Source organism: Argiope bruennichi, chromosome X1, assembly GCF_947563725.1.
Source record: "Argiope bruennichi chromosome X1, qqArgBrue1.1, whole genome shotgun sequence".
Lineage (NCBI taxonomy): Eukaryota > Metazoa > Arthropoda > Arachnida > Araneae > Araneidae > Argiope > Argiope bruennichi.
This window is the reverse complement of record NC_079162.1, coordinates 55,158,481-55,302,659: the sequence shown is the minus strand read 5'-3', so window position 1 is coordinate 55,302,659 and position 144,179 is coordinate 55,158,481. Positions and strand designations below refer to the sequence as shown.

The 144,179-nt window shown below is 28.6% G+C and overlaps 2 protein-coding genes across 5 annotated transcripts; one reads left to right on the top strand and one right to left on the bottom strand.

Annotated features, from left to right (window-relative positions):
- The first annotated feature begins 28,836 nt into the window (after positions 1-28,836).
- Positions 28,837-49,739, top strand: LOC129958977 (testis-expressed protein 9-like). The gene is made up of 11 exons (XM_056071743.1): positions 28,837-29,234; positions 31,898-32,009; positions 33,495-33,546; positions 34,416-34,501; positions 36,999-37,038; positions 38,260-38,461; positions 39,292-39,374; positions 41,565-41,738; positions 47,112-47,246; positions 48,097-48,231; positions 49,567-49,739. Exons 2-11 carry the CDS (start codon positions 31,903-31,905, stop codon positions 49,639-49,641), a joined length of 1,089 nt encoding a protein of 362 aa, XP_055927718.1. The 5' UTR covers positions 28,837-29,234; positions 31,898-31,902; the 3' UTR covers positions 49,642-49,739.
- A 9,737-nt stretch (positions 49,740-59,476) lies between these two features.
- On the bottom strand, positions 59,477-143,168 carry LOC129958563 (multiple epidermal growth factor-like domains protein 10). Of its 4 annotated transcripts, none has more exons than XM_056071111.1 (24): positions 143,084-143,168; positions 108,946-109,068; positions 105,516-105,611; positions 102,858-102,958; positions 101,659-101,721; positions 99,999-100,269; positions 98,390-98,502; positions 97,315-97,588; positions 93,380-93,492; positions 89,076-89,349; positions 87,812-87,924; positions 86,531-86,804; positions 86,156-86,268; positions 85,881-86,044; positions 84,173-84,279; positions 80,892-81,040; positions 80,003-80,137; positions 73,422-73,550; positions 70,352-70,480; positions 66,518-66,619; positions 65,389-65,542; positions 63,934-63,962; positions 63,394-63,573; positions 59,477-59,715 (listed from the first exon to the last, which is right to left on the bottom strand). In XM_056071111.1, exons 2-24 carry the CDS (start codon positions 109,059-109,061, stop codon positions 59,561-59,563), a joined length of 3,354 nt encoding a protein of 1,117 aa, XP_055927086.1. In that variant the 5' UTR covers positions 109,062-109,068; positions 143,084-143,168; the 3' UTR covers positions 59,477-59,560. The 4 variants fall into 4 exon arrangements, with proteins under 4 accessions (XP_055927086.1, XP_055927087.1, XP_055927085.1 ...); XM_056071112.1 differs by lacking the exon at positions 143,084-143,168 and adding an exon at positions 141,589-141,607; XM_056071110.1 differs by lacking the exon at positions 143,084-143,168 and adding an exon at positions 129,555-129,693.
- Between the last annotated feature and the right edge of the window lie 1,011 nt (positions 143,169-144,179).

Genomic DNA, 144,179 nt, shown 5'->3' with positions numbered 1-144,179 from the left:
TTAAAGGGCGGAAAGAAGACGCATTTAAAGCGAACACGTAGTTGAAGTCATTTATATGAATAACAAGTCAGATTATTAAAAAATAATGGTATTTTGGCTTTTTGTGTGAGACAGAAGTTATTCGGATACAGTAGCTTTTGATAGTCCACTTCAATAATAATTTGAAATCAATAAATGATTTATGCATATTTCACATACAAATTTTAACAGTATTTTATTCTTTTAAAAAAGAGCTGCACGAATTCGTAGTTTTTGTTTAGATTAATTATATTAACGCCCCGTTTTTAAATCAACGCTAGGATTATTTTAGGAAGGCTTACGCAATTTTGAATCGCTGTCAGATAACGAGGATTACACCTGCGCTTCCACCCTCTCTCCAAAGTTCCACGCTACAGCACACCGGACGGAGAATGTTAGGCCCCGGCGGATTTAACACGCACCAGGTCTACTCACACGGCGGTTCTTTGGTGACCTCGGGTATCGAACCTGAAACCCTCTGGTTCCGGTATTGATATCTTACCACCAGGCCACTGAGGCCCTACCGAGGATTATGGAGAACAAAAAACAGACAAAGAAAATGTTTAAAATGAGAAAAAAAATAATTACAGTGGTTCATATGAAGAACAAATTTTAAATAAACTGCAATAAAGACAGTTTGGTTATTTGAACAACAGTATTTCGTAATTAATTAATTTCGATTTGAAAACGTTAAAACCTAAGCAAATTTTATGATTTAATCACAAAGCAAATCATGTTGGTAACTCTATAAATTCATATGAAATTAATGAATTTTGTTACAAGAAATACGGCACAATGTTTTTGAGATTTTTTATTAGATATTCGGTTGATTCTCAAGTAGCTAAATAGAAAATATAGATCTGGCATTAAAGCGGGGGTTAATTATTAAAAACATATGGTCATTTTATATTTAAAATATAGTTGATCTGCCTGAAGAAATAATTTTAAAATCATTTTGCTACATTTTGAATCGAATACTTCTTATCTCTTTTTGAAACTACTATTCGTGAATATGTTGCCCTATTCTGATAGCAAATTAGAATAGTTTTAGCTAGTTTCGATTTATCTTAATGGTCAACCTATTACATAGTAGCCGCCTTTGATGACCAGTTGGTTCCCCAGGTGTTTTAGGTGTGTTTAATTTCCATTAAATTTTTTGCGAAACTAAATGTTCATGATTTCCCCAATAAATTCTTTAAAGCGTCAAAATACATTAAAACTACATTATTTTAATAACTTTACGACTGGTCTGTTTATTTTGCACGTCAATCTTCTTAATGCAATCAAGTGTCATGAAGTAACAATACCATTAGAAACTTAACTATCGGTTAACCTTTTTAATAGCATGTTGTTTTTCGCATGCTATTAGATCGCTTTAATACTCCTCAAACCAGCTAATTAGCTGGTATTAATGATTGCTGAAAATTTTAGTTTAATATTCTATGTAACTGTGTCTTAACGACTTCCACAGTAAAATATTTTTATACATTCAATAATATTACAAGAAGCAGCAGCAATGTTTAAAAATGATGTACATTAAAAATTTGTTTCATCAAAATTTTCACAAAATTTCAAAATATTATATTTTTATTTTAAAGATTTAATATTAAATATAAAATTATTATACTTACAAAATTTTGGAGATATTTTAAAGAGAAACATATTCAACATATGGAAAAATAAGCCCATCATCATATCTCTCACATCAACGATGAAAGAAAAATTCAGAATGAAAAATTAGTATCAACAAAGGAAGCGATTTGAATTTCAATACAACATAGAATTGTATTGTTGTAAAACAAGATTTAAAATATTTTTAAAAATAAATTAAAAATAAACAAAAAATTGGTAAAAGTGAGAAAACAATTTTTTCGAATTTTAATATATGTAAAATCCATTTTTATCATATAATATTTTAAGCTGGTAATGGTGAGAAAATGCAAGAATTTCGTTTTTTTTAGTTAGTTAAAATTCTACTTATAATTTCAAAAAATCACTCTGAGTTGCACATCCTCACCCTACAAATTATATGTGCTATATTTGGTTGCACTGCATCTAACCTTTTGTCCTGTAAAGGATCAATTCGCATATGAACGCACATATTTTCCTTTATTATTAGTAAAGATTAGATTTAAGTACAGTTAAGACTACATTCTGCATAAACGAATCGCAGAATTAGGACTTGAATGCTATTGATTTATAAAACAGATATTACCATAGTAATTTTATTCATTTACTTTAAGTGGCTGTTTTGGATCGGTGTCAAAGAACAATTAATTAAAAGATACGGATTTGAAGCAAATGTCATTCATACTTTTAAAATAAATATTTGATTAGGTATTGATAATTATCTATTATCTTTATAAATTTATCAGTAATTTTACAAACATTTAAGCAAAACGGATTCAAATGTGTGTAATTTTAACTAATAATACTCAGTGATAATAAAATAGATGAGTTCTTTACAGTTCGGCCTTTATTATTTTTCACCTTAAATTCTCTCTTTTTTTACGCTTTTTATTTTTTGTAACCTTATTCTTGAATCAAATTATACTCGTACAAATTGTGTGTTTATGTAATTCAGAATTAAATTTTGTCTTCTTATAAAGTATTTTGATCTAGGAAAACTAAAGCTTATCCAACTGTCTATTCTGTATTTTCTTCTAAATACAAATTGTGCGTTTTATTTGAAACGATGATAAGAAACAAGTGTAATTTCATTATTTTTCTTCATAGCTAGATGCAACAGTGTTGTTATTATTTATCTCTCTAACAGTGATAATTTTTCATTATCACGTTAGAGAGATAAATAATAACATACCAGTACCTAATATGGTAATTGATAAATTCATGAAATGGAGTAAAATTTAAATTATTGAAAACAAAAATTGGTACAAATGTTTTAATAATGTTTTCGAATCACTGGATATCAAAAATGGAAAGAATGCATTTTTTTATTGTTTAGTTTTACAAAGCTTTTTCGTCCCCTTTTGCTATTAGGCAAACACTCGTTTTTATCAGATAATATATCGCAGAAATGGCAGAATTCTTTATGTTGTAAATACAGTTTGTTTAAATAATTCATTCACATGTATTGGTAAGTTAAAGCCAAGCTTTTTTTGTGTATCTTTCAATCGACTTTGCATTGTTTATAAACTTCGAAAGTTGTAATTACATAATCTGCTGTTATCACACAAAAATCTGCCATTTCACAAAATACTTATTACTCCTGTAAAAGTTCTGCATTTACATTTTGTTTCACCATAATAATGGCGCAGTATAACAAGACTGTCTTTTATGCCATTGAAATTTAACCTAATATACTAACTTCTCTTTAAAAGTTCATGGTTTTTATTTGGTTGTGAAATCAGTTAAAATAATTTTTCATCATCACATCGGTTTAAGTACTTTTCTCTGCTACAAAACTTCAGTGAAAGTTACTGCTTCATCATCATCACATTGAAAATAATGAAAGGAAAATTTCGTTCATCGATCTCGGAAAGGTTTCCCACAATCCGATAATGATTTTCTGCTTTTTCAAACGATGTAAGTTCTCAAAAATTTATGACATTGGCATCAAAAAATTATGTTCTATGACAGTTCATATGAACGAATTAATAAACTGAGGAGAAAAATTCAGAAATCGTGGTTTCCTTGTGCTTTATTTTGGTACTGCGATTCTAATATGCCACTTTTGCAATTTCGCTTTTATTTCACCCAAATTTGTCTTTGGTTCAAGATTCAGCCATTAATATAAAGTCTCCTGATGGTTGAATATCTAATTAGATTTCTTATTAAATAATCTATTTAAGACAGTTCATATGAACGAATTGATAAATTGACGAGAAAAATTCAGAAATTGTGGTTACCTTCTACATAATTTCAGTACTGTGATTCTAATAAGCCGCTTTTGCAATTTCACTTCTAGTTCATTGAAATTTTTCTTTGATTCGGGATTCAGCCGATAATATAAAGTCTTACGACGGTTGAATATCTAATTAGATTTCTTATTAGATAATCTTAGATTTTCAAGCATTACTAGAATCTGAGTTTACCGAGGTAAATCGAAGTTGAATGGAAAAGTACAGATTACATGCATGCGCTACAAGCATGTGAAAATACAGGCTGACAAACGGTCAACCCTCTGACGGATTTAGTTCAAATTTTGATAAGAATCTACATTTTAGTTACTAATCCTGAGTACCAAATTTTGTTTATCTAGCTCTTTACGTTTTGTAGCTATTGAGCTCACTTACATTCGAATAGCCATACAGACAGACTTCCACTGAATGGATTGAGTTCAAAATTTGACACAAATTTAAAAATGTGATCTAAAATTCCCATACCAAATTTCTAGCTCGAAGTATTTTTGAGTTATCTCGTACACAGATAGACAGACATAATGCGAAAAGAAGATTTGAAACGAAGAGATTCAAATTTTTTAATGATTACAAAACTCTCTCTCCTTTCTCTCTCTCTCTCTCTCTCTCTATATATATATATATATATATAGAGAGAGAGAGAGAGAGATGATATATATATATATATATATATATCATCTATTTAAAAAAATTGCATAATAATTTTAATGATATTAACTTGATATTGAGTAGTGATTGATATTTTCATAGCAACATTTTTTTCTTTCTTTCGTTTGATTTTGAATAATTTAATAACTAAGTAAATAAGAAATAATAAGAAAGTTTTAGCAAGCTTTTAGCAAAGAAATTCTAATAATGCAATTAATGTTTTAATTAATTAATTTCATAAAAAATTAAACTGACAGTGGATTTTCAAATTATTTTTCCAGCATTTTTTTTCACAATTACTTAAATTTATCTTTAAAAATAAAAAAAAAAATCTTGAAGCGTTGGGCTAAAATTGGAGATTTAACAATTTATTTGTAAGTGAAGTAAAATGTTACGAACTAAGTTTTACTCTGGTTTCAGCACAAGTTAGAAAATGGTGATAAATTTATAAAAATTAAAAATATCCCCCTTCCAAAACAAAGCAAAAATTATAAAACTTGGTCGTTGTTATATCCATAAAATAATGTTTAAAATATGCAATTTTTAGCATTAGTGATTCGATGAAAATTGTGAAATTCATAAAAAGTCATCAAAAAAACTTTCTTTTGCAAAAATACCCTAGTTTAACATGCATCAGCTGTAATAAGCAAAAAACTCTCGAGGACAATCAATCTGTCACTACATCTTATCAAATATACAAAAGTCTGAAATTACTTTCTGCTGAATATATGACTTAAATAGCACCTCCACAGGAGGAAATGACCTCTTTATATTTCTGGTTCTTTTTAATAATTATAAGCAGTCTTTAAATAGTCATTCTTAGAGCCGAAGTACCAATTACGGGAGTCTATTTTAGTTTTATTTTTGATAAATTTGTGATGGTGCTTTTTTTAATGAGAGCAGGAGAAAATTCATACACGAGAAAAAGAAGAGGTAGGTAGTTAAAAACCTACCTCTTCCTTTTCTCGTGTATGAATTTTAACTACCTGTTTTTTTTTTAACTTTCTTTTTTCTTTGCAATACTTTTTCAGGCTATTATTTTGATTTATCACTTAAGAATATGTGGTTTTAATAATCATTTTTAATGTTCTAATTTAGACTCTTGTTCAATATAAGCCCTTATTAAACTTCTGTAACATGTTCTTTATCAAGTGTCAGTTTAAAAACAATATTAAAACTGAATAACCACACATTTTAGATGCTAATTTTAGTAGCAAAAGTTTCTTGCTCATGTTATTATATACAAAGTAGAACTTGTTTATTTAGAAACTGGAAAGATCACAGTAAAAATATGTTTTATTTAAAAATTCGAATCAAGAAAAGTTTTGGTTGAAAATGAGTACAACAGGAGAAAATACAGAAGCTTTTACTTAAATTTGGTAGTAAATATTTACTAAATTTAATAAACAATACATCATAATTATATAAGGGAAAATATTTTTATCCAACCGATTGATGATAATTAAAATTTATCAAACATATATTTTAAAACTAATTATTCAAATAAATATGAATAATTTTATTTGCAGCAAACTGATATCCCTGACTTTTTTTAGAATTAAAATAATTTGTTGTGCAACGCTTTTAATATAGAAACAAATTTATTTTTTACGTTCAATAAAGTTATAAATTCCAAACGTTTTTAATAAAGATACAAGATATTCCTTTTTTAAACGTATGTATTGAAATAAAAGAGAAAATTTTAAAAATACGGATTGTGGTTTAGTTCAAAGTCTTAACGCGGTCCAGTAAGGAGAGTGCATCTACATTAAATTTTCTAAAGATTTGATAAAAATTGAAGAAAAGTTACACAAAAATGAAATTGGTTTCGTTGAAAAAGTAAAATCTTTTAATTTTATGATGGTATAAATTTTTTTCGGATTAATTTCCCATGAAATTTCTGTAGTAGAAAGACAAATCAATAGATAATTTCTCAAAGAGTGACGCAGCTGCTATCAAAGCACTCTTTTTCATTTGCACGGACGGTTTTTATAATTCTTGCCTCCGTTCCAGCGATTGACTTAAGCTTACTTGAAAGCATTGCTAAATCAATATGTGGAAACAGCTGAAGACCTGGGGAAAAATCATGTATTAAAATAAGATAGAAATTAAGAAAATAGAGATATAATAATTGAGAATTAATATTAATTTTAATGCGTTTAATTTTTTTCAAAAATAAATTAAAATTGAAAGAAATATTGTTTGAAAATGAAATTGATACAATTAAAGTGGTAAAATTTTGACTTTTAAGACGGTATTAAAATGTTTCTTGTAAGATCATTTATTCCGAAGTTACGTAAAGTAAACGTAAAATTAAAAATTAAAAACGTTGAATTGCTTTTAATTTCTAATTAATTGGATTGAATATATATGCTTATATTGAATGTATATATGTGTGCGTGAGTGTTGGTGCTCTTTGAAGGTCGGAAAGGTATACCTAAACGTGATTTTTTTGAAATTTTAATAATAAGTTTAATTAATTAGAAATTAAGCTGAATTTTGACGTTTCCCCCCAATAACTTCCGGAAATACTATCTCAAAAAAGTAAATTTTACACCGTTTCAAAATTTAAAAAATTATCCCTTTCGTGATACAAATTTAATAGTCCTTCAAATTTTTGCCGAATTTTGGCGATTTTCTAAAAAATATATATTTTTCCCCTGATATCGAACCGAAAGTTCAAATCGTTTTCACTGTTTCATCAATTATGTGACCACGTGCGTTTTTCCATTTTTGAAAGATAAAGAAAAAGGTTCCTATTTATAAAATATCTGCGTGTTTTATAATATCTGCGCAGTTTAAAAGACGTACAAAAAAGTTACATTATCGTGAAATGTAGAAGCTAGATAAACCGGATATTTATGTTGTTTAGAGCGTCATAACAGCATGGGATAACAGCATGAGTCATAACAGCATGAGTTCAATTAGAAAGGCTCGTGTGCACAATGCACACGAGCCTTTATTGCTCGTGTGCAAACAGAGCATACGTAAGAGACAATTAAAATAACATGGCTTTAATGTCTGACAATTTAGCGAAATCATGGACATGAAGCTATATCTACAAGAAAATTAAATATAACCAATATTCCTAGCTAACCAGTTAGTCGCTAAAGGCTAATTGTTTTAAATAAAAAAGAAAGGTCTACTCTATTGAGACTAAAACTGAGTGAGTTATGAAAATTTGAATATTACCATCTTATGAAAACGTGCGATTTTAGATCACTCTATCTCACGTTTCAAAGAAGATATGTCTATCAGCGCCCCGGTCTATATAAAATTCCAACTTCATAATTACTTGAAGTATATTTATTGACCAAAACAAAATAAAATATTATTATTTACGTCATTTAAATCTTTTTGAAAGTAAAACTGAATTTTATGATGAAGCAGAGAAATTTTTATTGAACAATTCTTTGAGATATTGCATAAATTATGAAAATTATTCTGTAGTGCAAATAAGCCGAACGATTCTGTTTTCTGTATGCGTATTTCAAAAAAATGTGCTTGGTTTTACCAAAAAATGTTTTTTGTATTAAATGAAATTTAATCACTTCCACTTTAATTTAAAGTTCATATTTACAAGCAGAAAATTAGAGGTACTTAGTAAAATGAACATGATGGCTTAAGATTTCTATAATACGAGTTATATGACTACAAAAATTTGAAGCTTAAAATACTTTACTATTAACAGATTGAGTTATGTGAAATATTTAATTGAAACTTTTAATGAGCATCAATCCCGGTGAATCAACTAATCGCCAAAGGTGGCTAGTTCATATTAGGTTTGTTGCATTCAAAATACAAACCTCTTAATATAACAGTTAAAGAAAAGAGCTTCAAAATAAATAGCACAATTCATATATCATGTGTTCAAAACTCTTTAAATAAAGTAAGACATTTATTTATTACTTTTGCAGTTGAATACACTGCCTAGTAAATGCAAGAGATAGATACAAGGAAGAATTTAACTAATAAAATCAATTCAGTAATAAAATATATTTTCTTTTACAATTTTTACTTTTGACTTCGAATTAACCAAACAAAACTCCAATCATCACCAATATATTAACATTATGTAAATAAGAAATTCAAGAGATCATAGAAAAATTAAAATTATCGACGGATTAGAATTAGATGCATTTGAATTAGCCAACACACCGTATAAATATTCTAACATGGATTAAACTTTTTATGGTCTACTTTTGATCCTGTTTATGCCATTGTATAAAAAGAAAATACTGACAGTTCATTTTCAGATACTTTTAAGTAAAACCTATAAAAATGAAACAAAATCTTAAATTATGTTTCGAAAAATTCGAGTGTTTTTATACTTTAGTCAAATATTTTTATTTCACAAACCCTTTTGTTTACATATTTATAATAAATTCACTCACTGGACCTTTGAAAGAAAATAATAAAATCAATACTACATTGTTTAAATGTTACGTAAAATTTAACTGCTAGGGTTAATACATTAACATATCAGTAAACTGTATAACATTATCGTAGATAGCTTTAATAACGTAATTTTTTTTGCAAGTGAAAAAAATTAAATTACAAAATTAAAAATTATTCAACCATTAGTAATTTTATTAAAAAAAATTCCGAATTACAATATTTCAGTTACAACATTGATTTCATTTTTAAATGGAGGCTAGTTTTTATAAAGAGTTAAACATGATAGACTTTAAAAAAAACATATCAAAATAAGACAAATATAACTTATTATTCCTGAATATAATCATAATCTTATGATTCCTACATGTGGTATAGGATGCCTTAATTTTCTTCATGTTTTCTTGTACATTATTCACTGATAAATTAGACATAATGTTAATTTATTTGTGATATTAAAATAAATATTCAAAAAATTAACAAAATTATAATAAATAATTTGAATTGAATTAATTTTTTTACATATTATTTCCTAAAAAAATTTCATATTTCTAATTAATTTAATTATTTTAACTGGTTAAATTACATAAATTAATCTCCTAAGTTTAAAATTAATATGATTAAAATTGATAAAAAATGGAAATATGTTCAATCAACTGATCATCGTATTTTAGTCTTATTTATCATAAAAAGTTTTGGTAGCACTTCATTATTTCCTGTTCTTTCAGAATCCAGTGAAATACTTGCAATCTTCCGGTTTCAAACAAGTATCCCCTCATTATTCATTTTCAGCTATGTTCAGATTACTTCGGCATCGCTATTCTTCTTCTGTCTACCTACTTTATTTCAATCTAGTCTTTCGGCTATTCTTTTGATTGTACTTGAATCCGGTGAAATGAGTAACAGGTTCCGAAATAGGTGAACTCGCAACCAACATTTGTTTTCTCCTGTTTATTCAGCCAGTTTCATTTGGATGTCGTGTTTTTTCAGTCTTTTCTATTCTTGACCGATGAATAATGATTATAATTTATCTTCGCTTTATAATGTGCAGTGGAATATTCTCGGCTAATTATTATTAAAAAAAACTTGCAGTTAAATATTTATTCATCTTTAAAATTATTGATCTCCTTTTAACTTATGAAGTTTTCATTGACCGTTTCATGAACAATCAATCTCATCTTTTGTTTATTTATATATAATTTTCTTAAAACTGTCGAATTTTGTTTCTATGATAAATTGAATTACAATAAATGTAATTGATTTCATTCCTTATTATTGCTAATAACTATTTTTTTACTTTATGAGAAATTTTAATGCAAATTGTTAGCATTAAAAAACGATCTGAATATTAGCAAGTTGACTTTATAGTCAAAATAGCTGTAAGTTATAATAAATAATAATATAATAATAATGGCCTTAATAAAACACAGTAATTCAAAGTATCATTGAAACAAAAACAATATAGTTATAATAATTACAGCTAAGCACTTCCGTTCAGCTTAAATGTCCGGAGAGATCTGATCTACAGTTCTCGCGACAGCAGGAGGCTGGAAACTCAGTATAAATAGTCGGAGCTACTAATTAAACAGCCTTTTTCATTGCCATAGTCTAATTCTTCCCTTCAGTAGTATGCCCATCATTGTAATGGCAGTAACTTGCCCCCACAATATTAATTTACCAACAAGGGAAGCGAAACATGCTGAGTTATTCAGTAGATTCTCATTCTTGTACTCTTGGTGTCCTCCCGGTGGGGTCTGTTCTAATAATAAAACTTTATTTTCAAAATGAAAGCTGAATTTACTACAAAATAGTATAAATAAAAACAAAGTTAGGCATTTTGATTTGAATTACTGTAATGAAAAATTCTATTTATTTAATTATTTTGTTCGTTTATCAATTATATGATATTATTAAAAGCATGTATATCTTAAACTGTCTGCCTGTCAGTCAAATATACTTCTTATTCCCTATTACTCCTCTTAACAAATCAATCTATTTTATTAGTTAATATACTCCCGCTGTATTACATAATCCATAATAATCCATTTATTATATAATCCATAATAATCCATCTATCATATAATCCATAATGATTTATCTATTACATAACCCATATAATAGCATGATATATTTCCAGTAATTGTATCAAAAACTTTTTGATTTTTGCTTATTTTTGGGGACGCAGCCAATATATGAGCGATTGTTCTTACCGAATTTAAAATTTTTATATAGAGAAAGGAAGCACTTCAGTGGATGCAAGTTAACTTAGACAACTGATAACTTGAGCTCAGTACGGTCTATTCAAAAAGTAAATGGTAAAAATAAGAGTTTTATTTCTCCGAGTATTACAGTTAAAAGAAACTGATTAATCAGAACTGTTTTTATTTTTTAATTTAAATTTTATTATCTATATTTAGAATTAGTATAGTTGATTATCAAAGTTTGAATAATTTATTCTTAATTTTAAAATCAGCGAATTGTGTGCTTGAGGTTATTATGTGAGGTATGCTAATCATAATATTATACCTAAAAAGCAAAAAGAAGGCCAAAATTTTGAATAATCTTTTTCATTTCGCTAAAGTTTACATTAATACTTAAAGTTTCTTTTAGTTGTATGAGAATTGCAATTATTTTTGTAAAGAAATATCTCATATGTAAATTGTAAATTATGTAAAATTTCAAAAGAAGCTAAAAAATGAGCAATAATACAATTCCAAAATATTCATTTTAAAATATATACGAAAATGATAAAAATACTAGTGTAAAAGAAGACAAATTGACTTTCTATTCAACAAAATTTTTCAAAATCGTATCAGATTTCTTAAAAGATACTTAGCTGAAAGTAAGCAGTTGATGTCTTCGGAAATTGATGTCTTGATTGAACAAATTTAATGTATACCAGACTAGTATTAAAAGTAAATCATTAAAAATCTGCTAACTTTAGTAGGAAAAATTCATTTAAAAAGAGTTGTCATTTTTCGAAAAAACGATTTGTTCGAACGTATTAGAAAAATTGAAGAGAATCAAGAACATCAATTGGCACAATATCTAAGAAAATGTCTAATGCTTAGAGGAGGAGGAGAGCAGAGGACATTATATCGGTGGTTAGGTAATTCTAGCATTACATATTTTTATTTAATTGTTTCATATTAGTAATGAGGAAATTTGTTAGAAATTTTTCACTTTCTGTTTTTGTGCTTTGAACTTTTGTACATTCATATATTCTTGATTACAGTACAAGGTCTAAATATTTCCTGCAATTATTTATCAGTCTATAGATTCATATAGTTAAATTATTTTTAAATACCAGGGGAGCCGTCTGATTGAAAAAAATGATTTCAAGAATACCTAATCTTTATAATGAATTCTAAATCAGAAACTAATTTAGAGGAAGAAGACAATTAAACTAACTAAACAGGAGAAAATAATTAAAATAAAAATAATTTCTACCTTTTAAATATTACTAAAAGTGTGTGTTTTTAAAACCATTTTTTTAATTTATAACTTATATTTTTTAATGAATCAAATTTATGCAAAATAGCTCAGAGCGACACTTCTTAAACATTTGGTAGCTATCTCACATAGTGTCACTGTGAAACATTTTTTACTTGCAAAAATCTGTCATCAGTATTAATAAGAAAAAATAATTACGAATTAAAAATGTCTGTTAAAGCATTTAAAGTAAGTTTATCACATTACTAAAATTTGAATTAAATAATCGAATAATACTTTAACGACCAGCCAATTTAACACACAATTTCATGCAACAAGGATTCTGGATCAGAGGATTGTAACCTCACATGAAGTTGCCTTGCAGAATTTTTGGCTTTTGAATGTCGGGCATAAAGTGCTAAGTCGAATTCTTTATAATAGTAAAAAAAGGGAAAATTATAAATTAAATGAAAATATTTCCACTGAATAATTTCTTAGCTAAAACTAACTAAACTAACTTAGTTAAAGCTAATTAAAAACTAATCTCTTTCATTTTTGTTTTATTAGCCTTGGATTAATCCGCTTTTTGTGATTTTGCATTACTCTTATTTGGGTTAGCGAAAAATGCTTTCGATGGAAATGAAATTGAAAATTAAAATAAATTAATAAACTTCAAACCATTGAAAGTAATGAACTAATTGCATCAGATTTTACAGTTAGAAAAAAATCAATAACACATATAAATAATATCAAATTTGTTAGATTAATTAACTGAGTGCTAAGCTTGTTTGACTCGTTCAGTGAGCGTGTTTAAGTGACCAAATTATAGATAAAATAAAATATTAAAAAAACACACTTTCATTAGCGCATTATAAAGGAAACCATATTTTCATTTTATCAAACATATTTAGGTCAAAATTGTAATTACCGTAACCGTATTTAGGTCATAAAAACATGGAGTACTGATAAAAATTCTCAATTTATATGGGAAAGAAAAACAAATTTATAAACTATGTCAATATTTTATGTATGCTTACCAATTTTTTTTCTTATGATATTCATTATGATTTCATTTTCTTATAATAAATTAATAAAATCTCATGCTTTTATGATTAAGTTTTGACCTTCAAATATTTGATAAAATAATTGCATTTCTACTTTATAATACGCTGACAAAAACGTGTCTTTCAAAATATTTTGATCTTTATTATTTTTTACTCTTGCATATAGTTCATAATTCATTATTATATTAGGGAACTTTACGATAAGTTTTTCTTAATTCTACAACCAGATGGACCTCTCATATTAAATCAGAATTTAAATTAAATTTATTAATTAGCCGATGATTAAGTTTTGAAAATATTAAAATACTGTATTGTCAAAAGGTATATGTATTATTATATGATAATAATGTATTAAATGTTAAATTTTTTTAGCTATTTTTTTACACTGATTTCTATCAACACTTTTGCAGTTGCAATATGTTTCTTAAAATTTTAGGACAGATGCTTAAAAATATCTTTTTCGTTTAACTGATCACTACCTAACTATATTCACCTTAATTTCATCTTTTAACTCGAATTTTCTGAATCATGCATAAAATGCGTGCAAATACTTTTTTCATCTCGCATTCACACAGCTTCGATCAAACATTATGTCTTTCGAGCAGTGAAATCGCAAATTTCCTTTCAGCGGAATGAAATAAAGAAAGGCGGGGAAACGAAATCTGCGTATTGCACGCATTTCTTTCATTGAGCTGAACCAGTCTGGCCTTGTTTCGTCCCCGAGCTAACATCCTTGAGAGTGTGAGGAAATCAATTCCATACCACCAAGTGGATATCACTATAGGGCGTCCCTTTCTCTATATCTAGGTAATGCAGATAAGGCTCATTGCAAGCTCCGGATATTCGCATATGACGGTTTGTACACGCTATACTCTCATTAAGATGGACAATTGTGGGGCTACGCATTTTCTCCTAACCTGTGACCTAGTTGAGAGAAGGTTGGTATAGAAAAAAAAAAAAAAAAAAAAAAAAAAAAAAAGACTGACCACGAGTTTTCCACGAATATTCGAGTAATTACCATTCTGTCCGAGTGGTAAGGAAGTCGCTATCGATCGCGAAGACAAAATGAGCTTTTTAAGTAGTTTCTATTGGCTAGAGTGTGGTGGAACTTGAACGTTGACGCATTTTACGACAGTTCCATTTACTGCTGTAGTAATCATGTTGGAGGTAGTCGATTTTTTTTTCTTTTATAAGATATAATTAAATGCCGATCTTTTTTAGTCTTTTTCAAGTGGTCGACATGGTTAAAAAGTTCTATCTGACCGAGATTCGACCCACAGCACGCTAAAGCAAAATTCTCTTCGGATGGGAAAGGGGGAGATTTGGGTAAGAAAAAAAATTGAACAAATCGTTAAGAGAAGTAAAATAAAATGGCTATTACAAAACCTTTATGTTAGGGTGGTAAAAGCGTTTTCAACCGAACCTTCTAACATGTATTGACTGACATTTTTTTATATATTAGATATGTTTCTCCTTTTTGATTCTTGTTTCAGAAGAACATTTTCCGATTTAGGTTAACTCATTGTGATGAGGATACAAAGTATATAAATAAAATCATTAACTGTGGCGTTACCAAATTTGAATGTCATCTTTGAAGATTAGAATCGTAAATAATTTAATCATTAGTTATATTATGTAGTAAGAATATTATTTTTTTAGTATGGTCTTTGTAACAGAAACACTTTTTTAATGAGATTTAAATCGTGTGCCAATCAAAAGTTCCCCAATCCCTAATTAAAAAAGGCAACAAAAAAAAACTCTCCGTGAAATAACGGATTTAAAATTATCTTTAAAATTGAATTGACACAAATCAGTTAGCGTTACTTCTAATAATATTAATAGATGAAAAGGAAACAGGATTTCACACATAGTTTTTGCCACACACACAGTCCATAATTTGTTTTTTTATTGGGGGGAATAGCCAATCGACATAATTCACATTATTCAATCTCAGGTTTTTAATTTTCTTGTATGCAAAGTATAGAAAGATAAAGTATTATAATTGTCAAAAAATTCGATTCCGAAATTTTCTTGAGCAAAAAAAAAAAAAAAAAAAAAAAAATTGCAAACCAAATTCAAAACACAACAGTTAAGCAAACTCGTCGATTATTCAACACGATTTTACAAAGGATAGATTAAAAATGCAACAGCAAGAAGTGAAAAGTTGCAGGATCTATACACCAAAATATAGATTTCTATCAAGTTTTGGACGAAATCCAACAGCAAGAAGTCTATCTATATGGATGTCAACACAGTAATTAGCAATGAATAGATAGAAGAAATTAGACACATAACTGTAGATGTTCACCAAAATTGGTCCCAATTCGTCATAGAATTGACTGATTGTCTGTTTGTGAATTCTTATGAACACGATAGCTCAAAAGCATAGCATGCACTCGAAATGAAACTTGCAGTATGTAGTAAACTCGAATGTAATCTTGACAACATAATTATAAATATACTTTAAATTGTGGACTCGGGCGACCAAAGCGATGGAGTCAAAAAGCAAAAATGATTGCAAAACTTAACAGAAACCACGTCATTTTATGTACGCATATGAAGAGGTTGAAGGGAGAATTCTACAACTTCATCTTTTATAGGACAAGGAAATTTCTGACAAGCGGGTTATATTTCATTGTAATATAATTTTTATACTTAAATATATTCCCTTTTCTAAGTGGTCACACGTTAATCCATCAGATAATTTACAATAATTTTTCATTTCTTGATGAATTTCGAATGGAATTTCTTTGGTGATTTGCCAGTTAATGAGAGAGATAAATACAATGAATGATTAATTAAATTCCTTAAATGTTAAAATTATTGATTTAATAGGAAGCTTATGTACTTTAAATTCAGTTTCTAGGTCATATAGTTTATTAAAGACTAAAAATTTAGCAAAGTAAGTGCCACTAACATTCATTATGTTAATTGTGAATTTTCACTGAGAATTCAGGCTAAGAAATCAAATCAGAGATTGGGTAAAATTCTATTTTTCCCGATGGAAACTTTTTAATAATTGAGGAGAATAAAACAGGTATCAACCATTATACATATTTCCATTATCCTCAAAGTTCACAGGTGTCTAAATTCTTCCCCTTCAGTTAATACATTATTTTAATTTTATAAGTGTGTGTGTGAACTTTGATCAAGAAAATATATTCCAGGCATAAAACTGCATGCATGCATATCTAATATACTTTGGACATCATTTTAAAAGAGATGAATAAATAAAAATTTATCTTTCTTGGTACCCGTAATTTCGTTTTAATTATTTTTTTGCCTGAAAGCATGGTCATTAATAGATGAGTTTCGAAATGAGAAGCGAATAAATTGGTTCTGATAATATTTTTTAAATTTCAAAATCAATGGAAATGTTTCCCCAAAAATCTATGTTTATCATCTTTATTTTAGCTTGTGAGGGGGGGATGTTACCTTACTCATTAAAAATGAGTCTGCAAAAGAAATATATTACTTTATGTTAAAAGACGTTTTTAATTAAGAGAATGAAAGATACATTTGTCCCTTTGTACTCAAAAAGTATCTTCTTTTCAACCAATTTTTAACATGTGTATCAGCGTGTGAGAAAAGTTATGTGTTTAGTGATAGCGTTAGTTCTATTTATAGCATGAATTTATTTTCAATCAGTGATCTTATCAACATTTTTCATAATACGATTATCAATGGGGGCTGAGCGAAAATACTCATGCCTAACTGATAAAAAGCTTCTTATCGTTTCATTTAAATAAACGAAAAGTGGCATTATAAATGAAATCAAATTTTAATAACATGCTACTTTTTTTCAATACACCAAGTATAAATCTCTTCAAATAAAACTCATTTCTGTCTGGTGAACACCATTTTATTTTCGGGCACATTTTTCGTGCCCCTTCAGGTAGACTGTTACAGATTAGGACACCTCTCACAATTGGGTGAAACGTCTACGTCACAGAATCGTTCTTACACTAAACTTTTTGATACAATAAAAATTAACAAAATTTCTTACTCAATTGATACGCCATCTATCGGCGTGAAGCTGTAACACCAAGTTTTTAAAAAAATTTTAGCAATAGATAAAATGTCACCCTGAAAAATTTGTCGATTATGTTGAAACAGCTAAAAACATTTTATGTTAAAGAAATATTTCTACTCAGAAATCAATAAAATATATTCAATAATTATTTTTTAAAATTATTGTTTATATTCATTATAACATAAATGAAAAAACAAAACATACAGAGAGAATTTATCCTTGTTTAAAATGTTCATGATTGTTTTCAGAAGTTATTCTTTACATACAATATACCTCGCATATATGATAGGCTTAAAAAGATATATCAACAATAAAAACGTAAGTTCGCATGTTGTTCTTTATTTACAAATAGAGTGACGTGATATCAATTTGTTTCAATTTTATCTTCCACAGTTCGATGTTAGTGTCTCGGTTGTATAAAAGTTAAGGCCTGTTGCAAATCACTTTAATGAAACTTCAAATCATTGATTTTCGAATTAAGACCATGAAATGACATCTAAATTAATCAGCTTTCACTTGAAAAAGAGACGGAAGGATATCTCAACTCTTTGTCTCAAGAAGGAGGTATACGCTTTTATGTTATAAGACAAAAATAACCTTTGAAACGATATTTTCTCGATGAATTTTGGATCAAAACTAACATAATTCTCAACCTGTATGTAAGAAAAAATTAAGCACGTGATAATTCTTTCTTACTCAAACTTTATCGCTACTGATGAGGTATGAAAGTCAGAAGATTGGAGGGTCAGTTAAAGTTTCTTTCTTATTACATTTGACTATAACTCAGAATTATTTTTTTTTTCAAAATGGATAGGGCATAGAATTTTATTAAGATATTGATCTAACTTTAATCTGCATGAGAACAAGGCTTTCCGTTTTTAATGAAGCAAGATGTGAATCTAAATCATGGTAATGATAGTAAATGGTCAGTGTCGGGAAAAAGTGCCCCGTCTCAGGAATGGCTTAGTTCCAAGAAATGTAATGACTGTAAATAGAACACTCCTTTAAATTGTTTATATATATATATATATATATATATATATATATATATATATATATATATATATATATATATATATATATATATATATATATATATATATATATATATATATATATATATATATATATATATATATATTGTTGTTCACGAGCTAGATTTTGACATGTTAAGACTTAAATATTTTTAAGTTAAGAATTTCATTAAACAGGAAGCAACAAGATGATATATTTGCGCACTACACAATAAACGCTGCAACCAACTTATCCTTATGGGGTAACCTTTAAAAGAAGGCCTTATGGAGTACAGACAGTTTAAAGAGTCAATAATTACAGACCGGATCTCTTTTCGCTGTTTTTATTCTGGCTGAAATTTTTATGCTTATTTAATATACAAGAATTTTTAAAATTTTCTTAGCCAAAATTGGAAATCATGCTTAAGATTTTGACCACATATGTGCCCTGGAATAACCATTTATTACACATTATAACATCAAGCTCTCAGCTGCCTTCAAAGTAATCCCCAGGCAGTTAGATCATCCATCACTGAGTTTTTCAATGCCATCGGGAAAGCCTCAAAGGATGTCGAAAGCATTTTTACTTATAAGTTAGCATTTCATTCTCATATTCAAAGTGCCTGTTCTGGAGGGTAATTATTTTTTTATAAAAGGCAAATATTATTATAAAAATATTCAAAGCTAAAAGTATTTTTAGAGGGACTGAATATCATTGTGCTATGCGAAAGGATTATTTATGGTAAAATTCATTTTAAATATTATTATTTACTTGTTCAGGAAAAATTTAACTATTACATTGAGAAAAACGGTTTACGAACTCTTTTATTTTGAAGTAAACTTAAGCAATGAGTACTCTAACGCTAAAAATTCATATCGCAATTCTTTATTACTAAAATGCAGTTTCCGAAGAAAAATTCAATAAAAAACTAGAAAAAGCTTAAAATTTAAGGAAAAATCAGATGATGTAAAATATAATACATATTTTGCGATTAAACTCAAATAAGATGTAAAAAAAAAAAAAAAATTCAGAGTCTCACATGTATTACAATTAGTTAGGAGCTATGTCCCGTTTTATTATAATTGTTTTGGCTGTTTTAACCTTCACACATACAAATTAAGATGAACAGTGAAAATTCAATTTTTTGGTAATTTCATAACTCCAAGATGATACATTTTTCAATTAAAAGTTACTAACGTTACTAGGTCATGTTAATTTCCTATTCCTATAGCTTAGATTGCCCTTGAACAGTTTGGGTTGGTTGCAAATGGAGAATTCTGAAGCTGGTTTTTTTAAAAAATATCTAAGATTAAAATATCGAGAGAAGAAATTCTTGATATTATTTGGAAAAAATTAAGAAGAGCGAGGAGGGGCGTGTCTTCATTAAAATTTTCTACTTTATTTTCAGAAGGAAAAATAATGATGGATAAATCACAAAAAATAAAGAATGATTGCTTTATTCCTGTTGGTTGACTGGTTTACGCTGTTTATTGGCGCAAGAGTCAAGCTTGGTTATACTACGCAAGCAAAATGCCTTATTCTGACCTTCTAGAATAAAGCTTCATAAATATTGTTTATCATTTTTTTTTCGATCCCCCCGAGGGGCACCTCGAAATGAGGATGAGAGTCTTCCGGCATGGTGGTTGGTTCTCGCCACCCTGGGGGGGTAAACGAAAAGGTGGCGGTCTAGCTCCTCCCATCGATGACGGGACGTACTTCCTTAGGGAAGGGTTGTACCAAGGCCGTTGATGGCCATTAGGACTCAACTAGTGTGTCCAGTGTGTGTCTAGTCCGCCAGTGTTGCTGTACCGGCGGTCTGGGCATTGAGTTTTTTTTTTTTTTTTTTTTTTTTTTTATCCATGTGCCTTTGACCAGGTCGGAGAGGCACACGGATAAAGAAAAATATAACTTGATGATATAACTCACCAATTTTTTTTTTTTTTTTTTACTTCATAGGGAGCACCTCAAAATTGAGGATGAGAAGCTTATGACATGGTGGTTGATTCCCTCCGCCCTTGTGGATACAGAAATATTATGGGATTGTCTACCCTCTAACGATGACGGGACGTGCCTCCTACTAGAGGGACTGTACCGTGGCCGGTGATAGCTCTTAGGACTCAAACATAGTCCCCGTCAATGCTGAAACAGTGTTTTAGTCATTTAGATTTACCTGAATACCTTAAAGTGGAGCAGAGTAGCCTTTCGTGGTTACCATTTTTACTCTGGGCATATAAGTGCAATTTATAGATATTTGCAATGATGATTGGTGGTGGATTTAGGCAGTATGCTGTCCTAAGCGGTACACTTTTTAAGACCTCTATTTTAATAAAATAATCATCTTTAACTTAATCAGAGCATTTTAATAATTCACCTTTCCTTATAAAAACCTTTCGAGAATGCGTTTGTTTTTATTGATAATGACTCATGACTGTGTGGCATCTTCTTTTGTACATCATATTATTTAAAAGACTCTCATTACTAAGTGAATAATGATCATTTATATTGACATTATTATCTGACAAAGTTTTAATGTTATCGTACTATTTGTAATTTATAGAATTTTTATTTTTAACAACTTTATTTATTTGACAAATACACTAGTACATTTATACATACAAATACAAATACAAATAATACATTTATAATTGATCTGCTGTCGGACCCCTTCGCCAGCGTTCCCAGACAGCTATCCTGATAGGAAATCCACCACTGGTAGCGATTTTTCCACCGGACCTATAGCAATGCTATGTTCTTTGTAATTATTTCAATAACTTGGAGTCTTCCTTTTTTACGAATTTAGCTGCTTTTCCGTAGTAATATTTTCGATGATCCCATGCAGATAACTATAATCTTCTTAGTGAATCGCATCTAACTATCAAAATTTGAGGACGAAAATCGATTATTAATTTACGACAAAATATAACAAATGGAGGGTGAGAATAAACAATGCCGTTTGTTCAGCACACACATTAGTTCTAAACGATGAAAAAATATCGCATAGTTTGTATGGCAAAACGGCGCATTATAGGAGAATGTTTTTTGGGGGGATGGGGGTGGGCAATTCCCTGGAGTTGGTAGTAATGCAGATTAGAAATTACTATTCGGCCCTCAATTTTCTCATTCTTACTTTTTAAAAAAGATTAAATTACTTTTCTTTTCTCTCTTTTGTCTCATTTATTCATTTTTACTTTCTGGTATATGAGGTATACTGTAATCGTTAAAAATTCGAGCGTGAGATTTTGACGAATCTTTACGTGTCAGGCCTCCCTAAGTTGGAAAAACACAATTTTGGCATTATGTATATCTATCAGCCTGTCTGGAACACGAAAACTAAAAAAAAGCTTTGAGTTAAACGGTTCAAATTTGGTATATGGAATTACGATACTGAATTGCCAAATAAAAGCAAACCAGGCATTTCAACTTAAGAAATATATACTCTCTCAAACTTTGAAAAAGAATTTGATTCAAAGTACTTTGATTGAAAAAGTACGATTTGACTGTTGAATTTCGTTTATTTACAATTATATGTCCATATTTAAATCCTACATCAATGTAAATAAGTATGTAATTGGTCACAATCATTGAATTGACAATTGGAATCTTTAAGCCACTGGTTTATTAAAATTAGAACTGAGTAAGTTTAAAAGAAATTACTAAAAAAGTATACAAAGAGCAATGCTCAATTTTTGAAGAAATTTAATTATTTTTCATCTAGGAACAAAAAAAAAAAAAAAAAAAAAAAAAAAAAAAAAAAGCAAACAAACAAAAAAAAAAAAAAAAACTGCATTCTCTTAGGGAATGTAAAAACATTAAAAGAAAAAAAAGATGTCTTTGAAAACTATATTTTAGATGAAAAGTTATTGCTAGTTAGGAAAAATTTTGAAGCTATATTAAACTTCTTTTAAACAAAGCTCTTAATATTTAGAAATTTCTAAACTGTGTGCGTGGCGAAGTATGCCCATGTAAACTTTTGCAAAATGGAATTCATGAAAAGTAATAGTTTAATCCAGAGGTTCCGAACTATAGACCCAATGACTCTTTTCATGTTTATTTTAGGACTGCTTTCTGAAAATCAAAGATGAAAACTAATGGAGCAGATATATTTTTAAAGATTACATTTAAAAAAAAGGAGGAAAGTACCACCGATTGAAGAAGATCCATTAATTGTACTATCATGACACTAGGCTCTAAAATAGTTTCTTAGAACCTCGTTATTCCCATTTTAGAATAAATGTTCAACTACAATATCATGTTGAACTATCATGAGATTACGTTCTAAAATCATTTTTTTTTAAATCATTGATCCCATTTTAGAATAAATGTTCAGCAACAATATCAGCTTTGGCAATAATAGTTAAAATTAAACTTTAATGGAGTTCTTGACCACTTACGCGTGTGAATGTGCGCTTTTCCAAATTTAGTATTTTTGATATATAAGTACAAAAACAAACAGAATGTGGAAAGTAACGTGAGTTTTATTCCAAATATTGACCTTTTCATAGGGGCTAAACAATGTCAAAAATCCCACTGAGTTTATTTTATGTTTTAATCGTGTGTTTTTGAGTTTTCTTAAAATGTGATATCTAAATAATAACAATAAGGTTCTTTGCTTTATAAACAATACATTTTTCATTCTTTTATACTAAATAGCACTTATTATTGACATATATGTGTGTGCGCGCGTATGTATGATTAAACCTAACAAAAGTTGAGTGAAATTCTTTGGGCCTGCTACTCCGAGATAATGAAGAGATTGGGTATATTTGGTGTGTCAAGGGAGCCATAAAACCCTGTATATGATAACAAGTAGCTTCCGGGTTTATCAATGTTTTCTAGCTTTATTATCAAGCCATCTTACGAAAAGCGTATCGTCCAGACTAGAGGTTTCGATGTGATGTTCGGGCTGCGGTAGTCTGGTGGTAAAGTCTTGGTGTCGGAACTGGAGGGTTTCACATTCGAGACCCGATTCCACCGAAGAACCGTTGTGTAAGCGGGTCTGGTGCTTGTTAAATCCATAGGGGCCAAACGTTTTTCCGCTGGTGTGGTGTAAATGTTTAGAAAGGGTGTACTAGCGCAGGTGTCCTCCTCGTCATCTGACTGCTGTTCAGAATTACGAGATCTGTCCCAAAATAGCCCAGCCTTGCTTTGAAATGGAACGTTAATAGAACTAAACTGAACTAACTCGTGTTCTTCAGTGTATGTTAAGTCTACTTCAATAGCATTTAGAGAATCTGTACCGTTTATTTTAATTTTACTGACCTCAAGCTGACTAATAGTTCCTCACTGTCCTTCAGTTTCATTCCAGTTTTATTTATTAAGCTAGAATGTTTTATCATCCATCAAGTCATTCTGTTCACCCTCGCTCATCAGAACTAACCACGATTCTTTGTGTTTCAAAATTACATAACCAATTCCCAGTAGATCTCAAATTGCATCAAAGCAAGATGTAACTCTAACTAGTCAAACAATTAAAATTTACTAAATAGGTCTGGTATGACGGTTATATTTTTCTAATAAACAGTAAATTCTCAAATATGATGTTTCTCTACACCACAACTCATCAGAATTGAACTTTTATCAAGTAATTTATTCAAAAGAAATACTTCCTGGGATTGCTAAATTTGGTCTTATGAATGCTAATGTTGGTCAGAAAAACAAACAAGCAGAAAAACAAAACCTGAATTGTAATATTAGTTTTAGAAATGCGTTTTAATCTACTTCAAGAAAAAGTGATTGACTAGAGTATAATTTCTAATAAGCTGTGTCGAATAAACTTCTTCAAATATCCGTTAATCCTGGTTTCTACGGCAACAGACGAAAACAGATTGTATGTTTGAATTAGATATTATGATTCATAGCTTATTTAGCTAAGATAATAATCTGAAGAATATAAGTTACTGTTAAAGATATGCATTTTTTCCTAGGCTAAGACTAATTGTATTTATATTGGTTGATGTGAAAGTACTTTACCGGGCAGTAAGAATTAGAGGATAATTCTAGATCTATACTCATTTATAATCCTTTATCTATTCTTATTTTCTTATTACTATACATCACTAAACCACAGATTTTTTAATGCAGTTTTTGTGCATTTTTTTGCATAATTTGTTTATGAAAATGTGTAACTGGCTTCGGGAATTGATTGTAATCTTTTCTGTACCGATCCGGCTAGACATACAGTTCCGGAAACTCTTTAAACATTGCAATGTTTAAATTTCAGGTAAACAAAAAAATCTCGTGCATAACATGGAGGAATAATTTTTTTGCAGTTTCAAAATTAAAGTGATATCTTTTTTCATTGTTTTATGCAGACTTTGGAATAGCATTTATTTAAAAAAGTATAAAGCGGAAAGAAAAACATATTTTCGGTTTAAAATTTTAATTAAAAATATTTAGAAACAAAATAAATGCATTTTTAAAGAAAGGCCTGCTTTCTTCTTCTGAAATCTAAGACATATTTTAACCCCTTGATTTATGTCCTAATCGGATGAACATCTTATTTGTATGAGATTTATTATTATTTTAATTTCTATAATAATATAAGAGCATTTGAGATATTTAAGCGATTTTAAGTGATTTTTTTTCATTTTAAATTTCTTAATTCTTTCACTTAATTGCAGATTAAAAATTCAGTAATTTAATGCGCGAGAACTTGTCATTATATGCCAAGGATTAATAAGCAGTATTTCACTTTGTTGATTGATTGTGCAAAGTATTCCTAAAAATGAAATATAATTAGGAACTATTTCTTTCAGTTACCAAATTTACGTTGCATAGAATTTTTTAAATATTTTTTTGTAGAAGCTCCTGTTGTTGCTCTAAAATGTAGAAGCTCTTGTTTCTTGAATTATCTTCGCATTTTGGAGGTATTTTATCACCTTTTGGTGCAATCGATTTCCCTTATTACAGAAAATTAAACTGCTTTAAGATATTCATGAACGTAGAAAACTCTGATTTCCGACGTCAACGACGATTTTTTTTTAAACCTCTGTTTGTAGTTTAACTTTTCCGTCTTCCAAAATCGTTTATATATATATATATATGTGTGTGTGTGTGTGTGTGTGTGTGTGTGTGTGTGTGTGTGTGTGTGTGTGTGTGTGTGTGTGTGTGTGTGTGTGTGTGTAATAATATTTTAATTCTAATTTCAATTTAATTAATTTCCAAGATTTTATCTTAATTTAGCCCATAGTAACTTCATTCTAAAATATTCTCTTATTTCGTGATCCAATTCCACTTTCGGTTTAATTAATCCCTTTGTAAAAATAATGCGCCTTCAGTACTACGTATTAAATGAAAGTGATACTTTTACCCTTCAAAAGGTGTCAAAGGTCACACGTGTATTGAATTGACGCCTGGCCAGAAATCCAATGTTATATAAGGCTAGTGATCATCTGTTTGGCCTTTTTCCCCCTTTTCTTATTTCTGAGTGTGCCGCGCTGCGTTTTCTTGTATATAATCATGCCTGCCACTCTGAATAGAATAAAACGTAATTAAAAATACCAAGTCTCTTCACTGTTTCGAACCTGCATTCTACTTCAATCAAAATATGTTACACATTATTTAGCCGACAGGATTAAAAATCTATTATATATAATTTATCCTGAAATAATATGTAACATATTTTGATTGAAGTAGAATGCAGGTTCGAAACAGTGAAGAGACTTGGTATTTTTAATTACGTTTTATTCTATTTCGAGTGGCAGGCATGATTATATACAAGAAAACGCAGCGCGGCACACACAGAAGTAAGAAAAGGGAAAAAAAGGCCCCTTTACTCTTTTTCTGCAATTTTGTCTATGATGCTGTTTATGATATGAATTCAGTGAAAAAGAATGCATTGGGCATTCTAACTTTTCAATAAACTACTTCATCTATAAACTGTAAAATTACTGTGGAATTATAATTCGTAGTAACAAAGGCAATTTATAGGATATACAAAGTACTGTTAGTGCTGTGTTTTATCTCTCTAGCTCTCATTATGCATGGCCGGTGTCTTAAAGATTTTGGTGCAAGTATCAACGAGCAAGGCTTTAGTCAAGCCATTTAAGGATAAATCGGCAACATAATAAAATATGCTAAAAAGAAATCGCGCAGTCAGCAATTACCGTGGAAGAGAAGAAATTCAAAATATAATCTTAATGGTACGTCAAGGAATTTTGTTCAGAAGCAGTATTTTGAAGTTTGGTTATATTAACGTCCAGATTTAAAGAAACACTATGGCTATTTTGGGAAGGACTTCGTAATTTTGAATCTCTGTCAGATGACGATGACGACACTTGAGCTGTCACCCTTCTCTCCAAACTTCTAAACCACACTTCACCAGTGGGAGGACGATTGCCCCCGACAATCGCTCCCAGACCCACATACACAACGGTGCTTGGATGGAATCGGGACTCGAACTATAACCTCCCGTTTTGAAGTCGAGACCTTATCGCCAGGTCACCGCGGCCTAGCAGCATTTTGAAAAGTTACAAGCAATGCGTCTGTGGTTGTCTGTTATTTCTGCTTTAGATGAATGATGGTATTAGAGGTGTATTGTCAATTTTAAATTATTTAAATTTAAATTATTGGAATTTACATATTTACTGGGTTGACATTAAATGAACATGAATGACATTAATGACTTCAAAACAAATTGCCTTCCAAAAACAAAAACTAAGGGGAAAAAATTCTGATTAACGACGGAAATAACGACAGATTAACGAAGAAATAATTACAAAAAGCTGAAAAGCTGGTCTGACTCATTATCCTAGAAAATTTTAGATTTCTTTGACCACAGGAGCTATGCTTTTCAATGAAAATTAATCTTTTAACTGTAGTTATCTCAACATTTAGTTTTTGACTAAAATTTCCCACAATAAATATATTTCAAAAATTAATAGAGGTGTTTGCATGAAAGTTTCAGCGAATATTTCAAATAATATGTGGTTGGGATAGGTTAAAGGTTTTGGCGTCGGCGAAATGCTTTTTCATTTATACGTATTTTTAGAAAAAATAAGTTAATTATATTTATTACTATAATTAATATTAATAAAGGTATAAATTAAGCATATTTATACCTCTATATTTTTACCTCTAATTTACAAGCATTTCAAAATTTTTCTTTGATTTCGAATCACTGCATAGATTCCTATCCTTTAGAACTTGCGTGCAAAGAAAATTAATTTTGTGTAAAGTATATACAGTGGGAAAACAAAAGCCATCACAACTTGGAAGTTAGAAAAGTCGGAACTGAGTGATTAAAAAATAATTTTTAGACCGTATGTAATTAGAAATTATTATATATAGCTTAATTATTTGGCTTTTTTTATTTATAATTTACAATGCATGTAAAAATAATAAAAAAGTTATTTAAAAATTTAATTTTCAGAAAATTTTGCTCCCAGCGGAAGCGGCTACTGTAAATAGATTTAAACTTTTAGGAATATTTTGTAATCAATTATATTGCATTTTAGATATAGAAATAATAGGGATTCAAACTTGTCTTTCAATTTATATTCTTTTAGCATGAGTATTTTCAATATCAAGAGTTTTTATATTGATTAAAAAAAAAATTAAATTTCACTTATGCAATTGAAAAAATTCATTATCGGGGTAAAAATTTTATTTACCTTATTGTTGTTATATTTTATTTAGGTTTACTTCTTTATATTACGTGGTAATCCAGAGTTCAAGACAAATTTATTCAAGTGTGAATAACAATATTTCTTTTCGTGAAGATAACAAACTTAAAATTTAGTTCAATTTATTAACCTCCTGTTTTTCTATCTTTATAATTGGGAATTACTCTAAAAATGACCAAAAGTAAAACTATTGCAATATGCATAAAGATTTACTTTTTTCTCTTACATGTTATTACACATTTTAATCAAAAGAATAGATTTATTTTGCAGTTTATTTCATTCTGTTATTCAAGTCAAAAAAGTTTAAATAAAAATAAAATACAGCAATAAATTGAAATAAAAATAAAGTTATTGTTTACAGCCCTTAAATGTATCCCAGGCTAAACAAAAAGTACGGATAACAAATTTTCTAATGGTTTATGGTCTTGTTTTATAAGAGTAAATTTTATTTCTCTTTATGTGTGTAGCAAGTTGTGGGGTCTCCGACTCCCCAGATGAATTTCTTGGTGCGCCTGTGCGGCAATCCACCACTGCTTGTGGAGGTGGGACGTACTTCGAAACAAATGCGCGAAATCTCAATGGTCGAGGCGCTGAGAGAATGCGTATTGTTCAGGTGTGTGGGTGCTGCCGCGCACAGCTCAGTGAACATTTTTATTGAATAGCAGTTCGTGAAATCCTTCAGTTGCTTGTGATTGCCCATGCAGGTAAAGCAGAAATTTTGTTCTACCTGAAGATGCATCCATGTGCAAATTTTCTGTGATCATTTTTTTAATTTTGAAATTAATACTATATTCACTTATAAATTTACAAGTATCTGGTGTGAAGCTAAGAGTTCATAATCCATTCTACATAAATTTTGTGCCAGGATATTGGCAACTAGAAGTTCGTCTGCGTTTCTATGGGAACTGAAGCTCGGAGAATTTTACAAACATCGGTACGACAGGTTAAAGCAATTCTTTCCTGATTGATTAAATTATTAAAGACAATTTACCCAAAATTAGCATTTTTGAATAAAAAAATAGATAGTTGATGCTTACTCCATTTTTTAAAGAGTGTGTAAATTTGTGATAGATTAATAGCAAGTTATAAATCACCAGAAAAATACTGAAGGCTGAATTTACCTGACGTAAGTAAAAATATTTTCCCAAAACCTTTTCTCTTTAATCATTGCACGACAAAGTTTTTCATAATTCTTTCTGTTTTTTTAATATTGAATCATGTTATAACATTCTTAAATTTAGTAAAATTTTGCAACTTTAAATGTCATTTAAAGTAATGACAATTAAAAGGATCTATTTTTGCGCGCTTCTTTAGATAAAATTTCGAAATTTATTGTATCTTGCATTTGAAAAAAAAAAAAAAAAAAAAAAGTTAATTTCTAGCTTTACCTTTTTTTTTTTTTCAATTCATTATCATTTTAACTTTGTACATACAAATAGTATTTTTTTTTTTGGTTAGCTGTTGATTTTTCTTAATTGATCCATGATAAAATTTTGTTCTGTTTATATTAATTCTGCTTACTGTGAGAGCACTGAATATTATCATTATTTTATTCATGTATAGATATTCTTTCTGTTTGATGAAAAGTAAAGCTTTCAAGTTAGCTGTTGTTTTTACCATGTGAGAGCTAATGATTTTTTTTAAATATATTATTCAGTGTGTAAAGAACTGAATAATTTACTCTTAAATCTACTTTACTTTTTAAGTTTGACATATTATTGATGCATAAAAACTATTTATCTTTAAAAAATAAACATGTTTTACATATTACTGAAACATGTATAAAAAGACATTACTAAATTACTTGATATTTAAATGTGCATTAATGTTATACAATGTCATATACCATTTTAAACCTCGCCTATATTTGTATCTGTTATTTTTGTATGATTTCACAATGAAATATTGCTGTAAAAGCATTTTTAAAAGACTTAGTAAGCAAATAGATTATATTGTGTCTATAATTATTTCTGAGAGTTGGAACTTCATGTAATGTACCCCTTAAATGATCACACCTACTTTTCTCCTCTTGTTCTCTTGTAGTTTTCACACACTATATCAATTTTTCTCCATTTTATTTTCTGAAGAAATATTATTTTAGACGATGAAATAATTTAAAAAAAAATCTAAGTTGCTCTTAATGTTATCAAAAAAAACAAAAAAAAAACATTTTGTCTTGTTTAGAATCAGTGTGTTGTCATATAATTCCCTCTGTAATTTTAGAGGTATCGATACTTATGTTTTGCAATATATCAATAAAACTTTAAACGTTTTTTAATATATTATAGAAAATTATTCTTTCATATATTTACTTTATCATACTAATTATACTGAATAGTTACTTTTAATTAAATAAATAAAAACACCAGCAGTTTTAACAAGTTTGAACTAAAAATGAAAGCTTTGCTTATTTTTTTCTGGTTAAAATAAGTCTATTGATATAATTTTAAAAGGTAATCATGAAACTAAAGAAACTGGAACTAATGACAATTAAAAAAAATTCAAAAGGTTGACATTATATGAATTTCTAGTATTGAATATGAATAAAAATATTCCTTATTTTCATAGCAAACACAAATCTGTTAACCTACACTTTTGTGTCCCTTTAACTTATCACTCTAGAGTTATCTATTTTTATTTACTAATTGTTTAAAAGAATCAGGGAATGTTGAAATTTGCAAATTCCATTGTCCATCAAGCAAGCAAAGAAGTAGATTGCTTTTCAGCTTTAACACTCCAAGTAACTAATTATTTTAATTAATTTGCTTTAAGCTCTTATAAATGTGCTTTTATTATAAATAAAGTGTAATATTTTTATGAAATTAAAATTGAAATTATGTAATCTCTGAAATCATAAGGAAGTTTGATAAATTTGAGAAAATATTTTTAATTAGTTTGAATAACATATTTTTGAGTTAAATAGGGAAAAGGCTAGTTGGCCAGGTTTCAGCTAATTTAGTCTTAATTCTATTTGTTTATATTTGTCCTCTTTGGTAAATAATATTTTATTATAATAAATATCAATTTTTACTTTAATCTTTGAATCTTATGTCTGTTAATAACTTTCAATTGCTGTAGCATATTATTATAATGTTTGTCTTTCAGTTTTCTTTGTGATTGTATCAAAATTAAATTTCTGGAGCTAATATTAATAATAACTAAAAAAAAAACCCTTTTAAAAGTAATTTTGAGAGAGAGTTTTGTGTTCTGTAATCAAACCTGAAAATGCATAAAAATAAAAATAAGAAAATAAAATTCCATTTTTCAGTTTATTCTGAATTTTTAATATTTTTCTTTTACTCTTGTAATTTTCAATTTATTTATTATTTATACAAGAATGATGTAGTTATTTTTGTACTCTGAATATTAACAAGCGTATCAAATTCTTTTAGTATTAATGCATATAATTTTAAATTGTAATGAGAAATGAATTCAAATTTCTTATTAATGTTAAATTCAATTTAAATCTGATTTTCATTTCAATTCTTTAGTTTTTTTTCTTTAAAAATGCTTTAAAGAAAAATTTGATCACATGCATGTAAATTTTAGATAAGAGGTAGAAAGGAATAGAAATAAATATGTAGAATGTGACATTTTATTTAAAAATTACTAACTGTCCTATTTAACAGTTTCACTTCTTTCAATTAAAATTTCATATTTCTTGTATTATGGCATTTTTTTTTATTTTTAAAAATGTAGTTATGGTATTTAAAATCTAAAGAAATTAAAGTTAAATATTTTTTTTTTTACAAAATTGAATGAAAATGTTTTATATAATACAAATTATAGCCATCATGAATTCTACTGGAGCACGACCAAAAAACAGGCATGCCAGAAATGATGAAAATCAACAGAGTGATGGTAATGAAGGCTCCGATGGAAAAGATGAAGATCGAAATAGGTTCAGTTGTCTTCTGTGCTATTTTTTAATTAAATAATTTGAAGTATGTAACTGTCTTAAAAATATTAATTCAAAGTAATTTTTAAAAACGGAATTTCTTTAAAAAGCCAAACTTTATATATAATTTGCATAGTAGACAAAATAACTGAATAACTTATAAAATTCAATACTGTTTATAAATTCATGTTTTATGATGTAAACAAAAGAATGTCATGATTATTTCTGTATGTTCTCCTCAACTTAATCATTTCACGTATGTTTATAATATGTTTATAACTATTATTTATTTGAATTGCTAATACTTGCAGGTAAGTTTTCAGTTAAATGTTTCATTCTTGTGACAGATTATCATTTATTTCTTTAATCTTTTTGTTTGTAGATTTTTCGAATGTTACATTCTAACTAGTGGGGCTTGTTGGATTTTTGAGATATTTTTAGTAATATTTTAATGCGTATAAAATAGCATTACTATCTGTGAAGTGCCTGTTATTTAAATCTAGATTACCATTTAAGCTTGACGAGCAAGAAATTGAAATATAAATTTCCATTGAAAATAATCTCAGATTTTCCTTACTGTCCATAATTTTATGTGTGATTGGCACAGAATAGAATTCTAAAAAAATCCAGTTTCAGTGTAATAAAATTTGTCTTTAATTTTTTTATTAAAGTCATTGTACTTCCATTCTTCACTTTATGATAATCCTAATGATATCCTAATATATCGTCATACTAATATATATAAAGATATCCTAATATTTATCTATCTATCTTTAGATTATCCTTTACCCTAAATGATCATCTAAAGGTATTTTATAGAATCTAATTTATATAGATTTTAAAATTATTTTTTCATCATTTTCAATTAGTTCAGATTATCTGCTCTTTATTAAACTGAGATTCTAAGTTGTCAGAATCCTCTTGTTCTTCACAGTGTAAAATATTGTTAAAATAGTTTTGTTTTTAATTCTAGTTTTATACAAGTTAAGAGTAATCAACATTTGTGTGCACTGAATAACAATATTAAAAACTATGTTATTTAACCTCTAAATATAACATTTAATGTCTATTGTAAATTGTTTCAGCATTTTAACTTTCTTTTAAATATTGAATAATTAGAATTTTTTAAATTTGTATTCTTTCAGTGAATAAAATTTAGGTTATCATTTTTAAAAGTACAATATGTTGAAGGGTGGAGTATTAGGAAAGTTGTTTGCCATTTGAATGGTATAAAAATGTTTACATTGTGCTGCATTGTAAATACATACATAGCAGTATTTGTGAAATAGGATTTACGAAATATTCTGTGATCTAAGCATAAAATTGTTCCTGAAAATATCACTGAAAAATATCAATCTATGTACACTTCAGAAATATTTTAAACATGTGTAGTTTTGGTATTATTTATATTAATTTTTTGTTACTAGAAAGTACATGTTGAACATAATTTTAGTATAATTTATATTTTACTTCTGCATGTTTTTCTAGAAGTAATGAACAAGAAAATGAAAATTCTGAACAAAGGGATGAAAATGATTTGGTAAAGTGTATAAGCTCTTCTTCTTCTTCTTTTTTTTTTTTTTTCGATTAATTGATCAAGTTAAAATTTTTAGGATTCCTTTATAAGCTTTATTTTTTGCATTATTTTTTTAATCTTTTAAAATGCCAGGAGGTTTTCCAACTTTAATGAGAAGATGTATTGCATTATTTTTTTGCTTACTGACCATTCAATAATTCTATAAATAGAAATTTCCCATTAATTTATTGGATTTTTGAAATCTCAACCTTTATTAATTTTTTTTTTTACATTAATAAGATTTTAAATCATTTGTTTTCTGTCCTATAATTTTCTGTTTTTATGCATACATCTTGTTTAATAAACAGCAAAGTATTTAATTTATAATATCTTTTTTTTTTCATGTATAAGTTGCTTTTTTCCTATTGTTTTTATATTTACAATTAAATATTTGTAAAGCTTTGATGATAATTATTTTATATACATTAATTGTGATATTTTAAACTAACTCTCTGAATTGTATAGCTTTTATATTTTCTAAACTTATTTGCATGAGTAATTATCAAAGCATGTCTAATGAATAAAATTTTTTAATGAATACCCATTTGGCCACTTTGAGTGAAATTGAATGTTTATACCTAAATTGTGTTATGAAATTCTGTAAAACTCTTTAAACTATTTTGTTATAATAATTATTTTGATGCAAAAATATCAATTTAGTAAATTATTAAACTTCATTTTATTTAAAAAATGATGAAATTAACCTTTTCTTTATGTGTCTTTTTATATAACTTAAAAAGATTGAATCATTTACACAAAATTTTGTATCCAAATGAAATTATTTTGAAGCTAATGATTTTTTTCATAACAGAAGTTAATTATTTTTTTAAAAGTTTCCTGATCCCCCTGATGGGTCTTCTCATAATGAGCAAAATGATACTCAGAATAAGGAGAGTGCCAGCAGTGATGGATCTAAACGGTAATGAATTAGCTTAAATTTATTTCATTTTCTAAGAAATAAGTATGTTGTAGCATTTATATCAAACTTCAATTTGTAATTTTGAGGTTTATTTTTCAGTAATAAAATACTAATGCTTTTTGTAAAGTGTATATTTTTTTGCTTTGGGGGTAATTTTTTTTTGTTATGATTTTTTTTTTATGCAGATAGGCTTAATTATTCATTCTTTATGCATAAAAGTAATCTTATTTAATTTTATTGTTTTCTGTATAATTATAGAAAGAGTTGATGTGTAATATTTTTATTTATTAGAATTTCTTTCTATTTACTGCTTCATACATTAAAATAGAACAAGGAAATATTAAATTTCCCTTGTGAAGGCCTTCTTTAACTTATTTTGAACTTAGTATTTATTTTTTCCTATTCCATGATCAGTTTTTTAAAATTTTAACTCTGGTGTTTTAATAATGATTTTATATACTGATTAATCGTGGTTAGTCCTTTATTAATTTTGTCTATTATAGATATAATGCTTCCAATTATTATCTAATATTTTTATATGACTATGTATAAACATATGTTGAGATTCTAGTAGTGATTTTTTTAAAAATCTCTTAAAATACATTTTTTTTTTGTAAACTTTAGTATTTTAGAATTTTTCTACTTGAAGGTACTTTATTATTAATTGTACTACTAAGATATTTCAGTTGTTAAGTAGTTTTGTTTGTTCTGGAAAAATATGCATTGTTTCTTTTTTTTAATTTATAAATTTTGAAAACTTAGGAATGTAAATTTATTTTTAAACATTGTGAAATTAATTTTCATTATTAAGCTATTTATAGAAATTTGTAAAAACCTTATAAAAGGGAATATAAATTGAAAGTTTTAATTAATTTTTAGAATTTTAGCTTAAATGTTCATAATTAGAAGTTTTAATTTGAAAAGACAGAACAAACTGTATTATATAAGGGGAAATATGTGGAGTTATCTACTGCATTCTAGCATGTATTTCTAAAGCAATGCAGTGTATTTATAAATGTGAATGATTCTAGTTAATCTTAATTATTGTTATTTCAAGTTTCATAGTGGCATATACTGTTAAATATATTTGATTGTTTTTTGTTGACCTCATTGAAGCTATGTTTATCCAAATACTGGCTTTAGGATATCTCCTTACAAAATTTAAATAAAATTATAAATACACCCCTTTCTTATTTATCAAAAGTACTTTTAAATTATTTGTTCACAATCAACACCTGTGCAGCATGAATATTAGTGAAGTCAAAATGACAGTAAGACAAATTTTAATGATATATAAGCATGCAAAAATTTTGACTGAAAAAGTCAAAGCATGTAATTCAAAACGCAGACACGATAAAAAAAAAAAAAAACACCTAATGGACTCTGCTATAAATTATTAAATTTAGATTGTGTAAAAAATGTTTTCATGATTCTTGGAACATTAATTCTCATTTTATGCATTGCCAATATCTCTCTCCCTGTCATTACAATAGATCTATGAGGAAAATCTTTGAACTCATCAAGAAAACAATTAAATAAAGTCAGTAAAAATAAGTATTTTGATCATATTTTAAATTTGGGGGGGGGATGTTCTAATTTTTACCTCAGGAAATTTGAAAAATGTAACGAAATTTGAAAGTTGGGCTGAAAAAAGGGTTTTTATTCTTAACATTCTTGTAGATAAACTGACTACGTTTTTAAAAAAATCTCAAAATTCAATAAATTGTGTTAGCCATTCAAAACAATTTGCATTTAAATGAAAATCGTTAGTTCTAACCAACAGAGCATTGATTTTTTCTCTTACGATAATCAGATACGATTGTGGTCGCAAATATGCACAAAAATATTAAATAAATAATTTTCTACATTAAATTTTAAAGTTTGTATTTCAAGGTGCATTGAGTCACTGTTGCGATTATTTGTTTGCCAAATGATTTGCCTGAAGTGCAATAAATTCGTTTGAACACAGCAAACACGCAGATATGTAAACACTTATTTTTTAAAAGTGAGATTAAGATGAGGAGAAGGTTTATGTTCAATTTATAGAAAATATTGGATTAATGTAGAAAGAATTGTCTTTAGTATTACTGAAATTTAGGTTATGATGATTTATAACGACATTAATCATCAGTTTAAAATGATTTAGAAATGTCTTTGTTAATCATCAATCATGTGATATTATTTAATTATCATTATTAAATGCATAAACAACAAAATTAAAAGCAACTGATCATTTTGTAATGAGATATAAAGAGGTTTCTTTTTGGTAACATAGATATATGAATTACCCTTTTCCCTTATATAAGATGGAGTATTCTGAAAAGTTTATTGTTGCATATTAATATTTTTTACATCATTACATTTGTCAAAATTAAATGAAGTAATATTTTAACAATCTTACCAAAAACTCCTTGTATGCTTAATTGTATTGAAGCAATTGTTTTATCATAGAAAAAATTCTCACACCTCACAATGAACAATGTTTTTTTCTTTTTAGAATGAGTCCAGTTCATTTTGAAGAAAGAGAGCCCAAAAAGGTATGAGTAGACATTTTGTAATTGCATACAAAAAGCATAAAGTGTTACAAAAAGAATAACTGATAAGCAGCTTGTCATTTTGTCAACAAAATAAACATATTATTCTATAGTCTGTTTAATGCATCATGTTTATCCATTAAAAAATGAATCAGCTGTGGAAAAAGACTCAATCTTTATTTAAAAAAAATTGTGAAAAATGAAATTTACTGCATTACATTAATGGTATGATAGTTGTTAATTACATTAAGACAAATTTTATTACAACCATAGGTCCTTTTAAATTATTGTGCATTTAGCACATCCCATTATGAACTATAAATCTGGAACCTATTTTGTTATCGTAAAGTGATTTATAAACATGCCTCTAGGAAAAAGCATTGTTTTTAAATCTCTTTTGAAAACTAAATTAAAACTTCATATATAATGATGCTTTAAACATTTTTTAAACACTGCTATTTTAAAATGAAATATCCATTGTTTTAATATGTTGATAAGCACAAGTGATTACATTTTTATTTCATTTCTGTATGTGTGTTTTGCATAAAATATTTGTTTTAGGGAGGATATACCCTGTACATATTACCTATGATTCAGCTTAATATATTTTATTAATTTGTTGGTGTTTTATTAGGAGCTACGAATTTTTTTATTTTTAAAATAAATTTTCCATAATCTGGATATTTTTTTGTTTTTGAAATTATTTTTCTGGTAACTGAAAAATATTTTGAATGATGAAAAGTAATGGCTTAATTTCAAAGTTATGCATATTATGGTTTATTTAATTTCAGTATTTTTTTCTCATTTTCATTTTGATGTAAATTTTTTGAAAGAATTTTTGCTTTATTTCTGGGAGTTAATTTAATTTTTATTAATTAAATGAATATTTATTGTAATGTTTGCTTTTTCAGCTTTTATGTAAGATAATTTGTGTTTATTTTTCTAATTGAAGTATCTTTATTCTTTAAAATTTATTATAAATATTCACTATTGAATTAGGCATTTCCATAAAATATTTATTTATTATAATTGCTGGTTAACATTTTCTCCTGTATGTCAAGTTATTATTGATATCAAATTACTTTTTTTGCTCATCATAAATTGTGAATATTTTATTCTTATCAAGGTTTTGAACTATCGAATTTATTTTATTAAAATTTTATCCTTTTTGAAAGCTGAATTAATACACATTTATCTTTTGCTAATTTAATCATTTAATTTTAGACTACAAGTACTTCTAGCTATAAGCCACCTAGGAGATATCCTAATCGTGATTCGTTATTAAACAGACACAGAGACTTAAGTCAAGAAAACAAAAGGCTATTGGCTTCAACGGTTACCCGCAACTCATCTTTGGCTCCTTTATTGCGAGAAGGAGGTGGCTTGGGAGGAATACTGGGAGACATTCCGGATTATTATACTGACGGTGGGGAAACAATTTTTACAGGCAAGAGTATAGATAGTGTTTGCTAGAAACCGCTGTGCAGTATTGGTATTTTGGCAAATTTTCTTCTCTGCACAACTTTTGCACTGCATTTTGCAAGGTAGTTCACTTTTTTTTTTTTTGTTGTTATTCTGATAGTTTGAGTAGTTTGCTTTGTATTGTGATGCAAAATTATGATTTTTCTTTTATAAATGAATGATATAAATAATCTGTTTAAGATGGAACTTTTTATTAAATTGAGATTTCCTCCAACCCCCGAAAAAAGTCTTATTATCACAAAACATTTCATCATTTATCATTACATATTATCTGAGAACTTTTAATTTTTCTTATTTAAAATTTCATGAATACTATTTATAAAACTGAATAATATTGATGTTTAGTATGTAATTCTAAAAAATCATATATTGTTATAATATTTATTAAGATATTATTATAACATAATTAATAGATATTTATCATGGCAATCAAAATTACAGATCTATAATGCATCAATTGGAATCTAATGATAAACAAGTTTTTGAAGTATATATTTGGAAATAATACATGTTGCTCTTGTAGCATTAATAATTGTAACAAAATAAAGCTCCTTTAATTTTTTTCCTGTATTTTTTTCTTCTTCTATGAACTTTGCTCATAAAGCTCTTCTCTTGCTAAAAATGCATTTTAATTTCTTCTCTTCCTATTTTGTATAGCTAATATCTTATTGAGATCATTTCATTTATTTAAATTGCTACCCACTTTCTGAAAGCATTGACATTAAGGTTTTATCTGTTTTGAGATTTCGCCTTATGATTTTTTCTTTTTTGTAGAGGTGACTGTGCAATTTTTAAATGCTCAAGTTAGAAGTTTGAAAGAAGAATTAGAGACTTTAATACGGGAATGTGTTGATAAGGTAGGTTCAAATGTTTAAATATATTATGCTGTGGCAAGCATTATGTGATGCAAATCAGCAGAGCTACTAAAGAAAGTAATTTTTTATTAAAATTTCTTGTTAGAAGTGTTATTAATTATCATTTCCTAACTTGTATGGGATGAATTATTATATGAATTCTTTGGCCAGCAGAATGTCAGAGTTAAATAATTCAGTGAAATTTTTTAAGATTAAAGAGTGAAAATATACAATAGTTGTGAAAGGCTGAAAAGCTCAAAAGATAAGAACATAAGCATTAAAAAGTTTTAAATGTTTCGTATAAGATTTATTAATATTTTTTCATATCAACAAATCGTTAATACAGTTTTTTTAGTTTTGAGATCTTTTATTTGAGCTTATTAATTGCAAATCAAGTGATTTAAATATGTTAACTGTTATTTCTATTTTTGTTTAAATATGATACATAACTGCCATCTCTAGTTATTTGCTTTTGGTTCCCAAATTTGAAATAATTAAATTTGTAAGTGATAATTATATTCTTAAGAATAAATACTTATATTTGTAAAAACTATGGCTGTAACATTGGTAGATATGTTTAAAAAATCACTTGCTTAATTTATGATTCAAATATCGATTAATTTTTAAGAAATGAGTAGTAAATAAATACTAATTGTACGGATTTTTTTTTTTCATGCAGTTGGCATTCTGTGCGTTTTAAATCCACAATGTGCTACATTGTATATTTAAATTACACTGTAGCAGTGGACTACATTGTAGCATAAATTAGTCCTTGAAACAAAAGTTTTGTTGAATTATGATAGAGTTTTTTACTGCAGTATGGTATGCTGCTAATCAAATTGTCAAAAAATTTGCTGAGAATATTTTGTTCCAAAATGAAGATGAAAGCTTTGAATTTGATGCTTTAATTTAGTTTTTGAAGATCTTATAATCTTCCTTATTTCAGAAATGTAATAATGTGCTTTCTTTGAGTTTTCTTTAACTGATCAATTTTAATTTGCAATAGAATTATAGTTTTGTTATATGTATATAGTGAAAGCAATGTTTCCCCTATATTTAGAGTAGAACATAAAAAGCTATTTAATTTGTATATCATTCTTTATCTAGTTACAGAAGGAATACAATTTTTACCTAATTTATCAGTTGCATGTATCTTAAAAATATGTTTTCATATTCACGCTGCCTTCAGTTATCAGTTTGTGTAACTTATTGAAGTTATCTTTGGATTACTTATTCGTATTTCAAGTTATTGATATCTTAGGAGTCAAACTGAGCATTAAAACCCTGTTATATTTGATATGATCGAGATTTCTATCAATAAATTATTCTAATTACCTGTATTTATGTTACTCAAGTCATCTATTAAATTCTTATGAATCTGTTTATGTAATATTAAATAATAGCGGTTGATTAATAAAAATGAAAACTTTTAAAGTGCTTAGAGGAATTAGATTTATTTGTTTAAAGATTGACAAGAAGTTTATTTTTTTAGGAAATGCTTTCAAATTTTTGGTCTTTTCTGTCAGATAGTTCCAAAAGTATTAATCACTTAGGTATAACTGTGCATAATTGTGGCAGGACTTAAAAATTTTTTTTAGGTAGGCTCTGCTTGGATTGCTAATAAATGAATGATATTTGAATTAGTAAATTTTAACCAGTCTGGAACTTCATTTAGTTTCAATGTATACTTAAATTATATTTAATAAAACTGAATTTTTTTGAATGATGAAAGCATAATTTATGGAAAGAAACATATTTATCTGTAATTTTATTATATTTGTTTTTTTTAACATATAGAAAATTAAATTAAATTATTTTCTTGAAATCTAATGAATCTTAATATACAAGATTGGATATTAAAATAAATGATGGTCAAAAATCTTCAGAATTCTTCCTGCTAAATATTTTATCAGAAAATAAGTTATCTGTATTTAAACAAACAAAAAAAAAAAAAATGTGGAAAATAAATAACTGAAAACAAAATCGTTATTTTTCATTTTTTATTTACTTTAGAAGACCTTTGTTTTTTCAACAGTAATTTAATGCGTTATAAAGCTCTCCAGCCAAATTAGACTTCAAAAGATTTCAATATTAACATTTTGTTTGCCTTTTGTATTTTTTCTATTTATTGCAATAAATAGTTCTTTGATTTCCCTTTTTAAATCAAACAATGATTATGATGAAATTTTTTAGGACGAAATGATTATTTTGCTAGAACAGCGATTAAAAGACACTGAAATAGACCGAAGCAAGTTACAACGTGAGAATTCTAACAAAGAACAGCAAATAGAAAAATTGCAAAAAGCGTTAGATGAAACGAAGGATAAATGTGACAGGATAAAAAAAGAATTAAGTTTTGTGAATAAAGTAAGTGCATTTGCATTTTATTATTTTCAGTCTGTGTGCATTTTACTTTTTAAACCTACATTTTTTAAATGTAGTTATTTAGCAGCGTAATATTTTTAAAATGCATAATTTTTAGTTCATAGCCCTTTACTTCACTAATTCTACGTTCAAGTTTTTATAATTTTTCTGTTTAAAAAGTTTTTTTGTTTGTTTTGTTAAAATCTACATTAAGAAACTAGTTTAATTTAAAGTATTTGATTTTATGAATGTTTTAAATTTTTGATACTCTTTTCTATTATATGCGTTTTAGATTTTCCGTTTATACAGCATCCGATGCCATAGTGATTTTTTTTTGTTTTGTTGAAACAAAATTTTTTACTAAGAACTGTATTAAATTTATGTCGGAACATATCCACATTATTCATTTCTATATGTATCTTATTTACCATGATTTTAATTTCGATTAAACGATTATTAGGGTTGGGAATCTAGAAGTTATATTCTTGTATTCAAATAAAAAGTGAAATTATTCACAACAAAAGGAAAAATTAAACTAGCCCAAAAAGCCCATTTTCTTAAAAGAATAATATTGTTACTTTAGAGAGCTTGATAGTGCATGTTTGCTTCGGATATAACATTATTCGGTCAAGTGTAGTTTATGGTCCAGCTAGGCTTTCTTACTTGAATTTTTTGCAAATTAGTTAACTCTTGAATTGGGCCCTTGAACTATGCTCTGGAGCATTTCGAACATCTCACGCTTTCATTTTACATGCCGAAACTCTTGAAAAATTATTGGCATGTACAAAAGGTTAAACGTACACATTTCTGTTGCTTTATGTTCTATTCAGACGGCATCATCTCTTACTGCTGGATGTTTTAAATGTAAGGAGTAAGCGTTTGTTGATGATCGTCATTCAGGTTTTCTCTATTTTGATTTGCATATATACAGAATTCTTCCGAATGCAATATACACTGAGGTGACAAAAGTCATGGGATAGCAATATGCAAATAGCCGTAACATCGCTTACAAAATATATAAATGGGCAGTGCATTGACAAGGCATTCATTTGCATTCAAATGATTCTTGTGAAAAGGTTTCTGGCGTGATTATGGGAATTAGGACTTTTAACAGACGCGATGGGAATTAACAGACTTTAAACGCTGATTGGTAGTTGAAGCTTGAAGCATGAGACATTCCATTTCGAAAATCGTTAGGAAATACAACATTCTGTGATCCACAGTGTTAAGAGTATGCCGAGAATACCTAATTTCAGGTATATCGTCCTACCATGGACAAAGCTGTGGCCGACTGCCTGCACTCAGTGATCGAAAAGAGCGACGTGTGCGTTGAATTGTGAGTGCCAACAGATATGTAACACTGCGTGAAATAACCTTAGGGAACAATGTGGGACGTTCGATTGACTTATCCGTTTGGACAGTGAGACGAAATTTCTCTAATTGGCTATGGCAGCAGAAGACTGACTCGAATGTCTCTACTTACAGCACTATATCGCCTGCAGCGCCTCTCCTGGGTTCGTGACCATATCGGCTGGATCCTAAACGACAGGAAAACCGTTGCCTGGTCAGATGAGTCGCGATTTCAGTATTTCAGTTGATAAGAACTGATGGTAGGGTTCGAGTGTGGCGCAAACACCATGAAGCCATGTACCCCATTTGTCAAAAGGTTCTGTGTAAGTTAATGGGACTCCGTGCTGACGTGGGCTGTTTTAACATGTAGTGAACTGGATCCTCTGGTCCAAATGAATCGATCATTGACTGGGAATGATTATGTTCAAATAACTGGAGACCCCTTGCTGCCATTCATGTACCCAAACAATGATGGAATTTTTATGGGTGAAAATGCGCCATGTTTTTGGACCACAACAGTTCGTGGTTGGTCTGAAGAACATTCTGGATAATTCCAGCAAATGATTTGGCCAAACTGATCGCCCCAAAAGAATCCATCCAACATTACGGAACATGATCGAGATCTCAGTTCGTTCACAATATCCTGTACTCGCAACATTTTCGCAAATATGGACTTTTGTAGAGGAGTATGGCTCAATATTTCTGCAATAGACTTCCAACGAGTCCATGTAACATCGAGATGCTGCACTTTTCAGGGAAAAGGAGGTCCGACACGTTACTAGAAGGTATTACATAACTGTTGTCACCTCAGTGTAAATATCTATGCTAATGGCATGATTTTGCAATATAATCATCTGTACTAATGACAGGTATTTTGCAATATAGGCATCTATGTTAATGGCATATATCTTGTTCATTCTCTATAGCTAAAAAAATAAGATAATTCTTTCAAAAAATTTCAAAGTTTGATGCAGGCATATAAATTTTTTATCTACTTTCTAACCACGATCGAAATATATATCATACATATCAATTTTAAAAAGCGGATCAAGATCTTTCAATAATATAGAATGCGCATTTACTTGTAATGGTATCATCATCAATTATAACTTTAAACATTGGGCTTTGAAACAACAGTTTTTCGTTTGCACTTGATCACCTAAGGTAACATCAGATTTGAAATATATTATACATATAGTCTGTAGGAATTTGTTTCAGACTTTAAACAACAGGATGGACTGGGAAATAATCAAAATTACGTTAAGTAGGTATACCACGAAAAAATTGCTGCTTGGTGAGAAATGAAACGGAAAAAAAGTAATAAAATTGATTGATAGATCATCCACTCTGACATGAGTTTACATGTAGTAAGTAACAAATGGCGAAAATGAATTGCGTTTTCATTAATGTTTGGAATTTTAGAATTTCTCTTTGCTTAACAACAAAAGTTATAATAAACAATCGGCATTTAAAAGTTTATAATTTTTTTTTTATTAAAAATCTATTTATACTCTCGGGTTGTGCACTTCCTTCAAAGTTGACAAATGATTTATGAAATTAATATGTATTTTTAGATTCTAATTAGTAATATAATCTTCACAAGCAACTTATTTATGAATAGTAGTATGGTAATATATTTGCTCAGCAAAAGTTTTTTAAGATCTAAGAAACCTTTATTTATTTTCTTATTTATTTCTGTACCTATTGAAAAATTAGAACAGAAAATTAACAAGAAAGTGCTCATTATTAAACCGTATATAATCATTACTTCTTCATTACTTGGTGTTGTAATATCATCTGAAATAGGTTTCAACTTAGTCACATACACCTCAGGCATAAATATTTATTATTTAGAAATTCTACTTATTATTTAGTTATTAATATAAGATTATTTATTTATTTATTAAAATAAGATAATAATCGGAATATTTATTATTTAGAGGTTTTATCATTTTCCCCTCCCCCCTCATTGGTGATTTGGGGATCTGTTGGCGTTTCATCATGTTATATTAAATTACATGGCTTTCATCCTTCCATAATTTAAACATTTTCAATTGAACAATTTTGTCTACAAATTTTTGTTGTAGAAAAGTCTCATTTGAATCGTTTAATACATCTTAAAGATTCTCAAATTTTCATAAGATTTTAGTTTGCTTCATAAACACATTTCATCACTTGATGTATCTGTTGTTCTGTATTTCGCTGCACTTTTTTAGATACACTCTTGTTTAAAAAATAAGCAACAAATACGAAAAGACGAGGTATGGTGAATTAAAGCATACAGTTTACATATGAGACAGAGGTATCATCGCCGAATGCAAATGGTTAAATTAGCATAAAATGCAATCCCGCTGTCACACAATAACACCTTAAAAAGGCGCTTACTGGACGTACGCTTCAGTTCGTAAGCAATGATAATTCTGCGAAGTCTGTGGTAACTAAAGCGCAAAGCATGCGTCGAAGAAACCATTTACACGATAACATACGTTGGAAGGCTGTCGCTATGTTGAAAGTTGGTATAAGACAATCTACTGTTGTCAGAGAGCAGAATGTGTCTCGTAATACCATCCATAGACTGTGAAACCATTATCAAAGGTATCAAAACGCCAGAAGACATGATTTTGGACGCAGGAGAATCACCACATTGTCAGATGATCGCTGTCTGTTGCAATGTGTAGTGGAGCTACTACGTACTCTTTACGGATGAGTCTCGATTTAACATCCAGAACGTATCAAGAAGGCCAATGATATGGCATAAGCCAGAGACACGTCATCGAGCTCCAAACATAGTTGAAAGAGACCATTACAAAGGTGGCGGTTTACTTATCTGGAAATACATAGCAATGAATGCCTGAACCAACCTCCACGTATTGGCTGGGGGATCCGTCACAGGTGTACAATAACTCGACGAAATCCTACAACTTCTTGTGCGGATTCTATACGGCCGGACAACGGTGCGGTTTCTATAAGGCCTTGTTCTATACGGCCGGACAACGTCCGGCCGTATAGAACGCGATCGGTGCGGAGTTATTTGGTGAGTGAAACCATTCCACAGATGGCGTGGCCTGTTAGATCACCGGACCTGAAAGCCATAAAACATATGTGGGACACGTTCGAAAGACGAATTGCAATTCGCAGCGTGCCGCCAGGCACTCTCTACCTCACCGCAACGATCGTAATATATGTATTTTTGTTTATCTTTGCTTTATTCCTTGATATGTGGTCTAGTAATGTTGCACTTTTCACGCATATCCATTAAATAATTTTTGTTTTATTCCGAGTTTTGCATTTGTTGCTTATTTTTCCAGCAGAAGTGTATTTTTATTGCTGTTTTTCAAAATAATATTAATCGAAATTTACCTTTAATTATGCTTCTGCTTGTCCCACTTGAAATTCTTATGACAAGTAAACCTATAAGTAATTAAATAAAACAGATGTTAAACAACGCTTACTTTAGCATTTTCTGTAATAATTATGATGAGGAACAATTTTCATTTATATCATTTACTTTAGTTTCCTATGGAAGTAGACATAAAATATGAAATTTCATAAATTTTTCACCTTTTCTGTTTCTACACTACTTTGTATTATTAACATATTAAATAAGTGCGAGTTGTAAATTTAATATAAATATGTATTAGTTATAAACAAATGAATAAATTCCTTATGAAACTTAAATATTGTGAACTTTAACAAAATAAAAATCTTTTACAATTGCAATTTTTTTTTTCTTTTGACAGCTTTAAACACTTTTAGTTTTATATATATATATAATAAGTATTATCGTTGAAAAACGTCCATTTTTCTGAATTGCTTTATAGTATATTTTATGAAGAAAGATAAGAAATATATAAAAGGCTGTCTTGAATATTTTAAAGTTTTGCTGCAGTTTTTATATACATTTAAATACTGTTAATGTTTAATATGAGAAATTAATAAAATATAACATAGCATTATTTGCTATTATTTTTCCTATTAAATATACACTGTTATGGCATATTCTAAAACATTTATTTATTTTTAAAGGAAACTGACATTTTAAAGCAGGGCCAAAGGCAAGCAGCTTCTATCAAATCCAGCCTCGAGACCAAACTTTCTCGAGCTTTAGAAGAAAATGAAAGAATTAAAACTGAATTACGTCAAGCCAAACAGGCTGCGAAAGTCAGTATAACTTTTTTTTTTGTTAATTTTATGAGGCAGATAATTTTATGTTAAAGTTTATTATTCTTGATGATCATAGATTTTTTTTCCTAGTAAAATAATGATTTTTGAACAATGATGAAAGATAAATGAAAGTGACGTTTCTCTCAGAAGCTTAGCATTTTTATTTTGAAATGAATAATTCTGAATTTTTTGAATAAATATTTCTAAACCATTGCATCAAAAATGTTAACTGACTTACATTTTAAAACGCCATATTTCAAAGGGTACAACTGTTGCAGAATTTTTAGATTCATGTTGTTATTGTTACAGACGTATTAAACAATTATAGAAATTATCTTTTTTTTATTTAGTACCTAATTTAAAACAAAACATTTAATAACTAACTCGTTAATTTTTAGATTTTAAACGTTGTTTTTCATAGTGATATTATAAAAAAATAAGTGCCACTGTTAATTAATTAAAAAAATCAAAGAAAATATTTTTATCTAAGTAATTATTGATAAATTTTCTCTGTATCTAAATTTTGAAAATGTGGTTTTTGTTAACCTCGTAATTGTTTATTCGTTTTCGTTTTAAATAATGTACTTAAAGATTTTTTAATGTTAACCTCTAAAGCTGAAATATTTTATTAATGATTATGTAAACAGCATTAATTTTATGACATAATTTCGTCTTTTCACATCACACACCATCACTCACATGATAATTTATAATAATATGCTCCGCTTTTATGTTGTGAGAAGACAGCACATTGCATTAAATAGTATAACAAATAATTCCGTATTTTATTATATGAACTTTATTTTTACTTGTATTTTCTCACCTTACACTTCACTGTTTTTACTAGGAAGCTCAAGAAAACTACCAAAGAAAAATGGAAGAACTGTCAACTGAAAATAGAAGAATTGACAAACAAAACGCTGAATTACATAATGCTATTAAAAAGCAGATGCAACTTATTAACAATTTAAAAAGACAAAAGGTAACTTTACTATTGTATGTTTAGTACAAAAGGCGATATTTAAAACCCAAATTAATGTTCATGTTCAAAATAATAGCTATAATATTCAATCATTTTTAGCGACTGCCTATTGCTGTAAAATGGAAAAAGAATGAAAATAGTGAATTTAAAAACGCGATAGGCAGATCCTTTTCTGAATAATTGCATTTATTACATGACTTTGAGTCTCTTCTCCTCTTCGTATTTTGTACAGTGCTTCCTTTTCTATATTTATTTCTGTCTTTCTTTATTCCGCTGTTTATCAAAATCATATATCAATAAACTATTTTTATGTCTTCAAAGTTTAGTTACATCAATTTGCTTATTGAATGATGTTGTAAATATCATAATCTGAATTTCAATCTTTTCCTAAAAAGTAACGTTTCAAATTCTTTATTCTTTAAAATGTATTTATTTTTGGTTTTGAAAATCCAGTTTCAAGATAGTGGTTTGTTGGCAGTATAGTTAAATTTCTCTTATGTCTGAGTGATAAATAAATTAAAATTTACTTTCGATTGGGAAGTTGAATATTTTATTAATTTCTCAAAATCATCAAGCTTCCACTTTAAGCATTTTTATATATAAATTATGCTCAATTATTTCATCCTTGTAATTTTTCTAGTATTATGTATTATTTTTATTTCATGCTAAAAAAAACAACAACAAAAACAAAAACAAAAAACAACAAAAAAAAAACAATTTTATTTTTTATTTTTAATAAATGATAGTGAGCCAACTAACTCAATGTTATAAATGAATTTGGATTAAATTCTATCATTTATTGTAGAGAATTTTATTTCCTAGTTTGGTTAGTGCTAATAATTGTCATTGGATCCTCTTGGGACGTATTCTGCCAAAATCTCCCTCAGTGTTTCTATACAATATAGCAAATTTGTGTAGTGATTCTCAAGATTGCTTATTTTAAGCATACTAAGTTTGGAAAAGTATTTTATTGTGTATGGGAAGTGATTTTTTAAAACTTCCTTTGTAAAGCTTTTATATTTAAATTACATTGTAAAATTTTTAAAAATTCTAGATTATTGCTAATAAAATTAAAGTAGATTTTTTCTAATTTAAAATTTGATTGAAAAGTGCAATAAATTTATGTAACTTTCAAATATTAGCTATTATGTACAGACACTTTTTTTGCTTTACAAATACTCCTATAATGCACATCTTATTGTTAAATAATAATAATTTTTATATTAGAATTATCTTCTGTGTTTAAATTTAAACTATTTTTATTGCGTATTATTATTGGGATTTTTAAAGCTGGTCCTTTTTATGAATAACAAAATGCATTTTATTATTTTGCAGATGCATATTGAAGCCGCTACAGCTGTTCAATTTTCAGAAGAAGAGTTTATGAAAGCCTTAGATAGAGGTACTTGAAATGTGACATAAATTTCAAGCCCTACATATTATAAATTTGTTGATGTCTGGATATTTCATGAGTGCCTTCTTGTCTGTATCCGTTCATACTTATTTAAAGCTGCATTCTGAATTATTATTTTAATGATATTTTATTGTTTCTTTTGTTTACTTCGGATATGTTTATTCATATTCATCCAAACATATGATTTACAACAGATAAACATGTGCATACTGTCTATTATTATGAAATTTTAAAACTCATATACATTGACAAGTATCATACACATGATCTTTGAATAAATTTATTCAAACATTCTGTTAAAAAATGTCCCAGTGAACAATTATGTAAAATTCAAAATATTGGCGTTTAAAAACCTTTTTTGTTTGTTAAAATCTTTTAATTTTTTGTACCAAACTGTTTGTATTGCAAATTTTGATCAATTATGTAGTGTACAAAGTTTAAAATATATAAAAAAATTGCCAATGAATCGGAAAATTAAGTTGGTATGTGTAGCTTTTTTTTAATAATCATCAATAGACCAGAAAGAAAAATATATTGTACTTATTTTTGTGGATGTTTTGTTAAAATATCATTTAAAGAAGTAAAACTCATGATGTTAGAACATTATTATTTGAGTTTAGATTTACTGGTTTCAAGCAAAACAACTATTTGAGGATTTTAAAATTTAAACTACACGCTTTGAAATTGATATCCTATTTCCTAATTAGAAGATTCTATTTTGAAAAGTCATTTATACAGCTACGATCATCAATTCAACTTGAAAAAAATAAGACAACTGTTATATATTCTACTCATATAATAACAAAGTGTAGTTTTATTTGCTTAAAAAAAAAAATTGTCTTTCAAAAGGAAATAGTTATTATGATAACTGGTGTCATTAATCTAGAAATACATTTCATGTCAAATTATGGACACATTTCCATCGTTGTAAATAATTTACTTAGGAGGATGTTTATGAAATTTCTATTTTCAAATAAGAATTTAATTTTATTTGTTGCTGCCATGTGCATGCAACGTAATTTTATGACTTATTTCTTGTCAGTGTAATTACATGTGAAAATTTTTAAATTATTTTTTATGTAATATGTGTATTAATGTTTAAAACGATAGCTGTAACATGTAATAGCGATAACACTAATTTCTGAAAAATTACTACTGTTATTTAAAATAATAAAATTTTGCGTTTTAAAAAATGTTACTATCAAAATTTAACCATTCACGACATGTCTCATATTAAAATAATCTTTTTGTGAAGTATTCTTTATCATTTAATTGCATATTTGCTATTTCATTTGTTTAACCTAAAATATTAAATTCAAAAATTTTGTCATTTTTAAAATTATTTGTGAACGACAGTTGATTATATTATCTATTGTTCATATTACACAGTGAAGATAATAAATCTGATACAGACTTGGTACAACGTAACTTGAATAAAGTAATTTTTTTCGTATGCATTTTCATTCGATTTTTCGTTATTAGTTTGATTTTATTAATGAAGACAGTATGGATATGCGAAAACAAAAGAATTAATTTCTAAAATTAAATGAGGTTTTACAACTCTGCTTTTAATATGTAACTTAGTTTTAATGTATGATACTTAGATTTCCATTCATATGTCTGTTACGGGTATAGTTTTTACTTGATCTATATTATAAACAAGCATTAATCTTATTTTTTCATGAATTTTCTATTTATCAAAAAAATTTTAAGCATTAGATTTTAGAAATATTACATATTTTATTCTGGAACTCTCGTGAAGTTCGAAGTAAATTTCGAAATATGCCATTGATCTTGAGCTTCTTTTTTCTTTATTAAAAATATATTTTCAGTATAAGAAAAGTGCTATTTAAATTTAATTTCCTCTCTTACTGTAATTTTACGAAATGTATGAAATATTTATAAAATTTAATTTTTTTTCAAAACAATTTATTTCTGATGCATCTGTAATGTGATATTATCTTAAAATTACATGTAAGTATCTGTGCTATACTGATGATTTAAATGCTTCAAATGCAAATGTTTAAATGTGCACATAGTAATTAATTGAAATAAATTTCTGTTTTGTATAATTTAAAAAAATTAAATCTTTATAGAAAGATGTTATGATATGTTTTCCATTTTTTTTTTATTTTAGACATGCATATTTATTACAAATTATTTTTAATTGATAGGAAATTTTCAAATACCTGTATTAGTGATTGGTTTCTTTGAAGAATCATCCATGTTTTTAATTTTCTGTTAGTAAAACGTGAACATCAGTTAGTTGGAGGAATATTATATTTTGGCTGTTGGCAATTTTAATCAAGTTATACTTTTTATTAAAAATTACTCTCATGTAAGCACTGGTGGGAAAAAGGCGATGTAAAAGTATAATTATGCATATAATGACAATTTCTTCCTTAACATAGATTAACATAACATATTTTATGTATTAATATACAACTTGTATAAAACGGTGTACAGAGAACACTGATAGTATTTTTTGTCAAATTATTATAGGCAACTGGGAATATATATATTTTGTAATATAAAGCAATTCCTAAATTTTTAAAATTAATGTAGGTATATTAGTCTTACTAAATTTTTCTAAAACAGTTCTATTTTAGCAGAAATTCAAGTTCCCTTTAAATATTTGAGATTTAGTATCTTATATTCCAATTCATCTTACCATCCAATAAGGGAATAAAGTAGGTTTTCTTGAGTTATATATCTGATCTAATCTGTTGTCTAGAAAGAAATGTGAATCTTTAGCTCTATAATTCTAATATGAAACTTTGGTAAAGAATCCGAATTAACTTGACGTTCCTATCTGTTGAGAAATATAATTTATTTAACATTAAATATACAGAAAGAGAATTTTGAAGACATCTTATGTCTCTTATTTTCAAGAAAATGTTTATTAAGGAAATTGTTATTTGTAATATGAACTATAAGTCCTCACTAGTGCATAATGTGCTATCACTGAGGGCGAATTTAGTTATCTAATATATTCTTTGTCATAAAATGTCTTAATTGTCCAATATTCTCTGTGCTTTCTCAGATTTTTAAATATTTATATTTCCAAAATTTAATTTTTGATAGTAAAATTTGGTATATTTCTTTCTTTTCTTTTTTTGAAATTCAAATTTCATAAACATAGAAACAAAGAGATTTGAATTAAGTTATAATTATAATCTTTATTCTATGTGTTAATAATTTACAGAGCGAAAAGTAACAACCAAAACTTATTGATATATTTTGATATTAAATTTAAAAAGTATATGTGCATTTTACTTTGAATTCTGATTATTAGAAAAAATGCTTTTATTCTTTTATTAATCTTTTACTATAGATGACAGCCTTTTTTTAAAGAGAATATCAACAATATGTCGCTGCAATCAATACCTTAGGTTTTTTAGATTTTTAAAGATTAAGGCACGTTATACAAATGTTTCTAATAAATTTTCTTTGTTTAAATCTTTTTGTTTATTATGTGCCAGAATTGCATCTCATATTAAAACCCATCATTTCTACATGTTTGATTTTTAAAATGTGTTCTTTTAAGAGAGGGGGTGGGGTGAGAACAATATATACTTCTAATCATAAACTCTTTGGATTTATCTAGGCTGTCTTCATTTAAATAAAAAAATTAATAAGTAATTTTTCACAGTAATATTATAAATCTATCTGTATATCTATACAGGAAACAGCAAGAATTAATTGTATTATAATGTAAAATCTCAAGATACTTGGAATCAATATACGCTTTGACTGTACTTTTAAATAAAACGTTTCTCTTCTAAAAGCTAATGGGTCAATGACATTTTGTGAACTAAGGAATATATTTGGTTATTTTTCCCTCGCTCTTCTTGCTTCACAATTAAATTTCGTTTTTAATTGCATTTTTGTAGTTGAAGTAAGTAATGAATCTTCTTACCATTTTATAATGTTCATTATTGTATGCTTAACTAGTGCACATGTTTTTATGAAGGTTAACATGTTTCGAAGTAAAATTATTTTATTTAAAAAAATCTTTTATCTATTTATTTGCTTCTTAATAGATGCATTTTCCGCCTTCTGATTTCTTTTATTTGAGTGGAAATATTTATCTTCTAAGTTAGTTTATAATTTTTAAAAAGAAATTTGGAAAATGATTATTTTATAATATCTGTATTCCCATTATGGAAGAACACTCGTTTGGTAGGTGACATTTTTTTCATTCTAACTTTTTCCCACCATTGTATTTATCTTAAAATCATAAAATAGATTTGATATAAATACCATAAATAACTACAAGTTATGCATATCAATATTCAAGCTGTCATTATATTTATACTATTAGTTTTTTTTTTTTTTTTTTTTTTTTTTTTTTTGCCTCTGAAACATATATTGATTTTCTGCATAGTTATTTCTTTTGAAAAAAAAGTCAGTCTGATGTAATGATACCTGTATAAAATAGAAATTTTCTTTCTTTAGTACTGGTGTATTTATCTTTTGCATACATTTCAATGATATTTTTTAAAGTTATTTAGAATTTTCTAGTTTTGATTGAATTTGAAGTGACATTTTTATTTTTAAATAAAATGAATAAACTTATAAAAGACTATTTGCTCACCTTTAGTTTTTAAAAAAAATAAATTTAGGCTTCATATGGTCATTGCAACATTGTGCAAACATATTGTACTCTGTGCCAATTTCATTATACAGGAGAGTAGTTCTAAAATAAAATGAATGTTTAATAATATTAAAAAATATTTAATATATTTTAATAACATGTTATTCAAACACAGAGATTAATAGGGAGTGGAGGAGAAATAAAAGGAAATTTTAATGCTTCTCAATTTAAAATTTAAATATATTTAAAGAATAAATAGATAAATAGTATTTTATTTCTACTAGTTTTGAACGCCCACATCGCATTTAAGTGAATTTCATATCACAAACGCCATAACATTATTGCTAGATAGTATTCTTATTATTCTCAATTTTTCCCCCTTTTTGTATATCAGTTACTTCTCTCTCAGCCCAAATTTTCATCCTCTCTCTCTATTTTAATTAACTTATCCTTGATTTTAACTTTTTGCATTGAAAAATTTACATTCTAAGTTTTGAACTCATGCAGCCAATTTAGATCACTCATAGGGTTAAAAGTTACCAGATCTGTCTTTGAAATTGAGAGAATTTTTTTATTTGCTGTAATGTTTTTTGCTTGGGTTAACATATTTTAACTATTGTAGTTTTTATTTGTGTTATTAAAAATATAAAATTACTTAAAGATTCGGTTTTATTTTTAGTATATATCTTTAGTATTAAATTTTATATCTTTAAACTTCCATTGTGTTATCACCTAAATTTGAAAAATCTTAATTTTTTTTAATACTTAGTTTTTTAACAGCTTTCAACTTTCAGTATGCATTTTGTGATAAAAGTAGCTTTGTTATGACTTTTGTAAATCTGAAACTACAAAAAATAATTTATTTCTTAATTAAATTTGATTTTGGCATGGGAATCGCTGTTTTTAATTCAGCAGAATATGTACAGAGAGAGGAATAACATATTGTATTGTATAAACTGTTTCATGCTAATATTCTTGCGATAGATAAAACTGTATTGTATAGTAATGTTTTCTTCTGTTTATACTTAGACATAATATCTCTTTTGACATCAAATAAAATATTATAAATTCTATTAAATTTATGTTGAATGCACACATGATGTGCTTTTATGATCGTTGTAGTTTTGCATTAAATTACATAAATACTCTTTATAAACTTTAAGTATACTTATCACATATTTCTAAAGAAAGCAGTTTATGTAATGGCACATAAAAATACTTTTTTCTGATGTTAGATAGATAGTTTCAATATTCGTTGCTTTTATATATATACATGTAAATCTCAGAATTATACATATTCCAAGGCTTTAGAAAAATAAGCCGAATGGAAATTTAAAAAAAAAAAAAAAATCATCTGTCAGTTTTTGCTATTGAAAAAAAAAAATGAATACCATATTCAGTCATACATTTTAAAATTTTGCATTACATATTCTGATTATGACTTTTATATTTTCTCAATGCAGATGTTAAATATGAAGTGTTTTTCTATGGTTGTACTCATTGATATGTACAAAATACAAAAGAATTGCCTGCCATGTATCTCTAGTTATGACTTGGAATGGAAAGAATAATTTTTCTAGATATTTAAGATAGATTTAATATTTTTAACTTTTGTATTGCTATTGTAGCAAATTATTCTAGAATTTATACCTGCTTCTATTCTGTAGTGTGATTTTTATATGCTGATGGCTCAGTTTTTAAAGAAGTTAAGTCAAGTTATGAAATGTTTGAAATATCGGAAAAGTAAAGTTTATTTTCAATAAATTCTGTTAACTGTTACTTTTAATTAATGTCATTTTGTGTATTTGGTGAAATTTTATTATGTTGTGAAATATAGGACATTTATCATATTTTATATTTTTCTTTCAAATGTTTATTTTAAATTAATATTTTGCTACTTTCTGATCAATCGTAATTTGTGTTGTTATGATTGTTGTTAACTTTGAATGAGATTTTGTGAAAGGAATTGTCTTTATTGCAATAAAAAGTATAGTCTTGAAATGAGTTGTAATAGATTTGTTGAATTACATGAAATTATATTTCATTTCCCTTCATGTAACGAAAGGCGACATCTTTTATTATTTTAGTGTGAAATTTTCAACATTCCTCGATAAAAATTTATTAAAATCAAGTATTAATCAGGTATTTTATTGTTTTTATAGATCGTTATACAAGCATTCTTTTATTTCACCAAGAATTTGAAAAGTTGCATAATGAAACTATTTTTTTTTTCCTTTATTAGCTGTTTATTATTGAATTTTTCGTACAATTAACTCAACCTTTTTTGTTTCAGGTATCTTGGTTGCTTAGTTTAAAGTGTTTGTGTATACTTTCATGCCGAATATATACAAACACAGTATCAATGTCGCGTCATTACTAATTAAACAATGCTATTTGGATAGAAGACCTTTGCATCATTTAGTATGAAGACTATCTGATAATATATATTTAATAATTTGTTTATAGTTGTCGGTTATTTCAGCTAGAGCCGAATTTATTTTTTCACTGGTGCATGTTTTAATCAGAATTACTGCTTTTGTTGTCATCACATCATTTCAAATATTTATTAGTTGAGTCATATTTTATGTAGTTTTCTTCCAAGCTAGCCTCATGAAACTTTATGATGCTATCTACCCGACTGATTATTTATGGTCTATTGAAATGTTTGTTCCCGGAAATAATCTTTACACTAAAAAAATCATGTGATGACTATTGCCTAAATCAAGCGAAATAAATAAGTACAAACTATGGCTGTTAGACACCATAGATTATTTGAGAATTTTATTAGTTTTTTATTAGAAATTCCGCTTTTAATTTGAGTGGCTTATAAAATTTTAACAGCTGTATAAATTCAGTATATCTAATGAGAGGTGCAAAAATTTAAACCTATTAGAAAAAAACTCAATTATCATTAAAGGTAACACTGTAAAATATATTAGAATATGATTCATTATCAAATACAATTCTGTATTTGATAATGAATGCTTTCCTATTTTATTGAAAAAAATTAAATCTTTATTGTAATCGAAGATCAGTGTTTCATTTGATTGTTTGCCTTAGCACGATATAATTCCTTCGTATTTAACATTAAAGTGATAATGGCAATTACATTTGTTGTTTTATAGAAATTTAATGAGTAACTCAAATATGGAAGGCGGGCATGAATGATTTTTCATTATTATCCAATATAAATTACATTTTCTAAGAATACTTAATATCTGAAGGTTCTGATAAAATTATCGAGCTAAATTACAATTTTAGTCAATTTATATTCCTATATCTTCCTTCTGTTTGATAATATATTTTTAATGCATTAGGAAGTACGACAAAAGTATGTCTTAAAAAAGTGTTAAAAGGAGTCTGCAGTATTTGCATATAAGGAAGTGTATCAAACATTTTTTTTTTTTTTTTTTTTTTTTTTTTGTGTACTGTCTTAAATTCCTCTCGCATTACTAAAATTTAGTTTAATTATTTTTGAAGTGCATATGCATTATTACATTTCTATATATATTTTATTTGTTGTTCTCTTCTAGTCCTTTATATAATTGCACAGAGACAACGAATAAACTTGATGTGTGATGTGAATTAATGTCAAGTGATTTTGTGTATATATTTGAGCCCACATCTTATTTATACTGGAATATAAATTTTGAAATGGCATTTAAAATGAACTGTCGTTATATTCTGCCGGATTTCATAAAAGGCCATTTATTGCTGTATATATTCCCTTATTTGTTAATGGGTGTTTGTTTTCAAGATGGCCAGAGAACCGGAAAATCGAGAAAACATAGCGGAATTTAAACTAGATTCTAGACATGACGCTGCAAATTAAACAACACCATTCGGACTGTTAAACTGCGGAAGCTCATCTCTTTTCTACTCACTCCCCTTTTCTTCTGCATTGATCAGTTCAATTTTCAAGACCGAGAAAAATACCGATATTAAAATTATGATTACAAGATATTTTAATATTAGTGGAGATATTGAAACTGAAAAAAGAACTTTTTTAGCAGTGTGTTTTAGGCTTGTGAAGAATACTGCAATATATATATATATATATATATATATATATATATATATATATATATATATATATATATATATATATATATATATATATATATATGTTCAAAAATGTTGCTAGTTTAAAAACTACATCTTGTTTAAATCTACGTATATTAAAAAACAATGCAGTATCATGTGAAAAGCGAATAGTTGATTTGCTTTTTTATTCCAAAGCACAAATTTCCACTGCATATTTAGAATGTGCCAGAATTAGAATTTAGAATCCAGTTTGAAATTTGCCTGAAGAAAACTAAAAAATGAATACAAATTCCAGCTTCATTCATTTAATGAAGAATTTCGTTTAGATGATTTCTATTCGAATCTTTTGAGATATAAAGAATTTTTAAGTAATCGTAAAAATGATTCTTATATTATCACATAGCAGTGTCGCTGTTTAAAGTGGAGTTAGAATCAAAAAGGATATGCTTGGAGAAATTCTGAAAGAAGGTTCTTTAATTAGTCTAGGAACTGTGTATGATGCCTTAAACTTTTTTGGAGGTGTCTCAACTATTTCGATTTCAAGAGATTTGCTACAGTATGCAAAATTTGCGCATGCTAGAGATTATGAAGTTGTAGAAATATAGAAAAAAAATTAGGGGAAAAAAGAGAGAACCCTACAAACGTAAATCAAATCAAATTGTTGGAAGAGAAAGAAAAAATGAAACTGATGACTCTGCAGAAATTGATTCTCAAATATATAAATCGAAAAAAAAAAAAAAAAAAAGCTTTGTTTTTTGTTAAGTAAGTTTGTGTCATGATAGTTATTTTCTGTTTTATTTCACCCGAGATCGCAATTTTTTGTGAATTTAAATTACAAAGCATGACGTAAGTGATCAACATCTTTTCAATTTTGACTTGTTTGTTAGCATTGAGCATAAAAAGAAAAAGATTAAAAGAATCCCCAATTTTAAGTTAAAAAGGATTAAATGTATTTCGCAGATTGAGATTAATCCATCCTCTAAAACATTAAAAAATCTTTTCATTATATATCAAGAATTTTTCTTTGGTATTGACGTTTTCGATTTAGCAATCTTTTATTCTTCCAGTAAGAGTATTAAAAAGGCAGACTGAAAAAAATTAATTTAAATTTATGCTTCCCGCCATTTTCTTCGTTGGGAGTGTGTAAATAAGAAAAACCTGCTCAATGGTATGCATTTCACATTGCTTTATTTATTTCTTTTGCTTTATCCAATTCTTTTTTAATCCTTGCTTTATTTCATTTTCAGCATTGAAAAGATTTGACAGATCAACTCTTAGAGCGTTGGTTTTATGTCATTTTCTTCTTCAATACAAATATTCGGTTTTACCAGGCACATTGCTTTGCTTCCTCCTTCATTATATATATTGCTGTTGTAGCAAAAGTCTTGCGCTGAGTTTAGACTACTGTATCCAGATGCACAGCTAGTTCCTGCATAAAGATTTCAAGAAAACAATTATATTGGCTTATAACAACGTTATATATCAGATTTAATGTAATTTATAAAGTGAGTTTTGACACTTATTCATAATTTTTTAAAAAAAAATTGAAGAAATACTTAATATTTTAAATATCGGAAATTCATCAAGCATTTTATAGAAGCAAAAAATTACATTATAAAAAATTGAGAAGACAAAGGCAAATAAGTGTTAAGTAAGATTCAAATTTCCATTATTTACTTTTCTGCAATAACCATTGATAATTACTGTTGTGATATTTTATATGAACAAAATGTTCCAGCGTTTCTCAATTGTATTGAAGTCAAGATTTAGTGGTTGAGAAGAAGCTTATAAATACAGAGAAAATCCTTTGCGTTTAGTTTGGTTTGGTTTAATTATGTTATCGCTCCATTTGGAAGCAACACTAGTGCTATTTTGGGATGGACTTCGTAATTTTGAACCCCAGTTAGATGACGATCCTTTGAGTTAAATATAACCACTTATCTTTCGGTAATTGAAAATGAGAATATTTTTCAGAATTTGATTTTGGTAAGATTTAGACTAAAAGCTGAGTGCAGTATAATGCCTTGCACATTCACATGAAAAATAGCAGTGTGCATGAAATTATACTGCTCTTTGTCTTACATTTTATTATGCTGATTCGATCATTTTCTTCCTACAAATTCTAAATTAGATTGGCTAGACCAGGAGTCGGCAACCTATTGAAACGGAAGAGCCAAAAGCAACGATTTACAATATTTTCCTGTTTTTAAAGAGCCTCTAAAATTTTTCAATTTAATTTTATAGTATTTGCTTATATATATTTGATTTTTGATTTAAAATAAACGGCTTTAAATATGGAATATCTTTATTCATATAAAAACACAGATATAGATAGTTACATCAATGGGAGCATTGGCTTTGCATGCCTTTTGAAAGTTTGATTAAATCTGGCTTACAGCTTGTTGTTTTAAGTTTCAAGCACGACTCTAAATTTTTATTGGTTAGTTGACTTCTAAATTTACTTTTAATTATATTCATGCAAGAGAACGCTGGCTAACACGAATATGTCGACCCGAAGATCATCAGCACTTCATATGCCAACTTCTTCACCTCACTGTAGTATTCCAGAAGACTATTCCATGCGTCGAATATGAGGGCCTCAATTCGCGGAATTTCTTTTAGAGCTGTCCATTTGTGCTCGCGATGTGCATGCATTTCTGGACTTCCAACTTGCTCTTAAGTTCTGTGAACTTGCCACTCCGCAAGTCTTTGGTTTTCAAATCTAGCAATTGCATTTGAAGCGATCCAGCAACAATTCCAAATGGCTCAATGTTGATCTAATTTGTATTTGTGTTGAGAGGATTTACTATGAACACGAGATTACTTTTGTTTGTTCCGAATTGCTTGAATCTCTCAGCGAATCGATCCTTCATGTTTTTTAAAGTTATGCTGAAGTAATTCGTGTCAATAGTTGCATTGGTCTCATCGCGATATTGCTTCAGATTTTTAAAATGAAGCAATTTAACGCTCTCCATGTCTTCAACAAAAAGAAGTAATTTTTTTCGAAACAAATTACTTCTTCAAGCAAGGCCTAGGCCGAGTTGCCCTTTCCTTGCAGTTTTAGATTTAGTTCATTTAGTTTCATTGTGGTATCTACCATGAAGTTGAATTTTTGCAGCCATTTGTCTTCTTCCAATTCGGCATCTTCAATGTTTTTTTTCCATTGAGGAATGTTTTTATTTCACTCAAACACAAAGAAAAACATTGCAATACGTTATCTCTGAAAAACCATAGCATTTTATTGTCTAGAAGAAGGTCAGAAAACTGGCTATCTATTTCTTCAAGGAAATCTTTAAACTGACGATGGTAGAGTGCTTTTTTCAAGATGCTGTTAATAATCTGAATTACCAAGTTCGTGACCTCAACTATATCGGCCGGAAATGTTTGGGCACAAAACGCTTCTTGATGAATTATCTAGTGAAACGTTAGAATTTTGTGGTTTATTTTTTCTGATTGATGTTACCTCTCTATGTCTTCCTGTCATACTTCTCGCTGCATCAGTTGATATAGAAACGATTTTATTTATATCGATTCCATTGTCTTCCAAGCATTTTTGCAGAGTATTTGCTATATCTTCTCCTCGAGTTTGCTCTGAGTGCAGTAGCAATCCTAGCAATTCTTCTTTTGGACTTTCAGACGACATATACCTGACGAAAAGAGTAACTTGTGCCGTGTCTTTTATGTCGCAAGACTCATCTATAGCAAGTGATAAGACAGAAGCCAGTTGAATGTCTTCCACTTGCATATGTGTTACATTTGAAGGCATTATAGTAGTTTTCTCGTACTGTTTTAGCAGGTAATGCCAAATCTTTGATTTTTTTTTTCATAATTTCTGCTTTGTTTTTTAAATCACGAAGCAGTTCTTTAGATGCACGTATAAAATGATCTTTGGCGTACTCACCTTCTGTGAATGGTTTTCCATTTTTTCAATTTCTAATGATACTGCAAAGCCTGCCTCCTCAGATATACATACTGAGGAGATATACATACAAAATCAGTAACAGATAATCTGTTACTGATTTTATTATATTATACGCGTACATACCTTTGAGAAGATAATTCGCTTCTAAATCATATTCTTCTTGAAACAACAAGCGAATAGACACGCAAAAACCACAAGCGATTAAATTAACACACATGCAATGTAAGGTCGACCGTGTTATCCGACGATAACTGATTGACAACACGTTTAGTCTAGACTTGTTGTCTAGACTCTAGACGGTGGCTGTTTGGGTGAGACAGAAATGAAATGCAATTGGATGAAAGATAAACATGGTCACGGAGTCTCATCTCTAAGAACAAAAAATAGTTCACATTTATCTCATTACGGTTATGTTAATCGTAGCGATTTGTAATTAACGATTATGTTAATAGAAGCTGTTAAGAGATTACGTACTTAAAAATATATTCTCTTATTTTTTAAGGGTTTTGATAATAAATTATTAATTTTTCGTGTGGAACTGGAGAACCACAACTTTACATCAAAAGAGCCGTATGTGGCTCGCGAGCCGCAGGTTGCTGACCTCTGGGCTAGACGCTTTTAACTCGCCGCAATTCTAATCGCCGATTCTAAAATTAGATTGGCGAGACGCATTTGAGTATGTCACCTTTTATCGGATCAAAAATGAATATATTTTGCAGAATGTGTTTTTTTGGTAAGGTTTAGACTGACAATAAAGCCAATTCAAGTGACATTAATCACACAAAGAATATTATTGCACGTGTCATTTGACATTATATTACACACTGTATTATGGCCATTTTTTCCTTACAAGATCTGCAGTGGATTCTAAAATTATATTGGTGAGTATATGTCACGTGAGCGTGAATAGATGCATTCTCTACTATATATTTTTTGAAGCCAATAAACTTCGCATCCATATTGTTTTCATTTTTAATACTATTACTTTCTTCCAACAGCTTTCATTACAATCAGCTTAAAAAAACTCGTGAATAACCTCTTATTTAATAGAAGAAAAAGAAATATTCTATATTTGTCTGCGTTAATTTTCTCATCTTTCTACAAACATATCTAAGATATTTTATCGATTGATTCGAGGTCCATTTACTTTCTGAGAAGAATGAAGAAATCAACAGATTCTCTTACCTATTTCGCTCACGCAATCCATGTCAGCTTCTTTTGACACCGGAATGACATCTTTCAAATTAGATTTGTCATATTCGATGTGATTCGAAATTTCATTGTTCACCTGAGATACATTGTTTTCGGGTGAATCATTCATCCAGGGCACGCTGGAGTAAATTGGATTGTTGAAATGCTGAACATCTGTGAAAACAGACATTTCAAATCATAGAAAAACTGGTAAATGGGCAATTTCTTTTAAATCATTAAAAAGAAATCATGTTATTTTTTAATTTTATTATTAATTTTAATTATTTTATTTTTTAATCTGTTAAAACTTTATGAACAAATAGAAAAATACAATAGAAAATATTTCATTCTTGAAAATAGAATAATTTTAATTTTAAACTTCAGTGTTAAAATATAATTTGATAAAGTACTGAAAAAATTTCAAATTTTGTTATTGTAGATTATTAAAGCTAACTGGAAATGTTTTATATATTCTTGATTCCAAAGAAAGTAAATTTAACTCCAAATTAATGGTTTATAAAGATGGCAACTTACCTAAAGCATCTCTGCGTTCCCCTTGGTATCTGTAGAATTACAAAAATATATTGATGTTTCTTTTCACAGTAAAAATATAAATACAAATGAACTTTTTTTAAAAAAAAAGATTGAAACCATTTTTTAAAGTTTTCCTGATAACATTCTTTTTATTTTAGTTTGATAATTTAACTAAACCCTTTTTACGTGCGTGTTGATAAAAAAAAAAATAAAAGATCATATCTGTTATTCATAATACATATAATTAACAGTTGTGCTAAAGGGAAATACCATCGATCGTTTTTATTCTCTTTAATAAGTATATTGACCCACGATATTAATCGTAGTTTGTTTTATTCTTAGTCTGTTTAATATTGCAACTTTCAGCAACGGAACATTAACTAGATTTATTTTAGAGTCACGTATAATGTATCATACTAAAAACTCTTAAATTAAATTTTATAATAGTTAAATAAATCTATAAATGATAATTTTTCACAAGAAGTACATAATTTAAAATTGAATATGAATTCAAGAATATTTATTAGTGATGAACATGAGTCATAATAACACAGATTCCCGTCTCAGAAGAATAAGGGAATGTAAGATTTTATTATATTTTTATAATGGTTTTATAATACAAAAATATAAAACAAAAAACAAAAAAACACCACCTCAATATTTATAGAAATATAGTCTTAATTCAAAATTTAGAAAATAAAAAGGAAATATAAGACTCAACATCTCTTTTCTATCATCTCTCCTCTTCCATGAAATTTTACTCGCAGTGATTTAGTTCAGACATATAAAAGTGAATGTGAATGATTTTTTTTTTTATCTCATATGATCTTATTTTTTTTAAAGTTCTTTTTCGGATTAGAACAAAACATAAAAATAACGTAACTAATAAAAACACTATAAAATGAGTGATAATGCTGCAACGACTAATTAGCCACGCATGATACTGAGAATTATGGTAGAATTTCGGAAAAAAAATTCGAAATAATTGGTCATTAATTAATTAATTTGGTTTGAATGATTAATTTGGTCAATATACTAATATCTTTCAGAATGAAAACTGATGCAATTCGTTAACTTTGATTATCACTGCATGGTCTGAAATTTAAATCTAGGGTTATTTTTTTTAGTTTAATAAGGTTTATAGGCTGGATGCTGGTTGTAAATGAATAATGAATACGAATGAAATGAATACGACATGTATGATACAAAAAAAAAAAACATTTTAGACAGGGCAAACTATTGGATCTAAGGCTAACAAGTTTAGTACATAATTACTTCTTAGGTTGTAAGTGCTCACTATACAAGGATTTTTTAAAAATTCTTTAAGATTGTTAGTTAAAATTTAATAGAAATGTTAATTGTCTGCAGAATTACAAAAACAAAAATTAATATCATGCTACAAACTTTTCAAGATTTCAGTATTAGAAGATAAAATAATTACCATTTGATACTTACACAGATGATAAATCAGTGCTCAGTTGCTCCATTTTCTTTTTGTAATGTGTAGCGATGCAAATTATTATTAAAATAACAAGGAAAACAACGATGCTCACTCCAGTAATAAACCACGGATTAAATGTCGATAAATCCGTGCTCAGCTCTGCTGCATCTAAAATTTGGTATAATTTACTTCAATCATGATAGCTTTTTGATTAAATCAATAATTCTATTGTCTATAGGTTTTTATACTGTTTATTTATAGAAGTAAAACGAGTCTGTTTTTGGAATTTAGAGAGTTGCTTTTATCGATTTCAACTAATTAATCATTTAATTATGTGTATTTTCAAGCTTTCTTGTTTTACAGATCTAATCTGCGGACATATTAGTCAATTATTGTATTAAATAATAATTCTAGTGTGTGTTTTCAAATTTAAAAATACAAGAAGAAATAAAATACATTGGGATTATGCTTTATATAGGCTAAAAGAGAATTTAATACTCTACACAAAATGATATTTTTTGAATTTTATAAAAACTTTATCGATTTTTTCTAAATTTTTGGATCCTTACAATAGAATGTCGGTTCGACAAAACTGAGCATTTCCATCCCCATTTTTGGCATTTAATGGAGGTATTAAAAACAAGAACTCCGAAGTTACTCGCGAGATTTGTATTTTGTATAACTTTGCATGATGAACAATAGCTCAGTGTGCCCTCCTGCCCTTAATTTTTTAGCTTCAAATAAATAATCAAATTAAATTTAAAAATGAAAAGCAATTGAGCAAACTTCTCCATTTAATATCCGGTAAAATTTTGCAAAATAAATAAATTAAAATTTAAGTTGAAATTGAAAAACGTTCAGGAATATTCATTTAGTCCGGTACCATACTATAAGAAAATTCAACTGAACATTTTAATTATTTACTATATAATATAATTTAGCAGCCTAAATAACGTTGTGAGTTTTATATATGGCTTGTTTACAAATGTATGTCAATATCTTTATATTTATAATTTAGGCTATTTAATTTTTTTTATTGTGGACATTTGCAAAATTTCATTTAAAATTATGTTTCATGATATAATTGAGCATGAATTAAGGACAAGTAAATATGTTCAATTGATATTTTTACGAAGTACTTACTGATATCTTGATCAATACATCCAACTTTGGGATCACAAACCATACCATGAGAGCAATCACAAACTTGCATACAATGATCGCCGTAAAAGCCTTCTGGGCATGCTGTAAAAATCAGATTAAATTAAAATCTTAAAAGAAAATAATTAATCAGAAGCATTTAAAAAATCGTGGAAAAAGCAGAAGCAACTTGTTCGTAAACATAAGACAATTCAAGTTAAACTGTTAACTGTTCCTTACCTCTTCGGAAAATATGCATCTAACTTGTCATAAACATATAAATATAATAAATAATTAATAATAAATATAATAATTAAACAATTATTATATAAATCTAATAACTGTCATTAAATAAATTCGTCATAACATAAAATGTTGTACTTTTTCCATGACTAATATACTCGCCAAAAACTTAATTGGTTAATATTGCATAAATGAAAATAATTAAGCTAAGTTATGCGAGTTCGCTAAAAACTTTCCACATGTGAGAAAAGTTTATAATCATCATTTTGATGGATGTGTGATAACTACTTTTTATATGAGAATCCTATGATGATAATTAATATGACAAAGATAAAAAAATTTTGAAAAAAATTTTTTTTTTTTTTAACTTTTTGAACAAGAAATACACAAAGAGAAAATACTGCACTAGTAAAAGAATTCAAACCAGAAATTTTAATAGGTCACCGAGTTTCAAATCCCGTGAATACGAAAAAGCTATTCTTGGAATTTCATCCATCTGTGATCAAGATATCTTCAAAACACAATAAGCCAAACGCGTAAAATTTGGTATGTAATCTCCGTACCAAAATTTTAGACTTCTATCAATTTTTGTCTGAAATCGTCGAAGAAAAAATTGTATGTCTATTTGTTGGTGAATATGTAAATACTATAACTCAAAAATGCAACAAGTTAAATGAATGAAATTTGATTTATAATTTTATCGTTAAACTTGTAGAAATGTGTCAGATTTTGAGTTAGATCTTTCAAGGAGTTGACTGTCTATCGGTTTATATATTCGTTTATAAACCGATTCGTTATTTCTGTTTTCTGTACGTTTCGTCTGTGTTTTATAATTTTTTTCCGTGTTATTTTTTTCTGTTTTATAATTTTTTTCCGTGTTATTTTTTTGTGTTTTATAATTTTTTTCCGTGTGCAGAATAAAGTGTCGAAAATCACATTGAGCAAATTGGACTTTTCACCGTACATCCATCGGATTTATTTCGAGTTTCCCTTAATAATATACAAGAGAAATTTGCTTACTTAAAAAAGCACACAGCAGAGATGACTCAATTTAGTGCATGAGCCAAAAATACACAGAGAACACAAATCTTACAGCACGCGTAAAAATGTAATAGCAGAAAATGCAGAATTACAAAGTTCAAAATCACATATGAATAAAATGCAAACACCTAGTAAGGGTCAAAAAATAAAACAGACACAAACACAATACCAAGACAGAAACACGAGTATCTATAAACATCTCAATATGTATAGCTAAAAATAACGAGTCGTCAGACATGAAAAAATAATATAGTTAAGTCTATAAAAAAGTAAGGTCATTTAGATAAGAGTTGAGAACTAGGGGATAAAAAAAAACTAGGAGTCATATGACGAATGTCGTTTTGAAGCGATCTTGTTAAAAGTCTTATAAAATTTTTATTCTTTAATCCCAGATCGAGTATCATAATCTTATTAATCAAGTACCATAATGACAAAAAGTCACCTTTTTAAAAATTATATTTCAAAACATGACCAGAACGCTTATAGGAATGTGTAGGTAAAAATAGAATAACAATAGATATTGCAGGCTAATAATTTTTCTCCACAACCAGAGTACAGTCACTATGTAAAACTGTAATAACAGATGAGTTATTAAATAAAATTAAGTCAATATACTTGTCGTTGCAATTTAGAACCGTAATAAACTATTTCACATTAGTAAATAGATGCAAAAAGTTTACCAATTCCTTAAGACTCAAATCCAGACAAATAAAGTCAATAAAACTAAAAAAAATTAAAATCACCGCAAGAATATTCTGAAACGAGGCAAACCGTTCAACACAATAAAAAAAAAACATTGCACTTCATGTACTGATAAGCGTACTAGCACATAATAGCAACTTTTTCTCATATTTCAATTTGACCGAGATCCAGAATGATCCATTTTCTTTGTTATTTTTATCTATTAAATAAAATTTGATCATTTTCTATATTATTGGATATCATCTCACCATCTTATATTTTACTGTATCAGGGAGGTTTATTTAAAAAAATATTTCAACACGTTATATACACTCATATCTAAAGTCTTCATTACGAAATTTATTATGATGCGTAAAAAGAGAGACAATAAAAAATAAATTTTTTCAACATTCTAAAATATTAACAACTGTAATTATTGTTGATTCTTGAAATTCTTGCTATTCTTGAAATGGAATTCAAATAATCAGACAAGAGATTTTGATAAAGTTTATCGATAACTAGAATATATTATTTTTGAACGAATATATGTTATAAAATCGAACACAAAAATGTTTGGCAAGAGAAAAATATTCTTACTTGAATTCGACCATTTTTTACAACAAAGAAATATACATGCTTTTATTGATAAATCACTTTACAGCATTTTTGGATCAAGTCCCAGATTTATTGTTACAAAAGAATCCAATCAATGGCACATACATACAACTCTTGTAGTTTCCTTTTTCATTTTTTAAAAATATTCATTTTTTTTTTCTATTTCTTTAAAGGGTTAGCAGTATGAAAGTCAATGAAAATTTTATACTCAAGAATTCTTTCTCACTTTTATGAGGTACGTGATAAAAGTAGTGTTTAGAATTGTTGGATATAAGCTTTAAGAAAACTATAAACATGTAACATTTTGTCAAAATTATATACAGTTCTTGGACTAAGCTCTAGAGTACTTTAAAATTAATTCTAAAAGCATGATAAAGTAAACATCAGATTTTAATACCTACAATTAACATAAATGAATTGATTTAATATGAAAACTGCAATAATTTATTTTTGCGTTTTGTTTTGTTTACTGTAATCTATAATTAACGGTAATAATTAACTTAATAAGTTTATTGTTTTAAGAGTATTTCCAACTTACTAAGTAATAAATTAGAAAGGCAACAAAATTAGCGCAACTGAAAAGAAATTATTTTTATGCAATTTTAAGTAAGGTATACGATTCTGAAAAATTATTTAATAAAAGTAAGGATTACTAGAAATGAAGATACTAAAAATGAGTTTTTAAATTCACTATGATTCTAATTTCTGTGAAGGAAGTTTCAATTTTAGAATCTAGTATTTTATAGAGTTTTTTTGTTTCATTCTTTCCTGTCCGATGAAGCAGTTTGCCATTACCGGAGTAATTTGCTTTTAATAGTCAACAGATGTCATCACTTGCCTTCATATTGCGCTTATATTCTTATGTTTCGCTGCACGATGAAGAGAGAAATGAATAAGGAATGAATTATCTTAATAAACCTAGGCGAATTCAGTTAATTGATTAATTTCGAGGAAATAAATAATTTTAAACATAAAAAATATCTAAATCTTTTCATTTCATTTTACTAACAAATAATAAGTAGCGCTAGAGAGGATTAAACAATTTTTATAAATGTCCTGAAAAATTGCATTTTATAAAGAAAAAATGCATTTATTTTCTTACATAATTTATCTGAATAGCAAAGTTATTAGGATAAAATGAAAAGCATTAAATGAAATTAAAACATTAAAATTATGTTGTTTCAAAAATAAGTTGTTAATTATTTAAAAGTTTTACAATCCTAGAGGTTTAAATGCTAGAAAGGAAATGAAGTTTACCATCTGCACATCTTGATCCCATCCATCCTGGTTGACATCGACAAAGGCCATTGTTGGGTTGGCAGGATGCGCCATTGTGGCAATTACAAGTGTGTTGACAGTAAAATCCGTATGTTCCATTCATACAAGCTATTGAAAAAGGGAAACAAAAATCTTGAAACAAAAGTTTAAAATGGTAATCTTTTTTTTATATCAGAGATGAATGTGGTTGTGTTTCCGTGGTTTTTGTTGATGCACTACAGGCCAGGCCGTTTGATCTAGAGCTCCCACCTTTAGTACATATATACTTTGGAGAGCAGCAATGTGTACTTTGGAGCTATTTTTTGAAATTTTGATTAAAAGTTAAATAAAATTTTGGCATTTCCCCTCGATAGCTTCCGAACATGTTTCAATAAAAAAATAATTTTTATAGAATTTTAAAATACAGCATATTTTTTAAATGTTACCAAATTGTTGCGATATAATTTTTCTTTCAGTTTTATTTTATTTTTAAAATATTTTAAGCGTATTTTACTACAATAGATTTCATTGCTGAAGTGAAACTCAAACCGTTCGCATTGTTGCTACTGAATTTTCATCGTGCCTTTTCCTCCTTTGTTGATGACCAAGATATGAAGATTCAGCTTATTTTTCTATAATGAGCATGTTTAAATTTAATGCAGGCTTTTAATAATTTTTTGGACATTTTGTTGTACTTAAAATTAAAATTCAACTTCCGATTCAAGCAATGGTGAAAAGTTTTTAAAGTCAATTTTTAAACACAGTCGCCGTTTCCTTTGGTATAATGGGATGTATGAAGATGTAGACAGGAAATTAGAGGAATACAAAGCACAATGAAAAGAACTGTGTAAGGCTTTTGAAGTAATGAAAAATTTGAAGCTTAAAAATATTTTGGTAAAGAAAGAATTATAATCATCAGCAACTATTAATCCCGGCGAACCAATTGGTTACCAAATGCAGCTAGTCAAGAATAATTTCGTTAAAATGAAGGAGGTTTTCCCCATTGGTTTATATATCACTTTCGAGGAGTAAGTGAAATATGATACTGATGTTCTGATTTCCGCATTAACTTACATAGAAAAGAAATTGTCAGATGCTAATGATAAAAGATGTAAGTAATGATAAAAAAAGGTTATTAGTCTTCCCTTCTTTTAAGAATGTAATGGAACCCTTTGAAGCCAAAAACTAATGAAAAAAATTCAGTGGAAATTCGATTCATAATATTGTGCTTAATACCTACAGAAAATCGGCATGTCATACAACAATAAAAAATATTTTTAAAAATACACCTATCTACGTGCATATCTTTCGGTTAAAATTAGACATGCATAATTCAGTAAAAATATGATTTTTCTCAATTTTATAATAAAAATTTAATTTTGGTTCTCAATGTAATTTTTTAAGATTGTAATAATATATCTATTATGCTGTAATATACTATTACTGCAATAAAACCTTTAAAATCATTTCTTTTTAAATGCATAAGTTGCATTAAATTTATAATAATCCTTATTACTTATTACAATGCCGGTAGTACGTCTTTTCATTTATACATCATTTTCAGTCAGTCTCTGGAAAGACGTAAAAACAATACTTTATTGTATTTTTATTTTCATCTGAGTTAATATTTTTAACTACCGTTTTTACTAAATATCAAGTCATTTGAATAATTGCGTTTTTATTCTGAAGAGAAAGAAAGAAAATATTAGAAATAAACAAAACAATGCACCTTTTAGAGTTCATTTTAGATTTAATTATCTTTTCTTAAATTATCACATAATTAAAAGTATTGTAAGTGCATATGTAGTTATAAAAACTTTTGTAATGAAACTCTGTTTTCTTTTTAATTTCTTTATTTATGGTATCCGCCTAGGCTCAAAGACGAACTTTTTAAAAAATGCATAAAGTTTTTTATAATACCAGTTTACAGAAACAGTCTTAAAAGGTTAAAATTTGAAGGAAGAAAAGTATATATTACCATTAGTTTTTGAAAAAATCTAGTTAGTTAATGAAATGTTAGCAATTTTTTAGTGTTAGGAAAAACAACATAAGGGAAATATTTAATTTTTTTTCAAATAAATATTTCTCAAACTACCTAGAATGTAATAGACCACAAAATAAAAATTGTTTTTATAAATAAATATTTTATAAACATTTAACTTGTGGTTAATGATTTTTTTTTTGCCAAATTTTTTGGCGTTCTGAACTGAATGTCTCCGTAAACATGATTAAAAAAATCATTTTAAAATGCACGATCTATTACGTCCTGGAAGGTGCTAAATACATGCATACCGAATTTCCTGAAATTTTATTGAATTGCTTTTGAGGTATCATGTTTTCTGTGATTCAATCATAGTGAAATATTCATTCTTCAGAAAAACACTTTTAAAAATGTCCTCTTGCATATTAGATAATCTAAATACATTAGAAACAAATACCATTTCGAAATTTCTTTTTAACAGAATGCCTGAAATAAGTATATTGTGAATGGGTAAAAAAAAAAAAAGAGTTAAAATAAACATTTTAATTTTTATTAAAAATAAAACATATCATTAACTTCCGGATGAAAATATCACAATTACAAGTTTTACTTTTATCCTTTGCGTATTACTGAAATAGCTGTATCTGTAGTTCTACCAAACACATATTAAAAACAAAGTCTGTTTTAAAATATATAGTTTTTTTACGACTTTTAAATCTAGGTAGACATTACGATTTTACTTTTTTACGACTTTTAAATCTAGGTTGTAGGCTTTTTTTGCATTATAAAAAAAAGTTTTCGAAATTTTCCGGAAAAAGCACAGCAATCAACAACAACTTAACAATCTAGTTGGATATCTTAAGCGAATAATGCGAATACTTAATGTTCCATATTCTATCTAACAGATTTCAAGAGTAGCCCCCCCCAACATGTTTTTTGCTAAATCATCAGGGAAATTTTACAACGAGTTGTTCTAAAAATATCAATTTTTAAAAAAATTTGTAAACTTTTTCTGGTATAATATAAACATAAATTAGTTAATTTATTTTTAGAAATTCGTATCAAAAAGGAATTTAAAAAAATCCTTACGAATAGAACAATCATCTCCTGTCCACCCAGGTAAACACAAGCAATGACCATCGGTTTGATTGCATGCCGCTCCATGTTCACATACACACCTCTCTTTGCACTCGACTCCCCAACGACCTTTAGGACATCCTATGGGGGGAAAAGAAGATTTGATTGTTATAATATTTTAGTAAATTAATTGACAAAGTTATTATGTTCAATATAATATGACACTTGTCAATCTCGAGTATCAGAATGAGAAATTGCTGTAAATGTAAGCAGATTCTCGTTTTCCTTGATGCAGAAATGATGATGTGGCTGGATGATGGTACCATCGACGATGACGGAACTACATCCTTCTGTAGGTTTCAGGCATGATATCCCTGTAATGGGCTCTCGTATTGCTATCAGTCTATAATTGCCGGGTATCCATATGACAGCTCGGGATGTTCCGTGCGACTTTACTTGGTGTAATGATAAAGTTTCTTTCTTGATAAGAAACTTGTATCACTATTTCCAAGGTTGGAAGTAATTGGATTGAAAGTGATAAATGATTTGAGTACCTACCAAAAATAAACAATTTTTTTGCAAGGAACAATGTTTTATAAAGTGGTAAACATCAAACATGCTTGGTAGTCATCTAAGTAATTCATAAGAGCCTGAAAAGCGGAACTAATGTGACGTCTCTGCTGACAGACCATGAGATTTCCCAAAATGTTTGCCTTTGATTCTTACTACGTTTATCTCTTTAAGTTCCCAGTTTTTCGAACGGTAAAGAATCTATGACAGTATTGTTATGTTCATTAAACGTGGATATCAGAACAATTTTCAGCTTGAACTTCCTCGCAGATATTACGGTTGAGAATAGGTATTCAAACGGGAATAAAGATGAAAAAATCGGTACTTTCTCGGTTAATCCAGAATCTCTACGCATTTCCCCTCGTTGAAACCAATGATAACTTGAAACTGTAAAATATAAATAATTTTCTATTTATGATCTTCAAATTAAGAGGCTGTCAGATTTCGAGAAACTTCAACTTTTGAGAAATCCTTTCAAGAGACGGATGAGTGTTTGTCCTTTAAAAACTCTTTCCTTGTTTAATGTTATTCGGCTTATCAATCAAATTTTATAAACACCTATCCTAACCTTCTCCCATAAAGGGGTGCTTTCGTTGACAATCTAATTTTTTTTAGTAAATGAGAAGAACCTCAACAGAAGTGAATTGTACTCAATGGAAATATAATACTGAATTGATTTATTCACTAAAATTTAGTAATCGTAATCTATATACAATAAAAGTTGAAAAGACGAATTTTCCAGTAGCGATTACTTTTTTAATTAAATTTTGTTAACTTTTTAAATTATTAATAAAAAGTAGTAACTTAAAGACTAAAAACCATGATAGCTGTCAAGCTGAGAACAAGATTAAAATAACAGGATTTAGTTGTCCGGCCATTATTTCTGTAGACAAAGTAAACATAGGAAAATAAAATAATTTTGCTTAACAATTGTGAGCAAAGGCATTAAATTTTATTTTCATTTCACTACCTCGTTTATATTAGTTATACGTTTTAGTTTTATAATGAAAAAGTCAACTGTTGTTTAACATTTAATATTTTAATATCTATTTCATTAAGTAGTTTTATTGATTTTACATTGATCTTACAACTTTTTAAATTTTTCTTTATTTGATTTTTTGCGATTAGTTTCTATTTTCTTTTACTTTAAATAATAAAAAGATTTTTTATGATAACTTTTAAGATTTCACCGAGAAAAAATATGGTAGTTTAGTGAATTTCCAGGTACTATATTTTAGCCTTGTACTGTATGAGGAAAATCATTCAGATTTATTACAAAGCATAAACCTTTCGAAGTAAAGGGGAAGAAAACAAAACCCTGAGAAATTCTGAATCTTTAAAATTTGTGAATCACACCATTATCATTTTGTAAATGAGAATATATATATATATATATATATATAAATTTAACAGCTTGTTGCAACATAAATTGCAATCACTCCAAAAAAATGCTGAAAACACAGAACTTGAACTTTGGAATCTTTGGAATGTGCAAATCACAGCATTACATTTTGATCATTTGACTGATCAACGTAATACCTTTTAGGAAAAATGATTCACTCTACGTTGCTATGTGGCAGAACAAAATACTAGGGTAAACGAAATGGAACCGTAGAGCCCAATCAATTTCAACTGGGCGTTTCCGGAAATCGAAAAACCTCAAGTGACTACCTGAGAATAAACGGTTATCTTCCCAATTATCTAAACAAAAATTATTTTGTTCATTCATTAAAGTCTTTTAATTCGATTCATGGTTAATGTGTTAAGTTTTTTTACTGCAATTTCGTAAGTACACACTTTAGAATTGGAATACTAATGCCAATTGCTTATTTTTTGATTATTAAAATTCACTAACACACTTGAGTTGCGAGTTCAGAAATAGTCTTGTTTCGATATTTCAAAAATCATTTTTGTGTTTAAAATTTTAAATGATGATATATTTGTTAAAATTATATTATTAGCTTTTATTATTAATCTATTAACATGGAGTTTAGCTTAGTTATATGTAAAATATATTTTGAAACTATTCTAGGACTATTTTGGGACTGAGCTCATAATTTTGAGTCAGATGGCGAAAATGATGCTTGAACAGGTACTTCATTTTCAAGCTTCCGCTGCACACTGGGGAGGGGGTTATAAATATAGAGAGAAAACGAAGAAAGAAAATATGTAACATTTATTTATTTTTCTAAAATATGTCATTTTTATTTCTTACTTTGAAATACTGAACACTGATTATTCTTTTTGAGCTTAATGAAGATTTTTAACTTTTCATTACTTAGTTGCAGCAAATCCTTCTTGAGAAGGTTAAAATTACTGAATTATTGATATTTCTTACTAATATACAAGAAAGTTCACCTGCTATTCTAAACAGTTTTCAGTAATGTTTTTTTTTTTTTTTTTTTACCTTATAAGGCATCAACATTATAAGATACGGGTAGTTACGTATTTGAGAAATAATTCCATAAAACATTCTTCATAGCAATAAAATCATAGTGCTTCTTAAACATATGTAAAACTTAAACATTTAAATACATTTTTTATAATTAAGTTACGTAAAATCGTTTTCTAATTAGTTGAAAAATAGTTAAAAATATGGAAAAGATTTCAAAAGTTATCAGGAAAACAAGACTTATACAACAAATAAAAAATTAATAATATACAAACTGCCGTGATTTTTAGTTCATTATATTCATATTTTTTCATAAATAAAAACGTATCAAATTTCAATATTTTCAGAACTTAATTTAAGTTGACTTATTTGCAAAACGTGCAACTTAAATGATTTATAAAAAATGAACACATTACTCATTTAGTTATCAATTCGTAATAAAAAAAATATCCATATAGTTAAATAAATGTTCACATGTATCATAACCATAAACATATCATAACCACTCCCTGCTGTTGAGCCTGGGTGAACTGCATGACTGAGTCTCTGCGATAAATAATGTCAGAAATGCCCGCAGTATAGTAGTTCATGCACCTACCCAACTATAGTGACGACTGGTCAATGGCTATGAGTCCAGAGCAACATCACCATTATTTTACCCATCAGGAAGTGAAAACCTGCTTACTTCTACGTCTGCTTCTAATTTCTATATCTGAGGCGCCCTCTAATGGTATTCGTATGTATCATAAGAAAAAATCTATTTTTACTTTAATAATAGGTAAATATAGAATTGCTACAATATAACCAGTCCAGGAAATAACAGAGCTGCAAAAAATATTATACAAGAAAAGGCAATTGTTTAACAGTTCTTAAACAGCAGCTTTTTTTCTAAACATCCCAAATTTTAAATTATAATAATATAAATTGAATTTTTAAAAAATATTGGCATATCTTTTTCCCAATGAATGGGCTTCTAAATAAAGAAAATGAATGCATAGCAAAACAGATAAGTTTCCGTAGGACAACATGATCTATCTTCTATGTATTGATAGAATAAGAACCAAAGAGAAAAAACAAAGGAAAAGAAGTCATGAGAACAAAGGTGATCTTACATGAGCGGGGGAAAAAATAAAAGAAGTTTCGCACAGTTGGCCTTGTTCCAAATCTGCTCTGCAACATGAGCAACCCAGTCACCACCAATCGCTATGGGAGCAATCCTTGGTTTTCGCTTTCAACTATTGCGCATCTGTTACTTATTGAGCTAATTCGGGAATCTCTCGGGGGTCACTTTCTATGATAAAAGATATCTCTCGGGGGTCACTTTCTATGTTAAAAGATATCTCTCAGGGTTCAGGGGTGATTTCGAGGCTTTCTAGGACCATCCTTCGAATAGCATCAATTGGTCAATCTCCTATTTATTAATTAATTTTCTGTCTTCTTTCTTTGTTTATTATTATTAATTGGTTGTTCATCAAACTTTCCATGTTGAAAGATATCCAAGCTGAATTCCGAAGGAGAAAATAAGCTTTTAAAATAATTTCAGGGAATGCTGCAGCTTAATAATTCCATCAATGTAGTTTTAAAAAAAACAGTTCTTGGAAAAAATTAAGAATTATAAGAAAATAAAAATATTTTCTTTTAACAGTCTAAGGATGAAGCAGCCTTAAAATAAGATTATCATTCGAATTTGCTAGGAAAAAAATGCATCCCTACGTTCATGGTTAGAATTAGAGGAGGTTAGAACAGTTCTCTGTCCCATTTCCCCCATTTAATTCTTTTGAAGATAGAATCGCCATTCTACACGGATCACTCCCTTGAAATGAAGATAATTACAATTTTAAGCAATGCGAACCATCAGATGGAATTTCTCCAAGCGTGAAACTGCTCACTAGGGTTCTTAATGAAAAGATCATTAAAATTCATTTCGCTTAAGGCCAAAGAGACAATTCTGTAGACTGACACAATTCTTTTCACAGGAAATGATACCACGAAAGCTTTTCTATGTTTTAAGAATGAAGAAGGATTTAAAACTCCTCTTCACATCTTTCATTCAAACGCTGAAAGCAAAAATTACTTTTATATGAATTTCTGAACTTAAAAATTTAGAGCATAAGTACCTTTTTCAAATATATAAATAAATACTATTTTTCGTTCATAAACTGAGTAGATATAGGTATTTGGGGAAAACTTTGTGATAAAGGTGTGTAAACGATATTACTAAAACTAAACTTCGTGATAATGTGTGTGTAAACGATGTTACTAAAAATATTTGGCCACAAATTACATTAAATTTAAAAATAAGAACAGTCATTTTAATTTAATAACTGATTTTATTAAAAAGTCTTATATTTTTAAAAGATTGATAATTCTTAATATGATAAATATTATCTCAGTATGTTAAGAATATTTTTAGTCAAAAAGTATATTGTCATTCACCTAAATGCCAACTGTACAAAGAAGCAAAAATCTCTTTATTTGTGGTTATAATAAATTTTTCACGACTTTCTTATGCTCAATAAGAATATTTAAATACCTAATTTATTAGGCTGAATTATTTACATTATTTTATGTATAGGATTTGATTTCAAGATGTATTTGAGGTAGCTTACAAATCTCAAACGAATTATGATGGTGGCCGTAAACACAAATAATGATTTATAAATAAATGCTGTTTCTTTTAAATGATTAAACTCAAATTCAAAAGATATTTGTATTATCAATTATAACTGAGAAAAAAATTAATTGCAAATTGCTTTTTCCTTACTTAGACAAATATCGTTTGAAGAAATTTATATGAGTTATAATTTTAAAAAATGGAAAATTTGTATTATATTTTCTGAAATACTGTAGGTTACTTGCTGCATTAACAATATAAAAAAAATATTTTTTGTTAGAAATATGCGATATTGTTTCCCTGCAAAGATAGTTACATAGTAATGACAGTTAATGTATTTTAATGGATGTTTAGTTGATGCCACACAACGTTGGAGACCATTTGTCGACTTTCGAGAGAAAAAAGATCTCGAAAATACATGAATTATGGTTATACCTCTATTAAAAAGCGAGATCCAAAACATCCTGCAGCAAAGTTCTATAGCCTGATACGAGAACTATATAAGTGGAGACATGCACACGAGGTTCAGTTCTCTCTTTAGAATGTCGATTACAGAGCGAGATCTCGCTGTTATCTGAGAGCGATTTCTGCATCCTGTCTGTTTGTGGTGCGAGTTTCTAAAAGTGCTTTTCTTTGTATATCCTCTGCTGTGTTTTTCCTACCTGTATAGCCTTTTTTGAGCGAGATAAAGAGTCGTTTACCCTTATCTGGCCTATTGCACTTTCACCGTTCCTTCATCAAACGATTTTCGGAACAATATGTATAGCTTTGTCTTGGTTGATTTGAAGTAAGCCATTTTTTAAATTTAAAACAGAGTTTAATTATAGCACTGAAACTAGAAATCGTTTTATGGAATCAGGAAATATTTAGAATAAAAAAATAGCGATTTTCAGTGAGTAACATTTTTTACATTGAATAGAGAAGCATACATGAGAAAGACGCATTGTTTAGTACACGATACTTAAATAACTATCGGTTGTTTTAACCAAAATTTAACAACTTATGTTTTAATCTTACTTTTCTCACATCGACTCCCAATGTATCCAGGTAAGCAGTTGCATTGACCAGTAATGTGGTTACAGGTTCCATCTCCGTACATACAATAAGGACATTGTTCTTCACATCCCAATCCGAAAGTACCCGGTGGACACTCTAAAAAATAATTTCAAATCAAATTTCCAGCGTGGTAAAAAGTATTATCTAGTTAGTTCAGACGATGAATAGATTCATATAAGATTAGATCATCATTAGACGATTCATTTAAGTTGTTATGTTTAAGAGTTATTGCGTCTGCATATACGTAGATATACAGAATGACGGTTAAACTTTACCAAAATTTAATTTACATGTACAATGTCGATGATAAATTCGTATACCAGATTCATTTATATAAATCTTTGCATTTTTATTTATTGTAATCACAGGCATGTGGAAAGATATGACGTTCGTTCAGACAGACGTTCCTTCAATAGGTTTCGTAAATACTTTGCTAGAAATCTTTAAAAAATTGATGTTAAAACTACTACTAATTTTCAGCAGTTAAGCTCAATTTGTTTCTTATTTATCGATTTAACAGACTGACAGACATCATACTGAAACGTTATTATGTCTGTCGAAAATATGTTTTACGGCCTCATATGAGGAATTTGTCAAAATTTCGTGGTCAACATTATAGACGATTACACTACTTTCTCTTTACAAATAAATAACAAGAGAAAAATCTATGAAAATTAGAAAGAAAAATTTTATTTTCAGGCGTCTTTCTCTTTGTATTTTTTTATGTAAATTAAATGCAACTGTTTTCGTGATTTTTTTTTAACTTTTTCGAATCTAAAAATATTTATCTGATTAAATATTGTCTCAGAAGATGTTGTATTATATTAAAGGCGAAATAACAGTAACTTACTCTGGGAGCAGTCGACTCCTGTCCATCCTCTGGCACACATACATTTGCCAGTTAAATGATGACATGTATTATTATTCATACACCGACATTCTCGTTGGCAGTTTTGGCCCCAAGTATTTGGCGAGCATTGAGATTCACACCTCGAACCTGTAAAATTATTAAACTGTTCAAAAATAAAGCATTACGAATAAGATATCATTCCATAAAAAATATATTCAGGCTTTATTAATTCAGTCTGCTCGTTATTTGAAGTTTTCATTATATGTACTTTAAATAAGTTTCTCAAGATAAAATGTCGACTGAAAGAAGGTTAGAAAATAAACATTAAATCTGTTATACAAGCAATATTAAATAACTCAGACAGAAATTGTTTTGTTAAATAAAAACCACTGAAAACAAACTATCTATAATACATGATTTGAATAATTTTTGATTAAATAATTAATGCCTTTGAATACATCATCATATAAAGGTCGAAATATCATGATCCTTAATGCATTCTGATTTGAATTAAATTTGCATAACATCTAGTCGGTGTCTGAATAATATTCAGCTTTTCCATGGATGCTTGAAGAGCGGAGGGAGATGTTTAATTAATTGCCTAGCTTATTAAGCTTTACGTACATCTGATCCCGTTCAAAGACGGTCGCTTCATTCACTTTTCCGTTAAAGGCGTTTACATTCTATGTGCAGTTAATCATTACAAACCAAGTAATGAAAGATTCACAATCTGTTATATTCGCTCCAAAGAGAACTTGAATTAATTTTTCGATGCTATCAATTTCGGATTATATATAATCGAAATTCATAAGTTATGAAATCATCTATAAACGAAAATGCTGTACACTTATTTGTTTTATTTTGCTTCATGAATTATAAATGAAGTTTGATATCTATTCATTTAACAAAGAAAACGAAATTTGAAGTGAATATTAATTATAAATTTTCCATTCTTTAAATAAAAATTTCTTTAATAGAGACCAACATCCTTTAAATAGAAATTAAAGGATGTCTGCAGTGTATAACATGTTAGCCTTCGCAATGAAATACTTCGTTGATATCACTCCATAAATGTGTGAAATTTCATGCAATTGGCAAGATAATTACGAATGATCAAACTTCAACTAAATTATTCTAGATGACATTTATTACCAAGAAATGTATTTTAAAACTTTCTTTAATTTCTTATTTAAACTTTCGATTATTTTTGCAATTTAGAAATCGAATCATTATACAGGAGAATTGGATGATAGTTTTGCATATATCGATCCAGGTCAGCCAGCCAATTTTCTGACTGCCATTATTTCGACAAATTGAGAAATTTTAAATTTTTTAGACGAGGGAATTATTCAACTTGTCATTCTAGAATTCTCTATATGTTGAAAAATTTAAGCATTACATGTTATAAAATTAAACTATTTTTAAAATAATACTAAACATTCATAATTTATTTTCATAAATACTCCTTTTGTTAAAAAAAAATTGTTTTTAATATTCTACAGAGTTCTGTGTCAAAAGAGATGTAATAAGATGGGTTTATTGTATTGGAATTAGTTTTTCTGAAAAGTAATTATTATAATGAGAGCTCATTAATATTCTACATATTTTAATAATTATTGTTCGATTAACAAATTTTGAATTCAGTTAGTATCTGTATCCTAACAAACTTGGTTAAGATCAGATTTTTAAACTTTTTTTGTTATCAATAATAAATATTTATTAATATTTTATGAAACATTTAATCAACAAATTCTAGCTTGCATTAAGTAAATTTTCTTGCAATCACTTCCGTGAAATTCATTTATAAAGATTTTATTAGTAGAACTTTAAAAAAAACTATGCCGAAGATTTTTAATTGAATTATTATTATTTTATAATGAGTCTCCAAAGGTTGTGTTTTAATACTTCTAATAAATTTTGCTTGAAAAAGTTATGCAATGAATTTTAAGAATTTAAGTAATTGGTTTATTGAAGAGCATAGTTTTTTAAAAAGAAAGTTCATCTTTATCTCATAAAACTTTTTATGAAGCTGTACAGAAAAGATTAAATAATCCTTAAAAACTGAACGGATAATTATTTTCTAGATTTTTTCATATTATAATTTTTTTTATTATGTGTCCAAGTAATACATATAGGAAATTTTTGTTGCTGAATCGACTGATAAAATTTTTGCTTTCGAGAGTGCATTTCCAAAGGTCAAAGATAAAGTCTCTAATATTTCTAGTTCTAATTTGTATAAAAAAAATTTCATTTCCATTCAATAAATGATAATAATATTAGAAAGGTAGTTCTTTGCTTATTATAAAAAATATTTTTTATAGTGTAAGAACAATTCAGAATTATTTTTAACATTCTTCTTATGTAACTTTAGAAATAAATAAGAAAATATAAATATCGGAAACTACTTAAAAAATGATTAAATTTAGTTGAAAAATTAAAATCCGTGAAGTCCGTTTTACATAATGAGAGTCTTACGAAAATCTGATGCATTCATTTTTTGTTACTATAGCATAGAATTCTAGTTTGACATTGAGAATTCTTAAACAGTTTTATTTGGTTAAGCAACTAATTATATTTCTACAGTCCCATTAATTTACTATGTTTACTAAATTTGTTTGACTTTCAATGGCAATTTCTATTTCTCTGATTTTTAATTATACAAGAAACAGGTTTTTATATTAAACAATTTAAATCAAACGATTGAAGTTATTTTTACAGGGTTTCTTATAACTCCACATACAGATTTTGAGGAAGAGTAGAGGTCATCTAAATGAACTATATTTATATCGGAAAAACACTACCGAAAAGACTGGCTAGAGAAGAAACACAAAAACATATTAAAAAAGAAATATAGGTCGTAGTTTAGACAGTTTAATAGAAGAAAATTAACAGAATAACTTTGATAGATATAGAATACGGTTTCGCCAATCATTTCCAATTATTCTCATTGATGCACGCTTCAATCTGATACCATATGAATTGCTGAAAGTTTTCAAATGCTATAGAGATCTCGTGATCTCAGTTTTACACAATTGCGAATAATGGAACTTTAAGTGCGCTGGCAAAACTGTCAGCATAAATCAGATCTTACCAATTACTGCTAAGTTTCGAATAATAGAACAGCTTACACTACACCCTAAATTATGTTCTTGTTGTGTATCTTTTTCTGAGAGGTGCGTTTTTGTTCATCCTCGCCTATGGCCCTCAGAAATTTGTATGTGGATTTTCAGACCCTGTTTTTGGTTATTTCGTTCAAATTTACTAAAAAATGAAACTTTCCTTGCCATCCTGAAATACAAGTACATTCACCGGTGATAGGATTGCAACCAGCAGTGGTATGTTTATTGCAGTTACAAGAGTAACTGCAATTATGACCGAAGTATCCAACCTGAAAAAGGATATAAAATATATCATTGTACAAAAATTATTTTCAAGTAGTTGGACAATAAAACATCGTCTGTTAGTCACGAGAAAATAAACAAGAAAAACAGGAGAATAAGGGAAAGAACAAAGAAAAGTATTATTTAAAAAAAGATATTATTTTAGACAATTATGATGACCACAATTAACATTGTCCTACACAATTTTAGCGAAACTGTTTGGTTCAGCCCATTCATTTGATGCTAAGCAAGTAATGCGTTTTCTGGAAACACCTATCCTTGTTCTGATAAAGGCAGCCATATTGAAAAGTCAATGATAGGCAAGAAGTTCTTTTGGTTTCTGTAGCTTAAATGATTACTTAGTTTGTGAAGTTTACTTTATTTTAAAGCTTCAAATAATTATAAAATTAGAAGAAAGTACGTTTCATGTTATCTACGATCCACTGTGAGAAAAATGTGGATCTTAAATTAGTAAATGAGCAAAATGAAAATTACACTAACAGTATGCAATTTGTATACTGTTTCGGTGATTGATTACACTATCTGATCTCAAATTCTGCTGGATATTATCGCTGACAAACAATTATCTGGATATCATCATTACAAAGCAATTATTTGGATATTATTACAGTAGAATCATTACTATTTTAACATGGATATAGGCAGATATGAACTAGTTCTCACCAGCTACTCGAATATTCATCACGAATATTTGGTAAGATTTTGATCAAGGATTTGAGGAGATCATTCCATTTTTTCAACAGCTCTATGACTGTAGATACCTGTTGTGTTTCATTCATTCATTCATTTTAAAAAAGAGGTCTCCATGCGATTTTTTCATAATAAGCACATTTTTGAACTATCTAAAATGAGATAATCATCTTTTACATAGATTGTGTGACAGAAATCAGAAAGTTCCAGAATTAAAAAAAAAAGAAAGGTGCGTGTAATAATTTGTACCCCAAACTTGGCTTCAATTTCAATATAGTTTAGTTGGTAACATTCACTGGGCAATTTTTCTCATTCAGGGCCTGGCAAGTTGATTGTCAAGGAGAGTACTGAAATGCATCAATCAAAATGACATGCCTTTATTGCACAAAATTACACCCAGATTCGTTTCACTTCGCTAATAAACGCTGTGGCTACTTTGACATGAAATTTTGAATTCCTTATCTTCATATTTAATTTACATCTGGAGAATATTTAAAATTCTTCACAGATACAGTGTATCTATTCCATTTGATTCTGTTCAATGGTCTATTTTTCTTATTTCAGGTCTTCGATTTGTACGATAACATGATGGCTGATGGTACAAAGACTTATTATTCAATTGAATTACTTACAGTTCAACTTATTATATTTAAGATGCCCGCAATTTTAGGAATACATTTTTCCTTCAAAAATATCGATCAGTCATTTTTATTGATAGATGAGGGTTTTTTTTTCATTTATATGTATGTTTTATGCTTTGCTAATGCTGTGTTTAATTTTACACGACTTCTTTCAAACAATGGATAATTCAGTGTTATGCTAATAAAGTATTCCTCTTGAACACATTTGTTGGTATAGTGAGTCTGAATAACTATTTATAAACTTAATTTTTGTTTACCTTGCACATTTCTTTGCACTGAGGACCAACATAACCGGGGAGACATTCACATTGACCAGTAAATGCGTTGCAGCCACTTGCATGAAGGCAATCACACTGCTGAGAGCAGTTTCGGCCATAATATCCTTGTGGACATCGTTCTTCACAATATTCACCAAAGAAACCTAAAATAACGATTAAAAAAATAATCTTTAGTTCTTTGCTTGACATTTCACTTTTAATAAAATCTATGAATAATGCTTTTAATGCATGAAATAGTGCTTTGTTTAATTTACCTGGAGGACAGACACATGCTCCAGTAGTATGAAGACATCCGCCCCCATTGAGACATTGGCATTTATAAGCGCACTCTCTACCATACCAACCTGGTGGACAAGTTGCTTCACAACTGTAACATAAAGTGTTCGTTAGCAATCTTCTGCTACATTTTCAATAATCTTTTTTAGATTATCTGCTTTATCAAACCAATGTTCTATATGAACTTTTTTTTCAAATTTGAGTAAAACTTCGTTCTAAGGAAGTAATAATTCTTTAGTTTTTCTACAAAACTAGGAATAATTTTGTGTAATATGAATGGACAATTACTCCTATTCCATTTGGAAACTTAACAATAATTTTAGAGAAAATCAGTAGCAGTTGAAACAACTTACTGTTTACCAGTATGACCGGGAAGGCATAAACATGTTCCATTCACAGGGTCACAAGAAGCTCCGTTTGTGCAATTACAGCTATATCTACAGTTTAACCCATAGGTGAGATTGGGACATCGCCGATCACAGTGGGGACCGGAATAGCCTGGAAGACATTCACAACCCCCAGTGATTGGATCACATTTTGCAAAATTTCTACATTCACAAATATTAGTGCAATCTGGGCCATAAGTTCCATTAGGGCATTCGTTCTCACATTGCTTTCCTGTATAACCTGAAATAAAAGTTATAAATAGGAAAAATGGAATAAAATTGTGATAAATCAAATGGAAATGTTTGATTATGACTTTGAAATGTATTTTTAATATGTTGAAATTTTGTTTTTGTTTCTGTTTACTGTCAAATATAGGTATGTCCATAAAGTAATGGAAGCTCATTTACTGGGAATGTAAACTTGAAATTTAATCTTCAATTAATTCAATGACTTTTTTTTTCTCATTTTCTTAAAATGTGGATGTATTTCACGGTTTGCAATCGAATTATCTGAAACAAATGTATATAAGTAGTTTGTCAATTATATTTTGTTACAGAAATTTTAAAGCAAACTTTTATCATCATTATCGAATTATCTGAAACAAATGTATATAAATAGTTTGTCAATTATATTTTGTTACAGAAATTTTAAAGAAAACTTTTATCATCATTCATCGAACCCTGAATATAAGAGTAAAAATGAAGCAGCCTTTTTAGAAAACTTCTGAGATGGTCATAGTATCAAAAATCGTTTAACGACCATGATAAAATGAAATGATGAATATTTATCACGTTTATTCAGTTATTTGTTATAAATTCTGTGAGTAGTCTTAAAAATTACAAAATAAAGACCACATCTCTTTGTGGGAATATACTTTCAGCAAGTTTACTCTCTGGAGATGCAAATCTTATTTTCTTGGAATAAATTTTAAAAAAAATTATAAAATAAAGCCGAAGTTTATTTGTGGAGATGATAGTACAAATTATGTGAAGATTTTAAGGTATCAATATAATAATTTTGCGGAAATGCAAATCTTATCTGAAAAGGTAGACAACAAGAGTTACTATTAAGCAAAATATCATCATCGGTAGCCATTACCTATAATTTTGGATGAAATTTAAATCTCTCAGTTGTATTTTACTTATAGTAATTTTTAGTCATACTATAACAAATTATTCATCTATAACTTATATTAGATTCATGCAATAAAATCTGTAAATATGCGATTGAGAAGTAATAAAAATTACCTGGTTGGCACACACATTCTCCTGTTGTTGATATACAATCTGCACCATTTGAACACTGGCATTTGGAAGCGCAGTTTGGTCCGTAGAATCCTGGGCTACATAATTCATTACACCTGCATACATAAAATATTTAGTTAACATTCATTTCTTATGGAAACTAAACTTTAAATGTGTTTATAAAAAAAATCAGAGACTAAAAGTAATCATTACTTTTGATGTGCAATTACATTTGAAGCAGTTTAGATTTCATATTACTCGAATGGAAATGGAAATTGCTCATAAAATACTAGGTTTATGAATTGCATCTGCGATTTTGATGGAGCTATATTGATTTTATGTTAAATTATTTCTTCAAAAGTAATTAAAATAGCGTCCTAATACCAATCGAGAAAATTAAAATTAGCACACAGAAAGAAAAAAAAAATGGCACTACAAATGAATCTCACTCTAACCACTTTTTTATTTATTTCAAATGTTGAAAAAAAAATCTGAGGGCAAAGCAAGTATTCAAGAATAAAAAACACGTTTCAATAATGATACGAATTTAAATTTTTTTTATCATATTTTTCAAACAATTCCTTTTTAACAAAAATTGCGGGAATATAACAATATGGTTTTTTAAAGAGATTAATTACATTTAAAAAACATACATGGCAACCAAAAAAAGTCTGCGTACACATAAAAAAAGCTTAGAAAATTAATTGCCTTGGACTACAAATTAAATTTTATTATCTAGTTGGTTAGTCCTTACGTCTAAGAAACACTGTCAATCGCATGGGCATAGATTAGATTAGTTTGAATGTTTCTTCAGAAGAAACGTTATTCCACTATGTGATAATCACTGTTTTCAACATATTTTTCAAGTTTATGCCATGTTGGTGAATTTTGATCTCCATTAAGTCCCATGTTCGATCGTGTTTAAACTCAGCGTTTGTAGAAAAGAATGCAACTCATTTTTGATATTGTGTAGCGGCTAAGGCTTCATAATGTGAGCAGTGTGCTTAGGAGAATTTTTCTGTATAAACCAAAAGTCATCTCCAAAATTCAAATTCTGTGCTCTGTATTTTAAATTTCCTTTTAAAATGCTTACATACTCCATATGATAAATGAATGTTGAATCTATAAAGGTTAAACCACCTACGACATTGGCTGCCATATACCTCCAAACAATTACTCCTCCTCTACGATGCTTAAATGTAGGCAAAAAACGTGTGAATAAAATAGCTAACATGTGAATTAAAAAAAAATCTGAAAAATAACTCACTGCTCTCCAGAAAACCCAGGTTTACAAATGCAAGTTCCGTTGGCGGGGTCGCATTCAGCATCATTACTGCAGTTACATTTGTATTGGCAATTTGGACCATGAGAAGAATTTGGACATTTTTCCTCACACAAGTATCCAATATATCCCGGAGGGCATTCGCATTCACCGGTGAAAGGATTGCAGTTCGCACCATTTTTGCAATCACATTGATGGGTGCAGTTGAATCCATAAGTATCGAAAGGGCAGGTTTCTTCACAGTGATGACCAGAATATCCTATATGAAACGATAAAGGCAATTTTAAGTCTTTACTTACTTTAAAATATTGAGGAACATGAAATAAAAATTCAAGATAGCTTTGGTAATCAATGCTAAGAGTAACTAGATTCAATTACTTATCTGCTTCCAAGTAATAATAATTATAAGAGACACGGTAACAATAAATTGTAACTAAAAGGTGTCCCAAAATTACCGCAAGATTTTAATTTGCCACCATTCGTGCAGTAAAGAGTTGGCAATCATATTAAAAAATTCCATTTGACAGCCTATAACTTTGGGTTAGTAAAAAGAAAGTGTTACACGATAGAACAACGTATTAACGCAAGATTTAAATTAAATAAGAGACAGTTTTTTCTTTAAATTTTTTTATTTTTATTGTAAAGTACACAGGATAGGGCTATGTATGGAATAACACAAGCCCTCCACGGCTTTGCTGGCACATACGCACTCTTTTGTCGAAATTTTTCATGACCATTTCATATAAATGTGCCTGAATTCCATTGAAACAGCGTTGCATTTTACTCCGTTAATGCATGCATGCTTGTAAGATTATTGGCATAGATCTTTGACTTCAAATATCCTCATAAACAGAAATCGAATGGTGTTAAATCACACGATCTAGGGGGCCAATTCTCAAATTTCTGAATGTGGCAGCCAGACTTTCATTATTTTTGTAATACTATTCAACAATGAAAACGCATTGTTCTATCGTGTACCACTCCATTTTTACTAACTCTAAACTATCAGTTGCCCAATGTTTTTAATAAGGTTGCAAGGTTACTGCAAGAATGGTGGTATTTCAAATCTTGCATTAATTTCGTGACACCCTTTATAAGGTTGCAGTAGAGACTGGGATTAAATAGGACCAGGTCTATTTTTAAAAAAAAATATTTATAGATTAAAATAAAGCAAATAAATAGTAAACTCATAAATTAAGAGTGGAGAAAGTGAAAATTTAAAAGTTATGTGAGTGATCTGCTTGAAACTAAAGTGAATGCATTTAATACAAAAAAGTTTTAAATCATACATTTATTAATGCACTAAACAGTAAATTTCTTCTATTTTAATTATTTGCTACTTTATAATTTTGGAATATATTATGCCTCAAACTCACTACTTGGTAGCGCCACTTTTATGAAACAAAATTTTAATTTAATTATTAACTTTTAAAAATATTAAAATAGTATATTATAATCCAGAATACTCAAGTATTCAAAAGTTCAATTCTCTTACTCATAAGGAAGCGAGTGGAAAATCAATTACAGAATTTCATCTTTACAAATATGAAACGTTAACTAAAAGTGAGTTAAAATGGATCTCATCCTGATGTATTTCGTGTATGAGTATCATCCTGATCGAATGTTTTTATTTTAGATCTGATGCTATGTTACACTAAAATATATATTGTTACCATAAGGCTACAATATGGTCTTATTATTCATTTTTATTTATTAACTTATTTCTGCTAAATTCTAGCCCTTCCTTTTACATTATAAAGCATTCCATTCACCAAGTTTAGACAAAATTAATATTTTTGAAAAAGAATTTTTATGTTTTTCTTTTCTCGATTGCAGAAGAGCCTTTATTATCCGGGTCCCTATCGACCGAAGTCCTTGTTAATTGAATCATTGAGAAAAAGGAAAGGAACAGTCGAAAATGAGTAACATTCTTTCGTATAATAAAAAGTCTAGTAGCTAAAAAAATGCTAAAATATTAATATGTCGTAGTATGTGAGGATTTAGATTCATATTTTTGAATAAATAATTCTGGAAAATTTTGTAGAAAGGAAAGAAGTTGCCCCTTAAAATTTAGTCAATGTTAACCGCATTTTCGATAATCGATGAGAGGATTACTGTCCCGTTCAGTTCAAATAATCGAGGTTCAACGGTATTAGAAAAAAAAATTTAACTGTGCGATTTTTTTAAAATGTATGTCTGAAAATGAATATTTCGTTATCTATTTTAATGTTAAATGATAATTCATATCAAATTTAGTTTCCCGTTTACAAAAGAATTTTTAACTTTGACGATAAAAAAACAGAAAAAGTAAAAAACATAATTAAATAAGCCTAATATTTATTTCAGTCTATTCCATGAAATTTTCTCAGAAACCAAAGCAAATGTTTTTACCAAGAATTTTCTATTTAAAAGAACACATTCGTATTCGAAGATAAATTCAAGGAATTATAAATTAAGATTTTATTGCTTGAGAATTTAATTTTTTTCGCTTTATCTCTTTCTTTTAAAATGTTATCTCTAATAGGAATTAATCCCGAATACATTAGAACATATTTTTTGGAAAATGTCTTTGTTCTGAAAAAATTAATGAATGGCGTTTCGTGGAATTTCTTATATCTCATTACAAAGAGTTTAAAAGGAGGGAAAAATCCTTTCGAGTTTGACATACCTTCCTTCTTTTTTTTTTTTCTCTCTTTTTTCATATTTTTTTTAAATCAAAAATCGATTTTTTTTATTGAAGATGTTTTCAATTTATCTGCATTTCTCCGAAACGGTGAAATTATGCTTCCGGAGAAAAGTGGGATTTGTCTCTCTTAGTGCAATTATGTATAGATAAAAGTTTAATTTTACTGAGTTTTGCATTTTGTATTTGTTTTATAACTATATTAGTCTATTTTCATAACAAAAAATGTATAGTTTAGAGATATCGAATTCGGTACTACTTTTTAAATATACAGGGGATTCGAAAGAGACCGAAAAAATTCAAGCATAGATCGGGTATACCAAAACAAATATGCTTTACAAAGAAATTACTATAATATATTTACGCTTGTGACACAATAAATGGATCATAAATGTACACAGATATGATTTGCATAATAGTTATAGTAAATAATGCCTGCATAATGTTACAAAACATAATCGGAGTACATGAATACTCGTCCACAGCAAATACTAATTGTGAGAGACCCAATTTACACAGTCAAGTATAAACACGAAAACAGTTCGTTGTTTGTATATATGTATTTTTGGAAATCTTTCATGAAACAGACTACTTGCTGATTTCTAATAATTGTCCTATACATTAAATTCAAGCCTGTCATTCCAGCATCGCTATACATATCAATCCGAATTCCGCTATGACATTAACTGGAATTACGATAGTATATATGTCAATTTTATATGTTTCTATGTAAAATATATCTTTTTAGAATAAAATGATTTGCACTAGAAATTTATTGCAATGCTTTTAGATCACCCTGTATATATTCTAACAATCCACTTTGAGTATGGGGATGAGAAGTTACTTTAAAAATAAACCGCTTCCTTGATTGATACAATGTGGATGATGGGGGAGTGAACTACCATCATTAAGAAGACTGATTGATCGTTCATTTGTGTGATAACTGGAAGCATAGACTAGGTCGTAATGGGAGCTGTTTTGTGGTTATTATAGTGCCCGTTTTAAATGGCGTGTGGCGTGGCAACTCAGTCATTCAGATCTCTTATAGGCTAAGGCAGGTCAGGGACAGTTTTCTAGTGTGTATATGCTCTAATAAAAAAAAAGGTGCATTGGGAATTAAAAGTTAAATTTAAGTCATCGAAATTTTTGACAAATAAACGAAGTTTCGATACGGATTGAAATATTTGATAGAATTATATCAGAACATTATAAAGAAAATAAAAAAGAAACCTTGAGAGGACCTTTCAAAGCAGGTTTTTTTTTTTTTTTTTTTTTTTTTTTTTATCGTAATGCACAGGAATTATGATAGTATAGTAAGCAGGAAAATTTAAGCAGCCTATTACTGTGTTAAGTCTTATTCATACTGAACATATATGAATATGGATTCGTTGAATGCATATACGAGTTTTTTTTCCTTCAAATTTTTATTTAAAGAGAAGATTTTAAAGCGATATTTCATTTTTTTTCTTTTCTTATGAAGGAATTTTACGACTCATACTGGCAAACCAATAAAATAAGGAGAAAATTGAAAGAATATTTCAAAATATGTTCTTTGAATCTTTCTGAATTTAGATAATATCAAGTAATTCTATAACTCGTCTCTTACCTGGAGCACAAATGCATTTTCCATTCGTATGAACACAATCAGCATTATTCACGCAAGAACACAGATTTGAGCAGTTCTCTCCATATGTTCCGGGAGGACAAATTTGATCACATCTGTAAGAAAGAAAGAAGTCTTAATTACATCACAACTTATTTTTGAAATTTATACGAAATTTTTACACATCTGTTTTATTTCTTCCATTAGTTGCAGATTTAATTACAAATCCGGAAATAGAATAAAACCAATTAAAGAATGATTTTTTTCTATTCAACCCAGAATTCTCTAAGTTAATTTAGACAAATAGATATGTATATTTAAATTTAAATCAATATCTGATACTAAAGACAACACGAGAACAGTTATCAATATCTGATAACCAAAAGCCCTCTAAACCTTTATACCTCATAAACATGATTAAGTTTTGAATAATTGTCATTTCAAGATACTGGCGGTTTAAGCTCGTGATCACAAAATAATCTTGGTGACTCATTTAAATCTTGGCCTTGTGATTCAGAATAGCTGATTTAAGTTTAGATTCAAAGTTTCCTTGTCAAATAATATCTTCAACGCATGTACGTCATTGCATTTTAGATCCCTTTATTGCTTAGTTGTCCTCGAACTAGATTTATATTATGAAAGCTTGGAAAATGAAGTATCATTCTAGGTATTAGTTACATCAGTTGGTAGCAATTTTACACAATCCCCTTGATGTTTGTTTAAATTCCTTACTAGATGACATACCATTCATTTGGAGCATTCATTATTATAGAAGTATTTTCCCTCTTTTAAATCATTTGGTACTTTGATTTCATTACACATTTATATACCAAAAATTCTGCTATGCCAAAAATTCTGCATGAAATCTAAGTAGCAAATAATTTAAATGCCGATAATTTCTTAAAAATATCTTATAAATTATTTGTATGCAATATTATAATAGTCAGCACAGGGTTAAATCTAGAAGTGGCTATTTAACAATACAAATTTAGAGGGATCATTCCATTTTATATCCCCTCTACATCGTACAATTTTTTTGTTGATTTCAATTTAATCTCTAGGTAAGCAGCATTTAAGAAGTAAATATTATAAGAAACTGAAGTAAAAAAAAACATGAAATAGTGGCAATATTCAAGTGTGAATATTTCCAGCATATTGCTAGTGAAACATTTGCAAATTTAAATATAATTTTAAAAAAAGCAGAGGTTGTCTTCCCAAAATTTTCTCGCATATTATCTAGTAAAAATGTTATTCCTCTTCCCCTGTATGAAATGGCGGATACAAGAAAAGGCCGCAAATGATTTGTATGGCATTGACGAACATTTGTTACAAAATATTGATCTTGTCGTGAATTTAACATTTTTATTGAATCTATGGGGTGATATTTAGCGGTTTTTTGACGATTAATGACTGGCATGTGATTAATGGTACTCGAAAATCGAATTTGTATTTTAGACGTGTGTTTTTTTTCTTCATCCGACTGAAATGAGAATTTGACGCAGAACTACAACTTTAGTCACAAAATCAGTTACCAAATTTTATATATTTAAATTTTTGAATGGTTGAATGAACGCATTTAAATGCTTTTGAGAGTACATACTGACAGATGGTCAAACCCTTGACGGATTTGGTATCACATTTAACAGGTATCAAAAGGTTAGATATTAAATCTGTGTACCAAATTTTATCCATCTAGCTTATTTCATTTTGTAGTTATCGTGTTAGCTCATAATCGGACAGCAGAATATAAAGACTTTTTCTGAATGGATTTCATTCATTATTTGATAGAAATCTACAAATGTGGTGTAAAGACAGTATACCAAATTACAGACCTGTAGCTCATATCGGTTTTAAGGTATCTTTGTCACAGATAGACAGAGTGAATGTTAAAAATGTGTTTTTCAAACTCAGAAAAGTCTGAAACATGAGGATTCGTCAAAATCTCGAGTGTGAACTTTCAGAGGATTTAAGTACTTTCTCTATACTTCCTATACAAGAAAGTAAAAAAATATGGAAAATTACAAAGCTCTTTAATACAGAGTTTACCATGAATGTGGGCTTGTGAGTCAATCACTTAACTGCATAAAAAAACTACCATGAAGCCACAACTGGGTTTGAAAACACGAAAAAAAAACCCTAAAAATAATTATTTTAAATTTAAATATTCTTTAATCTTAATTTGAAAAATTTATAGTATACGTCCCTTATAAATCAAATGAAAGCGTAAAATTACCCGATAATACTACAAAAAAAATTTTGAGGTCTTAGTACTCCCCTAAGTTGCAGGGTAGCTAGAGAGTTGCCTACTTTGATTTTTTGATAATCAAGCCGTGGTAATAATATAATGCAACTCTAATGTATTAATCTATAGCCAGGGAAGTAACATGTACTTAAAGTAAATTGACTGTGCTGCATTTATTGAGAGGGGTTGCAACACTTCTAGCGGTGAAATAAGAATGTCACAAAAATAGGTATAAAATAAACAGATCGGGCAAAAAGTCCAGTTAAAAAAATATGTGTTATGCCATAATAAAAGCACAGGAAAAATTTCATGGAGTAATTTGTAAGATTGGTGGATAAATCGAAAATATTTTTGCAAACTTTACAGATAACTCCATGAAACTTATTCCTGCTTTTTTGTTATGGTATACCATACATTTTCTGATTGAACTTTGTTTGGCCGATATCCATTTATTTATTTATTTTTATGACTTCATTATTTCGTCGCTAGGTGCACTGTAACTTGTCTCAATAAATTCAGCATAGTTACTTTACTATAGGTACACGTTACTTCCAGAGCTTCAGCTTACTTCAGCTATACGAGACGCTGTTTTGGATTTATATGGCCTAAAGGGACTTTACTGATATATATATAGCTTAGAAAACATGTTAGATTTTGTGCCAAATAAACAACAGTTTCGAGAAGTTATGTTACATAAGTTCATTTCAAAGAAAACTGCAGCAAAAACACATAGGTTGCTATAAGACATTTACGGAGAGTAAGTCCCATTTGCAAAGACTGGTTTCGGTGATTTAAAAATGAGGATATCAATGTAGATCATAAAGAGTATATTAAGTCATAAAAAATCAAAGAAACAGATTTAAAAGCATTACTTGACGAAATCCTCAATAGTAAATAATGCAAGTAACCGTTAATTAATTTGAACGAAGCGTCGAAGGAGACTTGTCCAGAATATGGTCAAATATACAACACGATAATTTTCCAACACAACAATGCTCGCCCATATGTTGCCAGACCAGTGAAAAATATTTAGAATTACTTCGCTGAGATGTACCTATCCTCCGTATTCACCAGGTGTTGTTCCTTCAGACTACTATTTTTTTTTCATTTTATGCTGGTCCCTTTCCGGAGAGGGGCTTAATTCCCACATAGATATCAAAAATTGGCTTGATAATTGGATAGCATCTTAATACCCAGATTTGTTTCTTCGTAGAATTCGTTTGTTGCCCGAAAAATAGACAAATGCTGTAGTTTATGAAGGGGAATATCTCGAGTAAATCAATCTTTAATATTTGTAACAAACCAATGTCAGTTTTTTAATTTAAAAAAGGATCGTCATATTTATAATACACAACAATAAAAGAAACATTCTAGCCAGTGGAAATCGCGGGTTAGAAAATAGACTATTTTCCAACTCGAGGAATTTCGGGATACATAGCAGGTGAATAAGGATAATTCTTTTATTAACCGTAGCTGATATTCAGCATCACCTATGGTTGATGAAGAAATTAGTATCCTTATTCTCATTATGTATGAAATTAGCATCCTTATAGACAGCACCCCGAATCAACGAAAAATAACACTTCTATAATCTCACTCCTAAATCAGTCACTTTATAATGACTATCACAAGGCAGAATTGAGGCGAGAAACTTATTACACAGATGTAAACCGAATTTTAAAATTTTTTTCCTTACAACTCTCCAAAGTAACCGGGTCCACAGGTGCATGTCCCATTTACTGGATCACATGAGGCATCATTTTTGCAGTTGCATTTCTGTTGACAATCTATTCCATAAGTCATCTTTGGACACTGAAATTCGCAATAGAGTCCTGTATAACCAGGAGGGCATTCGCAGTCTCCAGTGAAAGGATTGCAGTTGGCTATTTTTTCACATTCACATTTGTTGCTGCAATTAGCGCCGTGGAAGTCGGGTGGACAAAGTTGTTCACAAAATTCACCCGTGTAGCCTGAAAAGAAATAATAAATAAAAAAAAATTTCAATAATGTAAAGGACTTCTTTTTAAACATTTATTGTCATCATTTGAAAAAAAAAATGCGCTCAAATAATTTTTTTTTTAAGTGGGCTACATTTTTAAGAAAAGTGCGCTTTCTAATAACTATGAATAAAATTAAAAATTTCAAAAGCAAGCTTTTATTAGTGTGCTAAGAAGAAATAAGTAATTTTTAATAAAAATCAGAAGAAAAAATCCAAAAAGATTAACGCTCTGAAATACTCTAAGTTTAAATTTTGACCTTATTCATGCATATTTAAATTTGTAATGAATATTTAGGATTTTTTTTTCATGTGATATTCGTCTTGGATTAATTTCGTTACCATATTTTTTTTCAATGCACCATTTTTTTTTTTTACAAGCACAATAAAAAATATAAACAAAATAACCCGCAAGTTTATTCAGATTTTGTAATGCTTACGAACTATTAAATGCTACATATGATATTTATCATGGCTTAATTTTTTCCATTTGCTTATTCTGTTACTAAATAACAACAAAAAAAAACATGAATGCAATATTCCCCAAGCTTATTAATATTTATTAATGTTGAAAAATTATTAAATGCTGTTATCGATAATTTATTCGAAATGAAATTTTAAAAAATCATTTTGGTAATAAAATTTTGAAATATATATGCAAAAATGTTCCATTTCCCTAAAATATTTTATTATGGTAGAACGAAGTGATTTTTTTTTTCACTTCCACTGGGACGCGAGGAGTAAATTTAATACAAGGAAATAGTTAAAAACTCACCAGGAGGGCACGTGCAGGCACCAGTAACCGGCTGGCACGTAGCTCCGTTTTGGCATATGCACGGGTTGGAGCAACGCATTCCGTATCTCCCATGAGGGCATTCTTCGTCGCATCTTGGGAAAAAAGAATTATTTTTCACATCCATATTATTTTTAAGCAAAATAAAAATCTCTCTAAATGTGGAACTTTTAGTTTGGAACATCGCTCAATGATAATGCTTTAAGATTGATTCGTCTGCATTTTCATTGCTCGGTTTGGCTACATTAAGCGTTAAATTCTGCGCGTTAAAATTTTTATATCAAATAATTTAACGAAAGAATGTCAGCCTCAGAGCCTTATTTATAAAAGTGGAAGTGAAAATTTTCCTTTGAAGTTAATGTCCAAAGAAAGGAGTTTTTTCTTCTTTTATTATTGTAATGGCAATAATTGTTAAAAGCGCTTATTATGGGAGTGGTTTCCCCAAAACTTTCTCCCATACTCTTTAATAAATTTACTTGTGTTTTTAGTAACCGTATGCATTGGCGAACAATAGTTACGAAAGAGCCTATTACAGTACGATTATTTTAGTGATCAATCTCTGGGACGCGTTTAGTACACTAATACCATAAAACCGATTGTATATTTTCGACGTCTTTTTTCTGACCGATTAAAACTAAAATTTGACATAGAACTGCAATTGTAGTAACAGAATCACATGTAAAATTTCACTCATCTAAACTGTTGCCTTTTTTAATTATTGCATTAACACGAATGCAAATATGCAGCATGACAAATAATTAACTTGTTGACGGATTTTATTCAAAATTTGGTTCTCTGGTTCATCTGGTTCTCTTCATTTTGCTGTTATGTTAACTTATATTCGAAGAGGAAGACAGACAGACTCTTTTTGAATGGATTTCGTTCAAAATTTGATAGAAATCGTCAAATTTGGAGTAGAGACCGTATACCAAATTTTATCCGTCTAACTCAAAGCGTTTTTGAGTTTTCGCGCTCACAGACAAACGGACGGACAGACAGACAAATATAATTCCAAAAATGTAGTTTTCAAATTCAGGAGAGTCTGAAAAGGAGAATTCGTCAAAATTCCGAGTTCGAATTTTTTGAGGATTATAATATTTTTATTTTGTACTCTTCCTTTATGAGAAAGTAAATATTGTTACAAATTAAGTTTGAAATTAATTTTGAGAAATTTATTAAAATTAAAGAAAAAAATAGCTAAACAGAAATAAACTGAATTAATGAAAAGCTTTTATTAAAAATCTTTAAGTGGTGTAAAAATGGGGGTCTTTTTTATGTGATTATATGTTCCGGTTATTGAGGAAAAACTTATTTCGACGAGTATTTAATTAATTAAAAACCTAATTGGACTTCAAAAACACTTTCGTACTGAGAACCTATTACTCAAGAAATAATTATGAGTCAAATTTGGTATCCTTGGATTAAAAGGAAAATTTAATTTTGTTTTAAAGATCTTTGCATATGCAGTTTACAAATAGCATGCCTGTCTAGAAATATTATTATGTTAAAATGAGCCGATTTTTTTTAAACAAATCTGCGTTATTTTAAATAAAACATGAAAACAACAATTATCTAATTTAGAGATACTAACTTGTCACCCATGAATCCAGGAGAACAGAAACAGGAGCCATCTTCTGGATTGCATTTGGCTCGACTGCTACAGTTGCATTGATACTGACAATCTACACCAAATTTATCTCTTGGACATTCCGTGTCACACTTTTGACCAGTAAAACCTGCAAAGCATTCACAGGATCCTGTAACGCCATTGCAAGCTCCATTTTCGCAGTAACACTTTTGAGTACAGTTCAAACCAAAATAACCTGGAGGACATTTATTTTCGCAGAATTCACCTATGTAACCTGAAATAGGAATATATATATATATATATATATATATATATATATATATATATATATATATATATATATATATATATATATATATATATTTGACTATTATCTTTATTTTTCGCATTCAGTGTTAAACAAACATGATAATAAAATATGTCTGATATTTTTGTTTTGATTAAACAATTATAAATTCTATAATACATGAATAAAGCAATGAACAATAGTTTTATATGAAGCAGCGTTTCATATAAAAGATGGTTAAGTTAAAGCGTGACATGGCTGAGGAGCATGAATCAAAAGTTTCTGTATACTCCGACTGTACTTTTACCAGCATTATTAAAAAATAGCAGATTAATGTCCATCTTAGTAACGAATTGCCCGCAACGTTAAGTTTTCTTCAAAGCGATATACAGATGAGTGTGAATGAAACTGATTAACTGAAAATTCCCTTATACTAAAGTTCATTTAGACCTCTATCTCGGATAATAATTAGGTCACTTTAATCAAAAGAAATTGCTATTTGTGACTTTTATTATGCGTCCTTGACTCACACAATTGGCCTGATTATAAAAAGAGAATCAGAAAAAGAAGGCTGCGCATTTAATTGTACTGTGAAGACATGAGCACTGATTAGCATTTGTGTTGGATTCATGGACAACATATGTTTTGTTGCATTTAGAATCAGGGCGTAAATGTAACACTTTTTGGAGGAGCGCCATCTATTTTTCAAGAGAAAATAATCTATTGGTTATTAAAGTAACAGGGTGCATTTTCTGCGGAGAGACAAGCTCAGAAAAAATAATAGATCAGCGACAAGCCCCCCGATTTCGAAAGGTAAATCTGCTATACCCGTGGGATTGCGAACTGCTCGCGTTCTGTTGTGAAGGTAATTGGTAAATAAGCGGCGTTCCGTAGAGGCATGTTAAAGATTGTCATTCATAGAACCATACATCTTAATAAAGTGTGATGACATGATCTCGGGAATAAATAATAACGTCGCTCATAAAGAACATATGCTCAGAAAGCGAATAAAGAGCTTTCTAGAAAGAAAGAGTAAAGACAATTCTTTAAAACGAATATAGCAGCTTATTAGTATATAAATTGAATTCATTCTCAAAGACAGAACGTAGAATGATAAAATTTCACATTTTAATCAATTTCAATTACATTTTGTTCAGTCTTTTTTAATCTTCAAATTTGTTGTAATGAGATTATAATTCAAGCCGAGAAGAAGGAAAATATAATAATTTTTGTTATAAGAACGGAGAATAATTTGAATTTCGAATAATAAGCCTTTGAGGATATATTACACACATAAGCGAATTTAAAACTAAAAAGAAGCAATTGAAAAGATGAAAGGGCTGCGAAAACGAAACAGTTAAATAGAATTTATTTTACCTGCAGGGCATACGCAAGTGCCGCTTTCTGTCAGTGTTCCATTATTTTCACAAAAGATAGCCCCTGGAAAAGAAATTAAAAAATTTTGAAAATTCAGTTGCTATTAAATGGTTTAGATATGACACTGTTATTTTTATTTATTCAAGATCCTTGAAATTGGAGTAATACTCAATATAATTGAAATAAACCTTCGAAAAAAACTGCGAATTCAATTACATCGTTATAAATCGAGTTGAATGATTAAAAACGTATTATTTTTTCGAACTATCTGTTATCACGCATTGTTAAAAAAGGCATATGATAGGAAAAATATTAATAAAAAAAAGGTGAGGCGATCATCACATAGTTGAAGACAATGGTTAAAATGGCGTATCATATAGGAGGGAAATATAGATAATTTTTTGAAAAATATAATGTATTTTTCCCATTATTTTTGCCTTATAATCTTTTTCATCTATTTAACAAAAATATTTCAAATAAGAGCAATTTAAAGAAAATAAGAGAAGCCTACCTTAAGCATGAGTTTAGAATGAGAAGTTTCTGAATTAAACGTGGTCAGATGAAAGAATCGGAAAAATATCCGGATTTCTTTTATCTTTGAGTTGATTTACTTAGCTCCTTGTAAACTAGTAAAAAAATTACTGAGTAAAGAGCTTTCTTTATTCTCGAAGCATAAAGATTCAAACTTTTTTTAAAAAATTTCTAAACGATCTCCCTGGGCTGCAAAATTGTAAAAAAGATTATTTTATCTTTCCTGAAAATTTTAATAGTAGACATTTAAAGTATACTGCTGCGATCAAAAATTAAAGGGAAAGTATTAAAAATCGTTTTCAAACTTCTATGAAATATTTTCACTATTTATATAAGCTTCTGGCAATCCTCTGTTTTTGATATTATATTATCGTCTAAAAATAATTTTTTAAAAAATGTGATTAGAATTTTTTTTTAAAAAAATTTTTCAATGATCGGAAGTCGCTTATGAAAAATCTAACAACTAATTTGATTTCGAATCAAAATATTCAGAGGATTTCATATTACAACGGAAAATTACTAAAAAATAAATAATTGATTATATTGAGAAATGCATGAAATACAATAATTGATTACTAATGTAAAAACTTCCAGGTAAATACAATAAAATCTTTGTTGAAGAGAAATCAAAATATTTGACTCAATATTTTAATGCTTTTAATACTTACGGACACAAGTACTATTTTTTTCTTCGTATCCTTTGCAGCAATATTGTATGGTTTGTGTCTTCTCCCGAACTTCTGTTTTATGCGACACACCATACATTGTCCTAAAAATTTGCATGTTAGAAATTAGTTTTAATTTCATGAGAAACATTTGCAATCATAGAAAACCTGTTCCAAAGCACTTTATCTGAATTAATTGAAAAAATCTTAATTTACAAAATATGACACTGAAATTTTTTAGATATTATTCAATGTGTTCTAAATATTCCGATTTGCTGTATTTCATTTAATATGTTCTAAATACTGCTATTTGTGCTGTGTTACATTTAATGTGCTTTGAGTTTGGTTTGGTTTAGTTATATTAACATCACGTTTAGTTAAATTAGCGACCCAATTTACAGCAACAATAGGGCTATTTTGCTACGTACATCGTAATTTTGAACCGCGGTCAGATGACGAGGACGACATCTGAACTGGTATTCCCCTCTCCAATTCCACACCACACCAGCGGGAGGACGTTTGACCTTGACGAATTTAACATGCACCAGACCCCTTCACACGACGGCTTTTCGGTGGAATTGGATTCGAATGTGAAACACTCCGGTTCTGAGGCCCAGACCTTGTCACCATGCCACCTCGGCCCACTTAAGGTGCTCTGAATCTATTTATTTCAAATGCCCAGAAAATTGGCTATGACGCCATTAGATCTCTAATCTTTCAATATTTCTGAAATTTACACTTTAAAAACACAAGTGCAGAGCACGAGTCAAGACGAGTAGCATCAAAAATTTGATGTTGTCTGCACAAAGGACATAAGGAAGAGTCACAAAGCTCAAACTAATAAAAGTATACGGGCAAACAATCATGGACTGTAGTAAGGTGGAAAAGTGCCACAGCTGCACTTCTAGGAAAATCTGGGATCGACTGTGTATCCTCAAGCAGTGAGACCCATGGCTCACCGACAAAGTCACATGTGCTCTGAATGTTCCTGTTTGCAATATTCCATTACATGTGTTTTAAAAATTTCTGTGCCGGCGTCCTGGCATAGGGAAAGAGCGTTTTTCCCGTGATCTGGGCGTCCTGGGTTCGAGTCCCAGTTTGGGCATGGTTGTTCTTCCGTTGTTCTATCTGTGAGACGTGTGAATGTGCCCTCCTATAAAAAGGGGTTGTGCAAGCGAATGAGTGATGCGTGATTAGCAAAGTTGTCCTATTGGCCCTAGTTGGCGCTACTAAAAAACAAGAGACGCTCCCCCACCGGCTTAAAATCGCTGTCTTCGTAACAGCGGGTTTGTCCATGGCAAGTGCCATAAGAAACAATAACAACAACAAAAATTTCTGTTTGTTAATACCGGAATGTATTATTCAGATATTAATTTAAATGTGAAATAAGAAAGACTCGAGGAAATAAAAGTCAGTTGAGGAAATAATCCTTCAATTTCCTTCGTATGTTGTCTTTGTATTGCTTTTGCTTTATATTTAAAAAGGGCCGCGGTGGCCTGGTGACAAGATCTCGGTTTCGGAACCGGAGGGTTTCAGATTCGAGACCCGATTCGACCAAAGAACCGTCGTGTAAGCGGGTGCACGTCCGGGCCAAACGTCCTCCCGCTGGTGCGGTGTAGTGTGAAGAGGGGGTGCCAGCTCAGGTGTCGTCCTCGTCATCTGACCGCGGTTCAAAATTACGAGGTCCGTCCCAAAATAGTCCTAGTGTTACTTTAAAAACGGGATGTTCATATAATTAAAAACATGCATCTAATTTTAATATAAATCTAAATTTAATTCTACTATTTCATGACCGCTGTTAATAATCTTTTAATAAATTGAATATTAATTCATATACAAAAGTTCCGATGTCAAGGAAAAAAATATGGAAATTATATGATTTTAATTTTCAGTCGTATTTCAATCTTTTTTTTAAATCCATTTTTGATTCATCAACAGAATACAACCCTTTCTAAATATCCATCAAACTTTTATTGAAACACCCTAAGCCATCGCTTTTTAAAAATGGCAGGAAAATAACTCACAATAAAAGTCTTATTTTTAAAAGGATTTCATTCTTCTAGATATTTAATTGTTTTTGAAGGTCACTATATTCTCACTGATGAGCAGATTTCTTAAATAAAAGATGAAACATATCTTTATACATGAAAATATCTTTTTACATTAATTATTTCATCTATACAATGAAGAGAAAATCGAATTGGTGCAATTGTGATCATTTAGCTCTGAATTTAACAAATGCAGAAAGTATCCTAAATGTGAATTATATGTCTGAATTTCTCATACTTTAGAATCAGGATTCAAACGAAATAAATTTAATAACAATAGCTAAAAACACTTTTATTACATCTGATTGTTTGCTAAATGCTGTTTTGAAGATGTGCCACGTCATTAAATTTCATTTAGACATTGAAAGAAATCCTCCTCAGCTGCTATCCAATCTGCGCAAAACAAATTACAAACAAAACAAGATTCGAAAAAGTGAATAGGCAGGTGCACTACATTTATACTTTCTGGGTATGAGATTAAATAAAAAGTTAATTCCAAATACTTCATTCATTCAATAATTATTTTACAAAATGATGCATTTAACACGCTTAAGATACATATATCTGATATAAAACTACTCAATATAGTATAGTTTTAATGCTTGTACCTTACCTGTACGTAGAGCATCTGGGAGGGACGCTGAAACACCAAGTCGTTGTTCTAATTTGATAGGGACGAGCATAAGTAATCCATGCTGTATAGTTGACTCTGAAATTGTCCCAAGAATATAATACCAATCATTGAACTTATGATATTCGCTTATAAAGCAATAATATTTTCTTTGTGAGAAGTAAATTTTATAATTATGGACCAATAAATGAATAAGCGAGTTTTAAAGCCATCATTCACAAAAATGCAAGCGTGCAGAAAGCTTCGCGTTTCTGCAAAATAAACTGTTATTCCAAGCATTAAATTTATTGTGCATATGATTCAATATGTGCAGAATGCATCATTGAAGGAAAAAAAACCTAGCATATAATTTTTTCAAAGCAAAAAGGGACTATCAGCTCTAAAACCTCTCTCTAAAATCTAAACACTTTTCTTCCAGTAATTTGCTCATTAGATTAAAAAAATTATTGCATATATTACGTGAATATGAATTGATTTCACTAATGATATTTGAGGAGTACCCTTTCCTTAGTAACAAATGTTCGAAGCACTTTCCGATGTCTATCTCAATATTTCTAAAATTTTTTAATGATGGCATACATTCTACGTTACATCATAGCTCTTTTCTATATTTTATTTTACCACCAAATTCCCTTATATTTTTCTGCTGTAATTGCAATACCTTCAGATAGTTGAGTAGTTGGTAATTCATAGGTTAAATAGATATTAGTTGGAGTAATGATTTACAAATGCTAAACATGTTTTCCTCTGCCTAGGAGTTTCGCTCTCATGAAGAATTACAATTTTTCTCAGCATTAAGCATTTCTTTTTTCGTATTCTTTATACAGTCAAAAATGACATTTAAAGCTGGTAAAATGTGGAATTCCAAATCTAACAGCTCTGTCCCTGAAAAAGGTCCATATCTTCATCCATTTATAAGGTGCTACGATGAATGTCTTATACTAAAAAGAAGTATCAGTTCATCAACTACAGAACCACTTGAGTGTTTAAATCGCAAATTTTGCTACCAATAAATCTTAGCTTCGTAACAAAAACTCTTCATTTTAATCCCCATTGCCCCGACACGTGCCAAAGAAATTTCTATCCAAATCTCATAGTTAAACCACCGAAGAGAAAAATTTTGGTCTCTTCTGCTCTTGTGTCGCGATGTAGACTGACGTATTTCTGACCACCACTTATTCTTTGTATGCAAACTATGTCTTCCGTACTGAAATGAATCGATGTTTTAAAATTTCAAAAGTTTCTTCTATTCGGCAACACAACTGCTAAGACACGCATGCACACACACACACACACACACACACACACACACACACACACACACACACACACACACCCGTCTACACAGGCTTAAATTAAATGCTATCTCAATTAAATTTAAGGAAAATTCTTTTATGAAGCTGCATAAATTCTGAATACGTTTCATTTTTCTCTTTTTTCTGCTTTTACATTGTGTTGCTTTCATACTTATCGTGGATTTAGCATAAGAACTTAAAAACTCTTCTACGAATTGAAATTCTGAATTAAAGATCATGGAAATCACTCAAAGAACTCATTGCCAGTTACTATCCTAAAATTTACCTCATTTATGTGAAAAAAACTTTCTTTTTCACAAATGTTTTGAATTTTAATACAGCCCCTTTTGCTTTTTTAAAAATATTTTGACTAAAAATATTCTACTGAGTCAAACTTTATCGCTACCTAAAAATAGAGAATCAATTAATAAAAAATCTATTACAATCAAGGGCTTTTTGTTTTCCTTCTATGTGTGTTTGATTCGATCAAGCTTCTTTTCTTTTAAGCATTTCCCTCTACAAAGGAAACGTGTGAAAATGAACTGCTGCTTAATAAAATATTGGGTTGGCAACTAAGCGATTGCGGATTTCAAATGAGAAGGATTTTTTTTTTTTTTTTTTTTTTTTTTGCTTAAAAATATAACTTTATTCAGTTAGGCATTATCCGTCTTTGTCGATGACCTTTTGCCACCTCTCAGGCAGTGTCATAATTCAATGTTCATAAAACTTCTGATTTTTGCAAACAAAAAAGCGAATTAAATGTGATTTTACATAATGAGCGTCATTAAAAATTTTGCCTTTTAAGGAGTTCTGATTGTAACAAAATAAATGGTAATCTGAAGGCCCAAGGTCAGGGCTATATGGTAGAAGTGACAACACATCCTAACACAGTTCCAATAATTTTTTGGCGAGTGACCAAAGATGTGTGAGGCTTTGCATTATCATATTGGAAAACATCTTTAAGATTTGCCAATTCTACCTGCTTTTCTTAAACTGCGTCGCTTAGTTTGGTGAGTTATTGAATTGCAACGTTTGAATTAATCATTTGGTTTCTTGATAAAAGTTCAAAGTGCAAAATTCCTTTATAATCCCATCAAACTGACAGTATAATCTTTTTTTGGTGAATCTCAGCTTTTGGTATCGTCTCGGCTGGTTCGTCTCCGATCCATGATCTTTTCTGATTTACGTTGTTATAAACTATCCACTTTCCGTCACCAGTCATTAGTTGTTTCAGAAATAAATAAAAGAAGAAGCAAATAAATAAAATAAAGAAGTTTGAATAAAAGAAGAAGCAAATAAATAAAATAAAGAAGTTTAAATAAAAGAAGAAGAAATAAATAAAATGAAGTTTCAGAAGCGAATCGCAGATGCTATTGCGTTATATCAAATGAATTTTCTTAAGCTTATGAGGCATCCATAAATCAAGTTTCTTGACGCAGTCAGGCTGTTTTAATATTTTTTTTAAATACATGTGTGCAATACATCGAGATTTTCTGCTATCTCACGTGTTGTCCTATAACGATATGAATCGATAATAGGCCTGATATGGGTCTCATAAACTTCAACTGGGAGGCCAGATCGTAGCTCATTTTTCAGTGAAAAATCACCGGAACGAAATTTGGCAAACCAGTTTTGACACTGCCTTTCTTTCAAGTCTTCAATCCCATATACTGCATATATGGGAAAGAAAGATGGAACGGCACATATGGAAATGTCTTCATTCCCACATATGGCTCCTTGTGTGCTTGCGATGGGTTCTTGCCTTTTCGGAAATAATGCAATAAAATATGTCTGAAATGCGCGTCTTGTTCTTTTTATATTTAAATTGGAATAAAAGCGAAACTAAATAACTAATCGATGCAATTTTTTAAAATTAAATTAAAGGTAAAAGTCCAAAAAATAAGAAAACAATATAAATTAGGTGCTTTGAACACGCTGACAAAACAAAAGAATGTGCTAAAACTATCTATTGACAAAATCCGCAATGACTTAGTTGCCAACCCAATAGTTTTTTCATGATACAACTTTTCAGGATTTATCGCCATATATTTTACATATCTGTTTATTTATAAAATTTATGAAATTATTCCGGAAATAAATAAAAAAAAGTTACTTACTTTTCAAGTCTGGTGCACACATGAGGCCCAGTCAGCTCGTCTGAAACTGCTGCATGCACACATATAGTAAAGAGCAGCAACGCTCTGAAGAGAAAAATCACCAAATTTGGTCCCATATTCTACCTAAAATATAACATATTGCTTTAAATTCTTAATTTCTAACAATATTCTAAATTGCTGTCATTCCATGCAGTCAATATCGAGATTCAAAATTATTAATAAAAGCTTTAATATGTTTTTCTAATAATAGAAATATAAAGAGCAATATTATCATTAGCACTCAAATGGCATCCTATTTCAAAAATATATTTGGTAGTTTGAAAAATTAATGGGAGTGTTTGAACAATTAATGGGAGTTATTAATCTTTTACCCTGCCTGCAATATTCGTAATCTTGAAACAATTAAACCTAATTATCCAACTTATCTTAATTATGCAATAATTTAAATAATTAGGGGCCAGAAATGAATCCTCAAATTTAATGATCTGGCGCAAGGTATCCTGCTCAAATATATCGCCAATATTCCCTAACAAGCGTATATATGGCAGGAGTTATAGCTATAATAAAAGCAGTTTTAAAAATCCTCTTTCTTAAAAGCACAAAAAAGTAGCTTTAAAAAAATTTTTTTATTATTATTTATTTATAAACATAAGTCATTATAACATTATTAAAGAATGTCGAATACAGTTTTTCAATCAACTGAATAATGAAACGAAAATTAAAGAGCCCCTTCCCTTTACCTCCATACATCTCGACTGTCATTTTTACTAAGTTTTTGTCATGTTCAAGTCATGTTTAAAAAATTAAAGAAATATTTATTATGATAATGAATTGTTGAATATAAGAAATGAATTTAATAAAAACCGTTTGAAAAAAACACTTATTAATGCACTAAAAAGTATAAATTTTTTATACACATTATTTTCTACTTTTTAGTCTTTAGTACATCTTAAAATTCTTGATTATAAATTTTATAATATCCATTTTTCACCAATTCTCTATCAGCAGGCACCACATGTATGAATATAGATTTAATTAAAATAATTGATTAACTGATAAAGAAACTTTGAAAATATCAAAATAGTGTATTATCATCGAATGTGCGCAAGTATTCAAAATATTAAAGCTCTAGTACATTAGGAGAAGGGAAAAAATTGATTGGAAAATTCATCGTCACAAATATGAAGCAAGTTGAGTTAATTAAAAGTATTTAATAACATGTGATCCTAAAAAAGGAAAAAGGCAAAGACGATAGATTGATTCTTTTTCTATTTCATAATAACTATTGATAATTTGTTTTATTAGATTTTCGTCCCATATCAAAGTTACTCAAGGGTTTAATCAGAGTGAAATTTGCATTTCTAAACTCCGAAAAATACCTATCTCCAAATCTTCATTTCTTATCCACCTTCACTGTAGTAAAGTCAGGATACATTTTGATATAACTAGATCTAATGAAAGTCCAAATGAAGAAGCTTTGCGATTATTTGCTTCTATCACTTCTATCACCACCACATTTATTAAAACACTGCTATTGAAATAAAATGGCGCGATTGCAATTCTGAAATATATCTCACTTTTTCAATTTCAACAGAATTTCTGAATATGAGATTTGCGTTACATTTTCTTTTTCTCCTGATAAAATATACAAAAATAACGAAAAATCTATCACAAAGGAATCAATACACGTGACGTCACAGTAACGCGACAAACATAGCTGCTTATATCATCTAGCATTTAAATGCAAGTTGTTTTGTTCTGTAAAAGATGGCTCACCCTGAGCAATGGATTTCAAAATTAAATTTGTGGCGCATTTGAGGCGTTAGTATAAGCATTAATTTACTCTAATATCATTTTTGGCTACTTCATTTATGTTTGAAACATTATAATAGAATTTCTAATTTTTCTTTACAGAAAAATCGACATTTTGAAAGAAAATACATTCCTATTCCAAACTCGAATACTCAATCCTACGCTTTCAAGATCTCCTTTGAGGCAAATGGAAATAGATGTAGAATTTAAATTTTTAATGAAATGCAAAGGAATTCTTAAATTGAGTTAAATGGAAAAGTTTAACATATTTAATGGAAGTCTTTAATTCAATTTAATGGAGTAATTTAATAGAATTTGACATAATTCTTAAAATGAGTTTAATGAAATTATTTAATTGAATTTATCGAATTCTTAATGGGACTTAATTTTTAATGGAATTTAATACTATTTCAATCTTATATAATTTTAATGCTATTTAATTCATTAATGGATATGGAACTGGGGCGTTTTCACCAATGAAAATTATCGAATTTCAGTTATGAATAAAGTGGATTTTTTGCAACTAAGTTTTATATATAGTGGAATTTAGTATTTATAGAAAGAATGAGCTGTTTTCATTATAAATCAACAGAAAAAAATTGTTTTACTATATTTGCTTTCTAATAACACATTCAATATATACTGATATGTGATAATTTTCAAGTTCATAAGTACAAATCAGTACATCAATCACTTCAAAGTTAGTATAATACAGGTAAAATAATTCTTGTGAGTTTTGTTTTAATTTACTCTAATACAAATTGTTAATGAATGTCGAAGGACATGTAACTTGAAAATCTAAAATAATTCATGATTTTTCACTCTTAATAGATTGTTAAACTAATAAATATTAATAAGCAAAAATTAATAAAATTAGGTTAGGTATTATATTTGTAAATATTGTAATATAAGATTTCATACGAATGCAGTAAAAAAAAATTCTAAACATTATTTTGAAAATATATATTTCTACGGTGCCTGTTAGCTTCCTTTTTACAAGTTAACTTTTTAAGTTTCTGGTTTTATTATATTAAATACATATACATATGAAATATTTCTGTAATCAGTGAAATATGCCCCATTTTGCAAAAGTTCAAAATCAATTTCTTGAAGATACAAATATTCCAAGTTCCTTTAACCTCTTCGTCGTCCGTAACGCGTCTAGCGCATTCAAGTGAAACGTCTGTAGGGCGATAGTAACGCGCTTCAAGCGTTATTCTACATTTTAAAATTTTTAAACGTTTAAAACGCTTTGTAAATGTTTACTTGTTTGATTTTTTTATTTTTGTTTCTTCTTATGCGGCGAAAAACAGAGGAAAAACAGAAATTTTCGTGGACAGGAGAGAACGTCGAAAGGGTTAATTCATTTTTGAAAGAGCAAAACACAATTTTGAAAAAATACTTTCTTAGACTTAATCATATAAACTGATCATAATGTTTGATATCAAGTCTTATGCTTGTGACTTGATGCCCTATGCACTTTAAACTTTTTTGTAATCAGTGGGTTAAACATTTAACATTTCTGTAATCACCATTTTGTAAAAGTGAAAAATCAATTTCTTGAAGATACAAATATTCCAAGTTCCTTTAATTCATTCTTGAAAACGCCGAATGCAATTTTGAAAAAAATACATTTTGAGACTCAATCATATAGTAGAAATGACTGATATCACAGTAGCATAATGAGCTTAGCTGAAATTAGTATTATGTTGCTTGTGACTTGATGCTCTGCTTCTAAAATTAAATTTGAAGAGCTGAGGAGTATACAATGAGCAGGAATTTTCTTTATAGCTAATTGAGGTTATATCATTAGCATGTCAAATATTATTTAAATATTATTTTTGATTCTTCGTAGAAAAAAAAAGAAATTGAGAAAAAAGGTGCCGCTCCTATTCCAAATTCGAATATTCAGCCCTATGCTTTCAAGAGCAGCCTTGGATGCAAGCAGATTGAGAACATGAATAACACTTTTGAACTGCTCCAGTTTTGGAATAACCGATTTACTTTCGGTGAGACCGTTTCTCTAGAACGCACGCAAAATGGCTGTGTGGCACGAACGACGCCTCTCTGAATCCTGCTCTTTCCAGAACTCTGCTGAGAGCTCTAATTTAGAACACAATATGTATATGACAAATAGCACATCTCCCGCATGCGATTGTGGTGAACAAACGCAAACATTTGAAAGGTAACTATCAATTCATAAGAAAAAAACCTTCAAAGAATCACGAAAATCATTAATAGATATGACATTTAATACCCCATATCCCACAAATGTGCCGAGAAAATACCGTGACATTAGGCTATAAAAATAAGGAACAATGACAGAGAGCTGTGATCCCAGCGTTAATAAGTATGTCTTTCTGGAACGATCTGGACAGAAAATGTCGAGTGATTCTTTGCGATATATATTTATTTTGTCCTATTAAGTATCGCCGTAGGAGTTCATTTCAGGCATCTTTATGAATGCAATTTTTGTTTCTGTGAATAAAATTCAAAATGTCCGTAAAATATTTTTAATATGCAATAACTGAAACTAGATAACTGATTCTTTTTATTTCTCATATGCAATATCTGACATAAAGAGAAAGCATTGTAATCGTCAAAAATTCGACCTGAAAATTGTGCTGTATCTTCATGTTTCAGGTCTCCTTGAGTCCATAAAAGCAATTTTTTTAAATTTTTGTCTGTCTGGTTATCGGATAGACGATCTGCCTATGAACACGATATCTTAAAAATTTAATAATCTATACAAATAAAATTTGTTGTAGTTACATTAAAATTGTGCATTTTATCAGATATTAGACGAAATACTTAAAATAGAAATATTGATTATCCTTAAGTATAAGAACAAAATAATTTTAAAAAATGCAAGAAGGTAGATAGATTATGCTTGCCTAGAAAGGAGGAGAGGTGCCTCTTCGGGATATTTTGAGAGAGCAGAAGGGGAGTTTATGAGGAAGTATTCGAGTTATGAGATCCAGCAAACTTTACTCTGGAGTCCAGCGCGGCCCTTGGCGGTCCTGTATATTACTTTAATGCTAAAACAAAAGATCTGTTTCGAATTTTAAACCCTTTTTTCAAAAAGTTGAATATCTATAGGTCCGACCAATCCTGAGTATTTAGAAGCAAAAAATGCAACAAGCTTTTAAGGTATGAATTCTGCTGAGATATTTTTTGCCCCAAACTGTAGATTTGTGTCAAATTCGGGAACAAGTACGTCAAAAGACACAGTCGGACTGCCTATTTGTCCATTCGTGTGCACACGATAATTTACAAACGCTAAGAAGTAGATAAATGACTTTGATAAAAACGACCTTGCCATCAGAACAATAGATCTGTAATAAGTTTATTGGACATATTCTGTCAAAGGAAAGAGTAAAAAAATACTCGATTTCCTTCACATCGATTCTCCCCATTTTCACGAAGCTAAAAAAGCGCTATATTATGGAAATGTAAAAGAAATTCGAGAAAAAAACATTCTAGCTGATTAAAATGAAATGTAAAAGTAAGTATGACTATGTAGCGATTAGTATGAGCAAGGATAGAACCGCGGACCTTGTGGTTCGCAGCCCAGTAACATGACTACAATACAAAAGCAACTGCTCATGTAGCGTAGCTGTTAACTTGCTTATAAGCTTTTCACCACATCTATTAATTTTTTTTATTAAGTACCGAATTAAACTAGAATACCGAACGGCGTAATCTGAAATATTCACCTGCAAGTAATAAACTTTTAAAATGGATAAATCGCACTTTTAAAAATGTAATTGAATCTGAAGTGCCCAAAATTTTTTTACATGAAATTAATATATTATATATATATATATATATATATATATATATATATATATATATATATATATATATATATATATATATATATATATATATATATATATATATATATATATATATATATATATATATATATATATATATATATATATATATATATATATATATATATATATATATATATATATTTAATAAGTTCAATTATTAGTGTTTTTGAAATCAATGTTTTCTGACAATTTAAATTTAAATTTAAATTCTGACTTGCATTGGCATTTGGTTCTTCTTACTCTCATTAGGGTCTAATTTTTACAACTTTAACTGTCTCAAGTAGAACTACCGTATCGCGTGAAGATCACGCATTTATAAGAAATACTAGGTCAGCTATTTTTAAAGAAAAATCTCTAAATCGCAAAAACGCTTTGAATGCTCTTTTTTCACCGCTCTTTTTTTTTTTTTTTTTCTTTTTTTTTCATGTCATTAGCAGGTACTATTAGCACGCCAATAAGATTCCTGGGCATGGGTCGCCAAAAGAATTTGTAAAATCTCCCTGAAAGATAAAATTAATTTACTTTCGCTTCTTCCTCGTAAGGCAAGATATAATTTAAAGAAAAGATCTTCAACTTATTTTCCAGTTGATTTTATATGCATAGAAACAAACGGATATGAGCAAGAAAAATAAAGAATCCGATTTGAATACATGGATCTTAAATCTGTATGTTGATACTGAGTACAGTAAATGCTTTCCAAGATCTTCAGAAATTTGTAACTCGAAATCATTTGATAAAGAAATCTGGAACAAAATAGAATCAAGTGTTCTAAGTGTTAGATCAGAATATTTGTTATTAATTTTATCTTCGAGGTGATTTTAAAGTATTTCGATTAGTAACTTAACATTAGTTAGATGGACTTAAAATAATATATATGAATCTTCTTTCAGAATATGTATGTAATATTTCCTAATGTGCATTCTTTAGAAAGTCTCGTTTGAAAAAATTAATAAAAAAAGACTTTAAAAAAAGTCGAGGAAAGTAGGATTTTTTTTTTTTTTTTTCTGATTTTAAATTTTAGTATTATTATTTCCAGTTTTTCGATAAATAAAGATAGGCATTCTTTATAGATTTTAAAGTTAAAATTATTTAAATAATTCGTTTACAGAAGACATTTTATTCTTATTTATTAAAAAAACTAATAAAACTGTTTTTAAAGCAGAACTTTTTTTAAAATTTTTTTTGCAACGAAAAGAATGCTTGCAGTTCAATAATTTCATTTATAAAGTTGCTAATAAGAAATAATATTTTTATTTCGTGATATATGTTACACATACATCTTTATAGAAATAGCTTTCGTTGTTCTATTAATAGATTCTAAGTGCTTTACAATTTAATTTTTCTCTAGCCGAAACAATCTTTTTTGTTGTGCAATTCACTTAAATGTTATTGTAACCCAAAATGAATTATTCCTATAATAAATGAGCAGCTACTATTAAAAAAGTATTATAATTGTTACGGCTGTTAACAACAAGATTTGTTGTGAAAATGCCGACAAAATACAGAAATCGAATACGTAAAAATCGCGATTTAAAAGGGAAAAAATGATTATGAATAAGTGATAGAATTTTCATTGGGTAGCTATTTGAAATTGTCTCAAAATTTCCACTCACATATTACATATTGAGAAAGAATTTCTTAAGAGTATTTTTACGAATATTTCCTAACAACAATAGCAGCAACAACAACATCAACAAAACGGCATTTTTTTTAAATATGAAAATAACCTTTACAGAAAGGATTACCAATGTTACAGTTACTTTGGATGCTGTTTCACTTATGGAGTCTTGATTTTTGATATTAAATCGTATGTCACCATACATATAAATATATACCTCCATTGAAGATAGTTGATATAATTGTAAATTTATAACTATTTTGAACTGATCTTATTTTTGATTTTATAACAATCAAGGTTTAAAAAAATGTATGTAAGATGTCCTGTCAACAATTTCCTGAAGCTCAAAAATATCGCATTTCCAATGATTTTTAAAGGATATCAAGTCAAAACAATCAGATATCTAATCAGAAAATAATCGAAACAATCAGGATATCATAGATTTAATCAAGAAAAATTTACGATACCCTGATTGTTAAATAAAAATTATGCCATCTAATAAAGAATTATTAAAAGGTTTTGAAATTTTACTAAAGTACAAACAAATTTTACTAAAATACGTCATTTAAAATTTTCTCGGCTATAACACAAGTAATTTATTTAATGTAAAATTGTAATATTTTATCCAAACTATAAAGCCCTCTGTACAATCATTATGCGGGATGTTCCTAACATTACAAAAAGTCAGTCTCCCTCACCAAAAATCTTTGTACTTTTCAAAATCGATATCAACGTCAAAGAATAGGCGACCATGGAGTAAACGGAAAAAAAGGGGGGAGAAAAGCAGGGAGAGTGAAGACTGATGGAACATTAACACAACTGCGGGAGTTGAAATCAATACTGGCAAAAGCTGAAATGAGATCAGTTTCTCACTTTTCCCCTTCACAATAGAAGATAACTTCCAGTTACAGGATAAACAACTTGAGCTTCTTCAATGTTTATAACCCTATCATATGCTTCGGGATGATTTTACATTCCGTTTCATCTTTGCTTCATAATAGGTGCTTTATGAATTCAATGGAATAAAGTAGCACGTTCTAAATATTTTTTTTCCGTGTTTGTTTTATGCTACAAGTAAACAGATTTTCAATAAAAAGAAATTTCTAAACTTAATTTAAGATAGCAGTTTGTTATTCTGCAAAGAAATATATGAATTTGGTTGTTAAATTATAATTTTTAAGTTTCTAAAATGCATTCAAAATACAGATATTTCATATGTTAAGCATAATAACAAAATGTCTTATTCTCATGCTTTAACCATTTTTACTTACATTCATTTAACTTGACTTGTTTCATAATTGTAAAGAAGGAAATTTTCAACTGATTTTTCATTCAGTTTCCTGGTGTGCTAGAGCTGTCAAATTTTATATGTATTACATTCGTATATTCTCGATGATAATATGCTATTTTAAAATTCTCATAACTTGATTAACAGTTAATCGATCAATTTAACTAAATTTTTATTCTGTACTAATGGCGCCAGCCGGTATGGAATTAAAAAAAGTCATTCATCAAGATTCAATAAAAAAATTGAAGAATGAAAAGTAGAAAATGAAATTTTCCAGAAATAATACTTTTTATACAAATAAAAGTATATTTTTAAAAACTTTACGTCAGAATTATATTTTTGAACATTTTCAGTTCGAATTATTTGCATCTAAAACCCGTCGACTTATTGTCAAATTAAACCATCTACAAAATTATTTTTGGGATATTATACTACGTTTACTTGAAAAATGAAAGGTTTCATTATATAAAACAGTTATCACTTTGCCTGGTTATTTCTTTTTTCAAGCACGTACAGAACATTATCTCAGAAGCAATTTTAATAGGTAGTGTTGTTTGTCATTAAACTGATGGACGGTTAGGTCATTTTTGTAATTTTTACAACAGCTTGCTTAAATTGTTCAGTACCAAATACCAAACAGCTTCTATGTCGCGTTATTATGTGTACACTTGAGCGCTTACCTTATTAATGGGCACCATGCCCACATATATGAAAATAATTGGTGTAACTTAGAATGGGGACCGCAATTTTTTTCTTTGAAAAGTGGAAACTTTTCTAGCAGCCAAGTCTAATCACCTTTTAGAGGAAAAATTAATGTTTGCAGGTTAGGTTGCTTCAGCTTAATGTGAAAAGAAAAATATCTTCAAATAGATATTTTGGAGGTGTTATTCTATGTTTATTTGAAAAGTGGCGTATTTCATTATGTCAAATAGTAGAAACTCTATTCTGTTAATAATTTTCGGTCTGTTTTAATTACAGAAATACATAAACATCTGTTTGATATACAAAGACCTTTCGTTTTACATGTAAATACGACAATATATTATCTTTAAAACAATTTTTGTCACGAGTATTGAGTTTAATCTGCCATTGATCAAAACTTTCCGGGCTTTTCCTTGCTAAAAATACTATAACATTTTCAGAAAAAAAAATATATTAACATCAGACTGATAACGCATGCATGACTACGGACAAGTTGCACGACTTGCGAATGGAAACGCATTGTTGGGTCTTTTAGGATTTTAATGATAATGGATTCCTTAATTACCTCCATTTGTATGCAAACCATATTTAATGATCTTTCATTGTCTTAATGGATGAATATGGAAAAATATATTTTTGGTGACATATATTCATTGATCAAACCACCATGATAGACAGATAAATTATTAGATATTTTTTTTTTCTTTAAGGAAAGAAAAAATTCTTTTGCGGTATACATGAAGAAAATTTATTTGTATTTATTCGATTATTGAAAATAACATTTCAGTGTAAAATATAATATAACGTATTCTGAGGAGTTGGCAGCTCACTTGCGACAGCAAACAAATGAGTGCATTTGCCGAAAGGAAAAGAAAATATTAAGCAAAAAAAAAAAAATAGGTCGTGGATAAATAATAGGACTGTTATAAATATATTTTTACGAAATTGTAATGCTGCTTTCCTGAGCAATAACTCTACTGGTAAGGAAGATAGTTTAACAGATATTTAATGGCCATTGAATGAGTCATTTACCCAGACCTCGGCAAAAAAAGATCACTTTGACGATAAAAATGGAGGACCTACAATATTCGAGAAGCTTGGCGATAGCTCCATTAGGACTGGAATTTTGGCGATTGTTCTAAGAGCTTCTTAGTCCTGTTATATTTCTAAAGAGCCGAGCGATAGAACTGAGAGTCAATCAATATAGAGACGTGAGTAATCAAGTGAATTCCCTCAGTGTGCTTTGAGCTATCAAGATTGTTTCTTACTGATTTACTGCAATTACTGTCCTTGTGTACGTTTTGTGTGTGTGTGTGTGTGGCGTGCGTATGTGAGATAGTATTTAAATCGGTGCTACTGGAAACTCCTACTCCACATTGTTGACATTTCTTTATTGCCGTGTTATGCAGGACGAAACACAGCCATATATGACAAACTTTGATTCATGTTCTTCTCTCAACTTATCAAAACAATCTCGTCTGATTTTCATGTAATTAACGTCATATCCGCCACCTCATCAGAGCCAGAGTACAGTATTATTTATTTAATTACTGCTATTTGCTTCAGTCAAATTCCAATCTTCCAGAACAATTATTGTCAAATAAAAAATAGTCATAATTAAATAAATACTTAACAGATTACTTATATGCTGAAATGGTTTTCAAATTTCGGTTTAATTTATATATTTTTTAGCTGACTCTATTCATTCAGAAATTTTAGTTCAGCAGTTCAGTTTTACCTTCATCAAAGCCTGTATGGTATATTTTCTTAGCATTTGAAATTGTCAGGATTCTGTATCTTTTAGGAATTATTAGTCAGCTAACAAACTTTCACAAAGTAATAAAATTTAAAATACTATAAAATTGAATTTGCCGTATTTCGGATGGCATATTTGTGTAAAAACAACTTAATATTTCCAAAGTTGCGATAAATTGAAATTTCATATAAAACTACAATTGAATGTTAAATATTAATTCATAAATAATAAATCAATCGAAATGTTTGTTTCCTTTTTCACGACATTCTGGATTTCCACGATCAAATTAACCATTTAATTAGAGCGCAGAGAATTTAGTTAGTTTCGTTATATTAACGTCCCGTATTAAAGCAATACTAGGGCTATTTTTGGGACGGACCTCGTAATTTTGAACGGAGGTCAGATGACGAGGACAACACCTGGGCTAGCAACCCCCTCTCCAAAAGTCCACACCACACCAGTAGGAGGACATTTGGCCCTGACAGATTTAACGTCCATCAGACCCGCTTACACGACGGTCTTTCGTTGGAATTAGGTCTCGAAACTGAAACCCTCAGGCTCCAAGGACGAGACCTTACCACCAGGCCACCGCGGCCCCAGTGTGTAAATAAACGTCACTAACCAAAATATTAAACCTTAATGTAATGACTACCTGATATCCTAATATTTGATGTTATTACTTGTTTTAATAAGCAGTAGCAAGTATGAATAAAAAAGTATAAAGATAATTGTACTGTACTTAAATGTAAAATTAACCACATCTATAAGATAGGATGTTTTAAATTATCAGATTCATTCATTTGCTTTGATTTTCTATTGAAAAGAAATATAAATTCTTCCTCTAATAAATTTAATAAATTCGAATTTCGAAATAAGCCAGTAAGACGAATATATTTAATATTTAAAAAGCATTTATAAGAAAAAATAAATTAATAATAAATATAACTTAATTAAAAACTGTTTAAAAATATTTTATTATTGCACTAAACATTACATTTTTTATTTTAATTATTTTCTATTTTTTTAATCTTAAGATGTACTGTTTCTTAAAGTCATCACCAGGTGGCATCTGTGCTGATGGAGTCAAACTTTAGTTAAATTAAAGATCAAATGATGTTGAAGTTCAGAAAGTATTAGAATAGTCTATCTTCATTAAAAACGCAAAATTAACAAAATTTCAATATTCAGGAACATAAGAAAATAGGCGAAAACTCGATAACACTATTTGACCTTTACAAAAATGAAGTAAATCAAGTGAAAGAAAAGTGCGTAAAAATTTAAAAACCATGTGAATAGTTTGCTTACACTTAAACAGAAAAATGGCTTTTATGCTGATGTATTTTATGAAGATAATAATTCTAAGGGAACATTTCAGTTTAAGGTTTGCATCCATGTCAAAAGAACGAAACGATTAAAAAAACTCACTCAAAAACGAAAAACTTTTAACGAAACTCAAAATCATTAAAATGACATTAATGATTTTGAGTGACCGATTTAACAAATATATAACGTTAACAGAAATACTCAAATTGGTTGTATGTTTATTTTCATTTATTTCTGTCGAATTCTAGTCTTTTCTGTTGCATCATAATATACTACATTTGCTTACAAGGTTGAAAATTGAGTTCGGGATAAGATTTAGTGTAATGGTAGTATACATTTAGAATGTTCATTCATGAAAATATTAAAGCGCAATTGCCAGCCAATTTCGATAGAATGGCCCTCAAACTTTCAGCATAGCTTATACTTTAATAAAGTACTGTTGTTGCAAAAATCCGAATAGTATAGTGTATAAAGCGCTGGCGTAGCATTCACGAGACCAGAATTCGGTTCTGAGCTAATATCGTTTTTCTTTTCAAATTATTTCAAATTAATTTATCAATTTGCAAAAAAGTTTATATAATATGTTCTTCATATTTTATACAAAAAATATTTATTCTCCCAATTCGTGGATTATAATTTATTTATTGAGAATAAATATTTATTTTCGCATAATTTTTTTAAAAATATTAATAAAAACTTTTTGTAAATTTTGAAGTAATTTAAAAAGAAAATAAATGGGAAAAAAGCAAAACACTAGCCCAGGACCGAACTCGGGCTCGTGAATGCTATGCCAGCGCTTTATACATTATACTATTCGGATCTCAGCAACAGTGGCACTTTATTAAGGTATAGTAAGGTAAATTTGAGGGCCATTTTCTCGAAACTAGCTGGCTATTGCGCTTTAATATTTTCATGAACGAACATTGTAAATGTATACTACCATTACACTAAATCTCATCCCAAACTCAATTTTCAACCTCATGCCCTCCCCTTGTTAGTCTAGACAAAATTCATTACTTTCGTTTTTAATTTCCATCTTTTTCTAATTGGACGAATGCTTCCGAAATTTATGTCAAAAAATAGATATACTACATCCATTTTATATGAAATCATATTTCATATTCAATTTATTGTCTTACTAACAAAATAATTTAATTAAGATTCGAATTTCGAATGAAGATAAAACAAAGAAAATAGGGAAAAAAGGAAAAAAAAGGGGGGGGCTTTACAAACTTGAACAATAATTTTGCACTCCACAAGATTTTCCTTGGAAGCCAAAGCAAAAACATTTTTATCAGGAATATTCTTACCTTTTTCACTCTTTGTATTTTAAGAAATAATAATTCTAAGAATTTCAGATTATGATTTTATTGTTTAAAAATTTGATTTATTTCGCTTCAACTCTTTCGGTTAAAATTGTAAAGCTCCTCTCAAAATAACTTTAATGTTGCTTGAAAACGGGAAATTAATACAAAAATAGTTTAAAAAAACTAAAACTTTTTCTGCTAAAAATCTAATAGGAGAAAAACAATTACTCTCAAATATATCTGAGCACTTTTTTTAGAATTTGTTCTTATTCTTTAAAGATTAACTTTTCTTAGAATTTCTTAAACATCTTTAAAGGAAAGAAAAATATTCTCTCGAATCGATAAATAAACTTTCATATATTTTTCTCATTAAAAATATTCTATTTTTATCTAGATTCTAACAAAATACAAAAATAGATCTTTCTGTGAAAAGTATTTTAAGTCTTTCCTGGTACAATTAATGATGTTAAAAGTTTGATCATTTAAAATAACTTCATAAATTAAATAAATAAAAGAAAACGCATTTCAGGTATTTCGAACTCAACACTGTTTTTGAAACGTTTAAGGTAGAAACGTCATATGCTAAGCTAAAGATAAAAAATAAAAAAATTAAATAAATAAACAAGGCTTTGTAAAATGGGCATATAAATAATTTGTGATAATTTTACATAATGCTGTAGAAATACACGAGTACCTACTCAAACTTAATGCATGGTAATTTGACAGATCCAATTTTAGAAAACCTTTCACTCTAATGCTTGAATAGCTCATATTATTTATATATTTGAATTTCTTTTTGCTATTTAAATTTGCAACGTAAAAGTTGAAAAGTTATAAAAAAATTATTTTTAAGGTTACAATTTAAGTTACTTTCTTATGATTCTTACTTATTCAAGATATTATTAAAATTTTAATGGAAAAATCTTAAATATATATTAATTAAACAAAAATTAACAACGTATTCTTAAAAAAAATCTCTAACACTTTATCCTTTCAGAATCAATGGTCTATTTTATAAAGTACTCAACAGATTTAATAGAATACTTATCTTTAAAATATTCCGTGCTTAATATGATTGTGATTCAAAATAATCCTATTTGCTACTGAGCTTGCATTCATAAAGGGAACATTACGTTTAACAGTTTTTAGTTTTAAATTCAAAGAAAAATATACACTGTTTATTTTTTATCGTTCACATCTATATACACATAAATTAGTTGTCTAATTGAGAATTGCAATTATTCACAATAAAAAACGAACTCGAGTCATTGAGTGATGCTGGACAAGAAACATATACTAAGAAAATGTAAACGTTAATATTTTTACAGTTCTGAAATATTCTGAAAGCATGTTCATGAAATATACCCTTACCCTATAAGAATTTAAGCATTTAAAATTTTGGAAAATTTCCAAAAACTCATAAAATTTAATTCTATATTTCAAATTTAAATATTAATTTTTTCATTGTAATAAAAACCATTTAGAGTTTTCGTATTACTTTACTGAAAATATTAACTTTTTTTATTTCATATAAAAGCTGACAAAGAAAAAAAAATTAATTCACTGATATATTTTTTTCTCGTTAACATTCTTATTAAAGAGCAAGAGATTTGATTGAAATTTTTTTAAACGTGTTGCATAGGTATTATAAAATTCCACAACAGAACCACTAACTCAGGTTTAGTATTAAAAACCCGTTTGAGATACTACAAACGATCAATCATTCTGAAACTGGGCTTTACGGTTTACTCCCTGCAAAATATGACCTATGATAACGAACCCAGTGTAGCGTTCTCGTCTGTCATAGTGCAGTACGACTCGTTAGGGGAAGTAGCTGTTAACAATAACCCTCTTGTCATCCCTCCTATTGACCAGGAAACAAAGCACTAAGGTTCCTTTTTCCACATTTACGTGTTTGCTGTGATCCTCCCACCCTGGGTATCATGATTAGACAAATAATTGTTAACTGCATTAAGGTAAATTTATGTAGTAAATGCAGTCTAGAATATAAATTTGGTTTAGTTTCAAGGCAAATTTCTTCAAAATTGTTATTTTATAAAATAGCTAATTTAATTAATTTACTTAAAATTTCATCTCGAAGTGGAAATATCATTTTGTTTTGATCGAATTGTTAGGTCAAACTTCCGACTTGAGATCACACAATGCCTATTTAGAAACCCTCTTAGCAATTTTAACCGACGACAGGGATGAAATCTGCATTCATCACCCCTTTCCTTTCTTGCACGCTTCTATACCATGAGAAGTTTTGCCTTGGTCATGTCATTAAAATCCCCTATCGTCACTGAAAGTAAAAAATTGTATGTCATAAAAAACATACAAATTTTGCCTTTTGAGTTTAAATTTAGTGAAGTGAATCAATATGTATTTTAATAGTACCTTTTCCCTTTAATTTATTTGGTCCAAAACCGATCTCCAATTTTGATAATCACATACAAAAACTCGTGCAGTTTTTTTAATGCCTTTTTGGATAATTGCTTTCACATACAGTCGGAAAAACAATCAACAATTTTGAAGAATTTGATAGAAAACTTCAGTTTTGATGAAAAGGTAAAATTTTCGATTTCATTTATCTATCATTTTGTTCATTTAGTTACCGTGTCCACATACTCACTGCAAATTGACTTAAGAAAAGAATTAAGGAAAACTTATTATATAAAATTAATATTACTTCTTAATTAGACTAATAAATATTTAATTAACAAATCATAATACTTGTTGCCGTTTGGGAAATGAATAGGAATCTAGATAATGTAGAAAATGAGTTATCTAGATTTTAATTTTATCAAAAATTTGCCATTAACATGATTGTCATTCCTTTTCAGCTTCAGATATTAATAGATTACTATCTCTAAATAATAGAATTAATTAATTTGATTGCGAAGGCTATATTATGTGGTCAAAGTTTTTATTAATAATTTTTGAAGTTTTTTTTAAATTTATAAATAGATAGTAGCTCTAATGAGACGCGATGAAATTGCTTAAAATGTACATTTACAAATTAATTTGTTGATAAATATATTTATTTCTGCCTTAGAAAAGGTAAAGTAAACCCAAAATTTTATAAGTTTCAAAAAAGAATATTTTTATTAAATTCACTTTTGGAATTTAATTATTTCTAATTACGTCTCATTTATTAATTCAATTGTTTAAGTTTCATATATATATTTAACAAGACACCGTTGATTTTTTGAATATATGATGTTTCACTTCAAAAGGATTTTTTTATTTTAATTACGATAACGGCAAAATACTCTTTCAGAATTCTAAACTTCCATACAAGCTTTATTTCAGTCGTACTGTTTTCAGAATTTATTTCACTTTAAGAAAGAAAGTTAGAGAGACATGATTAAAATATTTAGCATTCTTTTCATATGAAAAATGGAATTTTCAACTCTTTCGGTGTCAGAACACAGAAAAGATATTTAAACCATGCGTTTCCAAATTTAGGAAAAAACACGCAAAGAAATATTATCAAGGTACTTTATTAATTAAATAACCAATAAAAACTTTTATATGAAGATCACTTGAAGAAAAATAAATATTTGGTTGATAAAAATAGAGACTCAATTTTAATTCGAATAACAGAAATCGATTTTGGTTTTCAGTTTTCTCGCAAATATGAAATATAGAAGAAGTATTTTAATCTTTAAAAAATTCAAACAGGAGATATTGACGAATACCCTCGTTTCAAATTTACCTGAGTTCGAAAAACACATTTTTGGCATTATGTCAAGTCTGGGAACACGATAACTCAAAAACTCTTTGCGGAAAATGGTTGAAATTTGATAATTAAGACCAAACTGGTAGATTTCTGTCAAATTATGAATGAAATCCATTCAGAGGAAATTTATAGGTCTGGCTGCCCGAATACAACCGAACACAATGACTATAAAACGCAAAGTGCTAGGCAGATAAAATTTGATACACAGGTTTAGCATCTAAAATATTGATATTTATCCAATTTTGAACCAAATCTATCAAACGATTGATTGTCCGTCGGCCGGTAATTTCGCATAAATGCAAACACAATGACATAAATCAATGAAATTCGATATGTTATTTTGTGATTACAATTGTAGTTCGGTGACAAAATTTGGTGTCAATCGTACGGCAAAAAATGACTCCAAAATACATACTCTCACGATAGTTTAAATCTACATATCTATGTTTCGTTACTATCGTTGATCAATGTCATACAAGGTGATCGCGGCCTTACCCATGATCTCCAATTTTATGCAGAGGAAAGGGGATAAGATTTTTATTGAAGAGTGCGCGAGAAAGTTTCGAGGAGACCACGCCCACTGGTTTTGTATTCCATTCTCATTAATATATTAGACTCTCAAATAATCTAAAGGCGAATAAAATCCCAGTGAATATTTTGAATTGACAGAAAAGAAGAAGATTAAGGCATGGAATCGTGACGGGACAAATATTTCCCAAGTTACCGAGCGACGGGACTTAAATATAAATAAGATTCTTAAAAAATATCGGCGATTTATTTCATGTGATACGTGACGGTTGGTTGCTAGTAAAGCTTTGGTTTTACCTGAGAAAAAGCGCAAACCGGTAAATCATCGGTTACAAATGTCGCAATTCATTTTCTAAAATCTAAAATGTTTTCTATAAATCATTCAATATAAAGACTCTCGAGAGATTTACAGCTTAAATTGTGCGCTCTCATTTTCAGTACGGGGTTACATTTTTCACAATTTTAAAGAAATCAAAGAAAGTAAGCAAGATTTTTAGCTTTAAAAAATGAAAAAAGATTTTGGCCATTATCATCTCTTTGCTATATATTATTCATGTACTTCTGGAGTTTACTTCTTTTATTTAAAAAAAAGATCTACTGAAACCCTTTTTGGAAATAAACATAGCAAAATTTGCATTGTATAAAATTTTGACGAGTTAATACACAAAGATTTAGACCACTTTTACTTTTTTCATATATGAAGTATACAAAGAGAAAATATTGTGATCGTCGAAAAACTCGAGATTTTCACGACATTCCATGTTTCAGACCTTTTCGGTCCAAAATACACATTTATTTTATTTTATTTCTGTCTGTCTGTGAAATCGATAACTCAAAAAACGATCATTCAAACTCTTAAGCTAGACAGATGAAATTTGGTATATGATCTCTACTCCAAATTTGTAAATGTCTATTAAATTTTTAGTGAAATCCATTCAGAGGAAGTCTTTTTATCTGGTTGCTGAATCTAAATTAACATGATAAATACAAAACGAAGTGAGCTAGATTAATAAACTTTACACATATTTAACATATAAAGTGCAGATATATATCAAATTTGGAATGGAATCCGTCAAGGTTATGATCATCTGTCGATCTGTACTTTCCCAAACATGTAAACGCGGTAACTCAAAATGCAATGACTTAAATATATGAAATTTGGTATGTCAGTTGTAGTTTTATATCAAATTTTGACCACTTAGTTCCATTTTGTGGTTATTGTGTTAACTTATATTCGGACAGCTGGGCAAACTTTCTCGAAGTGGATTTTGGTCAAAATTTAATAGAAATCTACAAATTAGAAGTAGTGATCATATTCCAAATTTCATTTATTTAGCTCAAATTGTTTTTGAGCTAAGTATTTTTTGGGTTACCTTTGTAACAAACAAATCTACAAACAGACATAATGCCAAAAAATGTGTTTTTCGAACTCAGATAGGACAAAAATGTGGAGATTCCTCAAAATATCGAATCCGAATTTTTTTGACGATTCGAATACTTTTTCTACACTTCGTATTCAAGAAAGTAAAATATAGTAACCCTTTTGAAAAAAAAATTGCAAAATTTTGTAATTATCTCAAGAAAGTTCATGTTTAATCAAAAGGTTTTGAGGGATTAATTGAAATAAAAATATAAATATTTCTAATAGAGTACAAATAACAGAACGCATAAATTCAGGTTTATGCAAATATATATATATGTATTAATTATTGTTTATTATTTCATATATATATATTTACAATCAATAACTAAAGAATTAAAGCTGAATTTGATATTTTACAGACACCATGTTAGTTCATCATCGACCCTCTTTATGAAATTCTAATTTTTGAATTGTAGATTTTCACAAAATAAATGACAGTCTCTCAAAAAGAACGTTAATGATAATCTGTTTTAGATCTATTTCGACGATTTGTATGTTTTTACTGTTAACAAAGCCAAAGTAAAAATAACCGTTTCGATCAGAATTTTCAAGCAGCCGAGTATCTTAGAAAACAGAAATAACCTATAAGCATTTGAAACAATTCGGATGTGTTATACATTTTAATATTTTTGAATTAAATTGAACCGAGAATCATGGATTTTAATCTATATTTAGGAGATATGTCCAACTTTTTGAAAGATAGGACATAAATATATGAATTAGATTTCTCTTTTCGGAAATAGTTTCAGATTATTGCATAAAATAACTACTTCAGTCAAATTAGAATTTTGTCACAATTTCAATCATTTATTCGATTTTTTCGAAGAAAAAAAAACTACCAGGTGTTTCAAACGTTAAAATTTAGTAAAAGTATTAGAAATATTACAGATTTTTCTTACTGTTAAATGGTGATTTTGCAAAGTAAAGAAAGCATCATGAAATTTAATATATTGCTATTTCTTTCCATATTATGCTTCCAAATAAGATAAATGTCTCAGTCAGTATAGTATTATGTTCTTATTTTTCACCCGCTTCCAGAAGTTTTTGCCAAATTCGAAATAATGAAATGCATTGAAAAGGTAAAATAAATGCAAAAGTTTTAATTTCGAAACTCCCAAACAGTATGGCAATCGAGGTATCTGTATCTTCACTGTCCGCCCTTCGTTACATCACTGCATAATGCGTTTTTTACTTACATCTAAATTTTCACTCTTTTGAAATTTCGAATAGAACAATACTGAAAGATCTCGTAAAATAGAGACACTCACCCATCATCAGGATAGTCGCGTGGTCTTATACACAGATTTAAAACTCTGGATGTCGAAAACGAGTATGAATCCAAGCGCTAGTCTTAGCGACGAGCTCTGATTTCTTTCTTTAGCTCTAATTATGAAAAAGGAGCTTAGAATAATTTTTCCTGGAATTCGATAACCTATTCCATTCAGATTTCGAATCAAATAGCATGGAATGATCTCGATACCCAAGCGTTTTTTGGATGATCGAGCGGTGTAAATTTCACCGCTGATTCTAGAATGGGAGAATGGGTTCGAACCCGAATCTTGACATAAATACAACAGCTTTATTTTTTCTCTTACTTTTAATCCAAAATCTGTGGAGAAGTTTGATATTCCTTTCACTTACGCTAAATTACTCTCTCTTTCGAAATTTCGAATCAAACAGCATGGAACGATCTCGAAAAGTAGGAACAACCAAGCTTCCATAGGGTCACCGAGCGCTGTAAAGTTCACCACTGGTTCTCGATTGAGAGAGTGGGTTTGAACCCAATTCCTGACAATAAGTGTATTTCCCCCTTTAGTTTTAATTCCGTAGTAAACTCCATAGATCTTTATATTATTTTTACTTACGAAATTTCGAATCAAATAATACGGAACGATCTTGGGAAGTAGAAATAACAAAGCCTCATCAAGATGGCTGAGCGGTTTAAGGAGCCAGGTTTAAGAATTGCTCTCCCAAATGAGAGCATGGGTTAAAATTCAACTCCTAATAATGAATATAACAGCTTTATTTTGCCCCTTAGCTCTAACCATACGTCAAGTGGAAGCAACAAAATGTCGTTAGGCTGAGCGAGCTGTGTAAAGTACCTTTTCTTAAGCTTAGGTTCTCGAAAGAGAAAGTTGGGTTCAAACATGCTGAATCTTCCTCTCCCGAAAATTTCGAATCAAGCAGCGCGGAATAATTTCGAGAAATAGAGAAAATCAAACATTATTAGGTTGACCGAGTGGTCTAAAGCACTATATTCTAGGTGTATATCTAGAAAGGCAGTGTGCCTTCGAACCCTACTTCAGAAAGTTAGTGTACAGGCTTTCTGATCCTCTTTATCTCTAATTGTTAAGTCCATAAAGGAGGGGCATTGCATCATGACGCAGCGAAAGTAAACGGCGCAAAGGGCTTAGTATTCATTTTTCGCTCATCTTTCAATCTAATTCTTCAATTTACGGCTTTGAAAACGTAAAATAAACGCAATCATTGTCAAAGCATCCCCAAAAAAACTCCCTCCATCCCCCTCTCAACACGAATGATTCAACACCTAGATGATTAGACAATCTATATTGTAGTTGGAAGCACAATGATGATCAACTAATTTATCAACACACTCATCACCATTTATTAAAGAGTTTTTTTTTCTTATCGTAAATAAAATACGCATAAAACATATGTTTAACACAAAAAGATAATGCGTTGGATTCAATTTTACTTGACACACATCAATCATAACACATGATTTTGATTTTGAAATCCAATGCTCGTTTTGCAGGAGGGAAAAGACGTGATAAGTTCTGTGACTGTGACGTCACGTAACTTGACTCAACTCATTGAAACGCTGTTTCCTGATTTTGTTTTATCTTTTAAATTTTAATTCAAAAACAAAGCACATATTAAAAGGATGAATTTATTACTTTCCAACGTATTTTCTTACGAAATTTAATTTATATAGAATTATAAAAATCGAATCCCTTTCTTCAAGTTTTAATTTAAATGCTTAAATTACAAGAAGATTTCGAAAGATATCTTTCACAAAATGGAAATAATACTAGAGATATAGAATTTAATAATTAGAATTCATATTAAGTTATTTTTGAAATACTTTACCTCCACCTACAACTTGTTTAATTTTTTTGTAGTACCAAAAATCTTTTTAAAAAATATGTTCATTATTATTTTTTTTGTTTATTTTTATGCTTTTTTACCTTTATGTCAGAGTAATATTCATTGTCTTTTTATAATGAAATGAAATTTTAAACGAAATGCTTCCAAAAAATTGGTTTTAGATTAAATTAAACGCCTACTTTTCCCAAACTTTACTTACTTTTCCTTCCCAAACTGTGATCGTATGAACATTTGCAATTCTATTCTACCCACTGCAATAATTTTCTAAGCCTTTGATTAAAACTTATTGAATATCAAATACCAATTGGTATCTTTTCAGAGAAAGGGAGAATAACTTACAATAATAAAATAAATTAATTTTGGTTTAAAAAAAATCAGAATTCAATTTAGATTTTAAAATCAAGTTTAAATTTTAAGTAAAATAAAAATTTATAGGATCGATATTTTCAATCACATATACTTTTGATATCGTTTATCATAAAATAATTGAAATGTAATAGAATATGTGGGTGGAACTTCGCTTTTTAATGAAAAATCACTTTTAGTCTTATTTCATAGTCGCAAGCCAGTTTGCATTTTGCAATTTAAAATTGTGAAATTCCTTTTCAGATATTTTCTTTTTTCTTTAATATGAATAAATTATATTAAAGCAAGAAATATATCTCATGACTGCGATGTGAAAATGCTTTAAGTCACATGGTTATCTATTAGCACTTTGTTCTATTATTTTATTATTAATAATTTTAAAATGGATTTCAATAAAAGAAATTATAACAATAACAGTTCAAAGTTTATAAGTATTCATATAAAATGTTTATCGAAGAAAATGGAAATAGATAGTATGCGTCAGTTGAAATAAAAGCACACTTATTAGTAAAAATAATACATTGGAAAATGTGTAAAAGAACTCTACTCTCTCCCTTCATTTAATACCGTAATTGCTTTATTTTTGTTATCGAATTAAATGACACTTTCCATTGCAGGAATGTATTGTCTTATTGATTCAATTAAAACTGCTTAGAATACTTGAGATGTTGGTGGTTCATGTGAAATTTTTGAATTCATTTAAAGCGTCAATGAAGGATTTAATTTTAGCTTATAAGTTTAAGAAGCAATAGTTAGTGCCGTGTGACGTTAAGGGGTTAAAGGATAAAGCAGCTTCAAAATGGGATATTCACGGCAAAATTTATTTAAAACATAAATTTTCAGTAAATTTCTTTTAAATTATAAGACACCATAATTAAAATAATTGAAGTAGAAATAAATTTTGTTTCTTCATTTTTAAAAACAAAAACAAGAGAAAAATTGGTACAAATTCATTTTAATAAGTTGTTTATGCATATGTATAATTATTTTTAAATGTAGTAAAATATCGTTCCTAAAAATTATTTTCGAATTATCTCGAAAATAAATCAAAGAAAAAAAAACAATGACGCTTTGACTTAAAAATCTGGCTAATAGGCGGTATATGCCAAATGAAAATTGTTTAAAAATTTTGAAATAAATATGGACTTTTTAGAAGAGGAAAATGGAAGCAAAAGGGTGCTCTCAGTTTAGTCATGAAAATGAAATGGTACTACTCTGTAAACAGGACACTAACTGTTATTGAAATGAAACAATCGATATATTTAATAATAGAATATTTTCTGGATATATAAACTCATCTAGTCGAGGATTAAAATATACAAAAACAGTTTTACATATTGAAAATAACATTTTCTTAGATGAGGAGAAAAAAAGCACCCGAATTCTCCACGAACTCTCATCTAATCTATAGTAATAAATATATATATAAATAAATAAGTTATTTAATATCATCCAATCTTTCGATTAAAGAAGTAATTTGAGTTTTTTAGATCAGATGTGCAATAATACCAGTCAGTCTCGAAATTTAATAATCCATCAGTATTAATATTCTAAATTTTAGTGCTGCTCATTTGGAATGTCAGCAAAAAAAAAAAAAAAAAAAAAAAAAAAAATGAATGAGGTATTAGGCGAAATTTATTTTTTCCCCAGTTTATAAACTATTTTTATTAATAGGAAATATTTCCTCAAGTGAGTTCCGAAAAAGGTATTTTCTTTTTCATCTAGAGCAAATTGAAAAAAAAAAAGTAGCGAATGAATTAAGTTTCGTTTCTCATTTTCTTATCAGTCAAACAAAAATAATGACAAATTCTACAATCGCAGTAATAAAACGAATGGAGTTTCGAATACCGACTGGTAATAGAATTAATTTCACTTGTTATTTATAAAATTAACTTATCTAAACTCATAAATAACTTCATGTAAAATAAGCTGAAAAAAGGAGTTAAGTTTCTTATAATGATAATTTGTCTTCTAACCAGAGAAAAAAAATAACTTTTATAGACATTAGTGGAAACTGAAAAACTCTGTAGATACATTTTAGATAACGGCTGAGAATATAACAGAATAAATTCCATTGATTCAACTCGTTATTTATAATATTGTTCCAAATGTTATTTATTCTCAGTAAATTTTCTGTTTCTATTCATCAGAAATAACTAAAACACCGGCCCCAAAAATCCTATAATCTACAGAATACATTAAATCGATTTGACTTCAATGCAATTCAAATACGATTTAATTATGTAAGTAGATGATCTAGCTATTCAAAAAGTTATACTTCAAACATTAAAATACCGTAATAGTGTGATCTTTGACCCTTACTCCAACTTCAAAAATCAATTTTCCGAAAGGATTGATAGAAATTCGCAACAATACTGCGTGATGTAGGTCAATGTTCTGCCTCTGTGATTGTGCGTGCTCTAGGTTCCCTGATGGATACAATGTAATCGGACATTGCATTATGCCATAGTTATGGAAATCCGCAGAAGCCGCTGAACTCGAAGGAAAGAGCCATCAGACAAAATAATGAAATTTGGTCAACTTTTCTAATTGCCAGGGTTCGGGCGAAAAACTGACCAATTAATTGCACACAACTCTAGTTTTAGATTGCCCTTGCGTAACGGGATGGGATACTGATATAGAATAACTGAGCAATGCTACCGTAACGGTGTTCCTTTCTCTCCCCCCCCCCTCCCCTAACATATTGTCAGTGTGATAATTTTGATGGCATTTTAATTTGCGAAGGGATTGCAACCGGAAGAGTTATTTGAACTTGTAGTCAGTACTCTTGTGTGTAGTGAATACGGCCATTTTATCTCTAATTTAAAATTATACAATTAAAACAAAAAAAAGAGCCAATCCTAGTAAAATTTATTTTAATTAAAATATTGCAAATACCTATTTTAATCTTTGCATTGAAATGAACTTCGCATTGAATTCATTTATAGAATTATATTCAAAATTAATTAACTCAGTCAGAATAAATTAATATTTTGTTATTTAAATTTGTATCCAAGTTGAAGCAAAATTCAATTTAAAAGATAAAAATCATTTAAAGACACTTAAATATTTTAAGTGTCCTTCCCTTTCTTATATGGATGTAATATGGATATATGGATGTAACAATAAATGTCATTTCCAAAAAAATGTGGCATCCAATAAATTCGTAGTTAGCGGGGTTAAATGTGATTTTCAACTAATATTAATATATTATTTCATTCTTCCATTCAATTAATTTATTTAATATAAATTTTACGACTTTATAACTTTAAATTTACGTCAAAATTATGCATCCATAAATGTATATAAAAAATTCATATTTTAAGATAAAGCAATACTTTAAAGTATGAGCTAAAAATAAATTCTCTGTTCTATATTTAGGACGGTTCCAGTTACTCCAATTTCATTGCAGTATAATTTGCTTCATATAATTGATTTTTTTTTATATAGCAATTATTAACAAATATAAAAGAAAAATAACGGACACTATATTTCAAACGGTTTTGTGCCTCTGGTTATTTCTCTTATTGAGTTAAGGAAATTTTGTATCTTCGTTTTTGTGAAAGATATTTATAGAATATAGAAAGTTATTATCTAAAAGTTTAAAAATATTTATTAGTTCCTAAGGTTCATGTTTTATATATTCATGATTTATATTCGTGATTTTTTACTTACATAGCCATTAGTTGCACTAATAAATCATGCATTACTTTTAAAAATTTATACACATAAGAGTAAAGTTATTTTTAATTTTTTTCTATATTCCTGGCATTAATTTGAAATTGCATAATGTACATTAAAATAACACAAAACCGGATTTTAAAAGTATGTAAAGAAAAAAATGGGAAATTGCGTAGTTGTTTAAAAAATAGTGCAGTATATAAGTTAGAAATATGTCCGTAAAAAGTATGAAATTGCGAAGTTAAAGCTTACAAAAAATTGTGAAAACAATAAGAATGATTTGTGTTTAGATTGAAATACAAAATTATTTAAATTAGCTTACACAATCAAATACCCGATTTAAACAAATAACCAGTGAAGCAAAAAATAGCGAGCTTGAAAAATAAATGTTATTTTTAAATCCTCTAGATTTTCGAAGACTCACAACCTTATTTCATAATCATATTTCAAATTGTTTAATACTAAAAATAGGGTGATATTAAAAAATTTTAAGCCATCTCTATAACATTTAAATCATAATGTAAAGGAAACAATTTTGTTTGGCTGGTGCATTAAAATATAATTTTCTTAGATATTCTAATAAATATTCTTAGAAAGTTCATTTGATTTGTAAATATTTTAATTAGAATTGGATATTAAAACCAATAATAAAAATTCCTATGTCAAATAATACAGACACTTGACATTGTTTACAAACAAAATTAGGAAAGGATATATTTTACAAATATAGATTACTACAATTTTTAAATAAAATACACCGTATTTAAGAAATGATTTTCGAAATCGAAGGGTAATTTTATATACAATTTTAGAATTAAATTCTCTATAAATTGTATTAAAAGATCGGTTTACTTTCTTTATGAATTAATTAACCATTTTTCATTCCTTTTCATGCCTAGTCTTTTTCCCAGAATGAAAGTTTGAAAATAACATTAATGAAATGTCTTAACTATGTTTAAACGCAGAAAAGTGAAAGCGCTCTTCAATTTAAAGAACAGATCCTTTTAATTCTTCGGTATACTTTTGTGTTGGAAAACACTTTCTCTTCTTTTTACTTAAAAATTTTTGCTCTCCTTATTTCTTTTTGTTGACTGTTTTCCTTTGTTGTTACCTGAAAATGATTTAATTTCGTAATCTCTTCTTCATTTTACAAAGACGGATTCATTAGCTATTGTTGAAAACAGATTATAAAAGTCACGTGTTTTAGCTAACGTCTAGACATATCATTAAATTGGGATTATTTTTTTAAATTAATGAATTGGAGAAAATTCAATATCCATATACCCAAGGAAACTTTAATGATCATGTTTTTGGAGAGACAAATATATGTTTCAAAATTTCAGACTATTTCAAGAATAGACATTTTTGCTACCAGAATATATTTGTTAGTAATCGTCGTTTCTGTTCTTTATTCTTTATTTTATTGTTGTTATCATTTTAATTATTATTAGCTCTCTCGATGGATTTGTCACAACTTGGCCCAAATGCTATCGCTCTACGTCCTTCCTTGACAAAACAAAAAATATTTAGAGTTTTAAAAAAAATTTAAAATTCTTACTTAGAAAGTTAAATTATAAAATACTCGTAAAATAATTATTTATTTCAAGTATAAGCTTTTTAATAAGTAGATAGAAAGCATTCTGCCGAATCCCAAATATATCCGCATGTAAGATCTTTGAGAAATATTTCCCAAAATCATAATTCTGTAAAGAAAAATGTTTTTGCAATGAAAATATTTTCTAGAATAAAAAGATTACAAAATCTAGCACTTCTGTTTTTAATTTCGAGTGACATTTAAAATGTTTTCTCTTCCATTACTTGAAGGCCAAGGCAGTCTTGCTCAAGATAGAAATTTCATAATAATTTCAAACACAATCAGCATACTATTAGGAAAAATCAGATTTAATTATCCATTCTTTTAAAACTCAGTAGTTTCTTTATTTAGTGACCGCTCAGAGTGACGACTTTAAATTCTCACTTGGGTGTCATTTAAATGCTTGGAGAAGGAGGACTCAAAATTAGAATGTTTATCTCTAATTACAGCTATATGACTTCTAAAAAATATTAATTCAACAACTCATACCATATATTTTGTTGTCTTACTTTAATATTGTCTAATAAGTGAAAAAGGATTATATTTGAAAAAATTCCTGTTGAGGATTCTCTATTTATTTTAAGAATTTCTAATTTTCAATTGACACTGTTTATTTAATGAAGAATAGAGAAAGTGTATGTGAGTAGCTCGATAGGTGCTCAAGAATATTGAATTCCATCTCCTGTTAATTATGATTGACTTCAAAACTGATTTATTGCCCATTACTAATTATCGGTTTAGCAATATAAAGATTCATTTATGAGAGAAACTTTTATCTAATTTGTTTCATTTCAATAGCTTTGCTAATAATTAGAAAAATTTGAAGAGATACAAATTAAATATTCTTACCTATTAAAAAGTTGGTTTTTACGTCAATAATAACTAATAAATCTCTTTTTTAACATCCATAGTTCATTAAACAAGTCTCTAGAAAAGAACAATTTTCTTTTCACTTTTTTTTTCAGAGTTATGATCTCTCCGATCCAGGCATTGGTGATAACGTAAGGCTTGGGATATTAGATATGAAAAATCGCTTCGCTAGGTATACTTATTCTTGTTGAATTGTTTCTCCTCGGTTCATCAATTGTTGACGGTTCTTGCACATTTTGATACTTATTTGAGACATTTCATTCAAATATAATGTTATATCTTCACGTACATTCTAATAGGGATATCGGTGGCTTGTTGCCTCATGGCCTGAAGATCCTATTCAGCTAAAGATTTGCCATGTTTGTGGACTTTATGCAAGTTCAGTTTAATATACTTCGCCTTTCCTATCAACTGACCAAGGATGAAAATTATATAGGTTTTCCCACAACAGATCTCATGTAACCAAACTGAGACATTAACAAAACCAAAAAAGTTATGCTGTTTCTTTAGCGTGGTACCAGTGTTAATGCGACAAGATTTAATATTTGTTTCGAAGATTGCAATGTTGTCACCAGTATTTTAGCTTTTCCGACGTCTGATTCCGTTAGCGCGTTAATAACGAGCCAAGGTCTAGCTCCCATATTTGAATATTACTATTTATACTTGCTGAAGTGTTGTCACCAATATTCTTTCAACAATTTTTCTTGGACACAATATACCTTATACACAACTTTCAAAGCTGGTATCCAATCAGAGTAATCTTCAAGATGAGTATAGATTACATTTCACCACTTTTCCAGAAAAATTTGTGAAGAAATGTGATGTACAGTTATTTTCAAAATTCTTATTACAGCATCCTACATAGAACGCCGAAAAAATTTATTTGAATTTAAATGATACATTCTTATCAAATTTTTTCACTTCATGCTATTTGTCGATACTTCTATTTTCCTGCTCGTTTCAAACACCTAGAACAATTTCATCTGCTTCATATTCATTTTTTATTCTAATAATGGAACTGTTAAGAAAACTTTTAAATACTTTTAGAATAACCTTCTATGATATGTTTTTATCATTTAAAATTTTTTTAACATATCCAGAACATTATTTTTGCTTTGTATTTAATTTACAACTGAGTTACAACACTGGCTTCTTGACATATTATAAAGCTGATAATTCCGGAGCTTAAACGCAGTAAATTTAATTTATTTCTAGTAGTTCATTTCTAGAAGTCATAGTTAACATTTATTTATCACTTAAGTTTCACCTCGGAATACTCTGTTGAAATTTGCCCTATATGTAGGTATGATATAAATTAAATCCATAGAGACTCATAGGTATAGCGCTATATATATATATATATATAATATGATGAGTACAGTGATTAATCAAATATCGCCTCATTCATAAAGGAGGTATTTAAAAATTAATAGGTAGGAATCTATATTGCGCAAGATATAGTTTCAAATCAAGATACTTATCTTACAAATCGCCTTTCAACAAACCTTCTTTATGAATTTATTGATTTTTATTTACGTTAAAAACTTGCAACTCTAATACTCAGACTACATCAATTTATTTTGACATATGAAAGTCGACAGGGAAAAATGAAAGCTATATTAATAAATATTTACAATGGTAAAATTATTCTATTAAAATAATATGTTTAAAACTAAAATTTTATTATTCTATTTTTGAAAGAAAACCTATATGGCATGGTTGTTTCTTTAATCAGTAAAACATTCTTTATACTATATGCCAATATGTAAACGTTTTATTGTTAGAACCAATCATAGGAATTTCTATTTTGAGGGAATATACGATATGCAATATGGTTTAGGATAAAAAGTATTTTTAAAAAAACCCGATGTTAAAACGGAGAAAATACTGTTAGAACAAAATTGTTTAAAGGATTGCCTTTTTAAGCATTTTCCCGTGAAAGAACTAATTATAAATTTTAATACTTTTCGGAAAAAATATAGACTAATGCGATAAACATAAACGTAAACATTCTTCAAACTGAAGGAAAAAGATGATTTTTTAAAGAAATTTTAAGCGATTTTAAATGCTAAACGATTGTCAAGTCCAACAAAAAACGGTATCTGCTGTAAAGAGTAATTACCTAGTGTCATTTTTCTAAAAATTAATGCGACTCAACATGGAAAAAAATGGCAAACAAGCCAAATCTAAGCATTAACACTAAAAAGTATTCGTTGGCCAGTAACCTCAAGGAAGTTTTCAACCCATCAAAAATCCATACAAAAGAAAATGTGTACTAATTTTTATGCGAAACAATGTTTGTTAGTTAAAGATGAATACCGAAAACTCTAATATCTACATAATGAATGTTACTAATTAATGCAAAATTTTAATATGATCTTATTGCGAAAAGCACTTAAACAGGAATCGAACAGAAAGCCTCCTAGCAAACACGCATTTATCTTAGGATTAAACAGGGGAAGCCACTGCTTGTTCGTTCAGTTTCAGATAACGATAGTTATGTATTTAAATTCTTATTTATTAATTATATTAAAATATAGTAATCAGTTTCATAAGAAACGTTTTCCAATAATTCAAAAAGAAAATGTAACGAATTTTTATAAGAAAAAGTATTCGATAGTTGAAGGTAACCAATAAAAGCTTTAAGATCTGTATGATGGATGGTATGAATTAATACGGGATTTCCACCTTATATAATTAAGATCTTATTACGGAAACTGCTTGAAAAAGAATCGAGCTCAAAGCCCTCTGGTCGTAAAGAGATGTTTTCCATATTAGGAACGAGCAGGAGAAACCACTACTTCTTCGTTCAGTTTTAGATAATGTTAGTTAAAAACAGTAAATTTGAATTCCATTTGTTTAATGATATTAATATGTCTTAATCAGTTGCGTGAGATGTATTTTCCAGCCATTAAAAATCTAATCAAAAGAATTTGTACTAATTTTTATGCGAAAAAATACTCTAAAACTGATGTTAATCATTGAAAACTCTTAGATCTTCTATATGATAGATGACATGAATGAATATGGGATTTCTTTTCATATAAATTTTATTTTTAAAAACGGTACTTAAAAAGGAATCGAACTAGTAGCCTACTGACCACAAAGACACATTTCCCTATGTAGATTGAATTGGGTAAGTAACTATTCATCCGATCTTAAATATCTATAGTTAAAAATCAATTAAATTTTTTGATAATCTATTTGAATTCCAATTGCTTGGTTTAACTTCATTTAAAAATCATTTAATGGTAAAAAAATTTCAAAATTATTTTATCGCTCTCAAATGACGAAAATAATTTAATTAACTCCAAAATACTTTTATAAAACTATTTTAGGATAATGATGTCATACTAAATTTTTTTATATATATTTTATATTTTACGGCAATCTAAGCATATAATTAGAATATTTAAATACAATAATAAAAAAATTTTTAAGAGAAAATCTCTTAGAATTAAGGAAATAACTCATTAGCAAAACAGAAAAAAAAAATAAATAAATAAATCTAAAATATTTTTTAAGCGATTTTAGAACAATGGTGTTATAATAAAATAAATTTTACATTAGCTACTTTCCCATCAGCCTATTCACATAATATTTAAAAACAATAATGAAAAATTAGCAAGAGAAAATTTGCTTGGAATATCGAAACAACCTACCTGCACGGGAGACAAATCAGAAATGATAAAATAATGAAGAATAATACCTTCTAGAGTTTATATTTTCATACCTTTACTCAGAAATTCTGATGTAATTCCTCGAAAAAATAACAGTAAGAGATGGATCGTTTATTTTTAAAGTAAACATCCGTGATGTGTGCTCCGACGCAATAGGCAAGAACATCCAAATGAATGCGATGCGCAAAATGTTTGGTCTTTAACACTTAATTGACCACAACGATAATAAAATAAATTTTACATTAGCTACTTTCCCATCAGCCTAATCACAATATATTTAAAAATAATAATGAAACATTAGCAAGAGAAAATTTGCTTGGAATATCGAAACAACCTACCTGCACGGGAGACAAATCAGAAATTATAAAATAATGAAGAATAATACCTTCTAGAGTTTATATTTTCATACCTTTACTCAGAAATTCTGATGTAATTCCGCGAAAAAATAACAGTAAGAGATGGATCGTTTATTTTTAAAGTAAACATCCGTGATGTATGCTCCGACGCAATAGGCAAGAACATCCAAATGAATGCGATGCGCAAAATGTTTGGTCTTTAACACTTAATTGACCACAAAGATAATAAAATAAATTTTACATTAGCTACTTTCCCATCAGCCTATTCACATTATATTTAAAAATAATAATGAAACATTAGCAAGAGAAAATTTGCTTGGAATATCGAAACAACCTACCTGCACGGGAGACAAATCAGAAATGATAAAATAATGAAGAATAATACCTTCTAGAGTTTATATTTTCATACCTTTACTCAGAAATTCTGATGTAATTCCGCGAAAAAATAACAGTAAGAGATGGATCGTTTATTTTTAAAGTAAACATCCGTGATGTATGCTCCGACACAATAGGCAAGAACATCCAAATTAATGCGATGTGCAAAATGTTTCGTCTTTAACACTTAATTAACCACAACAATAATAAAATAAATATTACATTAGCTACTTTCCCATCAGCCTATTTACATTATATTTAAAAACAATAATGAAACATTAGCAAGAGAAAATTTGCTTGGAATATCGAGACAACCTACCTGCACGGGAGACAAATCAGAAATGATAAAATAATGAAGAATAATACCTTCTAGAGTTTATATTTTCATACCTTTACTCAGAAATTCTGATGTAATTCCGCGAAAAAATAACAGTAAGAGATGGATCGTTTATTTTTAAAGTAAACATCCGTGATGTATGCTCCGACACAATAGGCAAGAACATCCAAATTAATGCGATGTGCAAAATGTTTCGTCTTTAACACTTAATTAACCACAACAATAATAAAATAAATATTACATTAGCTACTTTCCCATCAGCCTATTTACATTATATTTAAAAACAATAATGAAACATTAGCAAGAGAAAATTTGCTTGGAATATCGAGACAACCTACCTGCACGGGAGACAAATCAGAAATTATAAAATAATGAAGAATAATACCTTCTAGAGTTTATATTTTCATACCTTTTCTCAGAAATTCTGATGTAATTCCGCGATAAAATAAACAGTAAGAGATGGATCATTTATTTTTAAAGTAAACATCCGTGATGTATGCTCCGACGCAATAGGCAAGAACATCCAAATGAATGCGATGCGCAAAATGTTTGGCCTTTAACACCTAACTGACCACAACGGTGAATACTGTCCAGTTTGTTTTCTAGTTCACTTTCCAACGAGCATGCACGATCTTTTGTTACACTTTTAGCGAATAGGGAACGGTGTTACCTATTCATTGAGTTTACCCATTGGGCTAGAAATAAATCCAAAATTCGACTTCCCGCTCTAGGTCAAAGGGGAAATTTATTGGACTGAAATAGTCTTTTTCGGGTGGGTTTGTTAGTGAATTATTTGCTCGCACGTGTTAGTTTTCTTCAGCATTGATTAGGACATATTGATGTTAAAAGCGAAATAAAAAGTTCGGAAAGAAAATAGTTTTTAGAAACGCGCATTTGTGAATCTCATAAAATGTTATTTTTTTTTCCCCTATTTATAATTCACCATTTCGAACATTATGGAATCTTTTAATTAATTTTTTTATATTCACTAAAAGACGATGTCATAGGTATGAAATCAAAATGTAATGATATTAATTGACAAAATGTGGTTGGCATTTCTTATTCATCGAGGTTTACCCACTAAGTTAGGAATAAATCTAAAATTCGAATTCCTGTTCTAGAAGAAATTTATTAGGTGTAATAATATCTTTTGGGTGAATTAGTTGGTGAATTATAGAACTTGAACGCTTAGTAGTTTTCTTCAGATTAATAAATTAAATTCCTATTAATAAATTTACAATAAAGACAAAAATAAATTTAATGATTTTTTTAAATATTCTTTTATTAGTGCTATAAAAGTATATTTTATTTAATTTCTTCTTTTTCATCCCTAATTTATAATTCATTGTTTGAAACATCATGTAATTTTTTAGTTCATTTTTTTTCTCATATTCACTCCTAGCGATACCATGGGTATGGGATCAAATAAAAAAAAAATTGTCGATTAACTGGGGACGCTGTTACTTATTCATCGATGTCATATACTCATTGGGCTAAAAATAAAT

What these genes read in the sequence shown, in the direction of transcription:
- LOC129958977 (XM_056071743.1), top strand. Translation starts at nt 31,903, where the DNA reads ATGAATTCTACTGGAGCACGACCAAAAAACAGGCATGCCAGAAATGAT. An exon ending in AGCAGTGATGGATCTAAACG is followed by an intron (nt 34,502 to 36,998) that starts GTAATGAATTAG and finishes TTTTCTTTTTAG; the next exon opens with AATGAGTCCAGTTCATTTTG. An exon ending in TCCGGATTATTATACTGACG is followed by an intron (nt 38,462 to 39,291) that starts GTGGGGAAACAA and finishes TCTTTTTTGTAG; the next exon opens with AGGTGACTGTGCAATTTTTA.
- LOC129958563 (XM_056071111.1), bottom strand. Translation starts at nt 109,061, where the DNA reads ATGGGACCAAATTTGGTGATTTTTCTCTTCAGAGCGTTGCTGCTCTTT. An exon ending in CCCGGTCATACTGGTAAACA is followed by an intron (nt 86,269 to 86,530) that starts GTAAGTTGTTTC and finishes TTTATGTTACAG; the next exon opens with TTGTGAAGCAACTTGTCCAC. An exon ending in AGCATGTGTCTGTCCTCCAG is followed by an intron (nt 86,045 to 86,155) that starts GTAAATTAAACA and finishes TCGTTATTTTAG; the next exon opens with GTTTCTTTGGTGAATATTGT.